Source organism: Equus asinus, chromosome 26, assembly GCF_041296235.1.
Source record: "Equus asinus isolate D_3611 breed Donkey chromosome 26, EquAss-T2T_v2, whole genome shotgun sequence".
Taxonomy (NCBI): Eukaryota; Metazoa; Chordata; class Mammalia; order Perissodactyla; family Equidae; genus Equus; species Equus asinus.
The window spans coordinates 42,495,460-42,632,385 of NC_091815.1; the positions used below are offsets into that span (position 1 = coordinate 42,495,460).

General features: G+C 51.0%; 7 protein-coding genes and 2 long non-coding RNA genes across 16 annotated transcripts; 5 read left to right on the forward strand and 4 right to left on the reverse strand.

The window, feature by feature from the left end:
- Positions 1–839: 839 nt before the first annotated feature.
- Positions 840–5,674, reverse strand: A1BG (alpha-1-B glycoprotein). The gene is made up of 9 exons (XM_044760199.2): positions 5,601–5,674; positions 4,381–4,568; positions 4,269–4,304; positions 3,905–4,183; positions 3,191–3,463; positions 2,564–2,866; positions 1,780–2,076; positions 1,219–1,509; positions 840–1,010 (listed from the first exon to the last, which is right to left on the reverse strand). Exons 1-9 carry the CDS (start codon positions 5,657–5,659, stop codon positions 1,003–1,005), a joined length of 1,734 nt encoding a protein of 577 aa, XP_044616134.2. The 5' UTR covers positions 5,660–5,674; the 3' UTR covers positions 840–1,002.
- Positions 5,675–14,307: 8,633 nt separating this feature from the next.
- On the reverse strand, positions 14,308–25,527 carry ZNF837 (zinc finger protein 837). The gene is given in 8 exon segments (XM_070498913.1): positions 14,308–14,656; positions 14,658–14,767; positions 14,770–14,922; positions 14,924–15,036; positions 15,039–15,694; positions 15,696–16,046; positions 16,522–16,621; positions 25,388–25,527. Coding segments are annotated over 8 exon segments (1,731 nt in total). The 5' UTR covers positions 25,395–25,527; the 3' UTR covers positions 14,308–14,415.
- A 9,140-nt stretch (positions 25,528–34,667) lies between these two features.
- On the forward strand, positions 34,668–40,689 carry RPS5 (ribosomal protein S5). The gene is made up of 6 exons (XM_014865632.3): positions 34,668–35,822; positions 36,563–36,671; positions 38,875–39,084; positions 39,242–39,370; positions 40,386–40,484; positions 40,571–40,689. Exons 2-6 carry the CDS (start codon positions 36,564–36,566, stop codon positions 40,637–40,639), a joined length of 615 nt encoding a protein of 204 aa, XP_014721118.1. The 5' UTR covers positions 34,668–35,822; position 36,563; the 3' UTR covers positions 40,640–40,689.
- A 211-nt stretch (positions 40,690–40,900) lies between these two features.
- Positions 40,901–43,355, forward strand: RNF225 (ring finger protein 225). Its single transcript, XM_044760198.2, has 2 exons — positions 40,901–41,589; positions 42,214–43,355. Exons 1-2 carry the CDS (start codon positions 41,040–41,042, stop codon positions 43,206–43,208), a joined length of 1,545 nt encoding a protein of 514 aa, XP_044616133.2. The 5' UTR covers positions 40,901–41,039; the 3' UTR covers positions 43,209–43,355.
- A 9,519-nt stretch (positions 43,356–52,874) lies between these two features.
- Positions 52,875–56,908, forward strand: LOC106846688 (uncharacterized). The gene is made up of 3 exons (XR_006520726.2): positions 52,875–53,287; positions 54,701–54,787; positions 55,296–56,908. It is a non-coding gene; the product is annotated as an uncharacterized lncRNA (long non-coding RNA).
- A 14,972-nt stretch (positions 56,909–71,880) lies between these two features.
- Positions 71,881–84,345, forward strand: ZNF584 (zinc finger protein 584). Of its 4 annotated transcripts, none has more exons than XR_011498540.1 (5): positions 71,881–72,082; positions 72,896–73,022; positions 76,278–76,403; positions 77,056–79,054; positions 83,780–84,345. XR_011498540.1 is itself a non-coding variant. In XM_014865622.3 (4 exons), exons 1-4 carry the CDS (start codon positions 72,065–72,067, stop codon positions 78,054–78,056), a joined length of 1,272 nt encoding a protein of 423 aa, XP_014721108.2. In that variant the 5' UTR covers positions 71,881–72,064; the 3' UTR covers positions 78,057–79,576. The 4 variants fall into 4 exon arrangements, 2 of the variants coding, with proteins under 2 accessions (XP_014721108.2, XP_044616140.1); XR_006520711.2 differs by having other exon boundaries at positions 71,933–72,082; positions 72,887–73,022; XM_014865622.3 differs by lacking the exon at positions 83,780–84,345 and having other exon boundaries at positions 77,056–79,576.
- A 2,373-nt stretch (positions 84,346–86,718) lies between these two features.
- Positions 86,719–93,339, reverse strand: ZNF132 (zinc finger protein 132). Of its 2 annotated transcripts, none has more exons than XM_014865575.3 (3): positions 92,792–93,339; positions 90,778–90,946; positions 86,719–89,199 (listed from the first exon to the last, which is right to left on the reverse strand). In XM_014865575.3, exons 1-3 carry the CDS (start codon positions 92,804–92,806, stop codon positions 87,269–87,271), a joined length of 2,115 nt encoding a protein of 704 aa, XP_014721061.1. In that variant the 5' UTR covers positions 92,807–93,339; the 3' UTR covers positions 86,719–87,268. The 2 variants fall into 2 exon arrangements, with proteins under 2 accessions (XP_014721061.1, XP_014721062.1); XM_014865576.3 differs by having other exon boundaries at positions 90,778–90,904; positions 92,792–93,178.
- Positions 93,340–93,458: 119 nt separating this feature from the next.
- Positions 93,459–99,038, forward strand: LOC123281290 (uncharacterized). Its single transcript, XR_011498541.1, has 3 exons — positions 93,459–93,587; positions 93,962–94,025; positions 95,550–99,038. It is a non-coding gene; the product is annotated as an uncharacterized lncRNA (long non-coding RNA).
- Positions 99,039–107,180: 8,142 nt separating this feature from the next.
- LOC106846656 (zinc finger protein 304-like) lies at positions 107,181–116,343 on the reverse strand. 4 transcript variants are annotated; one of them, XM_070498911.1, is made up of 5 exons: positions 116,012–116,343; positions 114,124–114,276; positions 113,608–113,734; positions 112,757–112,879; positions 107,181–112,107 (listed from the first exon to the last, which is right to left on the reverse strand). In XM_070498911.1, exons 1-5 carry the CDS (start codon positions 116,039–116,041, stop codon positions 110,495–110,497), a joined length of 2,046 nt encoding a protein of 681 aa, XP_070355012.1. In that variant the 5' UTR covers positions 116,042–116,343; the 3' UTR covers positions 107,181–110,494. The 4 variants fall into 4 exon arrangements, with proteins under 4 accessions (XP_070355012.1, XP_014721069.2, XP_044616113.2 ...); XM_014865583.3 differs by having other exon boundaries at positions 114,124–114,183; positions 116,012–116,340; XM_044760178.2 differs by lacking the exon at positions 116,012–116,343 and adding an exon at positions 115,084–115,144 and having other exon boundaries at positions 114,124–114,183.
- Between the last annotated feature and the right edge of the window lie 20,583 nt (positions 116,344–136,926).

Genomic DNA, 136,926 nt, shown 5'->3' on the forward strand with positions numbered 1-136,926 from the left:
GTCCAAGTAGAGATCCACAAAAAAGAAAGGAGAGAAAATGAGCAAAGCCAAAAGTTATTTAGTTCTTTGAAAAGATTAATAAAATTGATAAGCCCCTAGCTAGACTGACAGCAGTGGGCCTCTGGGGTCACTTCTGCCCAGCCCTCCTGCCTCGCACAGGCGCCTCACTGACTGGGTTTCCTCGCTGCAGGAGAGGGGGTGGCTGGGGTCAAAAGGTCGCACCTCCACCCTGTGAGGAAACTAGCCGGTAGGTGTTGGGCTGGCCCTACAGTAGCACAGATGTGAAAGGGCCCTCCACCCCTCAGTCACAGGCCAGAGTGGGCAGGTCACTCGCCTGAGGTTCCCAGTGAGTGTAGCCAAGCAGTCCTGGAGCTGGGACCCTGCCTCCCAATGCGAGGTCCTGCCTTGCAAGGAACATCTGTCCAGGTGGTGGAGGGGGCTGCGTTGGCTGGGCCACCAGGGCCCACTCCCGCCTCCGTGGGTCTGGACTCTGTCTCCTCCTGGTCCTCCTTTATGCTCCTTTGAGCTTGCATTTTGTGCACTAAGGCCTGGCTGTAGTTTGTATGCTCAAAAAAAAAAAAAATGTCTGGAGCCTCAAGCTACCTACCCACACCTGCTGGGGACCCTGCAGAGGTGTCTGGGGAGTGGGAGGCAGCTTGATGGAAGAAGGGGGTCTTGAAAAATGTGGGCCCAGGAGCCAATCCTCAATCCTCAGCCCCTCTTCCCTCAGGATCCAACCCAGAGCATGTCCACCTTGGGCACACAGGATCCCAGCCCATTTCCCTCAGCCTTGGGAGTCCAGCCCCCCTGCATGGGAGCCACCAAAGGCCAAGGACACGTTTTAAAGGTTCTCTTCACATTTATTAATTCCTGGGAGGAATGAGAGAGAGCCCTCCAGCCCCTGAGAGGGAATCCAGCCTCCAGCTGCAGCAAGAGGGATGTGACCCAGACTGGAGAAAGTACTTCCCAAGGACCCCATCAGCAGCCCGTGTCGCAGCTGGATCAACTTCCTAGACAAATTCGACAAAAGAGAAGGTTAAGCAGGTATCCCGTGTGCTCCTCCCTGGTGAAATCAGGGCAGACCTCGCCGAGGCCCCTCAGGGAAGTGGCTTGGTCACCTGCCAGCCAAGACCCTCGCACCACGGCAGGCGAGGCAGGTGTGCCCGGCGGAGGGGCACAAGCCGGCCAAGCGGGAGGATGAACCCAGTGGGACCTCACCGGCCACCTGGAGCTCCACAGGGTCGCTGAGCTCGGACTGGAAGGCGCTGGGCCGCCAGGCGCGGTAACGGCAGCTGTATTTGCCGGCGTGCTGCGGCCCCACGTAGCTCAGCACCAGGTCGGCCCAGTGGCGGTGCTGGGCCCAGGCCACCGCGGACGCCTCCGTGTCGCCCACGCGCAGCAGCTCGAAGGTGACGTCGGGCATCTGGCCCTCGCAGCGCAGGGTGGCGTCGCGGCCCGGGGTCACCGCCCCGCTCCACAGAGCCCGGAGCTGCGGCCTGGGCGGGGGTCCTGGCGGAGCGCCGGGCGGTCAGGGCCGCCGCCCTCCCACGCGGCCACTGCGCCCGACTCCGCGCCACCTCTCTCCCCAGGATGTTGCGGGGACCCCGGGGCCCGGCGCCTGGCACTCAGGGCCTCAGGACCCGGCGGAAGACGAGCTAGGGGACAGGCTCCCGGCCGAGGGCACCGCCCACCGCGGCCTGGGGGCGGGACTCGCCCCGCGGGGACCTAGGGGAGACACGGGGCGGGGTGCGGTGGGGGGGTGGGGGGGTTGCCGCTCACCGCGCACGCGCAGCTCCAGGGCCTTGCTGGGCGCGGAGCCCGCAAAGGGCGGCGCGCGGTCCGCGTAGACGCAGCTGTAGTTGGCCGAGTCCAGCACCGAGACGTCGTTCAGCTCGAAGGTGGCTTCGGGCCCCGCGGGGCTCAGGAGCTGCAGCGCCCGGCGCCCGCCCGCGTCCTCGCGCACCAGGGCGAAGCGCAGGCCGGCCCGCGGGGCCCGGCACCGCAGCTGCACCCGCGCGCCGGCCGCGGGGTCCGGGGTCGCAGGCTCCGCGCTCAGCTCGGGTGCCGGGAGCGTCTCTGCGGGGAGGACGCGGCTGACCCGGCGCGAGGGGGCCTGGCCCGGCGCCCGCCCTTGTCCCGCTGCCTCCTCTCCCACCCAGCCTACACTGTTCCCTATTAACTTGTTTCTCTATAAAGACAGACGGGGGAGGGGTCGTGTTTTGTCATCGATCCTGGGGCGTGCGCTCGGAGGGTCCTCGCCTGGGGTCGACGCGCCGTCCGCGTCCTCGGCGGGGCCTGCAGTCCCCGGACAGGCCGCCCTCGGCACGCACCCGGGGGCTGGAGGGGACCCCGGGCTGGAGGCGCCTGCATGGCTTGTACCAGACTTGCCTGTTGACCCAATTATTCCTCGTGGGGCCTTGAGGTTGCTGCTCATTGTCCCCTTCTCGGTTGGAGAAACTGAGGCCGGGCGGGTGAGTCGGGACTGGACTTCGACCCAGAGCCTGCACTTCTAGGCCCCCCTGCGGGCCCCCCTGGCGCCCCTCGTCCCCCGCACAGGGCTCACCATCGCTCAGCAGCAGCTCGACGGGCGCGCTGTCCCCGGACCAGGACCAGGCTCTCTGAGCGTCGCGCAGCCGGTAGCGGCAGGTGTAGAGGCCGCTGTCCCCCGGGGCGAGCGCGTCCAGGTGGAAGGACACGCGGTCGGGATAGGCGGAGCTCATGGGCACAAGCAGCTCCTGCTCGCCCCGCCGCAGCTGGAAGTCCACGCCGCCCAGGGGCGCCGCGCATTTGGGGCGGAGGCTCACGCCGGGGCGCAGGACCTGGGCCGAAGCTTCCTGGACACGCAGCACCGGCGGCGGGGGCGCGGCTGCGGGGCGGGGAGGGGCGCTGGGGCGAGTCTGGCCACCCCGCGGTGGGACCCTTCCCTGGGAAAGCTACGGTCAGCCCAGCCTCCAGACCCCTACCTCCGCGTGGCAGCCCCGGGCACACCCCTGCTTGTGGCCCATCCCCAGTCCCCCCGCTGCGCAGCAGTGCCTGTTCAGGCCTGGTGTGATCCAGGCAACTGTGTGACCAGTTTCCCAGACCCAGTCCTGGGCAGGGGTATTCAGGGCTGAGGGTCAAGGTAGACGCAGCTCTGTCCTCCAGGAGCCTGCTACCCCTGGAAGCCCTCTGGGACGGCCCACACACTCACCCAACTCCTCGATAGTCACAGGGGCGCTGGGCCCAGAGGGGTCTCCTGCTGCGTGGGTCCTGTAGCTGCAGCTGTAGTTGCCAGCCAGGTGGACCGGGAAGGTGACCACCACGTCTTCAGGGGCCTCAGCCACCTCCAGAAACTGGTCGTCGCCCTCCCGCCTCAGCAGGAAAGTAACACCCCGAAGCCCCCCTTGGCACCGCAGCGTTGTGTTCAGGCCCGGTGTGATCCAGGACACAGGCTCAGTCGAGAGCAAGGGTGGGGGCAGGGACTCTGCAGGTGGGGCAGAGTTGGTAGCTGGTTCTGCATGACTTAGGAGACATGGGTGGCCCAGCCGGACCTGGACCTCCACACTCATGAAAGTGTAAGGGAGACGGGGAGATGGAAGGCATTGTTGGGGAAAAAGGAGGCAGGGACAGGTGGGGACAGAGGTGTAAAACTAGAGGAAGATGCAGTAAGGACCCCACTGTGTGCCAGGCCTGCCATAAGCACTTTCTGGGGACTCAGTCATTTATTCCTCACAATCTGCTGGGTTCAGTACAAACATAATCCTCACTTTACAGATGGGGAAACTCAGGCTCAGAGATATCAGGTGACTTGCCCAAGGCTACCTAGCTGCTTGGGAGGGGGAGGGAAAAAGAAGACAAGGAGAGTGAGGAGTGGAGGGAGGGAGGAGCCTCTTGCAGCCACTGGCCCCACAAAGCTTCTGCTCACCTGCTCCAGTCACCTCCACCAGGTTGCTCAGCTGGGTCCAGCCGCTGTCCAAGCCAGAGCGGCAGCGGTAGAGGCCCCGGGTGTCACTGGTCACTGCTCCTAGTGGGAACTGGTGCTCAATGGTGGGTGAGCCAACCTGCACAGGTTCCTGGGCCACCCCATCCTTGAAGAGCTGGAAGTCCTTGGTCTGCAGGCGGGCCTGGCAGGTCAGCATCAAGTTGGTCCAGGGCTCCAGCTGCCAGTCGGCCTCTGCCCACAGGGCTGGCTGGGGGTCAAATACTGTGGGGCCAGATGAGAGCTGGGCATGGGCTGGGGGCTCAGCCCTGCGGGCGGCCCACCTGCCCCCCCCAGACCCCACACTCACCGACCGCCGCCTCAGTGGCTGGGCCCAGGGACAGACCTGAGGAGACACACAGGTGAGGCCAGTCCTGTGCTTCCCACCCAGCCCACCCATGGACCCCAGCCCCACACCTCACCCGCAAACAGCAGGAGGGCGGCCAGCGAGGACATGGTGCCCACTGCTCCAGACCCGGGCAGTGTCTGCAGGGACAAGGCCGGAGAGGGCAGCAGGGGTGCCGACTTATTCCCGCCTGTTGTCTTGCCCCGAATGGGGGTGGGGTGCAGCCGGTGGGGACAAAGGGCGAACCACTGTAGCCTCGGGAGGCTCAGCAATAACAGTAATCAATAATTATGAGTAACTAATAAACTAAGTTAACAGTAAAAAATAAAAATGATAATTTAAAAAATATGTGATAGGGCCTGGCCCCGTGGCCCAGTGGTTGGATTTGCGCACTCGGCTTCGCCAGCCCGGGGTTTCACCTGTTCGGATCCTGGGCGCAGACATGGCACTGCTCGTCAAGCCATGCTGAGGTGACATCCCACATGCCACAACCAGAAGGACCCACAACTGAAAATATACAACTATGTACTGGGGTGCTTTGGGGAGAAAAAGGAAAAATTTAAAAACCTTAAAAAAAATAAGTGATATAAAGCAATAGCAAACAATAACATGTAAGTAAAATGAATAATGAATAATAAAATGATTTAAATGAAAAAAGTACAATTTTAAAAATAAAATACAATAAATATTAAAACAAGTAATGTAATAAATAATAGATAAATTTAAATAAAGAAATAAAATGAAAAATAAACAATAGAATGGAATAATAATATTACTAACAAAATGATTAAAGTGAAAATACTAAATTAATAGAAATGATAAAACACTAAATATTAAAAATAATACAATAAATAAGTTAAAAAATACTATTTAAAACACAATAATGAATACATTAAAATAATAAAATGAATGTTAAAATTAATGATTTGTTTATGAATAATAATAAATAATAAAATAGTATGTAATAAATAATAGAAATTAGGAGGCAACAGCTGTGGCAGGCACAGGGGTCTGCGTGCTCGAACCTGGGCAGGAGATGGTGTTACTGTGTTGTGTTGGATGTGAAGGAGAGGAGGCCAAGTGGGGGCTTCCCCATGCCTCCCTCTCTGTGTGGTCTCTCATCTCCTCTTCCCAATGGCTGTACGCACTGGGATCCTTTTCTCCGAGGAGACACTGAGGCCCACCCACCATGGGGCAGCTGAGGTCACATGGGCAGGGCCTCAGCCCACCCCAAAGCCCAGTGGGCCCCTCCCCAACATATCCCACCCCAGGTGTGACGGCCAAGATGGGATTCACCTGCATCTGAATTTTCTATAAGCATCATGGGGGCTTTCCGGAGGGGCATCCCGGCTCATCTCGGGAGCTGTAGTTCCTCCTTCTTCAGCACCAGTTCATTCTCCACTGTGTAACCCACCACGAATTTGGAGTCTGATTTATGCCCAGGACATTCATTTCAGACCTGTGCTTAGGTTGTGGATAGTTATCTGAGCTGCCTGTGGTCATTCGTGTGGCTGTAGCCCACTGCTGAGAGGCCAGGCCTCCGCCTCCCCATGGCCTCCCCTCCTGCCGGCCTCCCCTCCTCTCTCTCTCCTCATGGCCTCCTCGTCTCCCTAAGGCACAGCCTGATGGGGTAGAATGGGATGGGTGACAACAGGGTGTTCTCACACTGGACCCCTCAGGAAGCCCTGCCATCCCACCCTGGGGTCTGGTCCCCACCCTGGGTGTCCAGGCTCCAGCTTTCCGCTGAGAACCCCGGGAAACCTCCCAGCTTCCACCTCCCGCTTGACCTGGCTTCCTCCTCGCCCATTCATTCCACAAACGTTTGTAGAGCATCTCCTGTGTACCGTGCACAGAGAAGACTGTGGGGAAATGTGGACCCGGGCCCTGCCCCCAAGGAGCCCAGGCTGGTCAGGGAGATGGAGAAGGCAGAGGGTAGGTGCTGGGAAGACCATAAGTCCTGAGGATGTGGTGGAGACTGGGGGAGGGCAGCTATGTGGTGTTGGAAGTCCGGGGAAGGCTTCTCGGGGAGCAGAGATCCGAAGAGGCCAGGAGGTTGGGCCTGCGGATAACTGGGGGAGTGGCATTCTGGGCAGAGGGAACAGCCAGTGCCAAGGCTGTGAGGCAGGATGAGCAATGAGGTGGCCAGAATGGTAGGAGTGGGCGAGGCAAGGGGCAGAAGGGCAGTGGGAGGGGTGATAGCGTCATGGAGACCAGGCACGCTGGGCCGCGGCACTGCAGGGTCTGAGCTCCTGCTGAGTGGGACAGGATGGGGAGAATCCCGAGGCCAGCTTTCCTTTCCACACTGCTGAGCACCTGCTGCAGGCTCGCTGCCCCCATTCAAAGCCAGGCCCTAGAAGGCTGCATGCTCTGGGGGTGCCAGAGGAGGAGGCATTCCTTGCAGAAGGGACCACTGAGTGACAAGGCCTTCAGGCCTTGGGGCACCAGACTAAAACTGGTGGTGGCCAGGCCAAAGGGGCAGAGCAGAGACCACGAGACACTGGCTGAACCTCAGTCCATCAGGGCACAGTCAGGTGAGAGGTCTGCAGAGATGAAGCCGGCAGCCTGTGATTGGGGAGCCTGCAAGTTTCTTCTGGCGCTCCCAATGGCAGCCTCACAGCACCGGCATGTTAGCTCCAGGATTCTGTGGTCACCAAACCTTCCCTTGGGTCCCCCGAACCCTATGAGGGGTAGTGGCTTCCAGCAAATATTAATCTCTGAGTTTCTGCAACATCTGCTTTTGCTCTCTGAGCTTTGCAAAATGTGCACAACCAAGTCCCCTGTGTGAAATATCTAGTGTGGTTTCAGTCTCCTGTCTGAACCCTGGCTGACACAGTAATTGGTATCAAGAGGGGTCCCAAGAAACAGACCCTCAAAGTTGGGATTCTGGGTTTGATTGGGTTCTGACCTCAGTGTGGAGCACAGAGCTGAGCTCCTGCCATGGGATGCTGGCAATCCACAGTAGGCAGGGGCATCGTTCACTTAAACCATCACCTGTGGTTGCTTGAAATGAGGTGTCGACTGAAGCTGGTGCCTTGGGAGGCCAAATGGCCACTGCAATGGGCAGACGATGGCAGCAATTGTGACCATACAGACTGTATGGTGGGCTGGCTGCTTATGACCACTGCAGAGGTTGTAGAAAGAAAACCACTCGCTCAGGGCTTTACATCCTTAGCTCAAGACACAGAGAATCAGAGAACTTCTAGTCTCTCGAACAGAATTTCTGATTCTTTGTAGCCAAAGGGAAGATATAGCTGAAACTTAGATACAAAATTTAATTGTGTATATTTCAGAATTACTACCTCTGTTGAATTCACAGACCCACTAAGTGTCATATCTGAGCTCAGGCATTGCCTGGGAGGGAGGCGGCTCCTGAGGCTTGGAATGGGGTTGTTTGGGTGGATTCACATGAAGTTGAAAATCTTGTTACACTTGTACCAGGAACTGAGTTGACTTGTTCCAGGTAAGAGAACACACCTGAATGAACAGCTGCAATTAGAGTCATGGCCTATGTTCAGGATAACCACTGGCACTCTCCAGCACCCATCTGTTGTCTGCACAGGCCACACAGGCGAGCTGAGCGGGGATGCACTGGGATCACCACTCCTGTGTCTTTCAAGTCCTTGATGGTGGCACTCATCTCTGCGGTTTCCCTGGGGATGTGGTGTTGCTTCCGGTTTGCTATCTTGCAGAGGCTGCTGCTTGGACCTTCCTACCTTGAGGGTCCTCACCCTAGGGGGAGGAGAGCCAATGTGGGGATTCTGCCAATTGCTGAGTATGTCCCTTCCAATCACCAGCCAGGACGGGGGAAATAACCAGAGCGGGCATGCACAGGCAGTGAGCCACCGGGAGACAAACTCGCCCAAACTCACCTTATCATCTGACCACCATAAAACCCTGCTTTGTCGCAGACCACAGAAAGTTTGGAGATTACTCTCAAGTCAGAGCCAGTCTCTCTCAACCCCTGAGAGATCTGGTATTTCCTTCCCCTGAGGAAAATGGCAGCAGACCCCTGGAGGCAGATCTATGACTATTCTTGTGGTAGAGCTGGTCCTTTAAGAGGTTAGCGATGCCTTCAATCCAGGGCATTGCATCTTGGAGCAACCTAGGTCTGGAGACTGGGTGATATGTGACTCTTTATTGTGACATCTCAACTCAGGCTTCTGAACACCAGATCTAGAGTATTTCTTGTCACATGGGTCAAATAGCTTTTGAGTAAGCTACCCATCAATTTAGTTCCTAAGGACACCTTGATCAACCAGCCATCACTTGAAGACCTGTCATAACCTCACCTGAGCTCGCTGCCTTGCAAGGAGGTCCCTTACTGCCCCCTGGACCTCTAACTCTAGGTGGACAAGTAAAATCTGACCCTGAGGGATTCTGCTTGTACCTCAAAAGAATTGGAAGGGTTTGCTTATGTAATGGGCATAAAAAACAAATATGGGATGGCATCTAAGAGAATCCGGCCAAGACGCGTGGGACACAACACTGGACTGGCTCGAATTTACCTATATGGGCCATTTAAAAGACTGGATTTAAGGTGTTAGACTGAGCAGCCTGAAGGAGGTTTTGTCTGGTGGGTTGACTGAGACCTGGACTCAACAGTGGCCTAAATTCAATGAGGTTGAATTGCTGGACCATCCCTGGTATAGTGTGGAGGAGGGAACCCAAAGGCTTAGGGTACAGGAAGGTTGAAGTGGGTTTATTGTGTGCAATATTGTGTGCACACACACACAAACTCATACTACAGAGAAGGACACTCTTGTTATGAAGGTATCAAGAAACAGATTAGTTCGGAGGGCACCTCCGCCCTGAAAATTGCAGTGGTGGCTGTCCCCTGTAGGCCAGTGTGGCCTTAGGAGACACTACTATCAGGCGTCCCTGACTTCAGTGCAGATGAAAGACCAACATAACAGAGCTCAGGGGACAAGGCCTGGCAGAAATGTGCATGTTAACCATCAGGGGCAGCAGGAATGTTTTAATCCTCGGAGGAGCTGCTTCTGCTGGGAAGAGAGGTTCAGGATGACTCCAGGGTTTAAAGAGTCTTATCTTCACAGCTACTGATCTGGTAAATGCCTTTTCTCTACCAATATGCAAAGACCACCAGAAGCACATTTCCTCTGGGGGGACAACAGCACACCTTCACTTGCCTCAGGGCTGTCAGTTCAACTTTCTTATTCTCTGTCATAGTCTGCACAGACCTTGATCACCCTGATTTCCCACAAAACATCACACCCACCCGACATCACCACTACATGGATGCCATCAGATCTAATGAGCACAAAGCAGCAGGTCCATTAGATGATAAAGTGAGTTCAATGCATGCCTGGGGCCCACCTCCTCAGTGAAGTGCCGGGGGATCTGGAGCAAGTTAGGATCGCCCCTCCTAAGAAAAAAAATCATTTGCTGCAACACGCACCATCTACCACTAAGAAAGAGGACAATGAGGGACCAGCCTCGTGGCCGAGTGGTGAAGTTTGCGTGGTCCACTTCGGCAGCCCAGGGTTTCGCCAGTTCGGATCCAGGGTGCAGACATGGCACCCCTCATCAAGCCATGCTGAGGTGGCATCCCACATGCCACAACTAGAAGGACCCACAACTAAAAATATACAACTGTGTACTGGGGGGCTTTGGGGAGAAAAAGAAAAAACAAATATCTTTTAAAAAAGTAAAAAAAAGTTCAACATCCGCAAGTGAATCAACGTGATACACTACATCAACAAAATGAAAAACAAAAACCACATGATCATCTCAATAGATGCAGAGAAAGCATTTGACAAGATCCAACACCCATTTATGATAAAAACCCTCAATAAAATGGGTATAGAAGGAAAGTACCTCAACATAATAAAGGCCATATATGACAAACCCACAACCAACATCATACTCAATGGACAAAAACTGAAAGCCATCCCTCTGAGGACAGGAACAAGACAAGGGTGCCCACTTTCACCACTCCTATTCAACGTAGTACTGGAGGTGTTGGCCAGAGCAATTTGGCAGGAAAAAGAAATAAAAGGAATCCAAATAGGTAATGAAGAAGTAAAACTCTCGCTGTTTGCAGACGACATGATCTTATATATAGAAAACCCCAAAGAATCCATAGAAAAACTATTAGAAATAATCAACAACTACAGCAAAGTAGCAGGGTATAAAATCAACATACATAAATCAGTAGCATTTCTATACACTAACAATGAACTAACAAAAAAAGAACTCAAGAACTCAATCCCATTCACAATCTCAACGAAAAGAATAAAATACCTTGGGATAAACTTAACCAAGGAAGTGAAGGATCTATACAATGAAAACTACAAGACTTTCTTGAAAGAAATTGACGACGACGTAAAGAGATGGAAAGACATTCCATGCACATGGATTGGAAGAACAAACATAGTTAAAATGTCCATACTACCTAAAGCAATCTACAGATTCAATGCTATCCCAATCAGAATCCCAAGAACATTCTTCACAGAAATTGAACAAAGAATCCTAAAATTCATATGGGGCAACAAAAGACCGCGAATTGCTAAAGCAATCCTGAGCAAGAAAAACAAAGCCGGCGGAATCACAATCCCCGATTTCAAAACATACTACAAAGCTACAGTGATCAAAACAGCATGGTACTAGTACAAAAACAGGTCCACATATCCATGGAACAGAATTGAAAGCCCAGAGATAAAACCACACATCTATGGACAGCTAATCTTTGACAAAGGAGCTGAGGGCCTACAATGGAGAAAAGAAAGTCTCTTCAACAAATGGTGCTGGGAAAACTGGTAGCTGAGCAGGTTCGAGCGCTGGCTGAAGGCCTTGCCCGACTCAGCGCACGGGCAGCCAGGCCGCCTGGCGAGAGGCGAGGGGCTCGCTGCAAGGTTCCCTCGGATGCCTGGGGCCTGGCCCCCGCCGTCCCACAGCCTGGGGGCTCCGGCTCCCCTCCGGGGGTCCCCTGGCCTGCTGTTGCCTCCAGCGTGGCATGCTGCTGCCGACCCTCCTCGGCCTCCCTCGGGGCCTCTGCCGGGTCTTGCCAGGCCCTCAGGCCTCCAGACACGGCTCCCGGGAAGGGGCCTCTGGCGTCAGTCTTTGGCACACTCCAGGCGGCGTGCTTTTCCCTGGAACCACCTGCTGGGCCCACCGTCCTGGGCACTCCACGTTGCCTCTGAGAGCTGAAGTGGGAGAGAAAGCAAATGTCTGAGAGAACCCAAAAAACACTAAAGAGTGGGGCAGAGGGGCCCGCGGGTTCCAGGAGAGACTGGATTGTGGGGGACCCGGGGCAAGGGCCGGCTGGATGGAGGGACAGCAGGCCACCACCCCCAACTTTCTCTGAGTTGGCCTTGGAGGCCGGTGTCCCCTCTTCAGCCTGGAACAGGGAAACCAGGCAGATGGGGCTGCAGATGCTCCAATTTCCCCCTAGAGGAAGCATCTGAGGCTGACTCTGAGTCAGATGCCAGCCCTGTTGGGTGTTGGTAGCCCGGCCTGGGATGGGGCACGCTGCAAGACCTCTATGCAGGCCGAGATGGTGCCACTCACACATCCCCACACCTGACCCTGCAGGAGGTGCTGTAGGTGGGAGTGTGGGTGCCAGGACTGTGCAAAGGCTCAAGCGCGGCCCTCCTCACCCGCACCAGCCCCGCTCGGGGCCTCCATCTCCCTCTCCACACAGGGCAGCTCCAGGGCCTCACCCTCACCTCCTTGCTCCACACTGGGGTCGCCAAGCACCAGGGAGGTGGGGACACCTGTTTGTGAGGATGAAGATGGCCCTGGCCACTTGTGGAAACACTGGATGTGAACTTCCTCCACCCCAGGAGGCTTGAGGTGATCATCAGACCCAAACCCTGGCTGTGTCTGTCTTCCTGGCCCACCTCACCCCTACCCTGACCCCTCGGCAGTCTCCTCCACCCAACAGGCAGCCCAGCCAGGTTAGAGCACATCAGGCTTCTGTCTGGGTCCAACCAGGCTGGGCCAGCTGCCTGAACCCACGATGTGAGAAAAAAGGTTCCATTTTTGCCTGAGGTGCTCCCACACTGGCTGCGTGAGAGGGAGAGACTTCCACTGTCTCTGGAATGACCTCCCATACTGGCCCCACAGCGCTGCTCTCTGGAATGAGCTCTCAGGTGTAAAACGTGGTGGAGGCTGTAGCCTTCCTCACATTCCTGCATTGCCCAGGGTGTCTGCCCAGCATGACTTTGCTGACGTTCACCAGTATACGAGAAAGTTAAAATGGGTCCCAAAATGCTGAGCATAGAACCGTCGGGGCCTGTGTTTTCATTTCTGCAGGACTTGCAAAGAGGCTGGTGAGCGCCAACTTTGTGACTTTAGCCCCCATCCCAGGGTGGAGGCGAAGTGGCCAGGAGAGCTGTGTCTTGGGAGATTTCTGTGGAAAGAGTACTGGGTGACTGGGTCCTACCCTGTGGGTAGGGAAGGGACCGCTCTCCCTCATCTCAAGGCTGGGGAAGGCTTCAAGGAGACCACCTGGAGGGAGGACTCTGGGCTGGGCCTGCCTCAGGGAGGATGGTTTTCCCCAGAGAAGGGGGATTTAAGCCCTGGGTGAGTGAGTCCTGGATTAACCAAGACCTGGGCCTGTGGGGGCTGTTGAAAGCAGAGGACACTATTAGGTAAGACTCTCCCAGGGTGAATTCCCACGGGGCTGCTGGGACTGGTTTTCCACGCTGACCTCTTCCCTGTGGCCTGAGCTGGGAGTTTTGAGCACCCATCTGACTCCCTCTCTGTCCTCAGGAGGGGCTTTTCATGGTGTGAACTTGGCAAGGACAGATGAAGCATGCAGTCCCCACCCCATGGAGAGCCTCCTACATCTGGGACATGGGACGGCACCCATCTGCACAGCATCATGAGGATCACCTGGGCCAGGTACACAATAAACGGCTGCAATGGTGTCCTGCAGGCCATGCCCAAGAATGGAGAGCCAACAGCTTTGTTACCCCAAGAGGCCTTTGCATCTTCCCCTTCCCAAGAGACAGGAGCTCAGGAATGGGAGACACAAAGTGAAGGGTGGCTTGCCGGGGCTTTGCTGCAGAATCCAAGGCCACGCTTGGGAACCCCATTGGAAGCATCGAGGCCCAGACTCTGAAGGACTTTGTGCTGAAGCCAGCTCTGCCCTCCCTCTAGGCGCCTCTTGCTGGGCCACGTGGCCTCCGTGATTTGGGGGGAGAGGCGTCCCTGCCCTCCCAGTTAGGGCGCAGATCAAATGGGGCGATTAAGGGCAGAGTGCCGAGCATGGTGCCTGGCCTGTAGTAAGTGCAAATATTGGCTTCTGGAGTGGAGAGCCGTGGGAATGTCACTTTGGGACATGTGGAGGATGGAATGGGGGAAATTGGAATCACATACATATAAAACCAAACATACAGGTAGGAGAGAAACATGCTGTTCCAGGTCTGCCCCGGATTCCCTCCTAGGAGTTGTGGCCGCACCTCTGGGTCTCCTTCCTTGATGCCCCCCACGCCGCAGAGTCTAACCTGGACTCCTGCCAAGAGACCAGCGCGGGCAGAACCACATGGCTTGGACATAACATGAGGACGCCCCCATCTGCCAATCACAGACCAGGCCAAGGCTGCCCTGGAATCTCACCTCCCCCACAAGGGGGGCTCCCCCGCTCTGTGACGACTACATAGCCGCCCAGGGGTCGGGCAGGCTGAGGCCCCGCCCCTCAAGCTCAGGCCGTTGGCCTCCGTGAGGGTCAGGCGGCGTGAAAAGTCCCTCTCCCAAAGCCCAGGGAGGCATCTCCAAGATCTCAGGGAGGAGGCGGGGGCCCAGCTACACTAGAGGGTGTGCAAATGCCTGAGGCCACCAAGGGCTACTGAAGCCCCCAGGAAGGGGCAGGGAGAGGTCCTGGGTTCGAACCATATCTCCTCCATGTTCTGGCTGTGCCCCTGGGGAGTCACTTTATCTCGCTTCCCCGCGTCCCAGCGGGCGCGGTAGTGCCTCCCGCGGGACGCAGAGGGACAGACTCCTGGGATAGTGACCCAGCCTCTGGGGCACGTCAGTGCTCCATCCCGCCTGAATCGGATGCTATGCGCCCGGTTGGAGAGGGTCGAGTGGCACTCCAGTGTGCGGGAACTGGTGGACGCGGTGCGTACAGAGTGAGGTTTAATAGCGCTCAACACGTCGGAGAGGTTCGCGGGAGAGGTGCCCCGCCGCCCGCGTGCCGCCTCCGGTGCTCGTTGAGGTTGGAGCCCTGGCTGAATGCACGGCCACACTCGCTGCACGGGTAGGGCCACTCGCCCGTGTGCGTGCGCCGGTGGGGGACCAGGCTGCAGTTGCACACGAAGGCTTTGCCACAGGCGGCACAAATGAAGGGCCTCTCGCCTGAGGGCAGGCGCTCGTGTTGGCGCAGCTCGGAAGTCCTTACCGCACTTGGGGCAGCCGTAGGGCCGCTGGTCCGTGTGCGCGCGCTGGTGCTGCAGCAGCCCCAAGCGGCCCTTGAAGGCCTTCTCGCACAGCGCGCACGCGCGTAGGGCTTGGCGCTGCTGTGCGTGCGCTGGTGCTGGCTCAGGTTCGAGCGCTGGTTGAAAGCCTTGCTGCACTCGGGGCACGTGTACGGCTTCTCGCCCTTGTGCACGCGTCGGTGCTCCACGAGGTGCGAGAACAGGCCGAAGGGTTTGGCCGCACTCGGCGCACTCGTACAGCTTCTCCCCGGCCACGGGCGCCCGTGGGGGCCGCGGGGCCCCCTCACCACAGTCCCCGCAGGGCGGACACCCCAGCAGGAAGGCCCTCCGCGGGCCGGGCCGCGGCGCTCGGCCGAGTGCGTCCTCCGGTGGCGGTAGAGGCCGAAGCAGCGCACAAAGGCCTGGTCGCACTCGCAGCACTCGTAGGGCCGCTCGCCCGTGTAGATGCGCTCGTGCTGCAGCAGGCTCGACGTGCGCGTGAAGGCCCTGCCACACTCATCGCACGCGTACAGCCGCTGGGCCAGGGCCCTGGGGCGAGGACTCGAGGCCTGGCCGCCCTGGGGACACATCGAGGGGCCCTCGCCCACCTGCTGCTGCTCGTTGGGGCCGAAGCGCTTTCTGCACCCGGCACACGGGCGGCACTCCTTGGCCTCCTGCATCAGCTCCTGCGGGGCCAGTGGGGCCCTCCAGGCAAAGACCTTGCCGCACCGGCACACACGCTCCACCAAGGGTCTCTGCTGGAGGGGGGTCGGCTTCGGGGTCCTAGGGAAGGTTTGGGCATCTGTGCGCTGTTCACAGGGTGGATAGTCTGTGTGGACCCCACACAGCTGAGCCTGAGGGGAGCTCCAGAGCGGCGCTTGGCCTCCACAGTGGTCACACACTGGGGGCTTCTCCCCAGGGGATGCTCTGTGATGCCACATCAGACAGGAGTTACGGTTGGAGGCCCTGGCACCCGCTGGGCACTGACAGGGGTCCTCCCCAGCCTGCAACCAGGTCAGGGTCCTGAGAGGAGGTGGAGGCACACCGCTCTTACACCAGGGGTCCAGTTCCCTCACTCTGAAGAGTCCCTGGGCTGGAGCTCACACCAAGGCCCCAGCTCGGGGAGCCCCCACCCGGGGTAGTCGTCCTGCCACCCGCTGTCCCTCCACGCACATCTCCTTCCTGAGACAGGTGTCTCTTGGCTTTGTCCTCTTCCGAGGGCCTCAACTCTGCCTTGGGCCTCTCCTCCTGGTCCCTGTTGGCTCCCTGGGGATCTGCCTTGGGGATGCCCCCCTACCCAGAGTTCTGGGCCTAAGCCTCCATCCTGGGGCCAGCCCCCAACACGGTGTCCTGGCTGTAGGATCTGGAAGAGTAGAGGAGAATTGGAGGTTGGCAGTTCCCAGGAGGGGAGAAGTGGAGAACCGTGCCAGGACTGATGCCTACTGGGTGGCCCCAGCTCTCCGCAGCCCAGGGAAAGGGGACAAGAAATGACATGGGCAATGAGAACCCTGGGGCCTCCTGCCCCTACTCTCAGCCACACCCTAGGCCACCACCAAGGCCCCAGAGAACAGCTTCCCTGACTCTCTCTGCTCCCCAGCATCATCTCTCCTCACCCGTTGTTGGAGCACCATCACCCCTGGCTTGGGACCTCAGTGGCCCCCTCCCCCAAACAACAGAGACACCCCAATTGCTCAGCTGTCCACTCCCCAGAATACTTCCTCCACTTCTGAGCACTAGCCTCCCAGCAGCATGCCCTCCTGCCTCCCTACCTTGGCCTGGCCCAGCCCCATTCACTTGCCATCAGCCAGCTCTTCTGGGAAGTGTGAGATGGGACTCACCTGGCAGCACGGCTGGACACCAGGTCTGCGTCTCCCCACTTCTCCCAGGCAAACTTAGCTCTCAGGTCTGGCAGCCTCATCCATAAAATGGGTATGATAACTGTAAAAGTAAACAGCTGAGCGTGGGCCCCGATCATTCCAGCATGAGCCAACCCCATGAAGGCCTTATCCCTGCTCCTACTATTTCCAGTTCCACCATGGCCATTATTAGTTTCCTGTTGCTGCTGTAACAAATTACTGAAAATTTAGTGGCTGAGAGCAAAGCCAATGCATCTCATAGTTCTGGAGGTCACGAGTCCTAAATCAAGGTTTCAGCCGCATGGCTTCCTCCTGGAGGCTCAAAGGCAGGATCCATTTGCTTGCCCTTTCCAGCTTCCAGATGCCAGCTACCTGTCTCACGGCCCTGTCTTCCATCTTCAAAGCCAGCAGTGAAACACCAGATGTCTCACTCTCTGCTTGAGTCATCACATCTCCTTCTTAGACTCTGAGCCTCCTGCCCTTTCTTAAATAAAGTCACTGTGATGACACTGGGCTCCCCAAAGAACCCAGGATAACCACCCATAGCAAGATCCTCAATCACACCTCATCGTCCCTTCTGCCATGTGAAGTAACATTCGCAGGATCAGGGGACCAGCATGTACACATCTTTCAAGGAAGGGGGCATGATGCTGTCTACCACAGTGGTTTCTTCCAAGCTCTTTATACAATTTACTGGGAAAACACAGTATACTCATCAAGATGCCATTCAGGTGAAACAAACTATAAATGTTTAGCCTGGAATCTTGAAGGACACACATTCAGCTCAGAATGGTCCCATTTGGGGCATGGATGCAACATGCAGAGCAGAGAGGGTGACTCTGAAGTGCGGCCAATATGCACAGAGGGGTCAGAACAAGAAGGCTCACCTGGTGCCTAGAAAATGGAAAGGAGGAGGAAGAGGACTTGCATGTCGATCAGGTTACTGATCAATGACCGTCACTGACAACTGACCTATTAAAGAGCTGACACATAAGAATGGGAATTTTCCCTAGGTTCTTGTTACTTCCAGAACTGTACAGAGTTCATTGACCTCCCCACCCTCCAGGGACACTGGGATCTTGGGCCTACATAAAAGAATGTGTCTGGGCTCGGAGCCGGAGATGGCCACTTCAACCCTGACCCCAAGGCACAAGTTAATAAGAAAATGTCCTGCGTCATGTTCCTTGTCTGGGCTGGCCACCCCCACGGGCACCTGACCAGACTATTAAAACATCCCATCCGTGAGAACAAAAAGATAAAAACATCCCATCTGTGGGAACAAGGAGAAATAACTCAAAGTATCTAAATGTCTAAAACCGTGAGTCAGAACCCAAAAAACATTAGGATAAAAGGGAGTCACAGGCATAGAACAATTAGGAGTTTCACTGTGGAGAGGATACTTTGCCTCAGACCCGGACAATTGGCACTCCCACCCGCCGTACCAACAAGTGGAACTTCCCAGGTTTATTATGGTGTGGATGTAGTAAGTACTGATTTGTTGTTTGCTTCCCCGCTCCTCGTTCTGTTCCCCTTTATCAATAAAATCTGATTGTTTAAACAACCAAGTAGCCTTGGCAGTACCTGTCATTCCTTGCCCTTTGTGGCTATGAGCAACAAGAACAAAGATCTGTGCAGCACAGCCTCAGGCAACGAATATGTGACCACAGTAAATCCTGCCTCACTGAGCACAAGGTTCAGGTTCCCCGTGAGCTCTGTGTTCCCTCTTCTGTGGAAGGCAGATTCCTTTATCAAGCATTCCAGAAGCCTGAGTTGACTCAGTGAAATTGCTTGCTCCAACTCTTCCTTGACACACTGTCACTTTTCCACCCATTTTGCAAATTTCTAACAAGCAGTTGCCCAGGGCCACCCAGCAGCCTGAAGTAACTTGATCAGGAACTAAAAGGAATCAGGAAGCATTTAACCAAGACTCTCTCCAGGTTTCCAGCCAAAGACACTTCAGAGTGAGTGGACGTAGTTCTCCTCAGGATGCTGCTGTCAACTGTCTCTGGAGGATGGTTTCGCCCTTGGACATCATAACCACAATGGCAGAAATGCATCACAGTCAGCACTCTGGCAGCAAACGTGTTTGAGTGGAAATGAGACACACCTAATTGACTAAGGGGGAAAACACAGAGTTAGACACGTCCTGCAGATAGTGAGGGGCCATAGAAGCAGCTCAGTCGTCACTGCTCTGCTCTTCAGGAGCCCACCTGCCAGAGCATGAGAAGCTGAAGGACCTGTGTTAAAGGTGGCCTGTTTGGGGGCCGGCCCCGTGGCCAAGTGGTTAAGTTCGCATGCTCAGCTTCAGTGGCCCAGGGTTTCACTGGTTCACATCCTGGGCATGGACATGGCACTGCTCATCAGGCTGTGCTGAGGCGGTGTCCCACATAGCAGAGCCAGAAGGACCTACAACTAGAATATACAACTATGCACTGGGGGGGCTTTGGGGAGAAGGGAAAAAAAGGTGGCTTGTTGGGTCATGTGTTCAGCAAGTAACTGGTCTGGGGTATGCTCTTAAAGATGCAAGTGTGACAGTAAGGGCAGGACCCCACCATGACCTGAGGTTTCTCAAACAGCCCTCACTCCCATCGCAGTGATCATTGCACAAGCCTCCTGTGCCCTCCAGGCCTGTGTGAGACTGGCCTTTGACCCAGGATAGGTGAGGCCGCCCCTCCCCATTAGCACCTCAAAGCCACACAGGGCCTGGGTTAACTAAGACTTCATGAAGCTGCGTCCAGGACCACGAGAGCACTGATCCTTGATGGTGCCACTGAGCAGGGCTACTTCCTTGGAAATCCAACATTTTTCCCCACTGTGGCAACTGCCATTTTGTGCCTTGGTTGTTCCACCTGGCAAATTAGCCAGCTGGAGCTCGAGACCAAGGGGGAGTGCTCGGAGCCCCTAGGGTGAGGGACTTCTGCAAGAAAGTGTGAGAACATCTGTGTGACACTGAACACTGGCATGTGTGTACCCTTAACAGAGTGACTCTTCACCACATGAACCAGGAGGAGAATGTGAGAGGGAAGCCTCTCTTTCCCAAACACCTGTGGCTTTGAGTCTGAGGATATTCTTTCCAGATGGGAGGCGGACTGGCTGCTAACCTACCCTGTGTTTGTGTTTCTGCCTGTCCGCTCTGAGATACTGACTGTGCAGCGCCCCAAGAACAGGAGTGGGGAATGACATGGGCATGCTGAGGACAAAGCAGCTGTGGGCCCCACCTGCCCACCAGCACTGACCATCCCAACAGCAGATGGATATGAGTCTAACCTACAACAGAGACCATGCCCAGGGCTGATGGAGCCAGGCTCAGTGACCATGACTCCTAAGGGGTCCTCAAAGGCCCTGCCTGGGGGAGGCCAAGGGCCGTGCTTTCTTTAGAATGTGGAGCTTGCTGTAAAATAAAGCAGACAAGCTAAGGGGTCCAGGTTTCAAAAAGTGTCACTTGCACACTGGGACCAGCAAGGTGTTGGAAGTAAGCCCTGTCGTGCCGCCCTTGCTGCGGGTGAAGTGGTAGCCCCATCCAGCACTCTCCACATTCAGTTTGCCTTAACCAGGACAGATGGGTACAAAGACCTGGCAGACAAAAGGCAAGTGCAGAACGCAATCCCACATGGCTGGTGGAAATGTAAAATGATGCAGCTAGCTGTGGAAAACAGCCTGGCGGTTCCACAAAAGATGAAACACGGAGTGACTGCACAATGCAGCAATTCCACTGTGAGGGATCCACCCAAAGGAATGAAAACAGGCGTTCAAGCAAAAACGTGTACACCAATGTTCATAGCAGCACTAATCACAATAAAGGAGGAAACAACCCAAACGTCCATCAGCTGATGAATGGATAACAAAATGTGGTCTAGCCATACAATGGGATATTACTCAGCAACAAAAAGGCATGAAGTACTGATACATGGTGGGACCTTGGACAACATTATGCTCAGTGAAAGAAGCCAGACACAAAGACCACATATTGTATAATTCCATTTATATGAAAAATCCAGAATAGGCAAATCCATAAAGACAAAGCAGAGATCAGCGGTTGCCAAGGGCTGAGGGGAGGAAGAATGGGGAGTAATTTTGCTTTAACGAGTACAGAGCTTCATTTTGGGGTGATGGAAATGTTCTGGAGTTAGACAGGTGATGGTTTCACAACATAGTGAACATATTAAAAACTAAAAAGTATACTAAAAACCAACACTTTAAAATGGCTCATTTATGTGAATTGTATCTCAAAAAAAGGGGACGCACCCATGACACAAAGTGTTCCTGCCTTGGGCATGCCCAGGTGTCTGCCCCAGGGTAGCCTCACAAGCCCAGCCAGGAACATCCAGGATGTCACCTGAGCCCCAGCCACAGGGACAGTACTGTGTGGGATGGAGGTATGTGTGTGTTTTTTACACAATACTTTTGTAATAAGGAAAACAAGGTCTTCAAAATTGTTAGGTAAAAATAAAACATTAACTTCTCACACATGGCCAAGCTGACTGCACACTGCACATCAAGCAGACTTTTGACATCAGAAGCTTAACCTCCGGGTTGACAGCATTCTCCCCCAGAGCACAGACTTTTCTTCAACAAGATGTCTCTTAGTCTACTCATCTCAAGAAGAAAACTCTTTGTGGGAAGCTGGACACACCAGCTGGGAATACTGGGCAGCATGCTGGGGCACAGGGTGCTGCCTTATGATGTCCCAAGACCCAGGGCACTGCCATCACGATTTACAGATGGGAATGGGCAAGGGCAAGACTCAGGGAGGACACAGCTCGGGAACTTCCACCGCTGTCTGTCTGACCACAGAGCCCTGTCCTCCTCCACACCCAGGCTGCCCACTGGCTCCCCACCACCATCCATGGAATTCAGCTCTGACTCTCAGGCATGGGCTTCACCCTCTGGTGGGTGTCTGCCAGCCACAGAGAGCAGTACAGAGCAGGCCCATCCCGCCCACCTCACCAGCCTCCCCTGCACCCCTGAGCCTCTGCCTCTGTGTACTGCAGGTTTTGCAGAATTCCTTGGTCTGCTTCTGAGAGGCCAGGGTGACCCTGTGGGGGCCAACTGCAGAGCTGCCGCAAAAGCTGCCAGGACTCCCTACTAAGGGGATCACTCCGGGCACACTACCAGGCTGGGATCTGAGGTTCCCACAGGGAAAGAAGGGGCTCTCTAGACATGAGCACTGATGTGGGGACCCTGTCACCTCCTGCTTCCTCAAGCAACCATAGCCCCAGGGTGAACTCCAGCCCCTCACACAGAGGAGGGGGCCCCACAATGGGTGCTCAGCAGCAGGAGAGCAGGTGCCCAGATTTCTGTGCAGGATGCCTGGGGAAAGACAAGGGCTTCTACAACTGTGCATCCCAGAAGCCCCATAGCCGGGATCCAGGTCCCGCTGACATGACACCAGGTGGCTGTGTTCCAGGTGGGAGAGACAGTAGGACTTGGGCACCTGCCATGCTCTTGCCCCAGCGCTTCCAGTAAATACTGCCTCCGCAGGGTCATGTCTGCTGGCCTTGTGCCTCACTTTGCACAACAGCTGGCAGCCAGAGCAACACCCCAGGCCAGCATCCAGCATGACCTCCTGGACCCCCAGGGACCCAGAGGCCAAGGACCCACCAGAGTGGGAGAAGACACCTGAGGGGGACAGCCTGGCCAACCCAGGATAGCCAGTTACCATGGAATCAGTGGACAGGCCAGAGGATGGATGGCCTAGGGCATTAAGTCACGCAGGACTGGGCAAGTTCCCCTGAAGAAAGCCGTAATGGATTGAATGATGCCCCTACCCCCCAAAAGATACGTCCATACCCTAACCCCTAGAACCTGTGAATATGACCTTATTTGGGAAGAGTATTTGCAGATGTAGTGAAGGATCTTGAGATGAGATCATCCTGGATTCCCTAGATGGGCCCTAAATCCAATGACAGGTATCCTTATAAGAGGGAGGCAGAGAGAGGAGGAAGAGGGCAAGACAGGAGTGACGCAGCCACAGGCCAAGGAATGCCTGGAACCACCAGAAGCTAGGACAGGTGCATGGGATGGCACCTGCCTCAGAGCCTTCAGAGAGTGTGGCCCTGCCGACACCTTGATTTCAGACTTCTGGCCTTCAGAACCAAAAGAGAAGAAATTTCTGTTGGCAGTAATTTGCTAAAGCAGCCACAGGAAACTGACACAGAGACTGGTCCAGCACCGCTGATAGGATGGGTGGGTTGCATGGGGGACTCTCCTGATCCCTGCTGATGCAGTCAGAGGACTGCTCAGTGCCTAGACAGAGGGTCAGGGAAGACTGGGCGGTCACAGGAAGCAGCAGTGGTCCTGACCTGGCAGGAGAGACCCTGAACTCACAGGAGTCTGGGGCTGAGGGGCACCCGTTAGCCATCTGCACAGGGCATCTCTGGGAGAAATGTCCCCAGACACCCCACTCCCACAGGTGGTTCCTCTGCCCATTTGCAGCATGAGACACAGCAGGTGGAAGCTGCAGACCATGGCTGCTTCTCTCTGCCTCTCTCGCCCTGCTCCCAGCCTGTGCTATCAAACTACCCTACCCGCACCTGGGTGACCTTCCAGTCATGGACCCGGGATCTGAGGCTGGGAGCCTGTCCCTGACCCTGCACTGCAGCTGTCCCAGGTGTTGACAGTGACTTCCCATCATCTGGGTGAGCACCCCTGCACCCTAAGTGCTCGCCCAGCCTCCTCACTGTCTGCGGAGCTGCAGGTGGATGGGACTAGGACACGGAGCAGCCATCTTCGGGCAGCTAGCGGGACTGAGCGCTGCAGAACCCCCGGCAACAGCACGTGGGAAGAGGTGACTGCGGCTGAATGTCCTCAGAGCTTGGACAGGCCCACTGAGACTGACAAGAGGGCAGCTTGGAGGTGTGGAGAGCACAGGGTGGCTCCACCTGTCTGGGTCACAGCACACACCCCCCCGCCCCCCCCACGACAGCCCCAGGGCCAGAGACCCCAGCCCGGCCGTCCTATTCTACGCCGGACATTCAGTGCGAAGGACAACAGGACAGCCAGCGCGCAGCGGCTTCGCGGGCGTCTGGAGGGGACGCGACTCTGGAACTGGGACTGAGGGAGGCGGAGGGGCCACCGTGTCCCGACGGGGAAAGGAACCGGCAACCGCAAGGACCGGGGGCGAGGCCCGAGGTAGCAGGGAGCCGAGGCGGCCGCGGGCAGACGGACTCGATCCTGGGACGCGCAACGGCGGCTCGGGGCCTCGCGCCTCCCCTCCGGCCTGAGTCTCCACACTCAGGATGGGCGACGCGGGAGCCAGAGCCAGAGCAGACAGACGCGCTCGGAACCGAAGCCCCGACGCGCCGTTGGCCAGCCCGGACCCCGAGCAACGGACGGGAAGAGCGCGGGTGAGGCCTCCGTCCCGGACCCAGCGCGCAGGGCTTAGGAGGGAACAGGGGGATGGCGGCCCCGCCTTGCAGACTGGGGTCACGGGTACGGGCAGAGCGCCACTTACTCCCTGAGGCGACCCGCACGGGTCCCCTAGTCCCTGCCCCACACGTATCGCAGAACCTTCCTCGCTCCTCTTCCGGGCCGCCGTGGCACTGAGGATTAGGTTTCCCTGCATGGGACGGCGGGAGCACTCACGGGGGCTGCTGGGAAACGTAGTCCGGCCCTGCCCGGCTCCCTGGTCAAGCCAGGACTCCCGGTTGTTATAGCAACTGGAGCAGGCTACGCTCAGTAGGCGGGACCCAGACTTGCGTCAGCGCCAGGCGCTAGTGCGGAAGAATGAGGGGTGGGAAACCCTTGGCTGGCTCTGAAATGTCCGGGCAAGCGGGCTTCGCGCCAGCCGCTGAAATCGGAATCTCTGGGAATGAGGCTCGAGCAGTGGGTGTCAGAGCCCCACAGCTGATTCTAATACGTGCATCCGGTTGGAGAACCACGGCCCCCCAGCCCCAAAGATGAGGCCAACCCTGCTTGGTCTCCTGGGCAGGCCTCCCTCCCATTTACTCCCATTTCCTCATCTTGTGCCCATCTATTCAGTGGCTCCTGCCCCACACAGACACTTCTAATTTTGCTAGCCCGTCTGGCTCATGTATTGCATTCAGCCATCCAGGGTTCCAGCCCCACCTGTCTGCTCCACTCTGCATCTCAGGGGCACTGGGGCTGTTCACTCCGTCTCCATCCCATGGATGTCTGGAGACCAAACACCCTGCCTCGGGCTCTGTCTCCCTGTCCAGGGACAAAGTCAGGACGTGGTCTGAAGGCCTGTGTGGGGCTTACCATGCTCAATGAGGTTGGAGCGGTGGTGGAAGGGCACTTGGAGGTCGCCTGCCCGTTTGCCTACCCTGATGGCCCTGCCAGGTGCCGCAGAGGGAGTGCAGCTGCTGGCTCTCTGTGCGGGTGCCCAGTGCCTGAGGAGGTTCCATCACTGGCTGAAGCCTCAGGGCACTCCCTGGGGCTTCTCACTGCTGGGTCCCTCAACGAGGCTTACCAAAATCGAGACTTCTCATGCCTGAGTACACAGCCTGCCGGAAGAGCTTCCAGCTCTTGCAAAAGGACTTTCAGCTCTGGGTGCACAGAAAGGGCCTCTCCATGGAGTGAATTATCTGGTGCAGTCACAGGCCTGCCCACGACACAAAGGCCTTGTTGCCCTGGGGGCAGGCGCGGGGTGGGGGTGGGGGGGCGGCGCGGGCTTGCACGGGAGGAGGCTGGAGCACCGACCGAAGGCTGGCCCCCCAACTGAAGGCTGGCCCCGGTGTGGGAGGCTTGTCTAGATGGGGGGTGGCTTCAGGGTCTGTGGGTCTGCCGGCCCTCCTCGCTTTTACAGAAGCCTGTTCCCTGAGTGTCCCCCTGCCCCCCCAGGGCTAATACTGGGAGGAGCGCCGGAGAAGCACCTCACTATACTCACTGGTCATACATAGGGGGCTTCAGGAGCAAGACCGTTGGTCATGCAGGGGCCCGGAGAGGAAGTGGGGCTCTCACAGAAGGAATCTAGCTCCCGTGAATTGTCAGGTCCCTGGACTGGGACTCAAGCCAAGGCTGCAGCCCTAGAAGCCTGCACCCTGGGGAAGTCGTCCTGCCATCTGTCACCCCTCCACACAGGTCTCCCTCCTGAAAGGAGAGTCTCGCAGCTCTGTCCTCTGCAAGGGGCCTCACTCCACCTCAGGCCTCTCCTGAGCGCCTGGGACAGCTCATTGGGAATCAGCCTCAGGGACTCTTCGTGCTCAGTGTCCTAGGCTGGAGCCTCCATCCTGTAGCCACCCTCCAACTCAGAGTCCTGGCTGCAGGATCTGGAAGAGTCGAGGAGAAATGGAGAGGCTGGCAGTTCCCAGGAGGAGAAATGGTGTCAGGAGCCATGAAAGCAAACCGCAGCAGCTGAGGCATCCTGGATGGCGCGGCCAAATTTCAAGAGTCTTGAAAGCTGTAAAAAGGGGAGAGACATAAAGAAAGGAATTTCAGCAGGAGCTGAAGGCAGGCAGCTTAGTGAGTGGGGTGGTCAGGGGTCACCTCTTTGCCTCTCCAGGCTTGCTTCCTCCCCTCCCCTCCACTGTCCTTTCTCGCCTGTCTGACCACTAGCCCCCTGCTGCCCTCTGCCTCCCTCTGACCCATCCTCTTCACCAGCTGCCCTGGACATACTTCTAGACTGCTCATCGGACAAGCCACATCCAATGCTAGCCCTTGGTGGCTGTGCCAGGCCTATGATGGGAACTGCTGCTGACCAGGGTTGAGTCCAGTGGATGTGTGGGGTAGACAGAATAGTGGACCCCAAAGATGTCCACACCCTAATCCCCAGAGCCTGTGAATGTTACCTCATATGGCAAAAGAGACTTTGCAAATGTGATCAAAGATTATGAGATAGGGAGATTATCCTGGATTATCCAGGTGGGCCCTAAATCTAATCACAATGGTTTTTATAAGAGGGAGGCTGAGAGCCAGAGTCAGAGAAGGAGATGTTATGACAGAAACAGAGGTCAGAGTGATGTGGCCACAAGAAATGGAATGAGAGTAGCCTCCAGAAGCTGCAAAAGGCATGGAACAGATTCTTCATTGGAGCCTTCAGAAGGAATGCAGCCCTGCATACACCTGATTTTACCCCTAAGACTCACTTTGGACTTCTGACCTCCAGAACTGTGAGATAATAAATGTGTATTGTCTTAAACCACTAAGTCTGTGGTAATTTGTTAAGCAGCAAGTAGAAAACGAACACAGTCTCCATGAGGCACTGGGAGGTCTCTCATTTTCCAGCTCTGACCTGTCTCCCTTTTGCCAGAGCGAGGGCATGCCTCAGGCCCAGAGCCTCTGCCTTCAACATTGTCAAGCACAGTTTAACCACAGTGGTCTGTCCAGGTATTTACACCTGGAGTTCTCTTCTTTTTCTGGCTAGCTTTATGTTTTGGTTGAGGCTGTCAAGTTTCCTTATTAATAAATGGATCTAAGCAAAAACAAGTGAGTAGATGTTAATCAGTGGTTCTCAACCAGGGAGAGATTCTGTGCTCTGGAGAACACTTGACAATGTTTGGCAACACTTTTGTTGTTACACATAGGGATGGGGGTTCTACTGGCATCATTAGGTGGAGGCCAGGGATGCTGCTAAACATCCTAAAATGCACAGGGCAGCCCCACCCCCACCCCATGACAAAATGTCAGCAGTGCTCAGGTGAAGAAACCCTGGTGTAAAGAAAATCAAGAGGGGCTGGCCCCGTGGCCAAATGGTTAAGTTCATGCACTCTGATTCGCCTGCCCAGGGTTTCGCTGGTTCGGATCCTGGGCGCGGACATGGCACCACTTGTCATGCCACGTTGAGGCAGTGTCCCACATGCCACAACTAGAAGGACCCACCACAACTAAAAAATATACAACTATGTACTGGGGGGATTTGGGGAGAAAAATGGAAAAAAAAAAATTGGCAACAGTTGTTAGCTCAGGTGCCAATCTTTTTTTTTTTTTTTAAAGATTTTATTTTTCCTTTTTCTCCCCAAAGCCCCCAGGTACATAGTTGCATATTTTCAGTTGTGGGTCCTTCTAGATGTGGCATGTGGGATGCTGCCTCAGCATGGCCTGATGAGCGGTACCATGCCCACGCTAGGATCAGAATCGGCAAAACCCTGGGCCACTGAAGCGGAGGGCAGGAACCTAACCACTCGGCCGCAGGGCCAGCCCTCAGGTGCCAATCTTTTTTTTTTTTTAAAAAAGAAAACTGAGAAGTACAGGTGCCACATGCAAGAGGCAAAGGTCATCATTTGGGCAAAGTGGGACTGGGCTTGGAGTTAAGTGAAAAAAGCCAGTCATAAAAGGCTACATATCCTATGATTTTCTTTCTATAAAATGTCCAGAATAGGCAGATCCATTCAGAAAGTAGAGTAGTCGTTGCCAGGGGCTGGAGGAAGGGGAAATGGGAGTGACTGCTAATGGGTATGGGGTTTCTTTTTGGGGTGATGAAAATGTTCTGGAAATAGACAGTGGTGATGGTTGAACAACTTTGTGAAAATACCAAAAACACTGAATTATATACTTTGAAACAGTTTTATGCTGGGTGACTAATATCTCAATTTAAAAATTACAATAGGGGCCGGCCCGGTGGCACAGCGGTTAAGTTCGCACATTCCACTTCTCTGCGGCCCGGGGTTTGCCGGTTCGGATCCCAGGTGCGGACATGGCACCGCTTGGCAAACGCCATGCTGTGGTAGGCATCCCAAGTATAAAGTAGAGGAAGATGGGCCTGGATGTTAGCTCAGGGCCAGTCTTCCTCAGCAAAAAGAGGAGGATTGGCAGTAGTTAGCTCAGGGCTAATCTTCCTCAAAAAAAAAAAAAAAATTACAATAAATAAATAGAGTGGTCAGTCGAGGCCTCAAGGAGAAGGCAGAATTCAAGGGAATACCTGAGGAGGGGAGGGAGTGAGCCATGGGGCTTTCTGGGGAAGAGCATGTGAGGTGAGGAACAGCAGGTGCAAAGTCCCTGAGGAGGCTTGTGTGGCTGGGGTGGAGCATAGGGGAGAGAAGGGAGAGGAGGGTAATGGGGCTATATCTTGTGGGCCTAGCAGGCCATGGTGCGGACTTCGTCTTTTCCTGTGAGTGATGCAGGGAGCCACAGAGGGTTTTGAGCAGGGGAGGGATGAAATCTGACTTGGGTTTTTACAGGCTCCCCCTGGTTGCCATGTAAGGACAAACATTTTCCTCTTTGGGGCCCAGCTTGAATCTCTAAATTTCTGCAGGGTTAAGGAGTGTCTGAAGCCCCATGGCTGTGCCCGACTCCCAGACACAAGGAGCCTCACACATCCCCACCTAAGGTAGAGCCCCATATTCATACTTCCCTGGAAACCCAGGAGATAGCCTTGCCCCTTGTGACAGCCAGCCAGGGTCAGGGGGCTAGTCACTTAGCAAGGTCGCTGTCTGCCCCTCCTCCTCATCCTAATGACCCTGGCCCAGAGGCCTCTTGCCTATCCCTCCCCATTCAGCCTCTATGCAGACCCCTGGGGGAACTGAAGTTGCCAGGCGGTTAAAGGATGCAAAAGAGAGCCCACAGGAGAAATATTTCTGGTATACAGCTCAAGGTGGCTGCCTCTGGGTGCTTCTGGGGATATAGGCCATCTCTCTCTACATCTCTGTGATCATACCTTTCCTGTATTTTCTCCAATAAGTAGGTATTACATTTGGGAAAAGACATAAAATCGGAAGGCATCACGTTTTTGCTGTTACAACATTTGAACGACCTCCTTGTCCTAACACCTGGGCTGCGTTATCTATTGCTGAGTAACAAACTACCCCATACCATTTCATCAGGCCGTGTGTGCAGAACGGGATGTGGGCAAAGCTCTATACTAACCGGAGCTTCAGCTGGGGAGCTACAAAAGCTAGGGATGTCTGGGCAGCATCTGCAGCCTGGCACACAGTAGAGCTCCGGAAAAGTCTGCAGAACGGACAGCCCATTTTACAAATCAGAAAGCAGCCACAACACTAAGAGAACAGTTTAGTGGATACCAGGGGAAAGGTGGGGTGGGGGGTGGGGACAAAGGGTGAAGTGGTGCACCTACAACACGAATGACAAACATTAATGTACAACTGAAATTTCACAAGATTGTAACCTATCATTAACTCAATTTAAAAAAAAAAGAAAGCAGCCACAACTTCTGAGCGCTCGCTGGGCACCGCCCGGCCCTGAGCTAAGACCCAGACACGGACTGAGTCAGTCCTCGGCCAAGTCTGCAAGGCGGCGGCACCCCGCCCATTTGACAGGCGGGGAAGCGGGGACTCAGAGAGAGGAAGCCAGGCGTGGGCCCAATGCTCAGCCCTCGGGTGTCCAGGAATCTGCAACTTTTAGCACCCAGAGTCACCGCAAGGCTTCAGAGGCAGATCCGGGGCCACCCGGAGAGAGACGAGAGCCACAACCCCCCAGGAGGCGCTTGCAGATGGGGAAACTGAGGCCAGGCAGGAAAGCCTCGCCTCCTGGCTCAGCCCGTGCGGCCGGCCTCTGGGCGGCCGTCCGCGAAGCGGCCAAGGGCTCGGCTTCGTCCCGACGCCTCTCCCGCCCCGCGAGCCCCGCGAGCCCCGCGCCTACCACAGACCGGAGGATGGGAGGCCTCCTCCGGGGCTCTCGCCGGCCCTCTCAACGGCCTCGGACAGAGGCTCCGACGCGGCGCTGGCCCGGCAGACTGCCCTGCTAGGCCGCAGTCCACTCCAGGGCCGGCCAGAGCACCACCCCGCGCCCCTCCGCTCCGGAACCGACTAACCGATCCCTTCGCGGCTCCGCCCGGACCTGAGCTGCGGGGAGTCCAGCCGCTCGTCCCTCAGCGGAGCCCTGAGTGGGCTGCTCTGGGCGCCCGGAGGACTGCCGTCTCGATGGTTCTCCAGGCCGGCGCGGCGTCCAGAGACCCTTTCCCCCGTCAGTGACCGCCGGAGGAGGGCGGGACGCAGCGCCTTCCTTCCGCCTCCTTTCGGGTCTGAAGGAACCGGTAGGAAAGGCCAGCGCGGGGGCTGCAGGGAAATGGAGTTCCGCCGGCTCCGATCCGGACTCTAAGCCGGGAGGTTCTGCCGCGGAGAACCGAGCCAGGAGAGGAACAGGCGATCTCGTCTGGGCCTGAGTGAGCGTCCTGGTTACCATGACGACCGCCAAACCTGCCCCCTTTCCGGGTTTCACCGGGGGCGTGGGGCGGAGACTTCGGCTTCCGGGTAAAGCGGAGCCTTCATGCGATTCGCCATTGCCTTGGAGACGCCTCGCACCGTCCCGCCTTCCCATCACTTGGACGCTGGTGATTGGTCTTCCCAGGGGAGGGCGGGGCTTCCGGTCCGGGTCCACGCTGTCCCTCTGGACAACGTGCCGGACGGGGTTCAGCCTGAGAGCCCCGCAAAAGTTTGCGCTTTGACCTTAGACCCCTCCAAAGTCCCAATGGTCGGGTCCTCCCGGTTCCGTCACCTGTAACTTCCTAAATTCCCGTCTCTAGTTCTGCGAAATCCGATGCCTGCTTCTCCCCCAGTTCATGTCTCCGAGTTTCCCCAATATTGGTTTCCAGTCTCCAATTCCTGCTTCCGGGTGCCCCCAAATCCAGGTCCCTCTTTTCCCTGCAGTTAAGGCCTTGGAGTCCCCCACCCAAGACCAGGTCCCCGTTTCTCCCCCAATTTGTGCCTGACACCGCCAAACTGCAGCCACCGGGAATCCGTGTCTGAGACTGTTCTGAATTCATATATCTGGTCTCCAAAATCTGAGATTCTACACCGACTAATTCTGGATATGTGGATTTCCAAAATATGTTTCTGGGTTTATCCTTAATCCAAGCCCCTGAGACCCCCTATTAAGACCATGTTCCAAGGTTCCCAAACTCAACCCAGTTCCTCAGCTCTATTCTTTCCCCAAGTGCTGCAAGTGAGGGGACAGGTCTGGATCTGATCCAGCATTGCCACCCCAGCCCTACACATTCTGCCCTGTTGCCCCCACCCCAATTCTGCAGAGCCACCCTGTACATGTGGTCCCAACTGACAGCTGAGCAAATTGAGTTTGGGGAAGGGGCTTAGGCTAGGTCACCCAGCAGGTTCTGCCTTGAGGTCCAGAATTCCCACTGCTGTAACAAGCACCCTGGCCAATCCACTCACCTCTGTGAGCCCATCTTGAGACATGCTGGTCAGCGGCCAGGGCAGTGGGAGGCCCAGGGCAGGGGGAAAGATGAACTTGTCATCTGCCAAGGAGCCGTGGGAGTAGGAAACAGTCTGACAGGAGAGACAGTCCTGCGGGAGTTGGAGGAGCAATGAATATGTTTGTTGTGTGTTCATTTACTTGTTCCTTTACTCAAGCAGGCTTGGAATCAAGACTAGCCCCTCCTGGGTAATTACATGGTCCCTCCTGAGCAGACTTTTCTCTGAAGAGGGAGGCGCCTAAGGGGCAGGGAGAGTCCCTCTCTGGGTCATGCCAGATCCAGTGGGAAAGCCTAGAGTTGACTGAACTCATTGGTTCATTGAGCAAATATTTCTTGGGCACTTTGTACGTGCAAGGATCCCTGAAACTGATGGAGACACGATGCAGAGAGGGAGGAGAGGCCAGCCAGGACAGGTGAGGCCAGGCTCTGGGGCCAACTGCCTTAGAAACCCAACTCTGCCCCCTTTTGCTGTGTGACACTGGGCAAGTTACTTCACCTCTCCGGGCCTCTGTGACTATCTGTAAAATGGAGTGCCCATCTTATAAAGTTCTGAAGACTAAGTGATCTGATTCCTAGACTCCTAGTGCCTGCCTGGGGTCAGGGAGGGGCTTCCCAGGGCTGACCTTAGTTAGCAGGTGGCCAGGAAGAGGGGCAGACTGTGGTAAGGAGGTCTTCTGAACAGAAGACAGCATGACTAAATGTTCTGAGTCTGGAATTGGTGTGTGGTGGAGGAGGGAGGCCCTGCCACTTGTGTCTGCCTAAAGTGCAGAGTGGGAGCAGCAAGTCCTATGAGGGACTAGGGAGGTCTGGCCCACACACCCACCCATTGTTTATTCAAGTTACTTGTGAGCAGACACTGTGAGCAGGTTCAGCACTTGCAGCTGAGGACACAGCAAGGAACAAGCCAGACAGACTCCACCCTCATAGAGCAGCCAGACCGACAGGGCAGAGGAGACGGCCAGGGAACAAGGCAGAGAGTGCAGGGGTGGCATCATAGACCGTCACCATGGATGGTCAGGAAGAGCCTCACCAAAAAAGTGACATGAAAGCAAAGATCAAGATGAGGGAGAGAGTCTTGAGGGTATCTGGGATCTATTATTTCCTGAGGCTACTGTAGCAAATCACCACAAACTTGGTGTCTGAAAACAACAGTAACTTATTTTCTCACGGATCTGGAGACCAGAAGTCTGAAATCAAGGTGTCTGCAGGTCCATGCTACCTCTGGAAGGCTCTAGGGGAGAAGGCTTCCCTGCCTCTTCCAGCTTCTGATGGCTCCAGGTATTCCTTGCCTTGTGGCCGCATCACTCCAATCTCTACCTGTCTTCACGTGGCTTCTCTGTGTTGTGTCTTCTTTTTCTTTTTTGAGGAAGATTAGCTCTGAGCTAACTGCTACCAACCCTCCTCTTTTTGCTGAGGAAGACTGGCCCTGAGCTAACATCCATGCCCATCTTTCTCTACTTTATATGTGGGACGCCTACCACAGCATGGCCTGTCAAGTGGTGCCATGTCTGCACCCGGGATCTGAACTGGCGAACCCCGGGCTGCCCAAGTGGAATGTGCACACTTAACCGCTGCGCCACTGGGCCGGCCCCAAGTGTCTTCTTCTTCCTATAAAGATACTGCTATTAGATTTAGGGCCCACCCAGGTACTCCAGGATGATCTCATTTTCAGATCCTTAATTACAGCTGCAAAGACTCTTTTCAAATAAAGTCACTTTCACAGGGCCCAAGGATTGGGATGTGGACATATCATTTCAGGGGCCACCATTCAACCTACCACAGGCCAGCATCCCATGGGAGCAGATGGTGGCTGGGTCAGGGTGGACCATGATGGACCTGCCATGGGCACAAGACCAGACTTGGGACTTGGGCAGAAGCAGGCCTGGCCTGGCTCTGGAAGGCAATTGGGTAGATCCAAACCTAGCACATTTCAAACTGGATGAGATCCAGGTTGGCATTTTCAATGGACATCCCAGATGCTACTAAGAGCAGTGAGGAACAAGTGTGAGGAGGACAGGAGGCCAGCTGATAGCAAGACCAGCTAACAGACGGGCAGACAGGAGAGGCATCTGCCTGGACAGTGGAGATGTAGTCTGGTGGGGCCCATGGGGTGCCTTCTGGGAGGTGGGGAGCCTGGGCCAGGGCTGGTCAGCTCAGGGTAGACGTGATGCACCAGAAAGTGAGGGGGCGGGGCGCCCTGCAGAAACTTTCCACCCTTCACCCTGAAAAACACAGTGCCAACAGCCCTAGACGTACAGGGTCAGACAGATCTCATCCCTGTGTCCTGGGGACCTGGAGAGGCTGGGCTACCCCAGGATTGGCAGATGCTGTGTGAATCTTAGCTATGCAAAGTAGCCCCCCATCCTCCACCCCATGAGGCTTTACTGGTGGACCTCCATCCTGCCCTCCAGGGCATGGGGGGAGGTCACACTTGTGAGGTCTATAAAGATGTCCACTATCAAGCCACCACAAGTGGCCAGGCCACAGGCTCCAAACTGGCCTTGTCTGATTCTGTTCTCATGTCCACACTGAAGGGAGAAACTGAGGTTCAGAGGGGTGGGCCCCTGTCAGTTCCTGAGGAGAAAGAAGCTGGGTTGGGGGGCCCCCCTCGGGATCCTGCTGAATGTGGGGGCGACAGATGCCTCTGCCTATTCCCTGCTTCCTCCCAGTCAGCGTCTCCCTAGGGCCTCCCCAGGACCAAGGAGGAGCCCAGTTAGTCCCTTCCCAAGCCCTCAGACCCCAGTGGGAAGCCCGAGGATGCTACCCTGCACTTATCAGGGTGGAGGGCAGGGGTAAGGGCCATGGGCTGCGGGGGCCAGGGGCCTTGGCCTCAAGGTACAGCTTCTGTGCCCCCACTGGAGACTGAGCCCGTCTAACCTCGTGCCCAGGTCAGCTTCAGGGTCTGTGTCCTGAGCATGAGCTGTGACTGACGACAGTCCAAGGGGACCCAGAGTCTCTGGTCTGAACTGCTCCTGGAATTGGGGTCAGGGCATGGGTGAGCCTTTACTGTCAGTCAGCAACAAACAACGCGGCCGCTCAGCACCTGCTTTTTGCACGCCCAGATGGTGGGCAAGTGGAGCTGCTGGGGACCATGGAGGACCACCTGGGTCAACTGGCTGGGCCCCTTGGGGTCTGTGTAGGAGAAACACGCCCCTGGAGGGTGAAGTGGGCACCAGGACATGGGGAGCCCCAAGGGGCCCTGGAGACCAGCTCCGCCAGATGCCCCCTCATGCCATCCTGCTGGCCAGCATCGGTGTGTGGCCACAGAGATTGTGGCCTCTGGGAAACCCATGGGTGGAGTGCACGTCCCAGCTCAGCTCCAGGGTCTAGGATTATTAAGCACCAGACACGCGAGGTATGCGAAGGGCTGGCACATGCTCTCCAGGCTGGCCGCCGGGGTCACTGGGTAGGGCTGCAGAGTGGGCAGGGCACCCACCATCGTGCTGACCCCCTGCACCCCGACCCCCACACCTCCCCGCCTGCGATGACGGTACAGGAGATGCGGGGGTCGTAGAGAGACAATGGGAGGGACTCCGGCATGGGCTGAATGGAGGGGTCAAGCGGGAAAGGGTCCCGCTTGGAAGCTCAGGCCTGCAGCCACCGCGGGCGTGCGAGTGTGGGGGAAAGGGACCCACGATTAACGCCCGCGCATGCGCGCGGGACCCGGGACTAGCGGAGGGCCGCCGTGACCACCCGACCCCACTCCGCCGCCCACGGCTGCAGCGCGCGCGTGCCTGTGAGGCGGCCGAGACCCGGGAGAGGAATGAGACGGTGCCGAACCGGCTCCCCCTTCTCGAAGCCCGCGGCAGGTGGGGCGTGAAGTCAGCAGCTGAACAAAGCAGCGAGCCGAGGTTCTAGCCTCACTAGACATGGCGGCGTTGGCCGCACGGAGTTCTCTACGCTTGTGCCGGGGCACCCCCAAGAAGGGCAAGTACGGGACGTCGGACATCCGCCAGGCGTGCTTGTGGGGCCGCTTCTGCAAGTGCGCATGCGTCGGGGTGTACGCGGTCCGTTTCGTCCTGAGGGCAACTTTACATCCTCGCTGCGGATTGGTCCGTGAACATCCTGTGTCCTTTTTGCGCATACGTCACCGCCGTTGACCCGGAAATGTTCGCTCCCGTTAAAAGCGCCGGTCCGCTGCTTGCGGCCTCTTCCTGTCTGTGCCAGGGCGGCGCGTGGTCTACGCTGTGCGGCAGAGTCGTCCGGACTGCGCCGTCAGGTGAGGCCACCGTGGGGTCGGGGGTCGAAGGGCCCCCCCAGGATCTTCTGGGGAGCCCTGGGCGGGCCCCGAGACCTGGGGCTTCCGTCTTGGGGCCTCAGCTGTCTCCGGAAAACGTGCTGAGGAAACGGGTGGGGGCGCGGAGGCAGCTGCTCCCGCCTCGTTGCTGGGCCCCGCCGCCTCCGCAGCCGTTCCTCGCGGCGGGCCGGGCACGTTGGTCAGGCCTCAGCAGTTGTACGTTGAGATGGCAGGTCGCCGTTATTCTCAGATGCGTGGTGCTCTCTCTGGTCCAGGCACGGCTTTCCCCTTACTAGCAGCCTCCTTGGTGTTCGACATGAACCGCAATCTGCGTCGACGGTGCGCAGAATTTGTGCGGTGATCCTTGACGCGTTTCCATTTGACCGATGAGGAGGCTGAGTCCAAGGCAGTTGCTTGACTCGGGGTCGCAGAGGTCGTTAATGACATTTCTGGGATTCGAACTGAGGGGATGTGATGTCAGGGCGTGTGGCATCATCCCCTGCCCTCCTGTGGTGCGTGCAGCAGCTGTGGAGGCTTGGCCCCAGGGATTCTGCGTGACAGACGGATGCTGTTTGTTGGCAGCTGCGTGGTTTTTCTAGTATTCAAAAAGGTGGACCCAGATGTTCACGGCCGTTCTTGGTTCCTCGTAACTTCCCAGTTCACGGAACGTGCGCCGGCCTGAGTCGGGTGGCTGTGCCTGGGCTGACGATTTCTGTCCCTAGGATGACCGAGTGGGAGACAGCTGCGCCTGCGGTCGCAGAGACCCCCGACATCAAGCTCTTCGGGAAGTGGAGCACTGATGATGTGCAGATCAATGACATTTCCCTGCAGGTGAGCGGGGCCTGGTGGTTGTGCTCCCCAGGTGGGGGTGGGGGCCCGCGTGGATTCTTTCAGGAGGGGTCATTTGAAACTGGTAGCTGCCCCACTAATTCAAGAGTTGAAGACGTCACAGGTGAAAGAGGAATCCCTGGACTGCCACACCCACTACGTCCATTTTTCCTCATTTCCTGTTGAGAGGTTGCTACAGTCTTTGTCACAAGATAGTCCTTTCCTCAGCGAGCATTACATCCTGCAGAGGTGATGGTGGTTTTTCCTTTGGTACTAAAATACACGTAATGTAAAATTCACTACTGTAATTATTTTAAAGTGTAAGAGTCCATCGTTCTTTTGCATCCAGTTGTTCCAGCACCACTTGTTTTTTGTTGTTTTGTATATTTTTTCTTTTTCTTCTTTTTTTTTTTTTGAGGAAGATTAGCCCTGAGCTAACATCTGCCAATCCTCCTCTTTTTGCTGAGGAAGGCTGGCCCTGAGGTAACATCCATGCCCATCGTCTTCTGCTTTATATGTGTGATGGCTGCCACAGCATGGCGTGCCAAGTGGTGCATATAGGTCTGCGCCCGGGATCTGAACTGGCGAACCCCGGGCCACCGAAGCAGAATGTGTGAACTTAACCGCTTTGCCACTGAGCCAGCCCCAGTACCCATATTGTTTTACACTTGGCCTCATTAGGACTTTTGTGGGCCCTTCATTTTAAAAATAAAAATTGTATTTTGTGACTGCATTGGTATAAAGACAAGTAAAATTCAGGTTGGATTATGTGCATTTTTTCCCTTTTACATTTTAAAAGGAATCAGAACATTTTTGTTGCCTCTAAATAAATCCTGAGATCAAGACACTATATCTGCTGGAGAATTCAGCCCTGTCTTTCACCCTGAATGCCTTGTAGATCTGTTTTCCTTCCTGGGTTCGTTGGGAGGGGCCACAAACTTAAAGGGTCAGAAGGTAAACGTTTCAGTCTTTGCGGGCCACGTGTGTCTTTGTCACAGATGTGTTTGCTTCCTTGTTTTTCTTTATTTGTAGAACCTTTCAGAAATGTAAAAGCTATTTTTCACTTTTCCCTGGTGCTCTTTTAGGGGCTGAAGTCAGCATGCTACCAGAGTCCTCACTTGGTACTAAAAGCTGTGCAGGGCTCCACTGTGGGGCCAGGCAGTTTGACCAAACCCTCGCAAGACATTTGGTGTTTGCATTTTTTTCCTGCACAGTGAAGCACTGCGTGAACAACCATCTGCTTGCTGTTTGTGCAGATAGTTCTCTACAGGGCAGACATCAGACTGTCATGCCCACATCAGAATCCCCTGTGTTCTTTTACTCCTTACATTCGAACATGTTGTTTGTGTGTGTTCTCATACGTAAGTGATGGGGGTACGTTTCACTGTGGAACTGTCGATAGCAATCCTCTTCATACACACATAGTTCCTCCGATTCTAACCCCACTAACATTTTTGGTGTTTTCTAGGCATTTTCTTGGGAAATGTATGTATAGGAAGGATTGTTGAATGATTCTTTTAAAGATTTTATTTTTTTTTCCTTTTTCTCTCCAAAGCCCCCCAGTACGTAGTTGCGTGTTTTTAGTTGTGGGTCCTTCTAGATGTGGCGTGTAGGATGTCACCTTAGCGTGGCTTGATGAGCAATGCCATGTCCGCGCCCAGGATTCGAACGAGTGAAACCCTGGGCTGCCAAAGTGGAGCGTGCAAACTTAACCACTTGGCCATGGGGCCGGCCCCCTGAGTGATTCTTTTAAAAGGGTGATTCTCTGGGGTGACTTTTTTCCTTTCTTTAGGGGACACTTGACAATGTTTGGATACATTTTTGGGTGTCAAATACTGAGAGTGTGCTACTGGCATACTGGATGCTGCTAAACATTGCACGGTGCACAGGACAGCCCCCTACAACAAAGAATTATCTGATCTGAAGTATCCGTAGTATAGTTGAGGAACTTTCTTAGAACTGGGATCATGGCTGTAATCTTCTTACTTCACCCTCCTCCCTCCCATTATAAAGTAAGTGCTTTTCTTAGTGACTTGGTAAAGTCACTTGTTTAGGTTTTATTTTTTCCTGGCAGGCAGGAGCTCACAACCAAGCCCGTGAAGGTGGGTAGAGGCTACCCTGACTGGGTGCTCAGTCCCTCTGGTCCCTGGCCAAGGCCCCTCCTGCTCCTGACCATGGTATCTCAGTCCCCTCTCCCTTTTCTCAGGATTACATCGCAGTGAAGGAGAAGTATGCTAAGTACCTGCCCCACAGCGCAGGGCGCTATGCTGCCAAGCGCTTCCGCAAGGCGCAGTGCCCCATTGTGGAGCGCCTCACCAACTCCATGATGATGCACGGCCGTAACAATGGCAAGAAGCTCATGACCGTGCGCATCGTCAAGCATGCCTTTGAGATCATTCACCTGCTCACCGGCGAGGTAGGGTCCTGGAACCAGGCGGGGCAGGGTGTCTTTAGTACCCCCTAGAACCCAGAGGCTGCCTCATGGTGTGCCTGCAGGGTCCTCCCAGGTTTAGGGGTGAGGAGAAGGAGGGATGTGGGCCGGATGTCAAGCTCATGGCCGCCCTCTCTTGTAGAACCCCCTGCAGGTCCTGGTGAATGCCATCATCAACAGTGGTCCCCGGGAGGACTCGACCCGCATTGGGCGAGCCGGAACAGTGAGGCGGCAGGCTGTGGATGTGTCCCCGCTGCGCCGTGTGAATCAGGTGGGCCTGGGGCTTTGGGCGTATGTGGCTGGGCAGGAACAGCTACTAGGCCCTGCTGGAGTCCTGTCTGGGGCAGAGGCTGACAAGTGGGAAGGTTTGTCCCTGTCTGCATGTTTTACCTGGAGTGTCATTTCCTCCAGGAAGCATTCCTGGATTCCCGCCCTGTGCAGGGCAGATTCTAGCTCTGCTCTCCTGGGCTGCATTTGTGCAGTTTCATTTAGGTATGTTTTTACACGCTGTTTTGTGTTTTTTGTTTTCTTGGATCATTTGAGAATCAATTGCAAACATTCTAACCATTTCCCTCTTAATGCTTTCAATGAGTATCTTTTTTTTTTTTTGAGGAAGATTAGCCTTGGGCTAACTACTGCCAATCCTCTTTTTTGTTGTTGTTGTTGAGGAAGATTCTCCCTGAGCATCCATGCCTATCTTCCTCTACTTTATACGTGGGATGCCTACCACAGCATGGCTTTTTGCCAAGCAGTGCCATGTCCGCACCCAGGATCCGAACTGGCAAACCCTGGGCCACCAAGAAGCGGAACGTGCGAACTTAACCACTGTGCCAGCCCCATCAATGAGCATCTTGGCAAGGATGTTCTATCCCCGCCATCACCCCCAAGGAATTCAACAGCACTTGAATATCCACTTTCCTTCACTGTTCCAATTTATGCAGCTGTCCATAGCATACCCTTCATATTCAATTCAAGGTCCAGACCAACAGCACACATTGCGTTGTATTTCCTTGTCATGGCAGGTCTCAAGTCTCCTGTCATCAGGGACCCAACTTCAGCCTTTGTGTGTGTCTACACTTGTTTTTGTGGTCATCAGTCTGATCCAAGATCTGGTGGCATGCCACCTGGGCAGTGCTGTGTGTTCCCACAGTGACTTGTCTCGGTGGGCCAGTGGATGGCAGCACGGTAGCCAGCATTTGTTGGGGTCAGGGTACTAGAGGACCATGCCCCAGCCTGGTTTGGGGACATTCTCCACCCCCAGGCTTAGCTGAGTCCTTGCTCCCTAGGCTATCTGGCTGCTGTGCACAGGTGCCCGTGAGGCTGCCTTCAGGAACATCAAGACCATCGCCGAGTGCTTGGCAGATGAGCTCATCAATGCGGCCAAGGTGGGTGAGGACACTGGCTGGGGTGGGGGGCGGTGTCTAGGAGGTGGTCCTCCAACATTCAGAACTAACCATCTGCCTCTTTGCAGGGCTCCTCCAACTCCTATGCTATCAAGAAGAAGGACGAACTGGAACGTGTGGCCAAGTCGAACCGTTGATTGCCCGACCACAGCCCCAATAAACCTGTTTGCCTTTTGGGGCAGCCCCACCCGCCTGTACCACTGTCTGTCCTTGGGGGTTGGGGGTGGGCAGGATGGCCCCTGTGTCCTGCACAGCTGCTCGAATTCCTGGCCCGTCTTTTGGCCTGTGGGCACCTGGATTCACCAGGGAAATACTCGGCTGGGGAAGCACTGCCGACTCAGAACCATGGCACCTGGGTTCAGACCTGACCACTTGGAGTGTCCAGCAGGTGTTGCAAATGAGAGGGGTGGGGTGGTCTTGGCAGAGATGCCACTCTGGCCTGGGGTGGGGCTTGGCAGGTATCTGCCATCCTGAGAGGCATGCTACCTGGAAGCAGCCCCAGGGAGAGGAAGCCAAGGAAGGCATGGGGTCTGGGCCATGACTGTTCCCAACCCCTTGCTGCCTAACTGGCACGGGCCATCCCTGTGCAGTCTGCTCTGGGGTCAGCCCACCTTCCACCCCCAGGATGCCACAAGTCCCATCCTCTTTGCTCTGGCCAGGGCTCCAGGCTGCCTCCCCAGCTGCTTAGGTTGTGGCTGCAGCTCAGCCCCATGCACCCTGCAGGGCCACTACCACTCCAGGTTCCTCTCACCCCACCAATGGCTCAGATGTGGAGGATTCCTGGAGGTGTCCAAGGCGGGTGGGGGTTGTGATCACCTACCCGAGGTGCCTGGACTGCCACTGCTCTGTCACCCTGTGCCACCACCTACCCACCACCCCCGACATCCGGCTCTGGTCAGCCTTGGTGTTCAGCCTGGGAGGCGGGGTGGGCAGTCAGACGGGTCTGGCGGGAACCTGGGATCTGGAGGGAGTGGCCCTGTTGTAGGCACCCTCCCTCGGGGAGGGGCCCTTAGTATCCAGCTGCTGAAAGGTGGACTGGGGTCAGAACGGGCACGGACGTGCCGGCCAGAGGGAGGAGGTGCAACAGGTAAGAAGAACCCAATGGCTAGCTTGTGTCCGTCGTTTTATGGTGGGGAGCCCCAGACCCCTGTTCTGGGCCTCCATCCTTGCTCTATCCATCTTGCTGGGCCCCTATCCCCAGGGGCTAGGGTGTCCTGCCTCCCTCATCTGCCCTTTAGATTCTGGTCGCCCCGGGGTCCCTCTGCCCAGCTCTCCCAGGAGTCCCTTTGCTCCTTTCCACATTAGATCCTTCCTATGCCTAGAGTCCCTCCGTGGTCCTGGGGTCACTCAGGTCTGGGGCCTCCCCCAAGTCTAGCTCAGGATGTGCGGTGCCCCTAGGTTAAACTCTGGTCCATCCTGGGGTGCGTCTTTGTCTCCAATCCTTTTCAGATCCCCTCTCTGCCCATCTCTCCACCCCCCCACCCCACTCCTGATCTACTTCCAGCCTGGACACCCCCCCTTCTCAGCTCCTACTCCAAGGCTTCTGTCCTCCCCATCTCATCTCAGCTCCTCCTTGGCTCTAGCCACCTCCTTCTCCCGACACTCCTGCTCTGTGCTGGGTGATTCCCTCCAGAGTCCGCTCCTGACCCTACCCAGACCCTTGTCCGTTCTTCTGCTGCCACCTTCTCTGCCTGACCGCCTTTCCCCGCAGGTCTGGTCCCGATGCCCTGCCCTCGGCCGCCCTGGCTCCGCCGCCCCCGGGCCCCTCAGGGCTCGGGCCCTAGCTCCCCGGGCTCACCCTCTGCGCCCGGTTCCCCAGGCAGCGGGGAGGACGAGGAGGAGGAAGAGCGGGACAGCAGCCCGGGCTCTGGCCCCATCCTGCCCCCCGCTACCCCCGTGGAGTGCCTCATCTGCGTGTCGCCCTTCGACGGCGTGTTCAAGCTGCCCAAGCGCCTGGACTGCGGCCACGTCTTCTGCCTCGAGTGCCTGGCTCGCCTGTCTCTGGCCACGGCCGGCGGCGGCGACCCGGTGGCCTGCCCAGTGTGCCGCGCGCCCACGCGCCTGGCCCCGCGCGGCGGGCTGCCCGCGCTGCCCACTCAGGCCGGCCTGCTGCCCCGCGCCGCGCGCGCGCCCCTGCCGCGCCCGGGCTCCGTGCGCTTCGACCGCCGCCGCGGGCTGCTCTACGTGCGCGCGCCGCCCGTGCCCGGGCCACGCAAGGCCCGCGCCGCGCTCCCGCCGCCGCCGCCGCCGCTGCGCCTCGGCCGCCCGCTGTCGCGCCGCCGGACGCTGGCCAGCACCACCTGGCTCTTCAACGCGGCCGTGGCGCTGGCCGTGCTGGTGGCCGCGGGCCTCGTGGTCTCCGGCGTCTACATCTTCTTTCTCATCCCGCACGCCGCCGCCTCCGGCCCCGCGCGGCCCCAGCTCGTAGCGCTCGCCCCGGCGCCCGGCCTTCCCTGGTTCGCGCCGCGGCCCACGCCCGGGGCGCCCTGGACCCCCGCCTGGACGCCGCGCCCCGCGGGCCCTGTCCTGGACGCCGCCCGGCCAGGGGCTGAGGAGGACGCGCCGGAGGCCGAGGGGGTCCCCGAAGACCTGGCGGAGGCCGAGGAGCGAGAGGACAGGCCCTCGGACCGCATGTGGGGGGTGGAGGCTGGACCCAGCTGGGCCCCGCAAGCACGGGGCAGGAGGAGAGTGTGGGCGCCTCAGTAAACGCGAATGTGCTGCAGGCCCTGTCCCAAGGCTTGGAGACCTTAGTGTCATATGGCCGGGACCACTCGCCATGATCCCCGTAGAGGCCTCAGCAGGGTGCATGGCAAGCACCCATTTTTCCACAGAGAGGCCTGGCGGGATCATTCCCGGCACCATCACCACAGGGCAGGGACCCTCTCAAGGAGCAACCCTACCGTTGTTCCCACAGGGAGCCTCTGGGGGCACCCCGACCCCAATCCCATGGGCATCAGGCTGAGGGTGCACTGACCTCCATCTTTGTAAAGGTCCTGCTGAAAAGTGCTCCTAAACCTGGTCTCCGTGAGAATCCAATTGGGAGTACTCTTGATCCTCATCACTCGTGGGAACCCAGCTGGTGAGCTCCCTGACCGACATCTGCAGGGGCCCTCCTGAGGCACCCCCCAGCCCTGATCCTCACAGAGTCCTCCTGAGTGCCCCCCTAGTCATCGTCAGAGCCCTGGGGGAGCATCCTCGGCCAGTACCAGGGACTGAAGGCTCTGATCTGCTCATCCTTTGTGCTCACCGCAGGTGGCTGGGGGGCCCCATCTTTGGAGGGCAAAGCTGCTGCTCTTATTCCTGACCACACCCCCTGACTGGCCCATTGCAAGGCTGGCTCCCCCAGGCTGTGGAGTTTGTTTCCCACTCTGCTGCCTGCAGGCTGGGCCTGAGTGGGATCCAGCTGTCTCCATGCTGGTCCTGGGTTGCTGCCCTGCACCTGGCTGGGACTTGGGCCTGGAGGGGCAGGGGTGACCAGGCCTGACCAGGGCTCAGGAGGGACAGATAGGGCCTGAGCCTCAAAGACTGGCTCCCACCAGGGTGCTGAATACCAACTTGCAATGGGAGCCTTGACTTCCCCTATGGGTTGTGGCTTATGGGACCCTAATATGCTGTGGGCAGCTATGGTCACCAAGGTTCAAAGAGGCCAAGGCTGCCCTCTGGGTCAGATAATGTCCCATAATTTGGTGGGGTTGCTCCTGGACCTCCCTGGCCTACCCAAGGGATCCTGGCTCCTCTCCCTAGCCGCTAGAGCCCTCATCACCTTCATCTCCACTCGTTAATTTCTCATTATTGCACCTCCTCCCCCAGGGCTCCACCAGCCTTTCATGGCATCCCTGCTGTTCCCCCAGGTGAAGCCTCAGCCCTCCCAGTAGACAGCAGCCTCCAGGGAGGGCAGCTCTTGGATGCCTGTCCTCCTCTCAGAAGCCTTCCTGGATTAGTCACTGAGGAGTAGTTAGCAGCCACTCTCTGCAGAAACTGAACATGAGCCTCTGTCTCCCCTCAGGCCCTAGAGCCCCCTTCCTGCCTCACTTTGCTCAGGGTTGGGGTGCTGTGTGCTGTGGTTGGGCATCCAGCATTTTCCAGAGAGAAATATGACTTCTATGGGGCTGAAGGCTCCTGTTTGATTTGTTTACATGTGTGTCCTCAGCGCCTGGCACACAGTGGGTGCTTTCTGGGGAGTGATGGCATTGCAGGTGACTACAAGGTAGCTGGGGAATGCCTGTGGGCACCCTCGGCCCACCCAGCTCACAGCGACCCTGACCTAGGCATGCCAGTGGAACTCCTGATGTGAGCTGCTGCTTCCAGGTGGGAAGCTGGAGGAGGAACATCAGGGTGTCTGAGGGAGTGTCTTCCCTGACCAGTTCTTGTTCCACATCCAGGTGCCGATGTCACCCACAGGGGCAGGGACCAGTGTGCTGGGTCACTGGGCAGCCATAGCCTAGCCCCACAGGGAGGGGACCTGGTTGGGCAGGAGCAGGGTTAGCAGTCTATATTAATTTTCTCTGGTTGCTGCAACAAATTACCACCAACTCAGTTCCTTAGAACAACACATGTTAATTATCTTACCGTTCTGCAGGGCAGAAGTCTTGAAATGAGTTTCAACAGGCTAAAGTCGAGGTGTCTGCTGGGCTAGTTCCTCCTGGAGGCTGTAAGAGAGAATTCATTTCCTTAGCTTTTCCAGCCTTTAGAGCTGCATTCCGTGGCTCCTTCCTTATCTTCAAAGGCAGCAGGTATCTTCAAATCTCTGACTCTCCTGCTTCCCTCTTTCACTTATGAGGACACTGTGATTACATTGAGCCCATTTGGATAATCCAGGATAATCCCCCAGCTCAACATCCTTAATTTAATCACATCTGCAAAATCCATTTTACCATGTAAGGTAACAGATTCACAGATTCCAGGGATTAGGATCTGGATATCTTTGGGGCCATTATTCAGTTTACCGTAGCGTTTCAGACATCCCCCTCCTCATCCTTTCCCTCCTCTACTCCAGGCCGGAGGTGGGGGGAGCAGGAGTAGACCTGGCAGGGATGAGTCCAGCCAGGGGGGTCAGAAAGGGGCCCTTAGCTGACGAGGAAGAGGAAGACAACGCTCTCTGCCTGAGGGTGTTCAAGAAAGGCTGCCTGGAGGAAAAGACCTCAGAGCTGTATCTTTAAGGAGGCTCAGGGGGAATGACAACTGGCATCAAGGTGGTGGTTGAGGGCAGTGGGCAGGTCTGGCTCCTCCCTGTGAGTCCTCATCACTTCCTCCTAGGGGCTACAGAGTAGTGTGGCTTCTCCACCCTCCCAGCTGGGAGCTGGAGGCCTCAGTCTCTCCTCCAGTAAAGCGAGGCTGATGACAGAGCCCAGGGGTCGCTGAGCGTCCCTGTCTGCTGATTACTACCTCGATGCCTGCCCGCCTAGTGCCCTGGAACAAAGGGGCTGCCGGAAACCACCCCGGGCCAGGATTCCTCCCCACCCTTGCCTACCAGGCTGTGGCCACCGGGAGCTGCACCTGCCCAGCCCGCCCTCTGGCCACTCCATCCCTGCTGGACTTTGCCCCTCATCTACGCTAGGCTTGCTCTTCCTCCCAGGCCCTGGTGGCTAGGAATATAGGAGGGGGTGGGCGGGTGGATGTTTGTTTTAGTACCTGTACGGGCCAGACTTTGGTTCTGTTTTCTGTAAAATGGGCAACAATAAACACTCTACTTGCAGGGAGAATTCATTAATCCACAAGTATTTATTGAGCACCCGCCGTGTACCAAGAGCGCACTGGGGGCTTCTCGGGAACAAGGAGGACAGATGATGTCCAGGGGGCTGAGCAGAGGAGACACTATACTGGCCACACTGCCTCCCCCGCCACGCTCGTGGAGTTCCCGACTCCCCCAAACCCTTCTCGGACCTCCCCTAGCTCTCTTCCCCTCGCCCCCGGGGAGAGCCAGTGCTCCGTTCTAGGGCATCCGGCCAGCCTCTCTCACGAGGGTCAGGGAGGTCCCTGCCCACACCACACCCGTCCCGGGCCATCAGGCATCCTCTTGTGTTCAGGGCGAGGGAACAAGGGCCCGCGGGGCTTCGCTGGACCCTGGGAGCGGCAGTACCCAGATTGCCAGACGGGAAAACCGAGGCTGGCGGGCTGGGCCGGGGGTGGATTCGAACCCGGACCGCAGAGCTTTCTGCAAAACCCCTTCTCCCCTCAACTCCAAGCCCTGGCCGGGCAGCCTCGGTTTTCCCTGCTCCCTGTCCCTGCAGCCGCAGTTCTCCCCTCCGCCTTGGTTCTTGGCTCCATCCTCTGCACCGTCCCTCCTCGCTGACGCCCGCGGCGGACCAGGCGGGTAACCCGAGGAGGAAGCGTGGACCAGTCGGAGACCGCATTCCAGGCTTGGGGGCAGGACTGTCATTGCCACAGCAACTTGGCCGGCCTGCGCCTCGCAGCCCGGTGGGTGGCGCGCGCACCGTATCCCTCGGTCGAACCTGGTGGGAGGAGCAGGGAAGGCGCACCAGAACTGACTGCCAATCGGAAGCCTGCGGCTGGCGTTGCTATGGCAACTTTGCCCGCCTTCAGCACGCCGTGACGTAGAGCCGCGCGCGCAGCGTACTCAGGCCGCAGTCTAGTGGAAGGAACTGGGAGGCGTGCTAGAGCTGGTGGCCAATCAGGGGCGTGAGGCTGGCGTTGCTATGGCGACCACGGGATTGGGAGCGTTTGCGGCAATCCCGGCTGCCGGGCGGTGGCTGGAAGGAGGAGGGAACAGCAAGTCGAAGATCCAGACGCCTCACATGCCTTTGCGGGGAAAGGGGCACGTGGTGTCCTGACGTTTGCGGCGCTTCTCCGGTGCCTCGTCCCTGCGCCGCGGGGCTTGCGTCGTCGGGAGCGCTGGACGAGGCATAAATCGTATCGCTAAGCCCGAGGGTAGAGTCTCTGGCAAGCTCTCCCTCACCCTAACCCCACCTGCCTCCCCCTCCCTGGGCATGGATGCCTCCACTTTAGTGGCGTGGAAAACTCCACATTGGGTATGGAATTTTCCACTGAATCTTCCAGAAATACACTCGTTTTTATTTTTAATAACAGCTTTATGCAAATATAATTCAAAGGCCATACAATTTGCCCCTTTAGTATACAATTCATTGAGTTGTTAGTATATTCACACAGTTGTGCAAGCGTCACCACTGTCTAATGCTAGAACACTGCAGACCCATGAGCAGTCATGTCTCATTCCCCCTGCCCCTCAGCCCCTGGCAACCATTAGTCCACTTTAGCCTCTATGGATTTGCCTATTCTGGACATTTCATATCAATAGAATCATACAGTAGCAGAAATCCATTCTTAAAAGCAAAGCAGTGTGTGGATTGTTCTTCCTAGCTGGTGGGGCCAATTCAGCCATGATGTGGACTCTGGAGCCAGAGATGTGGGTGTGAATCCTAGTTCTGTTGTGGCCTTGTCCTTAGCCCCTCTGAAGCTCAGTGTCCGCTTAGGGACTGCGTGGGAGGGCACAATCTGCCTTGGGCTTGCCAGGCTATGCTCCCTGCTGTCAGGTACAGGTGGGCTATGGTAGGGATGCCAGTCTCTGCTGGATTTTGAGGAGTCACTGGGAGACCAGACACAGGAGGAGCAGATGAACCTTGGGGGTTTGTCCTTTGGCCAGCCTCCTTACAGACCCAGCATCTGTTCAGGTGTCCCACTGAGCTTCTCAGTCTCTGTTGCATGCTGAAATTTCTTTACATAGTTCATTCTTTATCTCAAGGTGCACCTGTGATATATGGGCTCTGGGCTGGGTGCTGAGGTTGCAACAGTGAACAAAAACGTCGCAGATATTCCTATGCCTCTTTCTTCCTTAGAACTCACATTCTAGGGCAGAGCTGGACAGTAAACAGCCAAACAAAGCATTAATAGGATTCTTCAGGTCAGGGCTAAGTCCTCTGTGGAAGACAAAACAAGATGATGTGATAGAGACTGTTGGAGGTCCAACTTAGATGGTGGGGTCAGGGAGTAGGAACATAGATGCCCAAATGACAGGAAGAATGAGGCAGGCATAGGCCAGGGAAGAGTCTGCAAGGCTGTGGAAATGGCAGGTGCAAAGATTCCCTGAGGTGGGGGCTGGCTTGTTGTATTAGAGCCACAGTGAGGAGCAGAGAGCGGTTGAAGGAGGGGTGGCCAAGATGGAAAGGTGTGTGGGAGGGTTGCTGCTGGTGAAGAGCAGATGTCCTAGCCCTTTCCACTCGGTGATATGTAGGTCTTTTGTTTCTCTTTATTTTTTTATGTTGTTAATTAGGAAGCCAGTCTAGGCACTTTCTGAACTTCATGCTCTGATACCTGAGGTATCCCCAGGATAAGGAGGCAGCTTATTCCTAAGACATGCTGCTTGTCTTCCAGGGGCTTATGGCCTCATCATGTTTTCTGTTAATAAGTAGGACACAGTCTTGGGGAAGATACTGCTCTTTCTACCCGTATTAGTTATCTAGTTCTGCCTAATAAATTAGGCGGTGGCCCCATGCCTAGTGGCCTAATACAATAAACATTTATCAGCTCACAGTTTATGTGGGTCAGGAACTCAGGATTGGCCTAGCTGGGTGGTTCTGCTCAGGGTCTCCCATGAGGTTGAGGTCAAGCTGGGACAGCAGTCATCTCAAGCCTTGCCTTGAGCTGGACGATCCACTTCCAAGCTGGGTTACTCACATGGCTTTTCGCAGGTGGCCTCAGTTCCTCGCCACATGGACCTCTCCACAGGGCTACTTGAGTGTCCTCATAACACAGCCACTGGCTTCCCTCAGAGTTGGTGAACCAAGAGATAAGAAAGCAGAAGAAACCACAGTGCCTTTTATGACTTAGTCCCTGAAGTCACATTCTGTTGTCTCCCCAGTTTGCTTCTGCTGACCCTATTCACTGTGGGAGGGGACCAAGTGAGAGTGTGAATACCATGTGGTGAGACTCATGGGGGCCATCTTGGAGGCCAGCCCTCACACTGTCTAAATTGTAGACACCAGCATGGTCCTCTGTCTTCTTTAGCCAAGCAGGCCTGTGCTGCTCCCTTGGGCCTGCTCTCCCATGAGAGGGTCCCAGGCCCCTGGTTTAGGCTGAATCCCCAGGGGGATGACTCAGTCACCCTTTCTGTGTTGGAGAGGCAAGGGAAAAGCCAATACCAGCCACAGTGGTGGCAAGTGGAGAGCAGGTCAGAACCAAAGACAGAAGGGAGAAGAGTGACTGTGGCTTCATTCTTACCCATCTCTAGGCCCCCAAATCTCGAGGGAGGGAGGAAACATGGAGCCATGGTTTTGGGGGGTGTAGAGGGTGGTAGCATTAGAATAACTGACTCTTTCCCAGGCCCCTAACCCCCTGATGTTGGAGGATTGAGACTGAAGCATTGTGGTGGTTCAGACCTGGACTGAGAACCTTCTTGCAGCCATCTGTGGTGTCTCCAGGTTACCACAGGGAGAGTGCAGACAGGGTGGCAGCAGCTGGCACAGCTGCCAGGATTAGCGGGCCTGCTGCTGAATGTGTCAGAGATCAGGGATGTGTGCAGGCAGCTGGCTCTGGAGCCCTTAGTGCTGTCTGGTGTCAGCTGGCACTGACTCGGGGGCCTAGTGAGGTGCCAAGGCAGCTTGTTTCTGTAGCAGAAGTATGACTCATGCCAGGATCTGTCCTATCTTATAGCCTAGTGAGCCTGCAGTTGCCATCTACACAGCTGGGCCAGCCAGCCACTGTAGTCTGCCATGTCCAGTGTGCCACTGGGCAGTAAAGCGTTGACTCAGCAGCCCTGGGTTGTCCAAACCCTCACATTCCAAAGAAAAGTCTGGCCTGTGAGCTGCTCCTGGGAGATAATGTCTAAGCCTTTGGAATATCCTACCTAACAAGAGTATCTTTCTGTACCTGGAGCCTCAGTCCACATCAGGTCATCTACGCCAACACTGTGACTTACAGTGGGGGTTTTAGGCCAGCCTGCATCAGTTTGATCTCTGGGGAGCTAGAGACTGAGCAACTGAGGTCAGTTATGTGGGTGCTGCATGCTTTCATTATCATCTCCCAATAAAATCCCTGGACATCGAGGCTTGGGTGAGCATCCCTGGGTGGCAATGCTCCATGTGTCATCATATACTGTTGCTGGGAGAATTAAGCGCTGTCCATGTGACTCCACTGAGAGAGGACACCTGGAAGCTCATGCCTGGTCTCTCCTCGGTCCTGCCCTATAGTCCTCTTTCCTTGGCTGATTTTCATTTGTATCTTTCCACTGTAACAAACTGTAACTAAGACTATAACAGATAGAGTTCCATGAGTCCTTTTAGTCAATCTTTGAAACTGAGGGCTCTGAGGCAGCCTTGACTGTCCTGCAAGGCTCAGCATGACCGCCTCCCACCAGCTGCCAACCTGTGACTGGGAGGTGCCCTGGCAATCTTCACTTGCAGGCAGTGCTGGGCTCCATCACACTGCAACTGCTATGTATGGGCACCCCCACCCTCTCCTTCTCAGCAAACTCCTTCCATCCACTTTGTTTTAAATGTGGCTTTTGCTCAGTTCTGGTTAAGTTCTTCAGCTCTATAACTTTTAATCAGGGGCCAGATATTTTCACCTTTGCAGGCTGTGCAGTTTTTAGTTACTACTCAACTCTGCCATTAGAGTGTGAAAGGAGTCATAGACAATATGTAAATGCATGGCTGTGGGTGTGTTCCAATACAACTATTTATGGATGCTGAAGTCTGAATTTCAAATAATCTTCGTATGTTACCAAAGTGTTCTTTTGATTTTTTTCAACCACTAAAAAACGTATTCCAGTGGTTAAGATTTGACTCTCTCACCACCATGGTTTGAGTTTGTTTCCCGGCCAGGGAATCACACTACCCATCTGGTCTGTTGGTTGTCACACTGTGGTGGCTGCCTGTTGTTGTGATGCTGAAAACTATGCCACCGCTATTTTAAGTACCAGCAGGGTCACCCACGGTGGACAGGTTTCAGTGGGGCTTCCAGACTAAGAATAGGAAGAAAGGACCTGGACTCCCCAAAATTGGCCATGAAAATCCCCTAAAGTAGCAGAGGAGCATTGTCTGATACAGTGCCGGAAGAGGAGAGGATGGTGCAAACAAAAAGATTGGGCAGGATTCTGCTCTGCTGTACACAGGGTCGCCAGGAGTCAGAACCAACTCGACTGGCACCAACAGCAACTACAAAAAGGTAAAAACCATTCTCATCTCAGGGGCTATACAAACATGCAAGGGGCTGCACTTGGCCCACAGGCTGCAGTATGCTGACCCGTGTCTTGAATTACTCATGACTCTTGACTTTGATTTCCAGCGAGCCCCAGAAGCCAGTGCCCTTCCCCGAGTGGCTGTGTGCACATGGTCTGCCGGACATTCTTCATCTCTGCAGCAGGCTGGAGTAGGCTCTTCTGACCCAGTTGGCTCTGGGTGGTTCCTCCCCTATGGGATGCTGACTTGGCTCAACATCGCAGGTGGCCTTTCCCCTGCCAAGAGGTCAGCCCAGAGCTTGATGCTCCCACCAGTTCTCTCCACCCCAAGCAAAGTGAAGGGCTCTGTGGTACCCAAAGATATCCATGTCCTCATCCCTAGAACCTGTGAATGTTATCTTACACGACGGAAGGAACTTTGCAGATGTGATTAAGGATCTTAAAATGGGGAGGAGATTATCTTATCCTGGATTATTTCGGTGAGCCCTCAATGTAACCACAAGTACCCTTCAAGAAGGAGACAGGGGAGTCAGAAAAAGAAATGTGGCAACGGAAGCCGAGACTGGAGTAAAGCGGCCCCAGCCGAGGAGCGCTGGCACCACCATAAGGCGGAAGAGGCAAGGAAGGTTCTGCCCTAGAGCCTGGAGGGCATACGGCCGGCTGACATCTTGACTTTGGACTTCCAGCCTCCAGAACTGTCGGGTGATAAACTTCTGCAGTTCTAAGGCCCCCTTTCGAGGGCCCCCGTTACAGCTGTCCTAGAAAGAGAACATCCGTCTTTCCTTCCACTTTCTGGGCATTCCAGCCTCTCGCCCTGCTACTCTGACTTCTGCTCTTGCCTGTGGCCCACCTCTCTGTCCTCCACCTCCTCCTCCTGCCGAGGTCCCAGGGCCACCGGTCCCCAGCTGCTCGACGCCAAGGCGACGAATCTGGGGCGGCTGCGGGCACTGGACCTCGAAGACACCCCGCGCGGTCCCACCACGGCTGGGGACGCCGGGGCTCTGGCGAGGCGCTCGCCGCGGTCAAGGCGCACACGCCGGTCCCGCTCCGTCTCCCGGGGATCGGGGAGCCTTCCCACGCCATCCCCGCCCTCCTCCCTCCCGGCGCGCGGGTACCCCCGCCCTGCTCGGCGAGAACTTTGGCGGAGGAAGTCCCGCCCCCACAGACCCCGGAAGCGCCCTCTCCTGGGCTCTCATTGGCCTGCGCCGGGTGGGCGTAGTGCCTTTCGGGTAATGTAGTTCCCGCCGCGCGCTGGGTGAGCCTGCCTGGCCAGGGGAGAGGGCGCGGGGCGGGCGAGCTCTGAGTCCCCAGGGCCAGCTCTGCCCCACGAGACTCCTTGTTCTGACGATGGGACGGGCTGTGGAGGGGAGAACAGACTGTACCTGAAGGCCAGTGAGGAGCCCCTGATGATGAGCGACTGCACCAGGTAGTGGCAATAGAGACAGCAGAGGTGCCTGGACTCTGGATGTGTTGCTTCAGTAGGACCAGCCCGGTTTCCTGATGTGAGGCAGTGAGAGACAGCTATCAAGGTGAACCTGGGTGTTTGAACTCAGCGGCTTGATGGATGGAAGTTCCATCAACTGAGATGTGGAAGTTGGTGGCTGGAGCAGGTTCCTGGGAGAAGATCTGGAGTGTGAGTTTGGAGATTTGAAGTGTGATATATCCTGGTACTCCTGAATGGAGGCACTGTGTAGGCACTTGGACCTGCAGCTCTGGAATTCTGCAGGATTAGGGCTGGAAATATCTAAAGGGTGAGCTCGAGAGGGGACTAGGATCAATGTGGAATGGATAAAGGATGGCGATGAATGCCCTGACAGGCTGGAGGAGGGGAGGCTGGAGGGGGAGTAGGACCAGATGTCCTGACTAGGCAGTTAGATGGTGCTGGTGGGTGTCACTAGGCTGTCCTGAAGGCCGGGCCTATGTCAGGAGGCAATATAGAGGAGGAGTGGCAGGGAGTCAAGGCTCCTGAGGGGCAGGTGGACCTGGGCACAGCTGTGGTGTGGTGGTGGTGGACGTAGGGGGTCACTGGGGCTGATTCGCCTGTCTGTGGGCTTGCCAGGCTTTTATATCTTCCCTCCTTGGGGGCTGTGGCTTTTCGTTCAGGGTTGCAGAGTTGTTCAGCAGCAGATGGGATCACCTGGGAGACAGGCAGGGACTCAGCCCAGTGTGCTGGGCTCTGAATGTGCCTCAGGAGGAGAGAGGAAGGTCATGCCAGGTGAGAGGACAGCCTGTGCAAAGGCAGAGACAAAGGAAGGTGGGGTCTCAGAGGTCAGGGTGTGGTTCTGGGCGGCTAAATGTTGAAGCTAGGAACAGGGCCTGGTGGGGAGGTCTTCACTGCAGGGCTTTGGGATGCCTGTGGCAATGGGCCATTGAGGTGAGGGCAGGACTAGGGTGGAATAGGGTCGTGGCTGCTATGCCAGGCACTCTCAGGACACCACACGCAGAGTGGCATGGGGGAGGCCAGGGAATTGCCAAGGGGGTTGTGCTGGGGATGTGGAATTACAAGCATGCTGAGCACCAAGAGTTACATGCCTGCTAGGTGGGAGGGCAAACCAAAGGGCCCTGGCAGCAGGTACTTGGCCCTCAGGGAGAATGGTTGGCGTAGGTTTAGTTGTATTTGAGAAGTATGATCTGGGGGACACAGAGCGAATTGGCTGGCAGGAGGCCTGTGTGCCTGGATCAGAACATAAACGTAGTTGGCAGCCATCTGGTCACCTGCTTGTGGTTGCAGTGGGCCGGATGCAGAGTCCCGTAGTAACATGAGGAGAGAGGGACCAATGGCCTTGGGACCTGGGTATCCCCTCTAAGGTAGAGTTCTGGGGAAGAAGGTAGTATCACGATGTGTGTGTAGGGTGGTTTCTGCCTCTGGGGAAATAGGATGTCGGTGGGAGATATGATAGGACCTTTCCAGGTCAAGGGCCTGAATGTGTCCATCTGTCCATATTTTGGTTGATTTTTCTGCCCACTCATCGACCCCAAAGATCAGCTGAACCCATCATTACAGGGTCTGGTGACATTTGAGAATGTGGCTGTGTATTTCTCCCAGGGGGAGTGTGGAGGCTCCTTAGTGTAACCCAGAGGCACCAGTACTGTGATGTTGTGTCGGAGAACTTTCAGCTCATTGGCTCGCTGGGTAAGTCCCTTACGCCCTCCCCCAGCATACTGACCACCTGCTGCCTTTTCCCCTGAGAAGTTCTGTCCATCCCAAAGCTGGACCACAGGAGCTGCCTTCTTCTCAGGTTAGCTGTGGTTGGAGCTATGGGTGCTGAGACTGGGCTGGTGCACGTCCTGTCTCTCTCTGAGCCGCCCTGTGAGTAGCCCTCATACCTGTTGCCTCAAGACTTCATAGGGTAGAGTTTGGGGGCCATGTCCTTCACAGGTGCTCACCTGATCCCCCCAATCTCAGCCTGTGCCCAGCTTGGCAACCCTGCTAGAGTGATGGCTCCTTTGTGCTACAGACTTGCCCCATCTTCTCTAAATGTTTGTGCAGGGCCTGCCATGTCCTGGCCAAACTTGATGTCTTACATACCATTTCCATTTAATGTTAGGTTGCTGGCTCTGTGGTCACACAACACCAGGTCATGATGGGAAGCTTAGGCCACATGGTCAGCTGGTATCCCATGCTTTATTCTTTCCCAAAGGCTCAGCATGCTGGAAGCTGTTTCTCTAAAGTAGAATAGTTATCTGCAGAAGAAGATGGAGACTTGCTTCCAAATCTGAGAGATCTGTGCTGCAATTCTCCTGTTGCTGCTTCCTGGAGGCTCCATGTGGTGTCCTGATTTGCCACAGACACTTCAAGTATCATCGAGTCTGCTGGATCGTGAGGCCCAGGTGGTGAAGCAGACTGTACTGCAGGTGGAACCTGCTTCAGAGCCTTCTCTCCTTCTGGTTCCCACTTAAAACCAGAAGGATGGTTCAAAGCAGTAGATTCAGATGTGGTGTACGTTGCCTCCAAAATCCAAAAAGGCCTACCAAGCGTTGTGCCTCTTTTTTGGTGGTCAGTGGTGTGAGGGGAGATTAGATGGGACATCTCAACCTACTCAGGCTGTTGAACCCCCAAGAGTGTCACTGAGGCGGCAGGCCCCTGAATTTTTGTAGGTTTTGTTTCCCACCCTCTCATTTACATGTCTTACTAAAGTATCTAAAATACTTGCTACTTCTTGCTCACCAGATCCACTCAGCGTAATTTATCAATGAAGTGGACCAATGTGATGTTTACGCAGTGTCAAGATGGTCAAGATCTCTGTGGGCTATCTTAGGCAGAGAGCAGCAGCATGTAGTCCTGAGGCAACAGTCTGGAGGTATACTGTTGGTTCGGTCCAAGCAGGTAAAAGCAAATGGTTTCTGGTGTTCCTTGTAATTTGTGTGGAAGAAAAGGCACCAGCCAACTTCAGTAGCTGCATGCCGAGTGCCAGGGGTTCTGTGAATTTCTTGTAATAAAGATACTAATTCTGGAACAGCAGGTACAATTGGAGTCACCACCAGATTAAATTTACGATCATTCACAGTCATTGTCCAGGATGTATCTGACTTCTGCACAGGCCCAACTAGTGGGTTCAATGGGAATGTGGTGGGTCCCGCCACCCTTGCTTCTTTCAAGTCTTTGATAGTGGCATTAATCTCTGCAGTTCCTCCAGGGATGCAATCTTGCTTCCGGTTTACTGTTTTGGCAGGGAGTGGAAGCTTCAGGGGCTTCTATTTAGCCCTCCTTAGCATAATGGCTCTTACCCCATGGCTCAGCAACGTGATATAGGGATTCTGCCAGTGACTAAGTGTGCCTGTTCCAATTATATACTCAGCAACTGGGGAAGTGACCAGAGAGTGGGCCTGTCGACCAACTGGGCTCACTGGGAGTTGGACCTGAGCTAATACTCATTTATCACCTGACCACCATAGGCCTCCACTTTAACTCCTGGGCCACTGTGTTTTTGAGTTTCAGGAGTTAGTGTCAGTTCAGAGCTTGTGTCTAGTAATCCTGAAGGGTCTGAGCACAACCTTTTCCCCAATTCACAGTCACTCTAATAAATGGTTGCAGTTCCCTTTGGGGAGGGCTTGGAGGAAGATTGATGGTATATACTTTTGACAATAGGGCAGGGTCCTTTCTCAAGGGGACCTGGCCTCCTCTCCAGGGTTCTGGGCTGTGAATTGACTCAGGTCTGGAAACTGAGGCTGTGACTCTCCACCGTGGCAAACTAAGTCAGGCTTTTGGCACCAGATGTGGAGCCTTTATTAATACATAGATCATGCACTGCTCAGTTAGGCTGACCATGTCTTTTTTCCCAAGGAACACTGTAATCAACTGACCTGCCAAAGACCTCCACGGGCCAAGGCACTCTGATTGCCTGTACATCCTGCTGCCTGTTAAGGCGATGTGCCACCTTGTAATTGGTAGTTAAGTGCTGCCACTTGGCCTCTGCTACTCATGGGCCCATCCCATGGAAATCAGAGAGCCCATCTCAATGGCAGCATCTCCTGCAGTCATAGCTGCTCACGAAAGAGCAACCACAGGGATTTTCCAGGCTGCAGGTCCCCCTTGCACTAATGTATTTTTCAGTTACTTTGGTGAAGGGAATATCTTCTTCTTTTTTTTTTTTTTTGTGGAAGATTAGCCCTGAGCTAACATCTGCTGCCAATCCTCCTCTTTTTGCTGAGGAAGACTGGCCCTGAGCTCACATCCATGCTCATCTTCCTCCACTTTATATGTGGGATGCCTACCACAGAATGGCTTGCCAGGTGGTACCATGTCTGCACCTGGGATCCGAACCGGTGAACCCCAGGTCTCCGAAGCGGAATGTGCGCACTTAACTGCTGTGCCACCGGGCCGGCCCTGGGAATGTCTTCTGATCTTGTGGAACGTAGTTGGGGGATGGTGGTGTCACTTTTCTGGCTGCCGTGACAAATTACCACAAATCTAGCACTCTATACAACACAAATATAGTATCTTACAGTTCTGTGGGCAGAAGGCCCACATGGGTCTCCCTAGGCTAAAATCAAGGTGTTGGCGGGGCTGTTTCTTTCTGGAGGCTCTTGGGGAGAATCCATTTCCTTGCTCACTTAGGTTTAGAATTCAGTTCCCTGTGGTTGCAGGACCGAGGTCTCCATTTTCTTGCTGGCTGTCCACTGAGGGCCATTCCCAGCTTCTGCAGGCCACTTGCATTCCTTGGCTCTTGGTTTCCTTCCTCCATCTTCAGAGCTAGTAATGGCAGGTTGGGTCCCTTTCATGCTTTGAGTCTCTCCTACCTCTTCTTTCATTGTTTCATCTCTCTCACTCTTCTGCCTTTGAGGGCCCATGTGATTATGGGCCCACCTGGAAAACCCAGGATAATCTTCCTATTTTGAGGTCAGCTGGTTAAAAACCTTGATTGCATCTTCAAAATCATTTTTCCCCATAAGGTACCATGTCCACAGGTTCCGGGGACTAGGGCACAGACATCAGTATTCAGCCTCCCATAGGAGTGCGGGTCCCATGTGATAAACCCAGTGCAACATGCCTGTCTCCCTAAGCCTTTGATTCAGTCCTCCACGTCATGCCAGGGCAGCTCAGGCATCTCAATCTCATTAACTTCAGGCCACAATTGAATCTAAGTTGTTAAAGTTGTTAAACCACCTCCAGCTGCTCAAGCTAAAATAGCGAATCTGGAAATTGTGGTAAGTGCGCCAATACCAGTGAATTCAGCCCAATTCGTTGAATTTGCTCTCCTTGACCTTCGAATCTACTCCCACCCATTTTCCCCAGATTTCTGCTGATATATGCACATATTAGGAAAGTCCTGAAGTTGATTGGTGGGTGAGCCATTTCCTCCTGAGTCATAGTATGTGACTCTCCCCACGGAGTGTGCTGAGATTTGATCTGGCTACGGGTTGGCAGCAGTGGGAGGGGATTGTGCTGGGTCTTGAAGAGAACAGGCATCTACTTCAGTGAGGTCGTCAGGGGCCTTCAAGCAGAGGAAGGGTGGTCTCCGCAGGCACTGGAGAGCAAGCTCCTCCTGGTGGGGGAGGCTCAGAGTGACTTGGGAACTCAAGGTTGTCATATTTGTCTGGATCCAATCAGATGCTCCCTCTGTGAGTGTCGCTGTCCCATTCTTTATCAATCAATGCCCTAAGTTTCACATGACAAACTTGGCAAGACCTATTTAAACTGCACAACTGAATTTTCTGTTTGATTTTCAGTGATGTCAGCCCTGTAGCTACAAGAAGTCCGCCTCCTTTAGGGTGTCACAGAGGCTCTCTGTTTCTCAGACTGTGGCTTGAACTGAGAGCTTCAGAACTCGCATGTACTTCCTTCTGTATGTGCTCCTGTGGACTTAGGACACTGTTCACACCACAGTCCCTGCAGTTGTCATTACTGCCAGAAAAGTCAAGGGTAGGAGCCACTTGGGCTCCCAAGGCACGTGCATCAGTTGGCACTTGATCACAATCAACCAGGGGTGATAGTTTGCTTAATTGATACCACTGTGTGCCCTGGCTCACTATCTTCCTATTTCCTTCTGGCAAGGAGCTCTCCATTGTGCTCAGGCCCAAAGACACAGCAAAACCAATCTCCAGATTCCATCTTTGCAGGCCATATCCTGGGACCATTCCCAGTACCAATTCTGTATCAATTTCAGACCAGTCAGCAGAGAGGAACCACCCAGTGCTTTGAACAGAACAAGTTTAATGTGAAGAATTCTTAAGTACACCGGGGGTAGGAGTGGTGAGTAGAGGGGCTGGGCGCTGGAGAAGCTGTGAGTGCTGTGGGAGAAGTTGCACGGACTGCACCGGGCCCCAACGGGAGCCCAGCAAGTGGGAGCAAAACCTGTTCATCCTGCAGTTTCTTTCCAGTGCCCTCTACTGACAAAGCTTAACATCATGCAAGCTGGCGAAGGGAAATGAGTTAAAGAATCCAGGTCCATTTTCACAAAGCAGGCAAATGGGTGAATCTGGGGCTGAGAGACAGTGAAGTGAAGACCAGAACGGTGCCTCTGCAGAGCTGTCCAACACTGACCTACTCTGCCCGTGACACAGTCACACACACCTCTGCTGTGTCACACTTGAATACCAGCTCCTCCGTGGCAACTGCTTTTTCCTGGGACCAGATACTTCTTCACAGTGCTTGCTGTCACCAGCAGCCACTGCCCTGCTGAAATCCTTTGCAGAGGAGGGACTTGGAGATCCTGACTCTGCTCCCTCTTCTGCCCCCATATTTGTGTCCTCATCTCTGTTAAGGTCTCTCACTTTCTATCGTCTGGCTGGACCCTGGCCTGCAGGGTCAGCCCTTCTATCCAGACCCTTCCCCCTGGAACCTTCCATATTCCCATGGACTCCTTCCTAAGTGTGTTGACATGCACTGGTGGTAACCTCCAATCCAGCACTCAGTTAGCTGGCATTTCTCTGCTTTCAGGTTGTTAGTGTAGAGTGGAGGTTGAGGAAGAGCCTCCTGAGCAGGCGAAGAGCCACAGGGGCCCCCATCACAACAGGCCCTTGTGTGGGGGGAGTGTGGCATGGACTTCCAGGCCAGCTTGGGCCTCATCCAGCAACAGCCACTCCCCATATGGGGAGGCTATGGAGGAGTGCCTGGGAGACCCTCCCCACAGCTCCAGTCTCAGGCAGCACCCAGGGCTCCACACTGGACAGAAGGCCTTCAGATGCAGCATCTGTGGGAAATCTTTGCTCAAGGGCTAGCTCTCCCCTCCTCAGCCACCTAAGGTTCCCACTGAACTGAGATCCTGGAGATGCCCAACAGGCAGAAATGCCTTCAAGGAGAAATTGACTCTTATTACTCAGAGAAAAAGTCACACTAGAGAAACGTCCCATATGTGTAAGAAGTGTGGGAATGCCTTCAGCCACCCATCTAAACCAAACACACACCAGAAAGGTCACACTGCAACAGAACGTGAGAAGCGCAGTGAATGTGGGAAAATATTCAGCCACAAATCCATGCTTGTTCAGCACCAGAGAGCTCACACAGGGGAAAGGCCTTCTGAGTGCAGCAAATGTGGGAAAGCCTTCAGCCCTGCATCTACCCTTATTCAGCACCAGAAAGTTCACACTGGGGAAAGGCCATGTAAGTGCACTGAATGTGGGGAATTCTTTAGCCAAAACTCCAGCCTCATTCGGCACCAGAGAGCTCACAGTGGAGCAAGGCCTATGAGTGCATCGAATTTGGGACAGCCTATGGCAGACACTCTTGTCTCAGTTGGCACCAGAAGGTTCACATGAAAGAAGGGCCATAAGAGTGCTGCCAGTGACACTTCATTGAAATGTCCACACTTGTTTGGTACCAGAAAGTTCTCAACACAGAAAGGCCTCACATGTGCAGCACATCTGAGAGCTTTTAGCTGTATCTCTAAACTTGTTTAACAACAGAAATTGTAGGATAGCCTTCAGATATCGCTCCAACCTCGTTCAGCACAAGAAAGTTCACAGCCCAAGAAAGCACTTGTGAGTGCAGTGAATGTGGAAAACCTTCCCACCAAAGCACCAAACTTGTTCTACATTCAAGGTTTTGTGCTGTAGAAAATCCTCTTTAGTGGACCCAAAATACCTCGTTCCCAAAGTGGTAGTAATAGCAAATGATCCTGATTACTTGCATAGAATGACCACTTTATTCTGCATTAATGTGCTGTCCAAATCCTGTGGTCAAGAAATAACCACTAAGCAGATGGTGCCCATCATACTGAAAATGGCAGGAGATCACGTAGGGAATGTCCATTTCGTCGTGGCTAAATATCTACAGAAAATTGGACCAATTCTAGATACTGAGTCTTTGCAGGAGACAGTTAAGCTGGAACTACAGAAGTTAGGCCAAGATGAAGACATGGAGGTCAAATACTTTGCACAGTATTGGTAAGTGTGCTTGCGTTGACGTGATGAGGAATAGGAGGGAAAAGACTTTATTAAATTCTTATCACAGATTTCTAGTCAATGTGTTCTTAGACTGGTGGAGAAAAAATGGAGAACCTTCACAACTTCATCCAAACAAATGGCAACAACTCATAAGAAATCAAATTTCAGTGATTCAATTCTTTCTGAAGATGAAATGATATTGTTTTTTACTCATCTTCCTTGTTGGGATAATATTTAGAACCATCCTTGTTGTTTGTGACCAATTCCTGACACTCGATATAGTCATTTCTTGATTGTCTCCTAATCATTTATCTGGCACCATCTGGGCTCCTCCTGCATCTTTTCTTTTCTTTCTTTCTTTCTTTTTTTTTTTTTTTTGAGAAAGATTGGCCCTGAGCTAACATCTGTGCCCATCTTCCTCTATTTTATATGTGGGAAGCCTGCCACAGCATGGCTTGATAAGCAGTGCATAGGTCTGTGTCTGGGATCCAAACCAGCAAACCCCAGGCTGCTGAAGCAGAGCATGCAAACTTAACTGCTGTGCCACAGGGCCGGCCCATCCTCACTCTTTAATCAGGCCCCATCCAGTTAATTTTCGACCAAGTGTGGATGGGTTTGGACCCAGACAGGGAGCGGAGTGATTCTCTTGATGTTTACATATATCTGTGTGTCTCTCCATCATTTCAAAGTTAAATGTACATGATTTAGAATAACTTATTTTATAAACACTCTATTTGGGAGACACACTGAGATTTAATTAGTGAAAACCACATTTTTCCTGGATAGTGATGGTCTGTGTCAGTGTCTCACATGAAAGGGAATGTGAAAGCTCAGGGTTTATGTATTGGTTGTTTTGCTTTTTATTTACTTGATTTTGACTGTAATCACATCATTCAGAAACCTGAAGTGCAGACGCATCTTTCTGCTAACATGTGATGTTGAAAGCTAACTGAATTTCAACGTCTCTCCACTGTGACTGCATTCAAAAATACTTCTCTCCATCCCCTGAGAAAATTAAAATTTAGTGCCTCCCCAAACTGCTTAATTCTAAGATTGCAGTTTTGTATTTCTAATGAGTAAAGGAACCACTGGTATAATCCTGGGAGCATTTCCCGCTCTTGACCTGGCTCTGCTTCCAGCTGTGTGAACATATGGTCCTTGCTACATTGTACAGTAGAAGCTTTCCAAATTGAAGTTCATTACTAATTTTTTGTATGAGTGATGCTGGAATCGAATCATTTGAAATATTTTTCTACTTTTATAGTAAAACCTCATTAATTCTTCCTGGAATTTGATAATGAGTTAAGCTGAAGGGTTTGCTGAAATAAATTAATAGTATGTAAGGAAGCCTGTTGTGTCTGAACTACTTATTTTTTTTCTTAAAGATTGGCACCTGAGGTAACATCTGCTGCCAATCTTTTTTTTTTCCCCCTCCCCAAAGCCTCCCAGTACATAGTTGTATATTCCAGCTGTAGGTCCTTCTGGCTGTGCTATGAGGGACGCCGCCTCAGCATGGCCTGATGAGTCATGCTAGGTCTGCACCCAGGACCCAAACTGGTAAAACCCTGGGCCGCCTAAGTGGAGCATGAGAAGTTAAGCACTCGGCCTGGGGGCTGGCCCCCAACTTAAACAATTTTAAAGCTCTCTTTAAAAAGCACCGTTTTACCAACTGATATACCAATTACTAATCATTCTTTTCAATTATATTAAAATGCCTTCCATGAGGATCTTTATGAGGCCACATCTTTTTTGAGATGTGTTCAATTTACTCTCTATCCCTGAAATATATACATACGTATTTCATGGGGAATTTGTTTTTTTAAAATTTATTTACATTTTTCACCTAATCAAACTTGCTTTGTCCCTAATGAATGTTAATTAGTGAGGTTTTATTATACCTTATTTTTCTCTCAGTGCATTTTGCTATGTAGTTGGCTTGTTTCCATTTTGGTTTTCCAATTGTTTCTTTCATTCACAACCTTTTCTAAACCCAGTGAGCCCTGTTCTGTTTTGTGAAGGCCCAAAGACTCCTAAAAACCTGTACATTAAACCATTATGTAAAACCAAGTTTTATCAAATACTTTCACGTTTGTTTTTCCTTAGGAAAACAGAACATTTTAAATCAGAAATTATCTGCCTTCATTTAAAACTGCCAAATTATTTTATATTAAGTTTCTATTTTATTACTTTTTAGGCTAAGGATTAAATATTTTCCTAAGCAAAAATCTTTTCTACGTTCTGACTTTAATATCTTAAACTATTATGATGTAAATATTTCAATTTTAGTTTCATGGTTCTTTTTTTTTTAAAGATTGGCACCTGGGCTAACAACTGTTGCCAATTTTTTTTTTCTGCTTTATCTCCCCAAACCACACCCCCCCCACCACAGTTGTATATCCTACTTGCATGTCCTTCTAGTTGTGGGATGTGGGACATCGCCTCAACGTGGCCTGACGAGCGGTGCCATGTCCGTGCCCAGGATCCGAACCCTGGGCTGCCGCAGCAGAGCGTGCGAACTTAACCACTTGGCCACGGAGCCGGCCCCGATTTCATGGTTCTTTTTATTTTTTATTACCTCAGGTGATATTCCTCTTTATTGCACAAATATGCACAACCATTGCTTTACTCGTGGGCTGGAAATGCCATTGGTTTTGTGTACCCACGGGGGAGCTCTATGCATGGACCTCTGTCCGAAGACTGTGGTAACAGGGAGACGGCAAGCCCCAGCTTTTTCAGGTCCGGGTCATGGAGCTCAGCAGCGCCCTATTCTTTGGGTGACCCCTTAGGGACTTCATTGTTTCTTCCTGACTTAAACAACAGGGAATCCTTTTGTTCCTCCTCCTCAGAAGTGTTCTTTGGCTCATCATTTGGTCATTTTCTCCCTGGATTAGTTTTTCTATCTTGATTTCACCAGAATGTGAGCTCCGGGAGCTCTATGAGGGCAGGGATTTGTGTCTGTTTTGTCTTCTGCTGTATCACCAGCGCTGAGGTCAGTGTCTGGTGTACTCAGTAGGTGCTCAATAAAAGTGTGTTCAATGAATTTCTAAAAAGAAAATCCTCTTTAGTGCAACCAATGTGGGAAAGCCTTCAGTTGCAGCTCCAACCTTATTCCACACCAGAAAGTTCACACTTGAGAAAGCCTTTAGGGATACGATGAAAGTGGGAAGGTCTTTAGCCATGGCTGTCACCTCGTTCAACCTCACACCAAAGAGAAGGTTGAGGACCTGGACTTTGTGAGGGAGCCATCTGCCAGAAGTTCAACCTTGTGTATTAGTTTTCTATTGCTGTGTAACAAATTACCACAATTTCCAAAACACCCAATTAGCTGGCAGTTATGAGATCAGAATTCTGGTGCAACATAGCTAAGTTCTCAGCTCCTCCTAAGATGAAGGTGCCGGCTAGAATGAGCTCTCATCTGGAGGTTCTGGGGGAAAAACCCACCTTCAAGCTCATTCTTTTTGGCAGAATTCACTTCCTTGCTGTGGTAGGACTGAGGTCTCTTTTCTTGCTGGTTGTCAGATGAGGAACACTGTCAGCTCCTACGTGCCACCTACTTTCCTTGACATGTGGGCCCTTCCATCTGCAAGCCAGCAAGAGTGCATCACATCCCTTCCATGCGTTGATTCTCTGACTTCCTCTCCTGCTGACAACCGGAGAAGATTCCCTGCTTTTGAAGGGCCATGTGATCACATTACACTCACCTGGATGACCTCCCCTTAAAATCAACTGTGCCATGTCACATAACCTAATCATGGGGGTAAAATCCATCATGTTCAGTCTCATGGATTAGGATGGGAAATCTTGGGGGCCATCTTAGAATTCTGCCCACATGCTTTTAGGCCCCAGCAGTCCTAGTGGGGAGATTCCTGAGTGCTGGGTCTGTGGAAACTCTTTAAAGAGCTATGTTGTACTTTCCAACTGGCCTTGGGCCAGAGCCTGTGGTAGAAGCCATATAATCTCTACCAGCCGCCACAGTGAGCAGTCACCTAACATGCTCAGGGAAGGAGGACCTCAATGCTCTCTCTCATTTCCTAGAGGGAATCAGGAGTGGTCCAAGCCTGTTAGGGGGCCACATTGCCTCCTCACTGATGGGTTTAGCCCTGGATGTGATCCACCCTTGGCCAAGAGGACCTGAGCTGGGCTCTGCTCAGGGCTTTCATAGAAGGTCTCCTTTCTTTATAGATGTGTTGACCCCACACAAGATGCCCATGAGATTCATCCACTGCCTAATTCTCCCAACCCAGGAACTGCCTGCCTCATACTGCCCTGGATTGCATGATGACAAATGGTTTAAGTCGCCTTTAACTCTGTGCGGGATGGACTGGCAACAGAGTTGGGCACTGCTGCCCTGAAGGGACGCAAAGCCCTTTTATGGGTTGGGTTGTCTCCTTGTCCAATGGCTACCAACCTGAGAAGTACCAAAGGAGGTTCTTCATGCTGCAAGTGTGACCCCAGACAACGATTTGAATCCACATGAAAAAACAGCACTGGTGAGTATGTAAGTATAAAAGGAAGTATAAATGCATATTTCTTTTCTTATTTTAAAAGCAATGGTATAAAACCATATAGTCATCTGTCAATGATGGGGATACGTTCTGAGAAATATGTCTTTAGACGATTTCATCGTTGTGCAAACATCATAGAGTGCACTTACACAAACCAAATGGTACAGCCTCCTACACTCCTAAGCTCTATGGTACTAATCTTATGGGACCACCATTGTATATGCGGCCCATTCTTGACCAAAACATCATTATGGAGCACATGACTCTATAAAACTGTTCTGTTTGGCCTATAACAAATAGAAATATTTCTGCCAATAACAGCACAATGGAGGTGGGTGTGACAAAGCTGTATTAGGCTAAGGAAATGACTCCAGAGAGTAACTTGAATCCAATACATGGTGTATTTATTTGTCCAACCTCATCAAATTTTGCACTTGAAATAAGTGCATTTTGTTGCATGTAAGTTATACATTAGTAAAGTTGACTAAAAAAATTCAGTTAGAAAATGGGGAAAACTTCAGCAGACATTTCACTAAAGAGGATATATGGATAGCAAATATTTACATGAAAAGATGTTCAACAGCTGTTGCTGGTGGGAATGTAAAATGGTACAGCTACTCTGGAAAACAGTTGGCAGTTTTAACACATTAAACATGCACTGACTGTACAACTGTGCAATTGCACTCCTGGGCATTTACCTCCCTACCCCAAAATGAAAGCTTATCTTCACAGAAAACTCTGAATACAAATGCTCATAGGTTTTATTTGTAACAGCAAGAGGAAAAAAAAACGAGTAAACAACCCAAAAGTCCTTCAGTAGGTGAGTGGATAAACAGACTGTGGTACATCCCTATAATAGAATGCTACTCAGCAATAAAAAGGAATAAGCTATTGATACACACAGCAACTTGGACAGATCTCAGCCTCATTAAGCTGAGTGAAAAAAGCCCAAAGTAGAGCCCGCCCTTACTATATGATTCCATTTATGTGACATTCTTGGAGTGACACAATCAGAATGATGGAGGGCAAATCAATGATCAGAGTTGGGAGAGGGTGTGACTATTAAGGGGCAGCAGGAAGAGTTCCTTTGTGGAGACAGAGCAGCTCTGATTGCGGTGGTGGTAACGTGAACCTACACATGGGATAAAATTTCACAGAACTACATAAAGAGTGCATGTGAAACTGGCATAATCTGAATAAGGTCTATAGAGTTGAGGTCAAAGTATTGTACTAACACTATTTTCCTGTTTTTGACAATGTACTACAGTTATATACAACGTTACCATTGAGGAAAGGTGGATGAAGGGCACATGGGAAACTGTAGTATTTTGCGACTTCTTTCAAACTATAAAATATATCCTGGGGCCAGCCCTGTGGCACAGCAGTTAAGTTCGCACTTTCTGCTTCTTAGCAGCCCGGGGTTCCCCAGTTTGGATCCCGGGTGTGGACATGGTACTGCCTGGCAAGCCATGCTGTGGTAGGCGTCCTACACATAAAGCAGAGGAAGATGGGCACAGATGTTAGTTCAGGGCCAGGCTTCCTCAGCAAAAAAGAGGACGACTGGCAGTAGTTAGCTCAGGGCTAATCTTCCTCCAAAAAAAAGAAAAAAAAATCTTAAGGGGCCAGTCCGGTGGTGTAGTGCCTAAGTGGCTAAGTAAGACGCTCTGCTTCTGCGGCCTGTGGTTCACAGGTTTGGATCCCGGGCACGCAACTACGCATTGCTCATCAAGCCATGCTGAGGTGGGATCCCATAAAGAAAACAGAGGGGGGCCAGCCAGGTGGTGCAGTGGTTAAGTTCGCCCATTCTGCTCCGGCAGCCCAGGGTTCACCGGTTTGGATCCCGGGGACAGACATGGCACTCCTTGGCAAGTCATGCTGTGGTAGGCATCCCACATACAAAGGAGAGAAAGATGGGCACGGATGTTAGCTCAGGGCCAGTCTTCCTCAGCAAAAAGAGGAAGAGTGGCAGCAGATGTTAGCTCAGGGGTAACCTTCCTCAAAAAAAAGAAAATAGAGGAAGATTGGCATAGATGTTAGCTCAGCAACAGTCTTCCTCAAGCAAAGAGGAAGACAGGCAACAGATGTTTGCTCGGGCAATCTTCCTCACCAAAAAAAAAAAAAGAAAAAGAAAAAGAAAATTTAAATTCCTTGATCATAAATGTTCCATTGAATGGGGAAATGCAAATAAAGGTACAAGGAAATAAAGAGTCCACATCTATTAGGACAGCTAGTGTAAGGTAAGCTTAGACTTACATACTCCCCTGCCTACAACAGGCCAGCCACATAGTTCCTGAGGGGACACAAGGGCCCTGACTGGGATTATTGTTGCCAAAAGACCCTCACAGACACTGATGGTATTGTGGTGGGGGAATAGTAGGTCACGGCCACCGCTCTGCAGGGTCATTGGCTTCATCTGTCACCTGTAAAGTGCACTGACCCCTCGACCGAGCAGGTAGACTTACGTGGAATGTTTGTACTTCGACAAGGGAGCACACCGTACACTACAGGCAAATCTCTTGCCCAGGGAGGCATTCTTACATGCGACCCATTCACAATGGGAGGGGTGCAAGAATAACTCCTTCTGGACTATGTGGAGAGAGGGGTCTACACTGTTCCAAATTAATGCATAAAATGTGAAGTTAGCAATTCTTCTGCATCTCATACTTTCAAATCCATACACTTCAGACTTGCTTCGAGTATAATCACCATGTCCTGCTAGATGCAAATATGACACAGAGGCAGAGGGGTCAGGCTGACCTGCGTTTACCTGGGTTCCCATGTGACTCTGGGTACAGTGCCTCACCTCTGTGTCCACTTTCTTATCTGTAAAATGGAGAAATTACAATCTCAGCCCCTGGTAGGTGGGACTATCACCATCTGACTGCTGGCACTGGACGCTCAGCAGCACTGCTCAGGCCTTCTCTGGCCGTGGGGACTCCTGCTCTGGTCACTGCATAGCCCTTCACAGCTGGTGGGCGGGAAGTGTGTCCCAAGCACCCAGAGCCTCCCGTGCTGCCCTGTGACTTGCGGTTTCAGGCATCACCTGCTACAGCAACCCAAACTTCACCCATCTCTTGCCATCCTTCAGGCAGTCAGCCCCAGGGAGATGTCCTGCAGTTTAGGGTCACCCTGTCCCCTCCCCAGTAAGACTCCATTATCTCATTACGTGACCTTGAAGTCCCTAAAGAGGCACTAAACCTAAAAGCTGAAAAGTGAAGCTACCAAGGTCCACAAAGGAAGTAGCACAAAGGAAGTAGCACAAACGAAAACATCACGAGCTGTGAGAGCCAGCCCAGGAAAGACGAGTGGTAGAGAGGGGCAATTTCAGTCCGAGACCACCTGGCATCCAATTGTAGCTTTGACTCCTACCAGCTGTGACCCAGAGTAAGTACTGGGCCTTGTGGACCTCAGGCCTGGAGCATCCATGCCTGCCCACACCCATGGGAGGGAATGAGCCTCTCACAGAGGAATGGACTTTCCAGAACTATTTAAGGATGTGTCAGCCGAGGACATGGTAAGGGGTGGCCAACGTCTCAGAACCAGGAAAAAAGAGGGGAGATGGGGAAGTGAGATTTGGAGGACAGATAGGTGCAGGACAGGCAGGTTAAGGAGGCATGGGAAGTAGGCGAGAGGGTGGACTGTCCAGCAGGGAGGTGAGGAAGATAGAAAAGTCACAAGGGTAGTGGCCATGGCACTTGGACACCAGAGGTACAGCTCAGGCACCAGACACAAGAACAGCCTAGCCCCACGGACAGTCCCACCACCAGCCTGCAATCTCCATGGCTGAGCCTCTTCAGGACCTCTCATGTCATCCCTGGTTTCAGGTCTACCCAATCCATCAATCAGTGCTCTAGACTGCCCTCCAATCTAGTGACCTCATGGGTTGTAAAGGTGACAATCATGTGGGGAATACAGTCACGTGCCATATGATGATGTTCTGGTCAACAACAGATCAGATATATGACAGTGGTCTCCTAAGACTGGTACCATATAGCCTAGGTGGGTAGCAGACTATACCACCTGGGTTTGTGTAAGTACACTCCGTGATGTTCACATACAATGAAATCACCTAACAACAAATTTCTCAGAATGTGTCTCCATCATTAATCGAGGCATGACTGTAAATAGCACGGTAAGAGTCCAGCCTAAGGCAGGACAATCCACCTGACACTTCATAGCTACCGACAATAGGCACGTACCATGCGCTGGAGGAGTCTCACTTGTGCCTGCCTTGTTGGAGAGAACATGCAGGTGTCACTAAGGAACAGGGTTACAAAGACTATCTGAGGATATCTATCAACTCAGGACATGTCAAGGGGAGGTGAACACTGATTGCATAGCTGGAGACAGAATAGTGGGACAGAGAGTGGGGGCATAGCCAGGGGACCAGAGTCAGGTTGCTGTCAAGAGGATGAAAAACCAGTTGGCGGTCAGGGAGGCACCAAGACCTGAGAGGCTAGGGGCCAGGCACCAGGTATGAGAATAGCCTACCTCTAGGCAGTCACTAGGGCCAGTCTCTTCACCAATTCCAGCTGGGTAACCACAGGGAATGTGGAAGCCACCAGAGCTAAGGGGGCTGATGAGGTTTGTGAGAATCCAGCCTAGGAGAGGCCAACCCACCCCATAACAGACCCCAGCGGGTGAGGATCATCCACTTATCTTCACAAACCGAAGGTCCAGGGAAGGTCTCCAAGGCACAGCCCAGTGGCCCCACAACAACGACCATGTCAGTGCACGAAGCAAGTGCTTGGCTTCTTACAGGAACTGACTGAACTGAGCATGACCTGCTGCGAAGATTGAGAGACGACTGACCGCACATCTCGGCCACTCACGGCGCCTGGGTAGAGTGTGTGGGAGTCGCTCACGAAGTGGCCTGCGCCCCAGCGCCAAGACCAAGAGCAGCTTCCAAGGGGAACATGCAAAGACCAGAGAAACCACCTCCGGCCGGGAGTGAGGAAGCTTGTGCCTGATCCAGCGAAGCCGCAAGGGCAAGCTTCCCCCGCACCACCCTGGGGCGCACGCTCCTCCGGGATTCGTCTGAGCGCTCCGCCCTCCCGAGGAGACACAGGGCCGAGGCATCGAGGACGCATCCGAACAGAAGACAGGGCGCCCAGGCCCCAGGTCCTCCGCCAGCTGGCGACCCGGACGCGCCCAAGACCCCGCCCGACGCCATCACCCACGCGCTCGCCCTCCTCCCCTGACCCGCGTCCGCGCGGAAACTACGGCCCGCCCCGGCGCAGGCTACGCGCCTGCCCTCACCGCGGGGTCGAAGACTCCGCACGTCTAGAGCTAGGAGCTCCTCGTCCCCGGCGCCTTCCCCTCCTCCTGAGAGGCCCCCAGGCCGCTCCCTGACGTCGGGCGCTTTCCTGCGCCTTCGTCTCCCGCCCCGTGAGGCAGACACACGCCACGGGCGCTGACTCCCGGGTGGCCGCGCAGGCCCCGGCAGACACCCCGCGCCGTGAGCCCGAGCGGGCCGCCTCCCTGCTCCCGGAAAGACCGGGCTCGAGGAGGGGGCACCCGTGCCGCGGACAGGGTCTGGTGGGACGTCCCCGCACTCCCGCCGTCCTTGCTCGCGTTCCGGCGGGCCAGGAGAGCCTCCCGTACGCCTCGCCCGCCACGGTTCCAAAGAAACCGTCGGATCCGACCCGGAAGTTCCTCCCCCGCTGGAGCGGCTCGCCGGGAACCGCCCCCTCCTGGGCCGTCATTGGCTCCGTCTGTACGGACGCACTGCGAGATCACTTATGGGAGATGTAGTTCGCGCGCGTCCAGCCGAAGCTAGCCGTGCGCTCCCCTGTCGCCTGGGCAACAAGCAAGCGCCACCGCGAGGGGAGCTGGGAAATGAGGTCCCCTCGGCGGCGCCGAGTCAGCAAAAGTGCAGCCCTGTGCTCCCGCCGCCGCCCCGGAGGGCGGGACTTCCGGTGTAGCCTTCGGCGCGCGCGCACGGTCGGCCGCCGGCCGTGGGCGCGCGCCCCTCGAGCAGCGCAGCGGCCACCTTCCCTGGAGCGCCAAGGCCGAGTTCGCGGAAGCTCGGCCCCCGTCGCGGTCAGCGCTGGCCGCTGCCCCGTCGTCCGCGGGTTCCGATGGCCGCGGAGGGGCAGGTGAGCGGAGGGAGCCCGGGCGGGGTGAGGCAGGCGGTGGCCGGCGAGGGACGGCTGGTGCCGAGGCAGCGGTCGAGGCGCCCGGTGCGTTGCGCCGGGCGGCCGAGAGCTGCAGCTGGGCGCAGGTCCGGTGGGGGGGTCCTCAGGGCAGGGCGAGGGTGCCCGCGGCCGTGGGCCCTGGGCAGTGTGGCAGTCCTGGGGCGGATGGGGTTGTGGTTGCCCTCTGTGGGGCACTCTGGAAACGCCACGTGCAGAAGTGGCGTTGGGGCGTCCAGGGAGCTGCCAGTGGGTGAGCTGGCCAGGTCGTGCTGGGGTGTGGAGTTATCAGGTGCTGCGGAACCTAGTTATGTCCCTGATTGGCACGAGGGCAGGTGGAGGGCCCTGGGACCAGGTTCTTGGGCCTAAGAGAGACGGGTGAGCATGGGTTTGGTTGTCTCTGAGAGATGATCTGTTGGACACAGAGGAGATAAGGTGGGGCCCTGTGCCTGGCCAGGTACATAGATGGTGTCTGTCTGGTTTCCCAACTGTTGTTGCCGTGGGCTGGATAGAGAGTCCAGTAGTACACGAGGGGAGAAGCACCAGTGGTACTGGGGGCCCTGGTAGTCCTCGGAGGTAGAGGTCTTAGAAGGAGGCAGGTATGAGGGTATGTGTCAGGTAGGGGTGGGAATGGGGCTCAAAGGGAAAGATGATGTCAGAGAGAGATTCGGCAGGACTCTGAAACACAGGTCATAGGTCCTGGATGTGTTCCTATGTCCGTACTTTGGTTGGCTGTTCTGACCACTATTGACCCTAAGACTGAATCAATCATTACAGGGCCCAGTGACCTTCGAGGATGTGGCTGTGTATTTCTCCCTGGAGGAGTGGAGCCTCCTTAATTTGACCCAGAGGAGCCTGTACCATGATGTGATGCTGGAGAATTTTGCGCTCATTGGCTCGCTGGGTAAGTCTCTCACACTCTTCCCCAGCGAACTGACCACCTCTGCCTTTCCCCATGGGAAGTTCTACCCATCCTAAAGCTACACCACAGAGGCTGCTTCTTTCCCAGGTTCCCTGTGGTTAGTGCTGTGAGTACTGGGACTCGGCTGTCTGCTCTTCCTCTGCCTCTCTCTGAGCAGGCCGATAGCAGCCTCAACACCTGTTGTCCCATGGCCTCCTGAAGTAGGGCTTGGGGTTCAGATGTTTACAGTTTGCCCTCAAAATCCCATCCAGCTGTGCGTCTCGTTGGCCCTGTGACTCTGCTGAAGCCATGGCCTCTCTGTGCTCTGGGTTTTGCCTTCTTCCTCCAAAAGAAATTTTAGAGGGCCCTCCCTGGGCCAGGCTTGAGCCATGAATTCAAATCAGTAGTTCAATTTGGTGAGTATTGCCATATTAATATCTTTTAATCCATGAACATGGCATGTTTTTCCCTTTATTTAGCTATTGTTTAATTTTTTCAAGGGTGTTTTATAGTTTTCAGTGTACAAGGCTTTATTCCTGAGTATTGTATTCTTTTTGATGTTATTTTAAGTTGAATTGTTTATTTAATTTCATTTTGGATTGTTCATTGCAAGTGTATAGAAATATAAGTGATTTTTATGTACAGATCTTGTATCTTGCAGTCTTGCTAAACTAATTTATTAGTTCTAATAGTTTCAGTGGATTCCTTGGTATTTCCCATGTATATAATGTCATGTCATTGTGAATGGAGATATTTTTACTTCTTTCTTTGCCAACTGACCTGGCTAGAATCTCCAGTACTTTATTGCATAGAAGTGGCACGAGTAGACATCTTTGTTTTGTTTACAATCTTATGGGAAAAGCGTTCAGTCTTTCACTAGTAAGATGCTAGCTGTAGGTTTTCTGCAGATGTCCTTTTCAGGTGAAGAATTGCCCTTCTCTTCCCAGTTTGTTGAGTGCATTTATCATGAAAGGTAGTTATATTTTGTCTCATACTTTTCTATGTCTTTTGAAATCATCATGTGATTTTTGTCCCCTCTTCTATTAACATGGTGTATTACAGTGATTGATTTTCATCTGTGTGACTATTATTAGCATAAATTACAGTCTGTCATGATTTGTAATCCTTTTTATGTATTTCTGGATTTGGTTTGCTAGTATTTTGTTGAGGAGTTTTGCATCTGTATTCATAAGACTTATCAATGGTGTAGTTTTCTTTTTCTCCTAATGTCTCTGTTTGGATTGAGTATGAGGGTAATTTTGGCTTCAATGTTTGACTTGGGAAGTGTTCCCTTCTCTTCTTTTTCCTGAAAGAGTTTGTGAAGTACTAGTGTTAATTTTTCTTTTTTTTTTTTTGAGGAAGATTAGCCCTGAGCTAACATCTGCTGCCAGTCCTCCTCTTTTTGCTGAGGAAGCCTAGCCCTGAGCTAACCTCCATGCCCATCTTCCTCTACTTTATATGTGGGACACCTACCACAGCGTGGCTTTTGCCAAGTGGTGCCATGTCCACACCTGGGATCCGAACCGGCGAATCCCAGGCCACCGAGAAGCAGAATGTGCCAACTAAACTGCTGTGCCACCAGGCTGGCCCCGACTAGTGTTAATTTTTATTTCAACATTAATATTCACCAGTGAAACCATCTGGTCCTAGGCCTTTGTTTTCCTCCTGTAGGGAAAGTTTATTTTTTAAATCTATTCAGATTTTTTCTTTCTTCTTGAGTCAGTTTTGGTAGGTTTTTTCTTTTTTAGGAATTTGCCCATTTTATCTAAATTATCTAATTTGTGGGCATACAGTTGTTCATAGTGTTTCCTTACAATCCTTTCTATTTTTGTAAGGTTGTTAGTAATGTTCCTTTTTTCTTTCCTGTTTGTAATAAATTGAGTCTTCTCTCTATTTTTTCTTGTCAGTCTAGGTAATGGCTTGTTAATTTTGTTGATGTTTTCAAAGAACCACATTTTGGTTTCATTGATTCTGTTTTTCTAATCTCTATTTCATTTGCCTCTGCTCTTTATTATTTTCTTTCTTCTGCTAGCTTTGGATTTAGTTGCTTTCCTTTTTCTTGTTTCTTGAGGTTAAAATTAGGTTATTGGTTTGAGATCTTTTTTAATATGGGTGTTGTGATTGTCAACTAAAAATGTAAATTGGCCAGTTGTTTTACCCACAGAGCAAGTTTATTTGGGAACAACCAAAAGAACTGCAATTCAAGACATACAAGCTATGGCAGACCATGGGCAAATCCAAGAAAAAAGGAGGGGAGCTTGCTTTTTGTTTTGCCTTTTTTCCCCCAGTAATTTTATTGAGATCATAATGGTTTATAACATTGTATAGTTTTGGGTGTACATTATTATTTATAAATTTCTGAATAGACTTCATTGTGCTCACCACCAGTAGTCTCATTTTTGTCCGTCACCATACATATGTGCCCCTTTCCCCCTTTCGCCCACCCCCAGCCCCCTTCCCCTCTGTTAACCATTAATCTGTTCTCTTTATCTATATATTTGTTTATCTTTGACATACAAGTGAAATCATGTAGTATTTGTCTTTCTCTGTCTGGCTTATTTCACTTAACATCATACCCTCAAGGACCATCCATATTGTTGTGAATGGGACAATTTTGTCCCTTTTTTATGGCTGAGTAGTATTCCTTGTGTGTGTGTGTGCACGTGTGCGTGTGTGTGTATATATATATATGACATCTTCTTTATCTGATCATCTGTAGAAGGGCACTTGGGTTGCTTCCACGTCTTGGCTATTGTGAATAATGCTGCAGTGAACATAGGGGTGCTTAAATCTCTTTAGATCATTGATATCAAGTTCTTTGGATAAATATCCAGAAGTGGAAAAGCTGAATCCTATGGTATTTCTATTTTTGTTTGTTTGTTTTTTTTTTTTTGAGGAAGATTAGCCCTGAGCTAACATCTGCTGCCAATCCTCTTTTTGCTGAGGAAGACTGGCCCTGAGCTAACATCCGTGCCCATCTTCCTCTGCTTTATATGTGGGATGCCTACCACAGCATGGCTTGCTAAGCCGTGCATGTCCACACCTGGAATCCAAACCAGGGAACCCTAGGCCACTGAAGTGGAACGGCTGCACTTAACCACTGTGCCACTGGGCCGGTCCCTTAACTGATTTTTAAGTGTACAGAGGAGGTTCCTTTTCTAGTGCACCTGGTTGCCATGATGACGTGAGCCCCTGTGGTGTGTGGCAGGGTGGGTCAGCCTTGGCTTGGGCTGGCCTCTTACTCCTTTCTCCTCCTAGGATTTGCACCTTTGAGGTCCCATGCGGTTACCCAACTGGAGGATGATGAAGAACAGCTCTGGGTACCCAACATGGTGGACATGATCCTGGTCAGCAGAACAGAGGCCGAGAGGGGCCCTGGTCTTGGTGAGTGGGTCTGGGGGCCTGGTTGCAGTGCCGGGCTCGCGGCATGCTGGGTGTCTGTGTGCACTGGCATCTTGGTGCTGAGGCCAGTGACTGCATTTTGTCCCACCTTTCCTCTCCCTTTTGGACACACCTTGTGGTCTTGCCATGTCTACCATGACTCTCAGACCCTGGATGACCCACCTTTTTGGCCTCTGTATCTTGTCATTTTCCTGTCTCTGTGCCAGCACAGAGCTGTCCACTACTGACCTGCTCTGCCTGTGATTTGTGATGTGCATGTGTCCTTAAATAATATTTGACCACTGGCTACTCTGTTACAATTGTCTTTTCATCGGAGTAGACACATCCTCTTCACAATACTTGCTGTCATCATCTAAGGCCCTCCTTTAAACCCAGTGCAGAGGAGTGGCTCAGAGACCCCAGCTCTCCTCCCTGCATTGCTGCCATCTTTGTGTCTTTGTCCCTGTTGAGGTCTTCCCTGTTCCATGGTCTGCCAGAGCCCTGTTCTGCTGGGCCAGCCCTTCCTCACCCAGACCTTTCCCAGCACCCTCCTGGCAGTTCTGTGGACTTCTTTCTAGGTGTGTGCAGTGTGCATTGGTGAGAAGGTGCCTCCTCCCTCTAATCCAGCTCTTGGCACCTCACTTCTCTGTCTCAGGTTGTCTGTGCAGACTGGAGGATGAGGAAGCTCCTCCCAAGCAGGTGAAGAGCTGCAGAGTTCACCTGTCAGAGAAGCCCTTTCTGTGTGGGGCGTCTGGGAAGGATGTCCCAGCCACCTTAGACCTCCTCCTGCACGAGGGCGCCCACAGCAGGGGGAAGCCATGCAGGAGCACTGAGCGCAAGGCCTTCCCACCCAGCTCCCGTTGCCAGCAGCAGCAGGGAGTCCAAGCTGCACAGAAGCCCTTCAAGTGCAGTGACTGTGGGCAGGCCTTCCTGAAGGCCTTTGCGCTCCTCGACCACTTAACTCTCTCTGAAGAGAGACCCTTTAGATGCCCAAAAGGTGGAAATGCCCCCAAAGAGACATCAACCCTTGCTAGTCACCGAAAAATTCACACTGGAGAGTCATCCCATGTGTGTAACGAGTGTGGAAAGGCCTTCAGTTACCCATCTAAGCTGAGGAAGCACCAGAAGGTTCACACGGGCATAAAACCTTTCAAGTGTGGTGAGTGTGGTAAAACCTTCAACCGCAAAGATGCGCTTGTCCTGCACCAGAGAATCCACACTGGAGAAAGGCCGTATGAGTGCAGCGAATGTGGGAAAGCCTTCAGCGTGTTGTCCACCCTCATCCGGCACCGGAAAGTTCACATTGGAGAAAGGCCCTATGAGTGCGGGGAATGTGGGAAGTTCTTTAAATACAACCACAGCTTCATTCTTCACCAGAGAGTGCACACTGGAGAAAGGCCCTACGAGTGCAAGCAGTGCGGGAAAGCGTACGTGACCCGCTCCGGCCTCTACCAGCACTGGAAGGTCCACACTGGGGAGCGGCCCTACAAGTGCAGCCTGTGTGGAAAAGCCTTCACGACCAGGTCCTACTGCAATCGGCACCAGCAGTTCCACACTGAAGAGAGGTCCCATGAATGTGCAGAATGTGGGAAAGCCTTCAAACATAGTTCCACCCTCCTTCAGCACAAGAAAGTCCACACTGGAGAAAGGCAGTAGGAGGACAGGGATGTGGGAAAGCTTGTAGCCATGGCTGACACCTTGTTCATCATGAAAGGTCTCACTCAAGAGAGATTAGGAGAGTAGCCATTTGAAAGCTAAACCTGGCAGACCCCACCACCACCCTGGGGTGGTGCCAGGAGTGTTGGGAAGCTTTTGGGAGCTACATTGCACTCTGACCTGCCCAGGCTGTTGGCAGTGTTAAGTCACTGCCAGTTTCTGTGACAGAAGCCACCCCACCTCTACCACCTGGTCTGTCCCCATGGGGTCTATCAGTCACCCCAGTGTACTCTGGGACAGCAGACCTCTGTGCTCCCCACTCTATATAGGAGAGAATCATGAGTGGTGGAACCCATAATGGGCCTATTCCCTCCCTTGACTGGTTTAGGTGTGGACGTGACCTAGTTCTGGCCAAGAGTAGCTGAGAAGTTTCTACTGGGATCTTCCAGGGAAGATTAACCACTTTCATGGATGCTATGAGACTACACATGGTACCTGTCATGGATTTATCCAACTCTGGAACTGACTGACTCACTGCTCTGGAATGTATGGTAACAAAGGCCGTATTGTTTAAGCCACTTTTATTTTTGGGGGTTCTGATCCCTGTGTGTGGAGGGACTGAGAACAGAATTGGGCTCATAAATAGAGGGAATGGCTTCTTTGGGGGTCCCTGACTTTTATCTACCTCAGTGGGGAGAGCAGGATGGCAGACAACAGCTCCAGTCAAGATTGGCCTAATTTTCATTGGTGTCTGAGACCTCCAGAGAAAGACTGAAGAGCTTTGTGGATGAATCTGGTAGCTTGGATGTCAGGTTTCTTTGTGGGTCCAGAGCTTGTGAAGAATGGGGTCATTGCTTTAAGATCCCCCATGTGTGTAAGGACAAGAGAGCTGGGTCCCTTGTTCCCAGAGAATGTTGTACAACATCTGGCATTGGTCAGAAGAAGCTGTTTCCAGAATCAGCTCAGAAGCCATGTTCTCTGAAAACTAGAGTGTGGAAGTAAGTTCTAGACTGACCATAGGACCTACAGGGGCCTGTTTAAAAGAGTAAGTGGGCACAGAAATACTGAGTGGAGTAACATGGGGGCGGGGGGGTGTCTGGTAAACTAGAGTTTGAGTTGGATCTAAAGAGGCACCCACAAATGTTCCAGCAACTGTCGTTCCACGGTGTGAGGAGTGCAGAGTTATCTGTGGCTGAGGTCACTGTTAGCAAGTAAGCTACAGGTTTTCTGGATTCTCATCAGCTTCCTGAGCATGTCCACCTCATGGCCGTCACCCTGGGCTGAGAGAAGGGAGATCCCATAGTCCTGGGATGTGGTTTGTGTGACCCAGTTGGGTTCCCAGTGTGTCTGCACACGATAGCCTTCGTTGTTTTTGCTGCCACTGTCCCGGGGCTCAAAGGAGAGAAGTGGTTGAATCAACATATGGATCCAGATCTTCTGGTTTGTGGGGCCTTTTGATTTAAAAAATTTGGAAAGTATTTTCCCAAAAGGTAAATAAAATGTCAGTTCATCAAAACTTGTATGTTGGTTGTAGCTGTGTCCCTAGTCCAGAAATTGTGCTTCCTGTCAAGAAGAGACCGTTAGTTGGGAGACATGTTGGGGAGAGCACCAGTGCCCCCAGGCTTGAGGCGCTTCAGGCCACTGCTGCCTCCTAACTGGGGTGATTCTTCTCGCCACCCCTGGAGGGGTGATGACCACACAGGCGGAACCCGAGGCAGGCCTGCAGTCAGGGCAGTTTCAGCCAGGCTGCTCAATTTCTCCCCAGCACCGTAAGGTACATGGCCACCCCCAGCCTGCTCAGGCCCTCCCCGCCGTGTAATAATTATCTATCTCCAACATGGGGGTGCATGTCCAACTGAGCCAGGCAGGGCTCAGATCTCCAAGCAAATGGGGATAGGGAAGACCTCAGTAATTAGAGCTCAATTCTTTGTACCCTGTGTGGGTGGCCTTGGTTAGATCTCATAAGATGGCCCCCAGCGCATGGTGAAGGATCCTCTGCACTTGCCCTGAATCTGCCTGCTGGTCTCCCACTGGGGCTCTGCACACAGCAGCCAACCTGTTGGGGAGGGTTTGGAGGGTGCCGTTTCCCTGGTGATGCTGGAACATCAGGAACAAAGCCTGGTGGCTCTGACTCTTGGACCTGCCCAGGGTACCATTTTGGGTGGGACTCACTCGTGCCCTCGCTTCAGCCCAAACTTCATCTGGGAGCCAACGCCAACAGCCCATTGTTAAACAGCCTCTGCCTGGCAGTGGAGCTCTCCTCTGGAATATACCCTGCAGTCCCTGGCCCCTGGGAATTTTCTCGTGCCCTCAGCCTATCAGGACTGCCTCCTCATCCTTGCTCCCTCTCCCAGTAACACCCCTTCAATAGTGAAGCCAAGACGTCCCCTCTTCATGAGTCCTATGACTCATTCTCTTTTTGTCCTCCATGCCTTGATGTCAGGCCGGACACCAACCCTCTGCCACCTCTAAGTTTGTCCTCGTGACTAGTCTGCACTGTTGTAGCAGTGTACAGCAGTGTAGCAGTCCCTCTGTTAGCAACCGAGGGATACTTTTGTGTTCCTTAAAGACTTAGCAACATGCAAGCAACGGCTCAAGGGCTCAAGGCTTCACTGATCTTGGGGATTCGTGCCAGACAGCTTGCTTCCAGCTTTTTAAAGTTCATCTACAGAGGCAGCGTGCTTATTTTTTCACTGCTTACCTGTTTATCCCATGCCTGGTGAATTGCTGCTGTGTGCTGGGGACTGAACTCGCCCACCAGGGACGAAAAACACAGGGGCCTCCTGCATGGAACTTACTTTCTAGTAGGGCGATAGAGACTGTGTCCCCCCAAAATACAGTGGGTAAAACTTATCTCCATTGTGATAGTGTTCAGTGTGTAACGCACTTAGTCCCCGTGTCAACAGGGCAGGTGTCAATTTGTTGGTAACAGTAATGATAAACATGCACGTCTCCCTACTAATTAAGCAGGAGAGCAGGATTGAAATTCTGAATATTCAGTTTGATACCTCGTCTTATAAAATTCCATGAACTGATTCATGGGGCCAGATTCCATCTTGTTCTGCAGATACCCTGAGGGCAACTCTTCTCATCTCCTGGTAAGTGTCTCAGTCCATTTGGCCTGCTATAACAAAATACCATAGACTGGGTAGCTTAAACTGCAGAACTGTATTTCTCACAGTTCCAGAGGCTGGAAGTCCAAGATCCTAGCATGGGCCGATTTATTCCTGGATGAGAGCTCTCTTCCTGGCTCTTAGACAGCCATCTTTTGCTATGTCTTCACACGGCTGAGAGAGATGAAGCTCTGCTATCTCTTTGCCACATGGAGGCCTCACTGTCATCTAAACCCATTACCTCCCAGAGGCCCCACATCCTCACAGCATCACGTAGGGGGCTAGGGCTTCAATGCATGAATTTGAGGAAGACACAAACATTCAGTCCATAACAATATCTTTTTAATATTGGTTATTTTCATTTTAAAGCTATGCTCTGGAATTTAATCATTTAGCACCCTAAGCAGACCAGTACAGCTCACTTTTACAGTATAGCTCCCCTGCAGTGATCCCCACATATTGACATCCCCGTCTCCTGCCGAGGATGGCCCAGGCCAGGCCTCCTAAAGTCCAGCACAGACTTTTCCACCACACCCATGGACGGGTGAAAGCTGCGTCAGGCTCCGGAGGCCCAGATTCCACCAATGCAAAGGTTCATCATGAGTCCGCTCTGTCTCTTACTCTGAGTTGCCCTTCCTGCCCTGGGAAGCTCCCGGCAGCATGCACCTGCATGTGAAAGTCAGCCTCCGCCCAGCCTCACCACAAGCAGCCACATCCATCTTGTGGTTCCTAATGGGCTTAGAATAAACCAAACTCCACCCCAGCTTACAGTGCCGGCATGACTTGGTTCCCAACCCCATGCCCTGCTCCTCCCCAACACAGGCCACAGGTCTCCTCATTCTTAAACTCTTCAGCTCACTCCTGCCTGGGGCCTCTGCACTCAGTTCCTTGTGGCCAGAATACTCTTCTTCTGGAGTGACCTCCTCAGAGAGGTGTTCCGGACCGTCACTCTGAAGAGGCAGTCATCACTTCCTGTCACCTGCATCATTTCCTGCAGAGCTCCAACCACTCTCTGCAGTGGCCCTGTTGTTTAGTCTTTGCATGTTAAATCTGCATCGCGCGTTGACTCGAGATGAAATGTGTCTATCCCAGAGCTCAGGCAAGGGCCTGGCACACAGTAGACCCTGGAGAATGTTTGTTGAGTGAGTATTTGGCTGCTCTGCAGGACTGTGCTGGGCCCAGACCACAGCCCTGTCACCACAGCTGACTCTGGGGAGGGAGAGAAGGAAGGACATCAAAGTGAAAGAGTAGAAAATCCCTCTTCCTGCATTCAGCAAATTGCCTGAGTCTGCTTACCTGTTTATCCCATGCCTGGTGAATTGCTGCTGTGTGCTGGGGACTGAACTCGCCCACCAGGGACGAAAAACACAGGGGCCTGCTGCATGGAACTTACTTTCTAGTAGGGCGATAGAGACTGTGTCCCCCCAAAATACAGTGGGTAAAACTTATCTCCATTGTGATAGTGTTTAGAGGTGATTAGGTTCTGAGAGTGGAGCCCTCGGGAATGAGATTAATGCCTTTATAAGAGACCCCCGAGAACTCCCTCCCTCCTTGTGCTGTGTGAGGACACAGTGAGAAGACGGCTGTTTACCAGGAAGCAGATCCTCACCAGACACCAAATCTGCCTGCACCTTTATCTTGGACTTGCCAGCCTCTCTACCTGAGAAATAAATTTCTGTTGTCTGTAAGCCCTCAGGCTATGGTGTGTTATAGCAGCTGGAGTGGACTAAGACGTGAGGAGACAGACATCCCTCAAGAAACCACACAACTGGCGACAGTGACAAGGGCTAAGAAAGGGCACTCTTGGTGTGTCGATTGAGGGCCTTCTTGATTGTCTGCATTTCGGGACCTCTGGTCTCTCCTCATGTCCATCTCCGGGGGGGCTCAGGTGATGCTGCACTTGGCGTTTACCTTTTAGTGAAGGGAAGTCATCATGGCTGCTGCTTTCATGTAGTGCTTTTTTTTTAATCTAACATTTAATGATTCTACTTTTTTACAGTCTACAGAGCTTATTCAGATTTCATGTTATACATGCACACACGTGTGTAGTTCTATGCAATTTTATCACATGTGTAGCTTCATGTAACTTATCCCCTCAATCAAGATACAGAACAGGTCAAACACCACAAAGATTGCCCTCCTGCTGCCCCTTCATGGCCAATCCCCAACCTTAACCCCTGGCAGCCACTAATCCACTTACTTCTATAATTTTCTAACTTTAAAGTGATTTTGATGAGGGTCCACTTTTTCTTTTTATCAATTGTGCTTTTCTAATCAAGTCTAAGAAATCTTCACTTGGCCCTAAGTCTCAAAAATTTTCTCCTAAAAATTTTAGTTTTCTGTTTTATATTTAAATGTGATCCTTTTTGAGTTAATTTTTGTGTAAGGTGTGAGATTTGTTATTTTTTGCCTGTGGCTGTCCATTTGTTCCAGCACCATTTGTTTAAAAAACTCTTCTTCCTCCATTTAGTTGCTTTTGCACCTTCGTCAGAAATCCTTTGGGCCTGTATGTATGGGTCCATTTCTAGGTTCTGTGTTTTGTTCCATTGATCTATATCTATTCTTCCGCCAGCATTAATGATTAATTTTCATGTCTCTATTTCCCCACAGTGAGCTGGGTGGACCTGGAGTGTGAGACCTAGAAGAGTAACTGGATTTGCTGTAGAGTAACCTCTCCCTTCACCTGGATGCCAACATGTTCAGGGAATCTTCCCCCTCTCCTCTCCATGCAGCAAAGGATCCTTCCCAAAGGAGACTGGAGATCCAGCCCCATGGTTGCCCATTTCCCTCAGGACCTGACCCTTCCCACCCTGGGGCCCATCTCCAACCAGTGATGGTCCGGGGGCTTGCATCAAAGATTTTTTTTTATGGACACTGTTGACTGTACATATACCTGTCATGGATTTGTCCAGCTTTCAAATCACTCATCCCTGGAATGTAGTACCTTACACTGGTCTAAATTATATAACACAGGTCTTTTTTTTTTTTAAAGCCACCTGTAATCTTGGGGGTTGTGTTCGTTTTGTGGGGTATTTTGAGAACAGAATTGTGCTCTATGTACAGAAAGGGGACAGTGGGGCCCCAGTTTGCTTATTAGCTTTTGTTATATTTCATAGAGTTTTTGTACATGGACAACTGTATTACCTGTGAATAAAGTAAGTTTTACTTCTTTTTAATCCAGATGCCTTTTCTTTTTCTTTCCTTACTGCACTGACTAGAACCTCCAATGGAATGTTGAAAGGAAGTGGTGATTACTGACATTCTAGTGCTGTTAAGCCACCCAGTCCACGGTATTTTGTTATAGCAGCCAGAGCTAAGTCATATGACCTTTAAAATTCTAAGAACACCTTGTTTAGCACTAGTCTCCAGGATCAGTGACACCTTGAGCCATTTCTGTTGCTTTCAGAAAAGCAAACATACCCTTGAGATTTGAAACATTTGCATCTGTGGGTGCAGTTGTGGGAAGACATGGTAGCAGAGGACTGGTGTCAGACCAAAGGTTCAGACATCAGAGAGAGGCTGACACCAACACGGAGGAGCGATAATGCAGCTGAGAGGGAGAGGCAAGGTTGGGAGAGGTTGAGAAGACGGTGGAGGGTATCCCTTGTTGGGGAGGGCACAGGCAAAGGTCCAAGGGCAGGGAACTGCTGGACAGAGCCCAGAGAAGAGTTATGACTGGCTAGGGCTGAGTGCACAGGATCAGTCTTAGACTGCATCAAAGGCCTGAAGGCACTTGCCTGTTGGATTGAGGGTGGGCTGAAAGCAATGCAACTACAGAGCCCCACACAGACTGGTATCCTGGGCAGCCAGTGGTCACAGCCATCAGGCCTTTGCCTGAAGTATTCTGGCATCACTGGCAAACATCTCCCTTCCCCAACAGATTGGCTGCTGTGTACTGAGCCCCACTGGGAGACTGGAAGGCCAGTTCAGGGCAAGCACAGAAGACTCTTTAGTCGTGAACTGAGGGCCATTTTATGAGATCTAACCATGGCCCTCCACACAGGGCACAAAGGACTGAGCTCTGATGACCAGTATCTATCCTACCCCAATCTGCTTGGAGGCCTGAATCCCATGTAGCTCAGCAGGCCTATAACTGATCCAACATGAGCCTCCGTGTTGGTGGAAGACAATTATTACACCCAGGAAGGCCTGTGCAGGGTGGGGGATCCCCCAAACACCTCATGGTGCTGGGGAGTACTTGAGCAGCCCTGCTGTAAACTGTGCTGACTGCAAGCCTGCCTTTGCTTCTGCCCCTGATGTTATCATTCCTTGTCCCTTTGGGGGCTTTGGGGAGAATCACCCTGGGAAGAGGTGGCAGCAGCAGTGGCTTCTGACCCACCACACAGTATGGATGGACACTGCAGGCCAAAGCCTCTCACATCAGAGGACTCCTGGTCCTTCTCCCCCAGGACTCTTGGAAGGGCCCAGGAGAATATACATAACCCACCTAGAGGTTTCAGTAAACTGCTTTTGTATTGGAATGTTTTTGGAAATGGCTCCAACATTTATAAAATCAAAAGTCACATAAAAATCCAAATATCTGGATCTTTTTTGAAAACCAGGAGGTTTGGGAAACCCATATTAACTCCACCATGTTGTCTCCCCACCCCTGAGGGACAGACCTGCTTGGAGGCACAGAGGTAGAGTAATGAAGGCCAATGGCTGTGCGATTCTCTAGAAACCCTGGCTACTCACATAAACCACTCCCCATACCATGAGCTCTGTTTTCCCTCAGGGTTGGGGGAAGTGAGAGTGACACCTGAGCAGTGACAGCCATGAGATGAACAGCTCAGGGAGGTTAAAACACTTGTATTTCAGCTGTGGGCAATACACAGGTCTGCAGGTCCTGAGTTCTGCACACTCTTATCCACTTGGTCAGTCACCCGGAGGAGTTTTGATGCACCTGTGGAACAACTAAGTCATCTCTAGTTTAGCAGTCTTCTCGACACTGCCCAGTGTTTCTGTACTCATGGTGGCTCCCACATGCCCCTGCAGGTCTCAGATTGGTCTAACTGCCTCATCCTGCATAACCACAGCTGATGGAGAACTGTGGCTGCTCCTGACTGGGAGAGCATGGGCCTATAGTTTACCAGTCTCCCCAACTCCGTTACCTCACACCCAGTGTTTCTCTATCCACACAGAGTACCCACTGGGCATCTACTGGTCTCCCAGGGTCATATATCCTCATCAGGAACCAGAACACAGCTTCTCCTCAGACAGATGGAGAAACCCAGACTTCCCACTGGGAACTAGGGACCTACCCCTGACCCAACATTCTAGTGTTGAAGCCTAACATACTCCTTCCTCAGGGTGGGCTGTGGCCACAGTTAACTCTGAAACAGGCCACTGTGTCCACTCCACGAGCCCTTCAGTTTTTCCCAGTCCTTCAGGCAGCAATGCAAAGTAGGCCACAACAGGACAGAGTGAGTTCCCATATTCCTACCATACCCTGAGGCAGATGCTGTTGGGTGCCCCCTACTGGCCATCCCCTACTCTACCCATTTCTTTTCTCAGCCTACCCCAACACAACCCCCAAGATTAAAGGTGACTTGACCAATAAAGTCTTTATTATCACACAGGATAGAGCAGACGAAGGTAGATGGTGCCAGGGGAGGGTGATTTGTGAGCTTACTGGACACGTCACTGGGATTACATGCAGACTTGACCACATCCATGAAGAACATGCATCTTCTTAAGAAGCCCAAACTTGACATTCTTCAAGGCTTCTTCACTAGTGTGGGGTCAGTTCATTCCCTAACTCTCTCAGAGGCAATGGGAATGAAGCCATTCCAAAGGGCCCAGGACAATCCAGATTCCCTCCAGGAAAGAGGAAGGGAGGCACAGGGAGCTGTTTTCTCCAAGCATTGGTGGTTGACTGCTGCAAATATTTGGATCCAGGCAGCCTGGAAAGAGGTTCATGCTCCACGGGGAAGACAGCTCTGCCCAGGTTCCTGGGCTGCTCAGAAAGGGCAGAGTAGCTTCCAAAGGCTTTTCTATATTAGTGGTACATGTAGGTAATTCCTCTGTGGGTATTCTACTGCATGAAATTTGACTTGGCTTAAGATTTTTCTTACAAAGGCCATTTCCATCAGGCTCGGTTCAGGTATGAATTTTTTTATGCTGAGCAAGGTTGCATAGGCGGCTGAAGATTTTCCCACAGTGGCCACACTCATAAGTCCTTTCTTTGGTGTGAACTATCTGGTGTCGAACGAGTGTGGATCTTTCACTAAAGGCTTTTCCACACTGACTGCACTCATAGGGCCTTTCTTGTGTATGAACTCTCTGGTGACGAACCAAGTGAGAGTTATTGCTGAAGGCTCTCCCGCATTCACTGCATTCATAAGGCCTTTCTCCAGTGTGAACCCTCCAGTGATAAATGAGGCTAGACTTCCGGCTAAAGAACTTTCCACATTCACTGCACTCATAAGGCCTTTCTCCGGTGTGAACTTTCTGATGTTTAATGAGAATGGAGTTTTGGCTAAAGAATTTCCCACATTCACTGCACTCATAAGGCCTTTCTCTTGTGTGAATTCTCCAGTGCTCAATGAGACTGGAACTGTGAGCAAAAGCTTTCCCACATTCGCTGCACTCATAAGGCCTTTCGCCAGTGTGAACTCTCCAGTGCTGAATCAGGCTGGAGCTGCGGCTGAAGGCTTTTCTACATTCACTGCACTCATAAGGCCTTTGCCCAGTATGTACTTTCTGGTGCTGAATGAGTGTAGAGCTGTTGCTGAAGGCCTTCCCACATTCACTGCATTCAAAAGGCCGTTCTCCAGTGTGAACTTTCTGATGTCGAAGGAGATGGGAGCTTTGGCTAAAGTCTCTTCCACATTCACTACACTCAAAAGGCCGTTCTCCGGTGTGAACTTTCTGGTGCTGAGCAAGGTTAGAGTTATTGTTAAAAGCTCTTCCACACTCACTGCACTCATAAGGTCTTTCTCCAGTGTGAACTCTCCAGTGCTGAATGAGAGCAGAACTGCGGCTGAAGGCTTTACCACATTCATTGCACTCATAAGGTCTTACTTGGGTGTGAACTTTCTGGTGCCGAAGGAAATTGGAGCTTTGGCTAAAGGCTCTTCCACATTTGCTGCACTCAAAAGGCCTTTCTCCAGTGTGAACTTTCTCATGCCGAGTGAGGTGTGACCTGTTATTGAAGGCTTTCCCACATTCGCTGCACTCATATGGCCTTTCTCCTGTGTGAACTCTCTGGTGATGAACAAGTGTGAGTTTGTGCCTGAAGGTTTTCCCACAGTCACTGCACTTATAATATTTCACTCCAGTGTGAAATTTCTGGTGCTTCCTCAGTTTAGATGGGTGACTAAAGGCCTTCCCACACTCCTCACACACATAAGATATTTCTCCAGTGTGAAATTTTTGGTGGTTAACAAGAGTTGATTTCTTCTCTAAGGAGTTTCCAACTGTCGAACATCTAAATGGTATCCCCTCAGAGTGAGTTCTCAAGTGGTTGAGGAGAGTGGAGCTCTTCCCAAAGTCTTTTCTACAGGCACTGCACTTGAAGAGTTTCTGTGTGGTATGCACTTCTGGGAGCTGTCCAAGACCGGAACTGTGGGGGAAGGCCTCCCGGCACTCTGTGCTCCTACATGGGTGCCCGCTGCTGTCAGTGGCTGGGTGCTGGAGGAGGTCATGGTTGTCCGAGACATCCTTACCATCTTCCCCACAAGTGAAGAGCTTCTCTGACAGGTAGACTATGGAGCTCTTCACAAACAAGTTCCTGCCCTTGTCCCATATGAAGGGCTTCTCCCCACTGTGCTCCTTCTGGTGCTGGTGAAGCTTTGCACTGATCCAAAACTCTCTTCCACATACTCCACATGTGTAGGGGGTCTCCTCAGGATGTGTTCCCTGATGTTCGTCCAGGTGCAAAATGTCTTTCAAGAATGGGCCACACATGTCACAGGTGTCAGCCTTCTGGGTGGAAGCATGTGCACTGGGAATCCTGACCTGTGACACCCCTTCTACAGAAGCAGTCTGCTTGGAATGTGCTTCCTCATCTTCCACTCCATGCCAACAACCTGAAAGCAGAGAAATTCCCAGTTAACTGAGTGTTCCACTTGGTGGAAAGGATGACTCATTAGAAATGTGTGACTGGCACATCAATGGGTCCAAGGGATTGCTGACACGTCAAGGGGGCCAGAATGAGAATGAAGGGCCCACTGTGCAGGACAAGGCCTGCCAAGCCACAGAATAAAGAGGCCTCATCAGAGGCAAGAACACAGAGATGCGGCAAAGGACTTGAACAGACATTTCTCAAAAAAAGATATAATCATGCATCATATAATGATGTTTTGGCCAACAATGGGCTGCATATATGACAGTAGTCCCATAAGATTAGTACCATACAGCCTAGATGTGTAGTAGACTATACCATCTAGGTTTGTGTAAGTATACTCTGTGATGTTTGCAAAATCACGAAATTACCCATCAATCATTTCTCAGAACACTGCCTTGTTGTTAAGCAATGTATGACTATGTGTGTATATGTACATATATATACAAATGGCTGATAAGCACATGAAAAGATGCTCAACATCATTAGTCATTAGAGAAATGCAAATCCAAGCCACAACGAGATACAACTTCACACCCACTAGGATAGCTATAAGAGAAAAGACAGTAACAAGTGTTGATGAGGCAGTAGAGAAACTGGAAACACTGGTACTGCAGTGGGAATGTAAAATGGTGTTGCCAATTTGGAAAACAGTTTGGAAACCCCTATGTATCTACCCAAGAGAAATGAAAACATGTCTATACAAAAACTTGTACATGAATATTCATAGCAACGTTTTTCATAACAGCTAAAAAGTAGAAACAAGCCAAATGCCCACCAACTGATGAATGGATAAACAAACTGTGGTATATCTATAAAGTGGAATATTATTTGGCCATAAAAAGGAATGAAGTACTGATATGTGCTATAACATGGATGAACCTCAAAAACATTATGCTAAGTGAAAGCCAGTCATGGAAAAAGATATATTGTGTGATTCCATTTACATGAAATGTCTAGGATAAGTAAATCTATATAGTCATAAAGTACATTAGCAGTTGCCTAGGACTCAGGGGCGAAGGGGTGAGGGAGGATAGGTAGCAACTGCTAATGGGTACAAAGTTTCTCTTTAGGTGATGAAAATGTTCTAAAATTAGATTATAGTGATATTTATACAACTGTATAAACATACTAAAAACCTCTGGATTGTATACATTAAAGGGGTGAACTTTATGGTATATCTCAAGAAACCTGCTTTTAAAAAATGTCTCATGGGGGAAGGGGCAGAACCTAGGCATGGCCCCACACTGGGTCACCCAGCCAGGAATTGGTTAAGCTCAGTGGGATCCATTAGGCAGACCAAAGATGCCTGATCCCCAACCTCTGCTCCCAGAAGGCCCCTGGGCAACAGCTATTAGGATTGCTTATAAGGCTGCCCAGGGAGAGACAGTGGTAGTACACAAAGCCCAGTCCCAGCATCCACAGGTACCTGGGAAGCAAGAAGTATCCATGGTCTGGTTTTAGGATTAACAGAACTTTCTATGGGGAGAAGACATAAGGCAGAAGCTGGTCACCATGCCAGGGCAGGGCATAAGGGCCTTACCAAGTGAAGTCATGAGCTCAAAGTTCTCCAGCATCACATTGTGGTATAGGTGCCTCTGGGCTGCATCAAGGAGCCCCCACTCTTCCTTAGAGAAGTACACGGCCACATCCTCGAAGGTCACGGGGCTCTGAAATGATGGGACAGGTGAGCCAGGGGGCCAATAGGAGAACTGAAAAACAAACAAAATAGTCAAATGGACACCCCAGGCCCTTGGGCTATAACTCAGAGTTCTGCCACATCTACCACTGGCATCTCCTCTACTCATGACCCCCTCTGTTCCTACTCCTCCTCAGGCCCCCACCTCAGAGGCAATAACAGGCCCTCGCACCACTGGTGTCCCTCTCCACATGTAGTTCTACTGGTCACTGTATCGAGGCCAATCCAACCCAGAGAAACAAAGGGCAGGTGGGCAGAGGACAATATCTGAGCTCTGGGCTGGCATGCAGCCCCTCCTTCCCCCACTGGCCAATTTTCCTTGTGTCCCTCAGATCACCTCCCAAGTATAAGAAAATTTGGGCTCTCCTTTCTTCCTTGAGCCTCTAGTACCAGAGCCTTGGGCCCATTGGTTTATATACCCTTACCTTGTACACATCACTCTTTGGACCATACCATCCTCATTTCTCCACCCTCCTCTCCATTATCACCTGTCCATACCACAGGCATCTCCCTAGTGTCCCCACATCCCATTATGCACGTGGCATACTTGACAAAGGCAATCAGGACTCAATACTGACCCTAGCCTGCCCAAGATCTCCAAAACCCCCACTGCCAGGGACAGCCATCACCCCTCCAGTTAATGCCTCCCCTCCTCACCCTGTTGCTTCAATCGTCACCTCCCAAGAACCACGAGTAGATTTCAAACACCCTTGCTCTCTTCTACCTCTGTTCTTTCACATGCTGTCCCCTCACCAGTCATAGCAGTCCTTGCTCTTCCTAATACATAAATCCTAGACCTGCTGGCCCCTGCCAGTGGCTTGGGGACTTGTAGCTTGGGCTGACCCTTTTCCGTCTCTGCTACTCCTGACAGCTGGACAAAACCCACAGGCCCCCAAACCTGCTGAGCTGTAGAGAAACCATTCTAATCCCAGGACCCACTGCCATCTTACTTCCGTTACTTGTAGGCTTCACTTTTTGGTCCCACGTCTACTCTCTGCAAAGAGGCTTCGTCACCATCCTGAAGCCAATCTACAGCTGCACAGCGTCCACACACAAGCCTTGACCCTTTGGATGTCTCCAGCCTGGACCTGGCATAAATCCATACTTGCATATTCAGAGGCACAGTTGGCCCCTCAATTTGGCAGTCCTTGGGACATCTCAAATACAGTATGGCCAAAACTCAACTTTTTATTTTCCCTCTATAAACTACTCACACCAATTTCACATCTGCAAAACCTTCCGGGTCAACCCTGCTATCTCACTGCCCCACATCAGGAAATCCAGTCCACCCTACTTAAAAAGTAGATCCAGGAGTCAACCACTTCTCCTGCCTTCACAGCCTCCTCTCTGGTCCAGCCGCCAACAGCACACACCTGGACTACTGCACTCACCTCCATGATGTTTCTGCCTCTAACCCCACCCAGTCTGTTCTCCACTCAAATCCACAAGGAGCCCGTAAAGACCGGAGCCAGATCACCTCCCTCCTCTGCTCTAAACTTTCCGTGACCCCCACCACACTCAGGAGAGAGGCCTAGCTCCTCAGCCTGCCACTCCAGGCCTAACTTCAGTCTCCCTGCTACCTATTTCTACCCGACGAAAGAGACATGAGGCTCCCTGAACACTTCCAAGCAATGTGCACATGGGGGTCCCTGTAGTCGGGACACCCTTCCAGACCTTATCCCACAGGATTCCAGAAACGTGAACTCCTCCATATAACCTCTGGCTGGATTCAAGATGCGAGGGAAGTGACTCTCAGGGCCCTAGACTCACGTGGCGACATCACTATTCCCTACGCCGCGGCTCCAGGATCACGAGGGCGGGGACCCCGGCGGGTGAGGGCCTGGGGCACCCGGCTCACCTGCGCCACGTCCATCAGCGACGCCGCGGCCCCGTCGGAGCCTGTGGGCTCATCCGAACCCCACGCCCCAGTGGGCGGGCGACCGGGGCCGATGGCCGCACTCGGCCTTGTCTTCCCCGGTCTCAAATGCGCCTGGGGACCGGGACGCCTCCTTCCGGGACCGTGGGACGAAGGCGGGGTGCAGAGACGCGCCGCGTCCACTCCACACCCGGGAACACTGAGGCTCGGGAAGGAGGAGTCACTGGCCGGGAACAAAAACGCGTTCAGCAGCGCGGCGAGGATCCGGGCACCGCCCGGTCCCTCTCCTGCGGTCCCGGAGGCCGCCTGCGGACGGCCCCTCGGCCACGAAACGAAGCCTGCAATGGCGACGACGGAAGTCCCGCCCCATCCTCCGCTGCCCGCGCGGAGCTAGCTTTCATTGGCTCAGGGCCGTCGCCAACTATGACGCTATCTCCCGAGAGGTCGCGAGTAGCTTGGTCGTCGCCTAGGTGATCACATAAGGGCGCGCCTCGCGTCTCTGCTCACGCGACGCGAACTACACTACCCAGAAAGCCCCTGGCCGTGCGTCCTGCCCTGGCCAATAAGGACCCAGGAGAGGGGCGTCATCGGGCGTGCCGTACAGACTTTGGTCAGTGATAGCCTAGGAGGAGGGGAGTTTCCGGAAGGGCCGCGCTGCGGGGGTGGAACTTCCGGTGTCGGGCTGTCGCTGTGGCCTCTGGCCTTTGAGGGACCGGGTCGGCGGCTGTGGACGGCGTCCGGGGGGCTACCCGCGCCCGCGGAAACGGGAGTGGGCAGGGTACGAGCGTCGAGGAGGGTCCGCCCCTGCGCTCTGCATGCCCCGTGGCCGCAGCGAATGTCCCGCCTCCCGGAGCCCTTACGGCGCGGGGCTGTCCGCCGGGGCCTTCGCCAAAGCCCGGCAGTGCCCATGGCCGCCCGGATTCGTCTTCCTTGGCGTTGCGACCTCTTCACGGAGTGGGACGGAGGCTCACAGCCCGCGCGTCCAGAGGGCGTGGCCCAGCGCTAATAAGCGAGCCGAGGGGCCAGGCACGGATGGGGACTCTTCTGGCCCCCACCCGCTGGACTCCAGCCCCAGTGTCCCAAGTCCCCGACTGAGCCCCGGGCCTGGGCGCTCAGGACAGCGGGGCGTTCACGGGGGCGTTTCCGTTTCAGAATCCGGTTTGATGAGAGGCGGAGGGCACAGGCAAGAGGGATCTGCGTGTGCGAAGACTCGGAGGTGAGACCGACCTGAGGGCACCCAGGAAAGTTCTCGCATCTGGCCTGCGGGGCACCGAGAGCACGGGGAGAGGAGTCCTGCCTCTGGACAGGCTAAGTGTGCTGGGGGACAGGGAAGATTCTGAACAGAAGAGAGATGGCCGTGAAATGAGAGAGGATTTTGAGAGCACCCCAGTGGATACTGTGGGAACACACTGTTGGGAGGGGGGTCGTGGTGGGGCTGTAAACGGGGCGATGCGTGAGCCTGCTGCTTCATTCTTCATTCATTCTTCTGGCAGTTATGATGTGGCTTGTCCAGAGTAGAAGCAGGAGAGGTAGGAGTAGTGATCAGATTCTGGATAGATTTTCAAGATGGAGTTGATGGGATTTCCTGCCACATATGGGGAGTGAATGTAAGTAGGGGATGAAGGACCGTCCCAAGTGTTTAGGAAGAATGAGGTGCTACCCATGGAGATCAGAGGTTCTCAGAAGGAGGATGTTTGGGGAAGATTAGCAGTTGGGTTTTGTGGGTGTAGAATCTGAGTTGTCTGGGACCTCTGAGTGGAGGTGACACATCCACCCATGAACACAGAGGGAGTTCCCGTTTGGCCTCCAGATGTCCAGGCTGCAGTGCACTGGTGGCCTGGATCAGGGAAGGGCCTGAGAATGGGATTTTGGAAGGAGAGTTTTAGGTTGTGGTTAAGACAGATCCTGAGGTGAGTGTGGGGTGTCCAGACTAAGAACCAGTGGCTGGGTGGAGGAGGTGGGTGCAGAAACAGAAAAGCACTGTCCAAAGACCACTGGATCTGGGGAAAGCGCACATCCAGGAGGAGGGCCTATGCTGTTAAATATGAGGTGGGGAGCAGGCGTGTCAGGGGACAGGGTTAGGGAGACATAAGGGGAGGTGGCTAGCATGACAGAGACTGGGATCCCAGGTCCCTTGCCCAGTGCTTAGGTCACATCCATCTGCCTCCTGGCTTGGTGTTGCAGGGCCCAGTGACTTTGAGGACAAGGTCACATGCCTCTTTCAGAAAAATAGTGGGGGTCCTTAGTGAAGCTTGCATCAGTCCATAACCAGAGAGGCCCATGGAAGACCAGTCCTGGTGAGTGGGAGACAGATATGGGAGTGCCTGTGGCAGTGGGCTAGTCTCTCACCTGGTACCTGACCTGTGCCCTGTTTCCCTGGTGCCAAAGTGGGTAACCATGCCTTTATTCTATCTTTCTGACCCCCATCTGACTCCATCCCACTTTCCCCTGACTCCTGTCCCCTGGCTGACCACTCTCTGTTCTCTGCCTCTCACGCTTTCTCTGTCTCCCCTCTTCTGGCCAGATCCTCCACCATTGGCATTCCCTTAACATGTCCTAAGCCAATACACATCCTTAAATGGTTCTTGAGAACCTTTTCCTCCATGAGACTGGCTTGTTCCCTCTGAGGAAGGTGGGCACAGTATTGACAGTCTGAGGCCTAGTCTCCCCTCACTGCACAGCACCTGACTGTCACCAGACACTGAGACCCTGCCAACTCCATGTTTTTCATAACCCACAGAGAACTGACACTGAAGAGACACCTGACCAATGCGTAGCATGTGGAGAGATGTTCAAGGAGAGGCAACCCTTTGCTGCCACCAAAAAACTTCAAAATGGGAAAAAAATCTCAAGCACATTGGGAATGTGGAAAGATCTTCAACTTTGTCTCCGTCCTCAGAAAGCAGGAGTATGTTCACATCTTAGAATGTTCCTAGTATGGTAACATGGGAAAGCCACCAGCCAAAGCTTCGGTCCCTTTGAGCACCAGAACGTTTGCCACAGAGAAAGCCATTATAAAGGCAGGGACTGTGGCCCAGCCTTGAGCAAAATTTTGCAATTTCCCCTTCACCAAAACGTTCACACTGATCAAGGACTGTGAAGTGTGGAGAATGTGGGCACCTCTGTTCAGAGCTGCGCTCTCGTTAGCACCCAGAAATTCACACCGGAGAGCAGTTGTACAAATGCAGTAACTATGTGGAACCTTTCAGGAATTTTTTTTTTTAAAGACTGGCACCTGAGCTACCATCTGTTGCCAATCTTTTTTTTCCCCTTCTCTTCTCCCCAAAGCCCCCAAGTAGATAGTTGTATGTTCAAGATGTAGGTCCCTCTGGTGGTGCTATTTGGGACACCGCCTCAGCATGGCCTGATGAGTGGTGCCAGGTCCACGCCCAGGATCCTAACCTGGGCCACGAAAGCGGAGCACACGAACTTAACCACTCGGCCTTGGGACCGGCCCCATTTCAGGAAAATATTAAACTTGTTTCACACAATCCCCATTGGAGAAAGGCATAATGAGTACAGCTAATGTTGAACAGCCTCTTCTCACAGATTTACTCCTGTTTTGCAGCAGCAAGTTACTACATTGTGAGTGTAGTAAGTAGGAGAGCAAAAATCTGCAGTTCCCGCCTTGTTTTGCATAGAATGATTCACACTGGAGAAAGCCCCAGGAGTACAGCCAGCATGGGAGAGCTGTCACCCACAGCTCCCACCTTGCCCAGCACCAGAAACTTCACTCTGGAAAAAAGCTTTTTGAGAGCAGTGAATGTAGTCAAGTTTTCAGCTGCCTTTTTTTTTTGGTGAGGAAGATTGGCCCTGAGCCAACATCTGTTGGCAATCTTCCTCTTTTTTTTTTTTCTCTTCAAAGCTCCAGTACATAGTTGTATATCCTAGTTGTAGGTCATTCCAATTCTTCTATGTGGGATGCTGCCACAGCATGGCTTGATGTGTGGTGCTAGGTCTGTGCCCAGGCTCCAAACTGGTGAACCCTGGACCACTGAAGCAGAGCATGCAAAGTTAACCACTTGGCCATGGGCCAGCCCCTGCCTTTTTAAAAAATTTTTTATTTTAAATAATCAGTCTCTTTTTTAAACCTCATTCAGTATAAAAGAATTAACACCCAAGAAAGACCATATATGAATAGCCTTCTCCACAAGGTGACCTCATGTAGAAGGACCTCCACCTGGGGAGCCACTTCCTGACTGCCTTGAGCACGAGGAAGCCTGTAGGGGCCACGTTGTACTCTGTGACCTGCTGAGGGACCTCGGGAGAGCTGTTGCACTGCTGGTCCTGTGGAAGAAGCCCTTCTGTGTTTGAATTGCTCAGTGTAAGCAGCCCCCTCTTCCCAGCTGGCACTCCCCCGGAGGGATGGTGAGTGGCCCTGTACTCACTAGATGGCATCATGCTGCTCACCCATGACTGAGTTTGGCATGGACCTGACTCCCGCTCTGAGCAAGGGGCCTGATGGGGTGGTTTCCGGGGAAATTTCCCATTGTTCATGGACATTGTGAAGTCTGCATTTGACATCCATCATGCTTTTGTTGAGCTGCTTCAAGTACTCATGACGTAAAGGTTTTGTAAGCATTCCTGTCTTCACCCAGCCCTGGTACTATGACCTCAGACTGCTCTAGACTGGGTCTTGTTTTGTTTTTGCTGAGGAAGATTTGCCCTGAGCTAACATCTGTTGCCAATCTGCTCTTTTTGTGTGTGAGCCACCACCACAGCATGACCACTGACAGACAAGTGGTGTAGATCTGTGCCCAAGAACCAAACCCTGGCCACCAAAGTGGAGTGCACTGAACTTAACCACTAGGCCACCAGAGCTGGCCTGGGACTGTTTGATAATGGATATGTCACCAATTAATTCTCCTTTGCTATGGGAGCCCTGTTGAGCAGATGGAGTAAATTGAGAACAGAACAGAGGTTCGCCCAGACTGGCCATTGGGAAGCCTTGTAGCACCTGACAGAGGGTAGAGCAGCAAGGTGTGGAGCATTTCTAGCCAGTCGTGACCTGGTTTGCATTTCCACCCCATGTCCCCTGGGAAGGAATGAAGCCTCTGTTCTGAAGTTTCTGACCTGCAGTTCGCCTGGGGAAGGCAGTGGTTGGCCTGGAAGAAGCAAGGTGATGGTCTCTGTTCCAGGAAACGTCTCCTCCCAGCAGTGCTGAGAGGAAGCCCTCTGATAGCCAGACCCTAGTGGTCTATCACCCACTTGTACTTATACCAGGACCAGGTGAGTATAGTAAGTAGGTGCAGAGACACTGGGTGTGAGGAAGTAGGGCATGGGGGAGCTGGCAGACTGTTAGATGGCTGGCGCTTGCAGGATGAGGGTGTAGAGAGAATCTTAAGGCCTGTGGATCTGTACATCTGCCACAGCCGTACTCATGATGTAAAGGTTTTATGCATTCTGGTCATCTCCCAGGGAGCTGGATACTTTTGGTCATCATCACCTGGTCAGGAACACCTGGATTATGAGAAAGAACAGCCCCTAGTCCTGTTTGTTAAATAGCTTTATTAAAGTATAATTTATGTGTTATAAAATACACCCGTTATAAGTGTACAGTTTAATGATTTTTAGTAAATTTATAGAGTTGTGCCACCATTATCATCTCACCTCACTCCCATTGCCCCAAAAAGTTCCTTTGGACATTTGGAACCAAGGCCCACTCTCATGGCCAGCCCCTGGCAACCACTAACTGTTCTCTACATATTGTGTTTTCTGGATATTTCATCTCAATGAATTCATACAAAATGTAGCTTTTTGTGTGTAGTTTCTATCACTTAGCATAATGTTTTTGATGTTCATTCATGTTACATCAGTATTCCATTTTATTACTGAATAATATTCCCTTGTAAGGATATACCACATTTTCTTTATCCACCACCAGGTGATGGACTTTTGAATTGTTTCCAGTTCATGGCTATTTATGAATAATGCTGCCAGGAACATTTGCTTGCAAATCTCTGTGTAGACATGTTTTCATTTCTCTTGGGTAGATTCCTAAGAGTAGAATTGCTGAGTCCTATGGTAGGTTTATGTTTAACTCTTTAAAAACTGCCCGACTGTTTTCCGATGTGGCTGTACCATTTCATGTTCCCATCAGCACTGTAGGACTGTTCCACTTTCTCCACCTTCTTGCCAACACTTGATTTTGTCATCTTAGTGGGTGTGAAATGGTATCTCAATGGATTTTTTTAAATTGTGGTAAAATATACATAAAGTTGATCATTTTAACTATTTTTAAGTGTACAGCTCAGTGGCATTAAGTAAATTCATGTAGTTGTGCAGCTATGACCCCTATACATCTCCAAAACTTTTTAATTTTCCTAAACCAAAACTCTGTACTCATTAAACAATAATCTCAATTTTTTTTTTATTGAAGTGATAATAGTTTATAACATTGTAAAATTTCAGTTCTACATTATTTGTCAGTCACCACATAAATGTTACCCTTTACCCCTTATGCCCAGCCCCCAACCCCCTTTCCCTCTGGTAACCACTCATCTGTCCTCTTTGTCTGTGTGTTTGTTTATCTTGCACATGTGAGTGAAATCAAACGGTGTTTGTCTTTCTCTGGCTTGTTTCGCTTAACATAAGACTCTCAAGTTCCATCCATGTTGTTGCACATGGGATGGTTTTGTCTTTTTTGTGGCTGAGGAGTATTCCATTTTATGTAATACCACATCTTCTTTATCCTTTCACCAGTTGATGGGCACTTGGGTTGCTTCCACGTCTTGGCTATTGTGAATAATGCTGCAATGAACATAGGGGTGCATAAGTCTCTGTGAATTGTTGATTTCAAGTTCTTTGGATAAATACCCAGTAATAGGATAGCTGGATTGTATGGTATTTCTGTTTTTAATTTTTTGAGAAATCTCCATACCGTTTTCCATAGTGGCTGCACCAGTTTGCATTCCCTCTAGCAGTGTATAAAGATTCCCTTTTCTCCACATCCTCTCCAAAATTCATTTTTTGTCTTGGTAATTATAGCTATTCTAACAGGTGTAAGGTGATATCTCAGTGTAGTTTTGATTTGCATCTCTCTGATATTTAGTGATGTTGAACATCTTTTCATGTACCTGTTGGCCATCTGTATATCTTCTTTGGAAAAGTGTCTGTTTATATCCTCTGGCCATTTTCTGATCGGGTTTTTTGTTGTTATTGAGTTGCGTGAATTGTTTATATATTTTGGAGATTAACCCCTTGTCAGATACACAATTTGCAAATACTTTCTCCCAGTTGATGGATTGTTTGTTTGTTTTGTTCCTGGTTTCCTTTGCCTTGCAGAAACTCTTTAGTCTGATGAAGTCCCATTTTTTAACTTTTTCGTTTGTTTCCCTTGCCTGAGTAAACATGGTTTTCGGAAAGATCCCTCTAAGACCAATGTCAAAGAGTATCCTGCCTATATTTTCTTCTAGGGGTTTTATGGTTTCACATCTTACTTTCAACTCTTTGATCCATTTTGAGTTAATTTTTGTGTATGGTGCAAGATAATGGTCTACTTTCATTCTTTTGCATGTGGCTGTCCAGTTTTCCCAACACCATTTATTGAAGAGACTTTCCTTTCTCCTTTGTATGGTCTTAGCTCCTATGTCAAAGATTAGCTGTCTGTAGATGTGTGGTTTTATTTCTGGGCTTTCAATTCTGTTCCATTGCTCTGTGTGCCTGTTTTTGTACCAGTACCATGCCGTTTTTATTACTATGGCTTTGTAGTATATTTTGCAGTCAGGGATTGTAATGTCTCCAGCTTTGTTCTTTTTTCTTAGGATTGCTTTAGCTATTTGGGATCTTTTGTTGTTCTGTATAAATTTCAGGATTCTTTGTTCTATTTCCATGAAGAATGTCATTGGGATTGCATTGAATCTGTAGATTGCTTTACGTAGTATGGACATTTTAACTATGTTTATTCTTCTGATCCATGTGCATGGAATATCTTTCCATTTCTTTATGTCATCTTCAGTTTCTTTCAATAATGCCTTATAGTTGTTATCATATAGGTCTTTCACCTCCTTGGTTAAATTTATTCCCAGATATTTTATTCTTTTTGTTGCGATGGTAAATGGGATTGTATTCCCATTGAGTTCTCTTTCTGCTAGTTCATTATTAGAGTATAGAAATGTAACTGATTTTTGTAAGTTGATTTTGTACCCTGCAACTTTGCTGTAGTTGTTGATTATTTCTAATAATTTTCCAATGGATTCTTTAGGATTTTCTCTCTATGTAAAATCATGTCATCTGCAAACAACAAGAGTTTCACTTCTTTATTGCCAGTTTGGCTACTCTTTATTTCTTTTTCTTGCCTAATTGCTCTGGCCAAAACTTCAAGTACTATGTTGAATAACAGTGGTGAGAGTAGTGAGAGTAGGCATCCTTGTCTTGTTCCTGTTCTCAGAGGGATGGCTTTCAGTTTTTTTGCTGTTGATTGTGATGTTGGCTGTGGGTTTGCTGTCTATGTCCTTTATTATGTTGAGGTACTTTCCTTCTATACCCATTTTATTGAGAGTTTTTATCATAAATGGATGCTGGACCTTGTCAAATGCTTTCTCTGCATCTATTGAGATGATCATGTGGTTTTTATTCCTCATTTTGTTAATCTGTATCACATTGATTGATTTGTGGATGTTGAACCATCCCTGAGTCCCTGGTATAAATCCCACTTGGTCATGGTGTATGATCCTTTTAATGTATTGCTGTATTTGGTTTCCCAATATTTTGTTGAGAATTTTTGTGTCTATGTTCATCAGCAATATTTGCCTGTAACTTTCCTTCTTTGTGTTGTCCTTGTCTGGCTTTGGGATCAGGGTGATGTTGGCCTCATAAAATGTGTTAGGAAGTGTTCCATCTTCTTCAATTTTTGGGAATAGTTTGAGAAGGATAGGTATTAAATCTTATTTGAATGTTTGGTAGAATTCTCCAGAGGAGCCATCTGGTCCTGGACTTTTTTGGGGGGAGGTTTTTGATTACTGTTTCAATATCTTTACTTGTGATTGGGGTATTCAATTTCTCTATTCTTGATTCAGTTTTGGGAGGTTGTATGAGTCTAAGAATTTATCCATTTCTTCTAGGTTGTCCAATTTGTGGGCATATAGTTTTTCATAGTTCCTTTGTATTTCTGTGATCCATTGTAACTTCTCCTCTTTCATTTCTAATTTTATTTATTTGAGCTGTCTCTCTTTTTTTCTAAGTCAGTCTGGCTAAGTGTTTGTCAATTTTCTTTATCTTCTCAAAGAACCAGCTCTTAGTTTCATTGATCTTTTCTACTGTTATTTCTTTGTCTCTATTTCATTTATTTCTGCTCTAATTTTTATTATTTCCCTCTTTTGCTGACTTTGGGCTTTGTTCTTCTTTTTCTAAGTTCTGTTTGGTGTAGTTTAAGATTCCTTATTTGAGATTGATCTTGTTTATTAAGGTGGGCCTGTATTGCTATAAATTTCCCTCTTAGGACCACTTTTGTTGCATCCCATATGAGTTGCTGTGGTGTATTTTCATTTTCATTTGTCTCCAGATGTTTTTTGATTCTCCTTTAGTTTCTTCAGTGATCTACTGGTTGTTCAGTAGCATGTTCTTTAGTCTCCACATATTTGTGACTTTCCCAGCTTTTTTCTTGTAGTTGATTTCTAGTTTCCTAGCTTTATGGTCGGAAAGTATGCTTGATAGGATTTCAGTCTTCTTAAATATATTGAGGCTTGCCTTGTTTCCGAACATATGGTCTATCTTTGAGAATGTTCCGTGTGCACTTGAGAAGAATGTGTATTCTGCCGTTTTGGGTGGAGTGTTCTATATATAACTATTAAGTTCATCTGGTCTAGTGTTTCGTTTAATTCCACTATTTCCTTGTTGTCTTTCTGTCTTGATGATCTATCCATTGATGTAAGTGGGGTGTTAAGGTCCCCTGCTATTATTGTGTTGCTGTTAATATCGTCTTTTAGATTTGTTAATAGTTGCTTTATGTATTTTGGGGTTCCTGTGTTGAATGTATACATATGTATAAGTCATATGTCCTCTTGATGGAATGTCCCTTTTATCATTATATACCACCACTCTTTGTGTCTCATTGCCTTCTTTATCTTGAAATCTACTTTGTCTAATATAAGTATGGCAATGCCTGCTTTATTTTGTTTGGCATTTGCTTGGAGTATCATCTTCCATCCTTTCACTCTGAGCCTGTGTTTGTCTTTAGAGCTGAGATGTGTTCCCTGGAGGCAGCATATTGTTGGGTCTTGTTTTTCAATCCATCCAGCCACTCTGTGTCTTTTGATTGGAAAACTCAATCCATTTACATCTAGAGTTATTATTGATATATGCAGGCTTAATGCTGCCATTTTTTTCACTTGTTTTCCAGTTGTTCTGTATTTTCCTTGTTTCTTATCCCGTGTGTTTTGAACTGCCAGTTCAGTTTGGTAGCTGTGGATGGTGGTTTTCTCATTATTAATCACTTGTGTCTCTTCTGATTGTTTAATGGTTACCGTGAGGTTTGTATAAAAACTCTTGTAGATGAGATAGTCCATTTTCTGATAGCCTCTTACTTGCTTAGTCTAAGCAGGTTCCATCCCTTTTCTCTTCCCCTTGTAAGTTGTTGTTGTCACAACTTACCCAGTTTTGTATTGTGAATTTGTGGTTAAAATGATGAGATTATAGTTATTTTTGATGTTTTCCTTCCCTTTATCTTTAATGTTATAATTGTTTGCTAACCTGTTTTGACAGTGAGCTGTAATTTTCTGATTTTATATGCCTGTTTATCTCCTTGCTCAAGGCTTGTAAACCCTTTTTTTTTTTTTTCAGGTATGAGGGTCTTCTTGATCATTTCTTCGGGGTGGGGGTGGTCTTGTGGCGATGAAGTCCCTCAGCTTTTGTTTACCTGGGAAAGTTTTTATTTCTCCATCGTATCTGAAGGATATTTTTGCTGGATAGAACATTCTTGGCTAAAAGTTTTCTCTTTCAGAATTTTGAATATATCATTCCACTCTCTCTTAGCCTGTAAGGTTTCTGCTGAGAAATCCACTGAAAGCCAGATAGGGGTTCCTTTGTAAGTTTTCTTTGCCTTGCTGCCCTTAATACTTTTTCTTTGTCATTGACTTTTGCCAGTTTTACTACTATATGCCTTGGAGAAGGTCTTTTTTGCATTGAGGTAATTAGGAGATCTGTTGACTTCTTTCATTTGTAATTTTAGCTCCTTCCCCAGGTTTAGGAAGTTCTCAGTTATTATTTCTTTGAACAAGCTTTCTGTTCCTTTCTCCATCTCTTCTCCCTCTGGAATAGCTAGAATCCTTATGTTGCATTTCCTAATTGAGTCGGATATTTCTTGGAGAATTTCTTTGTTTCTTTTTAGTCTTAGTTCTCTCTCCTCCTCCATCAGAAATGGTTCTATATTTCTGTCCTCCAAACTGCTAATTCTGTCCTCCCTAATATCAGCTCTTTTATTCAAGGACTCCACATTTTTCTATATTTTATTCATTGTGTTTTTCATTTCTAACATTTCTGATTGGTTTTCCTTTATAGTGTCAGTCTCTTTTGCGATGAATTCCCTCTGTTCTTTAATTTTGCTCTGGATTTCTTTGAACTGTCTTTGTGAATTTTCTTGTAACTCATTGAGTTTTTTTATGATAGCTATTTTGAGTTCTCTGTCATTTAGATTGTAAATTTCTGTGCCTTCAGGATTGACTTCTGGGTGCTTTTCATTTTCCATTTCATCTGGAGCGTTAATGTATTTCTTCATACTGTTTGATGGGGTACATTTGTGCCTTCACATAGTGATAGTATCTGGTCACAGATTCCACCTGCTGCTGGTGTGGGTGGCATCAGGAGTTGTGTATTCTGAGCCTGCCACAATCCCTGGCGTCTGTGTCTGTCCTTTGGTATCTATGCTGACAGGACCCATCTGCGATTGCCTGCTCGCAGCTGCTGCTTTACAAATGCATGCACATGTGCTCTGGTGGGGGTCCCTTGCTCTGGCCAACCAGGTGAGCTGGTGTGCCAGGAACAGGGAGGGGTGCTTTCTTTCACATGTGCAATCCCAGCATTCTCGCTATTTGCCCTCCTGGGGTGCTCGCTTGATTTAGACACCCTGTGAAATCGCTTAGCCTCCTCTGTGTGGGGCTTTCCCATGGAGGCAATTTGGAGAGCAAAAGTGTTCCTATGGAGAGCTGCCCCTCCCCCTTCTCCTTTCAGAGCTGCACACAGTCCCCTCCTAGGTCACCTCTCGGGAGGGAGAGGAGATCCCTTTACCTCCTTCTACTTCCTCCTGGTGGGGGTCCAGCTCCTCCACCTTCAGATGTATGGGTGCATGGGTCTCTCAGACGTCTGTTCTGTTTGTGAATGTCCTCTGTTGCTTTGTATCTTAGCTGGGAGAATCTAAGGGAAGAGCTCACTATGCCATGATGCTGATGTCACTTATGACAATGGGATTTTAATTTACATTTTCCTAATGAATAATGATGTTGGATTTTTTTTTCCTTATTAACCATCTGTTTATCTTCTTTGATAAAATATCTATTAACATCTTTTGCTCATTTTTAAATGTATGTGGTGTGTGATGTAAGGGTCTAAATTCACTTTTTCACATGTGGATATCTAATTTTCCTAGAACTATTTGTTGAAAAGGCTATCTTTCCACATTGTACCTTTGTTGAAAATCAGTTGAGTGAGGGAATTTTGGTTCCCTCTCAAGTCGGTTCTGTTGATCTGTATGTCTCTCTTTATACCAGTACCGCACTGTCTTGATTACTACAGCCTCATAGAAACCTTTGAAACTAGGTAAGGTAAATACAACTTGCTTCCTTGTCAACATTTTTTTGGCTACTCTAAGTCTTTTGCATAATCTATATAAATTTAGGACCAGCCTGTCAGTTTCTACCCCAAATATCAGCTCAGGTTTTGATAGAGATTGCGTGGAATCTGTACATCCTTTGAGGGAGCATTGGCATCTTAAAACATTGAGTCTTGTAATCCATGCACATGGAATGTCTCTCAGTAGTTTCTCCTCACACTGTCTCGTAGTTTTCAGGGTACAGATTTTGCACATCTTTTGTTAGATTTATCCCCATCTTACCCTTATTTAGGCCACTGTGAATGGAATCATTTCATTAATTTCATTTTCGTATTCTTTGTTGCTAGTGTATTTTGGTTTTTACCCTGCCATCTTGCTGAACTTGTTTATTGTAGTTTAGGTTTTCTTTGTAAAATGGATTCTATGGTATTTCCTATATACAGGATCACATTATCTGTAAATAAAGACACTTTGGGTTCTTCCTTTCCAATGTGTACCCTAATTTGCATTTCTTCCCCATGCCCTTCTGGGAAAGGCTAAAAGATTCCATGTTCTAAATCTTTTGACTTGGGTGTAAGATCTCATCTGTGGAAGGGAGAGGTGGGTCCAGAAGAAGAGGCTGCTGCTCTCCTGTTCTAGAGGATGTTTCCCATCACATCCTCAGCAAAAATGACAGCAAGCTCTTTCCCCAGGCTAGAAGACATGCCCTCTGGACAGCAGACCCTGTTAGGCAGGGTCAGGTCCTTCTATTCATATTAGAGCCAGGTGGGTACACTGAGTGGAAAGAAACTCTGGGTGTGAGGAAATAGGAAGTGGGAGAGACTGGCAACCTGGAGTGACTGCTCCCTGTCTACAAGGCAGCCGTGACTCTGCTTTGATGGCTGAGTACCCTCAGGTGAGGGTGAGCAGTTTCTCAGGACCTGCAGACCTGCCACAGCCATACCAATCACCAATTAAATATAGAAGAAACTGAGTCACAGAGTCTTTGTAACTTGTCCAAGAGCACACAGCTAATTATCAGCTGTTGCAGGACAGGAATGTACAGCCTGTAGTCCCTGAGATTGTGCTCTTAACCACCTCACTATCTCTAGAATACTGATGGGGTGTTGTGAGCTCTAAATGAAACCACATTCTACGTAGAAGCTGTGTGCTTATTTGCCATCTATGTATCTTTTTTGGGGGTGGGGGTAAAGAAGATTGATCCTGAGCTAACATGTTACCAATCTTCCTGTTTTCGCTTGAGGAAGATTGACCCCAAGCTAAAATCTGTGCCAGTCTTCCTCTATTTTGTATGTGGGATGCTGCCACAGCATGGCTCAATGAGCAGTGTGTAGGTTTGCACCCAGGATCCGAACCTGTGAACCCTGGGCCACAGAAGCAGAGTTTGCAATCTTAACTATTATGCCACCAGGCCAGCCCCCATCCATGTATCTTCTTTAGTGAAGTGAATATTCGGGTCACCTTTGTTTTATTAAGTTGTAAGCATTACTTTATATACTCCAGATCCAAGTCCTTTGTCATAATTTGTTTTGCAAGTAGTTTTCTCAGTCTGGGGCTTGCATTTTCATTTTCCTGAGAGTAACGTTGAAAAGTGAAAGTTTAAAATTTTGATGAAGTCCAATTGACTTATCTTTTTATTGTCATGTTTTTTATGTTATGTTTAAGAAATCCACCAAATCCAAGGCCACTGGGCTTTCTTCTAGAAGTTTTATGGTTATAAGTTTTACACTTATGTCTATGATCAATTTTGAGTTAACTTTGCATATGACTTGAGTTTAGGGTAGAGGTTTGTTGTTGTTGTTATTGCATATGGCTAATTGTTCCAGCACTATTTCCTGAAGAGTTTATCTTGTCCCCATTGAATTGCCTTGGCCAGTTTTGCCATGTGGAACCTAAAAGTCCACTTGGCATCTGGCTTCAGGCAGTTAAGTGGATCTAGGGCTCAAATGATGTCAAAAGTGCTGCCTCTGGCTATCACTCAATGCTGCCTTCTGTGGCTGGTTCACAGGCCAACCTTCCTGTAGAGTCAAGATGGATGTCAGTAGCCCCCATTCATAGATACTCAGAGCCACTAGGGTTTTCTTTTGGATATTCTGGATATTTGGATATTCTGGCACATGCACATGCACACAGTACACAGACACACCTGTGCGCCACACACACATAGGAGCAGCAGGCTGCCTTGAACAGAGCCCAGTTGGAGAGACTGGAAGGCAGGCTGAAGTAAAGGACACTTCACCAAATCAAGGACTCTTCACCAAAAGACTTAATTTTACAAGGTCTACACATAACTGACCATTCCGGATACAAGGGATTGAGTTCTGATGATGGATGTCTGCCCTACCTTGCTTGGGGGTCTGAGTCCGAATGGCCCAAGCAGCCCTTCCACTTTGATGGAAAGCAACTGTCACACCCAGGAGAGGGCTTGAGCAGTCTGGGGATCCCTGGATACTTCCTCATGCTGGGGAGAACCTGAGCTCCACATAAATTGGTACTCTGGGGAGATCACACATTCAGAACCAAGAGGCCTTTGGTTGGCATGTTGTGGCATCACCAGGGAAATGTTAAGATTCCATTAAGTTGGGTAGTGTGCACAGAGCCCTGGTGGGGAGAGCAGATGCAGGTAAAGCCTTTGTGAATGCATGGGGGCAGCATTATGAGATCTGTCCAACCTAACCACACAGGTACAAGGAGTTGAGCTCTGGATGATCCATGTCTGTCCTTGTGTGGAGGTCTGAGGCTCCAAGGTTCACCTGGACTTTAACTGTGATCCCAAGTCCTCCATGTTAGTGGAAGACAATTATTACACCCAGAAGGGATGGCTTGAGTTTAAGCGTTGCCCTGATACCTCAGGATGCTGGGGAGAGCTGAGGCAGACTTGCTGCATGCTTGGCTGATCACAAGCCTGCTGGGATGCCACCCTCATGGGTCAGCTTCAGAGAACTGGAGGGAAGAGTCGTCCTGAGTGGAGTGGCAGCCGTAGTGCCACTGCCCCTGCTACATGCTATGGAGTAAATACTGTGGGCCAGAAGCCTTCACGTCTGGAGACCCTACATGTCTGGGCTCCTGGCAGCCTGGTTTACTTATTTTCTGACATTCACAAGTGTTGGCCCAGGAACATGTGTAGCCCATATGTACAGGTTGCATATATACACACACACACAATAGCATGTGTGTGTATATATATATGTGCACACCTTTGTATAGAAGTTTTTGAGAAAAAGTTTTTTCAACATTTATAAAATCAAGACTCCACATAAAAATGTGGATCTCTCACTCCTCTTGGGAAACCAGAAAATGGAGCAACCATATGTTGATTCCACCATCTCTGACCCCTGTACCTGGGGACAGCCCTGCATCAGTGGCAGCAAAACCCAGCAGATTATGAACATCATGGCCACCATGCTTACCTGGAATATTGGCTGGGCCACAAAAATCCAGGACTACAGAATCTCCCTTCTCTCATTCCCAGGGTTCCTACTTATGCAGTGATGGCCCTGAAGTGAACAGCTCAGGAAGACTACAGGAATCCACGCCACCTTTAGATTATTTGCTCTGGCAGTGAGCAGCACACCACTGGTTGTGCCCATTCTAAAGGGACATCACACTTTTCTAGAGGACAAGACGAGAGTGCAGGACTTTCCAAGACCTGCAGAGCTGAATCTCCTGTAGCCAAGATCACTGTCAGCAAATTTTGCAAACACTGCAAATGAGGTTGGTTTGTTTTTTTGCAGAGCTGTTGTTTTTTTTCAGGCTAACCCATATGATGTCACTGAATGTGGAGTTGAGCACAGCCAGCTCTTGTGAGTAGATATGATGGGGCCCACATACAGTACTGGCCGTATCATGTCCATTTGCCACAGTCTCCCCAAATCTCTGACCTCAAGCCCAGTGTTTCTGTGTCCACTTGTGGTTCCACATGGCCCCTGCAGATCTTACATCCAGTGACACCTACCCACATATTCTGGACTTCAGGCACCTTACTCATGAGCAAGTCCCAGGAGACAGTGGCCCCACAACATCACTGGGGAATGTGGGAGATTCCCAGGAACAAGGGACCAGGAAGAACTGGAGATTGCCACACCAAATACCCAGTTCTCAAAGCTCTGCACCCAACAGGTAGTTCTGGCATCCAGCACACAAGATTTGGCCCAGGAGGCCTTGGACTACAAGACTGCAAACTATTCCTTACCACCCTACTGTCTATGTTGGGGCCCCCCACAAAAGCCCTTCCCCTTCTTTGCACTGTTAGAGCCCAGTTCTGTTCTCAGTCTCTCCTCACACACAAGATGGAGTTCCAGGGTTAAAGATGGTTTTAACAATAAGGCCTTTATCTCTCTATAGAGGCAGGTGGTTCCAGGTTTGGGTGATTTGGAGGCTGAACACATCCAATGCAGGCATCATCTGTAGACTCAACAATGCCCACCAAGAAGGGAAGCCTCCTCTGGAAGTCCTCAGACCCCAGAACCTCCTGCAGAGAAGTAGGTCAGGGTAGTGCCTGAACCACTGAGGACAGGGAAGAAGTAGAAAATGAGGCCACCCCAAAGGGCTCCCATCACTCACGGCTCCCTTCAGGGAGTGAGCAAGCATAGGGTCTTGCCTTCCCTGAGTGTGTTGAGATGACAGGCACATGCATGCCCCTGCCAGCTGGTGGAGGTGAGATGGTGTCTGGCAGTGACATAATCTGGCAAAGCACCTGGACAGGTTAGAAAATGCAGTGCAGCCCCTGAAAGTGTTTCCCATCTCTGGTGCTTGCAGGTCGCTCCCCAGGAGGGGCACTGGCTGTGCAGGTTTCAGTTTCTTGCTGATGGCTTCCTCATAAAAGTTCCCGTCACAGAAGTTTCTCTCGTAAAAGGAGCGAGTCCCTTTATGATGAACAAGGAGAAAGCCCCTGTCAGTGCTTTATCCCCTTTGTCACACTCCTAAGGCCTTTCTCTGGTATGACCTTTCTGGTGCTGAGGGAGGCTGGAGCTCCAGCTGAAGGCATTTCTATGTCCACTGCACTGAGAAGGCTCCCTTCCAGTGTGACCTTTCTGGTGCTTAGAGAGGTTTGAGCTGTAGCGGAAAGCTTTTCCGCATTTATTACACTCATAGGGCTTTTCTCCAGTGTGAACTCTCTGGTGCTGACTGAGGATGGAGCTTTCGCTGAAGGCTTTCCCACACTGGCTGCACTCATAAGGCCTTTTTCCAGTGTGAACTTTCCAGTGCTTAACGAGATTAGAGCTGTAGCTGAAGGCTTTCCCGCATTCACTGCACTCATAAGGCCTTTCTCTGGTGTGAACCTTCTGGTGCTGAATGAGGGCAGAGCTTTGACTGAAGGCTTTCCCACACTCAGAGCACTCATAAGGCTTTTCTCCAGTATGAATCCGCTGGTGTGGGACAAGGTTGGAGGGGCAGCTAAAGGCTTTCCCACATTGGTTGCACTTATAAGGTCTTTCTCCAGTGTGACTCCTTTGATGCAGAATGAGCTTGGAGGTTTGCCGGAAGGCTTTCCCACACTTGTTGCACTCAAAAGGCCTTTCTGTGTTGTGAACTTTTTGGTGCCGAACAAGATGAGAGCTGTTAATGAAGGCCTTCCCACATTCATTGCACTCATAGGGTCTTTCTCCAGTGTGTATTTTCTGGTGCTCAACAAAGTTGGAGATACAGCTAAAGACTCGCCGGCACCGTCTGCACTCATAGGGCCTTTCTGTGTTGTGAACTTTCTGGTGCCGAGCAACATGGAAGCTGCGAGTGAAGGCCTTCCCGCACTGGCCACACTCATAAGGCCTTTCTCCAGTGTGAACTCTCTGGTGCTGAACAAGTGAGTGTTTGCGGGTGAACGCTTTCCCACATTCACTGCAACTGTGATGTGTTTTTCCAGTGTGAACTTTCTGATGGGTCCTCAGTTTAAACAGGTCACTGAAGGCCTTCCCACATTCCTTACACACATGGGATGATTCTCCAGTTTGAATTTTTGGGCAATGAATAAGGCTTGATGTCTCTTTGGGGGCATTTCCACCTTTTGGGCATCTAAAGGGTCTCTCTTCAGAGAGAGTTAAGTGGTCAAGGAGCGCAAAGGCCTTCAGGAAGGCCTGCCCGCAGTCGCTGCACTTGAAGGGCTTCTGTGCAGCTTGGACTCCCTGCTGTTGCTGGTGACTGGAGCTGGGTGGGAAGGCCTTGCGCTCGGTGCTCCTGCATGGCTTCCCCCTGCTGTGGGTGGCCTGGTGCTGGAGGAGGTTGTGGCTATCCAGGACAGCCTTACCACACTCCCTGCATGTGAAGGGTTTCTCTCTACTGTGCTCCTTCTGTTGCTGGTGAGAGTTTGCACTGAGCCAGAAACCTATCCCACATGCCTCACACTTGTACAGTTTCTGCCTGGGGTGTACTCCCTGGTGCTCAGCCAGGTGCAATACATCTTTCAAGACTGGACCACACATGTCACAGGTGTTGGCCTTCTGGGTGGAAGGACCTGCCTTAGGGGTCCTGAACTGGAGCACTCCTTCTATAGAAACACCCCACTCAGGAGCGGCATCCTCCACTACACACCAACAACCTGGAAGCAGAGAAATGCTAGTGAGGTGTATGTAGGCTTTGTTGGGAGGGAGCAGCCCTGTCACAGATTGTGATTGTGTCTCACAGATTGAGGAATGAGTCTGTAGGATCAACTCGGTGGGAAAGAGCTAACAGTGCAGGAGTGGGCCCAGGAAGGCCATGGAAGGCAAGGCCTCAGCACGTGTGAGAACAGGGGTGGGATTCAGGCTGGTAGAGGCAGGGACTCCAACTCACTCCTCAGCTTTCAGCAGGACCCAATATAGGCAGGCCCAAGGAGATCTCTGAGAGGAGAAGGAGACACAGTGGTGTGCACAAGCCCAGGAAAATCCAGTTGCAACTGAGCATCTGGTGCTCAGAGTCTATATGAAGATGTGTGCCCATCTCATGATGCATTCACTGTAGGCTAATGCAGGACGGCCCTGCAAAGGGAGGAGAGGAGGAGAATGGGGGAGACACGGACATCAGAGTGGTGAGATAGTCTGTCATCCAGGGCCCAGGGACAAAGCAGAAATGGCAAGAAGGTGGAGTGTCCAGAATGAAGAAGGAAGGTGCTACTGGCCCCAGCAATAAACACTAGTGGACACAGGGCAGGTGCCCAGTACAGTGTGAGCCCAGCCCCACTGTCACCTCTGCCCCCAGATCCCACTCACCAGAGCCAGGCTCCCTCCCGGCCTCTCTTGCAATGGCTGGAGACACATCCACCCTGTCAAGCACCCAGGGCTCTTTGCCCTCTTCCAGCTGGGCAGCCACACGGGACTTGGAAGATGTACATCCTGGAGGAAGAAGAGTAGGTCAGTGGCTGGCCCAGCTCAGAGCAACCCGCCATATGACAGACCAAGGGGAGCTTGTGTCATCTTTGCAACTGGGAAGAAAACTCAGTGTTAAAAAAGTCTCTGAGCTGGGCCATGTGGTTAAGTTCGTGCGCTCTGCTGCAGGCGGCCCAGTGTTTCGTTGGTTTGGATCCTGGGCGCGGACATGGCACTGCTCATCAAACCGCACTGAGGCAGCATCCCACATGCCACAACTAGAAGGATCCACAATGAAGAATATACAACTATGTACCGGGGGCTTTGGGGAGAAAAAGGAAAAAATAAAATATTAAAAAAAAAAAAAGTCTCTGAGGAGCATCTCACAGGAACAGTCCAGTAGTCCCCACAAGCAGCGATGATGTCACTGTTTGCAGTCTGTGGTACAGCCAGGCTCCTGGAAGTGTCTGATAGAAAAAGGGGGCAGAACCTGGGCACTGAGGTGCCACCAATGTGGACAGACTCAGGCAGCCAGACTGAGACTCCTGGCCCTGAGCCCTCCCCAAGAAGGCTTCAGAAGCAGGTACTGGAGCTCCTTAGGGAGAGCAGCAGGCTGTGCCTGCAGCCCAGTCCTGCACACACAGCACGTAGTCCAGGGGAGGAGGCTGCACCAATGCTCAGCTGTGGGAAGACACGCTGCTCCTGGGAGAAGAATAAAGGCAGAACAAGAGGCTGGAAGGGTGGAAGGGCCTTACCCAGCGAGGCCACAAGGGCCAAGTTCTCCAGCATCACATCGCGGTACAGGTGCCTCTGAGCCTCATCAAGGAGCTCCCATTCCTCCTGGGCGAAGTACACAGCCACATCCTCAAAGGTCCCCCAGCCCTGCCAATACGAGGACAGCTAAGTTCACCAGACCAAAGGCGGCAGAAAAACAACAACAAAACGCACAGATGAATCCATCCAGGCCTAGGCCCACGACCCCGCATCCTGCCACCTCTCTATGAGCAGTCTCTGCCCCCTAAACCACCCCCCGACACACTCCCAGGTCACCCTCCTCCTCAGGCTCCAATGCCATGGGTGCCACTATCTCCTCATGTCTTATTGACCCGTGTCCTCCTTCAAACAGCAGGCAGGTGGGCAGATAGACGCCATCTAAGCTCTAGACCTAGTATGTAGGGCCCCACTCCCTCCTGCCAGGCAACTCCCCCCTGTCAGGCAACTCCCCTGGGTCCCCAGATCCTGCCTCCCAGAAACACCAAATGGAGGCTCACCGTTCTCCCATAGGCTCCAGTACCAGGACCCCAGTCCATTGATTCACACTGCCTCTGCACCTGCACATCAGTCTTTGTATGGCACATCTCCAGACCCCACCACCATCTTCTGGCCCACACAATGGGTATCTCCCGGCTGCCCCACATGCCACTCTGCAAATGGTGGCCAGAGCCTGGCTACCTCGTGAGGTCAACCAGGAGCCCGTCCTGACCCAGACTTCCAAAAGTCCCAACTGCCAAGGGTGGCACCCAGCCCTTCCTTCGTAGTTTCTCCAACTGGTCCTATTCCTACCTTCAACCCTCAGCCACCCAGACCACACAAGGATCTCACAGACTTTCAGGCCTCTCTGCCTTTCCCCTTGCTGTCCCCTCACCAGCCACAGCATTCCTTTCTCCTCCTAATGCACATTCAAAGCCCAGTCCCACCACCTCCCACCCTGGGCCTGGGACATTCCCAGCTGACTGTCTGCCATTGAGCTAATCCTCCATCCTCACTGAAACCACCAGGCCCCATGGAGTGGCCAAGGCCAGTAAGTCCATAGAGGGCTGAGCACCAGCCCCTCTAAGGGCTGTCATCTCCCTCTCCAACATGCCTCAGCTTCCGCCCCTGGGACCTTCTGGATCCACCTCTCCCACACACACCTTCCCTCATGGCTGCTCCTCCCTTCATCCAACTTTATCATGCCCACCACTCCTGCCCAGGTACCCAGGCCAGCCACCCAGTGCTCAGCTGCCCCAGTAAGGCACCCATCACCAGGACCTAAAGATGCCCCCTCCTAAACCTGAACCAGGGTTCCATCTCTGTTCACAGGCTGGTACTGCCGAATGGATGTCTCCAAGCCAAATCCCTGAACATAACTTAGACCTGCGTGTCCAGCTGCCCGTTCGAGACGTCCACTCGGGAGTCTCAGGATGGTCAAAATCCACCTCCTGATATTCCCTGAAACCTGTTCAACTCACCAACTTCCCCGTCTCTGTGGATGCACTTCCGCCTTCTAGTTGCTGAAGCTAGACTCCCTGGGGACCTCCCTGCCTCCTCCACTTCTCTCTCACCCTCCACATCATAAAAACCTAGTTGGCTTACGGGACAGCCCTGGTGGCCTAAGGGTTAAGTTCGGCACGCTCTGCTTTGGTGGCCCAGGTTCGGTTCCTGGGCTGGACCTACACCACTCGTCTGTCAGTGGCCACGCTGTGGTGGCTCACGTACAAAACAGAGGAAGCTTGACAAGGGATGTTAACTCAGGGTAAATGTTGCCCAGCAGACCAAAAGAAAAAAAAAAAAAAATCTGGCTGGCTTAACTTAAAAGGCGGACCCAAAATCTAACCACTTCTCCCAACTCCAGTCACCACTCTGACCAAGCCACCATCACTCGCCTGATCTATTACAGTAGCAGCCTTATGGGCCTCCCTTTCTCTTCCCTCGCCCTCACCGCCCCACCCCCCTGTCTGTTTTCCACTCGGCAGCCAGAAGGAGCGTGAACGTGAGTCGGATCCCCTCCCTCCTCTACTCCTAACCTTCCGTGGCTCCCACCACCCTCACATTACAGGCCAACCTCCTCGGGCTGCCATGCCAGGCCTGACTCCTGTCCACCAGACAGAAGGGAGACCTGCGGCTCCCTGAACACTGCTAGCGTTTGCACGCCCTGGTCCCTGTGCCTGAAACAGCTTCCCACACCTCGTCCCACTGGACTCTAGAAATGAGGACCTTTCCACATGGCCCCTGGCTAGGACTCAGGACTTCGGGCTTGGAGTGACCCTAGAGCCTCCGGCAGCCAAGAAAGAGAGGCGAAGGAGGCGGGGGGTCCAGGGACGCCCCCGCCCCCTTCGTGGAGTCTCGCACCGTGTGTGGGGGTCCGAATGAATGAGGCCGCGGGCACCCCCCACTCACCCGCTCCGGGTCCATCAGCGCCGCCGCCATAGGACCCGGGCAAGCCCGCGGCCTCAGCGGGCCCCACACTCCACGGGGCCGGAGCCTGCCCGCCGCCCGAAGCCCGCGGCACTCAGAGCCTCAGCCTCCCCCGTGTAAACGCGCACGGGGGCCAGGCGGGGACGGAGGCGGGGGTCACGGCTCGCGCGAAGGCGCGGACGTCGGCCCCATCCTCCTCACTGTCCTCCCCGGTGGGTCCCGAAGAGGCGCCTGGGAAGCGGCCCTGGCCCAGCGCTCGGGTCCCCAAGGGCGGTAAGGAACGTCCTGTCAAGAGCAAAACGAGCGTCCACAATGGCGACCCCAGAAGTCCCGCCCCTGCCGGCGCGAGCCGCAGGAAATAGCTCTTCTTCTGGGCTGTGATTGGTTTAGAGCCCGCCGCCGTCCCCTGGAGCCTTCTGGCCAATGTAGTTTTTGCCCTGCATCAGGCCCGGCGCTTGGCGCCCTCACGTTCTCCATGGCAACGACCAAGCGGTACCGCGAGGGGCGCTGGGAAATGGAGACCCGAGAGAAAGAGTAGCAGGGGCGTGTCTTAGCTCCCTCTTAAAGGGGCCGCTCCCAGATTTCCTCCCTCAGAGACGTGCTGCAAGTGTTCTGGGCGTCAGCCTACCAGTGGTAAGGTGGCCCCCTGGGGAACCGCTTCTCTTCTCTGAGGATGTAGAATAACAATAATATCTCCCTCACGGAGACTTTGTTTAGGAACATTAAATGTCTCTCTAATTCAGTGGTCCCCAAACTGTGGTCTCTCAATCAGCATCAGCATCACTGGGGAACTTGCTAGAAATACAAGTTCTCGCAGCCCCCTACACACACACACACACACACACACACACAGAATCAGAAGCTATGGGGTGAGCCTGAGCACTCTGTGCTTTGACAGGTCTCCTGGGGATTCTGATGGTCACTCAGAATCAACTCTAATTCAAAGTTCAGTGACAAAATTTGGAAAATACTACAATTTTCCTCGTAAGAGGTGACATGAAAAGTGCTTAGTATAGGGCCAGGCACATAGTGCTAAATACATGAGAGAGAGATTATTGTTGTTGTTCTTATCCTCCTCCTTATCATCCCAAGGCTCTCACATACACTGCTAGGGGAGGACAAATAGGAGACGCCTCGCTACAGAGTAATTGCTGACATCGATCAAAATATAAAATGCACTCATCTTTGACTTAGCAAGTAGCCACATAGGCAGCGTTTAATTTTTTGAAGTGTATTCGCATACTGTTGTAGGCGGAATAATGCTGCTCCCCAAGATGCCCAGGTCCTAATCTCCAGAACTTGTAAATATGTTGCATGGCAAGGGGGAACTATCATGTTAGATGGAATTAAGGTTGATAACCAGCTGACCTTGAGATGGAGAGATTATTCTGGGTTATCCAAAGCAGAGGAAACTGTAATAACAGGGGTCCTTAAAAGTGGAAGAGGGATGGGAGCTGGTGCAGTGGTGTAGTGGTTAAGCTCACGCTCTCTGCTTCGGCGGCCTGGGGTTCACAGGTTCAGATCCCAGGCATGGACCTACCTACTGTTTGTCAGACCATGCTGTGGCAGCATCCCACATGCAAAACAGAGGAAGGTGGGCACAGATGATAGCTCAGGGCCAATCTTCCTCACCAAAAACAAACAAAAAAAAAACCAAACAAAGTGGGAGAGGAAAGCAGTAGAGACTGAGAGAGGGTCAGAGTGATGCAATGTGAGAAAGACTCAAATTGCCGTTGCTGCCTTTGGAGTTGGAAAGAGCCATGAACCAAGGAATGCTGGAAGCCTCCAGAATCTGGAAAAGGCAAGGGAACAGATTCTCCCCCAGAGTCTCCAGAAGGAATGCAGCACTGCCTACATCTTGATTTTAGAGCGGTTGACACAGCGTCAGACTTCTGACAGTCAAAACTGTGAAATTTTTAATAATTTGTGTTGCGTTTCTCTGCTCTCAAGGGCTCATGTGATGATATTGGACTCATGCAGATAATGCTGGATAACCTTCCCATCTCATGATCCTTAACTTAATCACTTCTGTAAAATCTTCTGTGGAATGTAACGTATGAGCAGGATCTGTGGATTAGGATGTGGATATCTTTGAGGGACCGTGATTCTGCCTATCACACTGAACTCATATGGCTATTAGATATTTTTAAGTAGCTTCTGAAATTATAAAATCAGAAGTTTCCACAGAGAAATCTGAAGCTCCAGTTCCTCCCGAAAACACATGCACACACAGAAGATCCAGCAACCCTGTGTTAAATTTCCTGCCTCCCTTCTCCACCCCTGGGTTGGGCCAGTTGTGCCTCAGTGACCTGAGACTGGATAGCCTTGAAGGCCACATCTGCTAAAGTCACCAGGAACCCAGTCTGGGCAACAGAAGCCTCCTTGGTTTTCTGCTGGAGGGTGACGGCTATCAGGAGACGACTCGGAAGAGCTCAGGATGCAGGACAACTTTATTTGTTCAGAGAGTGATCTTGGCCGTGGTAGATACGAGCTTGGCCCCTGTAGGTGTCACAGGCAGTGATCTTGCCTACTTGTCTGTGGTCTCCCCATTCCCTTTGACCTCTACCCCATTGTTCTCCATCCACACACTGTTCTGACCTGGAGGCTTGCCTACACGGACCTGGCTTTCCTGGCCAGGCACAGAAAGACGGCTTCAGCTCAAGCTGGTGGCCACTCTGAGACTCACTTGGGATGAGGGACCTGCTTCCTCATTCTCTCAGTCCACTGTACCCCATCAGATCATCTTCCTCTTAAGGTGAGCTCTGGGCACACAGGTAACTCTGAAATCCAGTCCACAAGTTCTTTCTGTGGAGCCCTCAGTCTGTCCCTGGGCGTCTTGAGGCAGCAATGCCTATTGGACCACAACATGATGGAGGGCCACCATCTGCCCTCCTGCTGCATCTGCAGAGGCAGATGTTACTGTCACCGCTAGAACCCTACCCCTCTGCACTCTGGCAATGGCTCATTTCCATTCCCTGCCTCCCCAGTCACACCTCTAGCTCAAAGGTGAGGTAGTCAACCTGGCCTTTGTTGTCACACAATCTGGAACTGTGGACAGATTTTGGGACCCCTCTCCCTGATCTAAAAGGCAGATCTAGCAAGCAAACTGCACAGGCATCAAGTCAGTACAATAAAATCCATGCCGTTCCACGAAGCAGCTGTGCAGGCCATCGTCAGCCTATGTCAAATGACCTTGCAACCCTACACCTCATGACTGAAGGCGCCAGCCGGACAGATCCACAACAGGAAGAGACAGAGGATACCTCACTCTCACACTTCTCAGCTAAATTTCTCAGAGATTGGGGCACTAATTAATGATCCTGGTCCTTGCCTCCCTCCTCACATAGATAATGTCAGCATCTCTGAACTTGTCCGATGTATAACCAAGAAATTCTTGTTTATGTTACCTTCAATGTATCATCTAGAGAAAAACCCAGAGGTAGTCTCTTTCTTTTTTTTAATCTAGTTGTAAGGTTTTTTTTCTCTTCCTCTTCCCTGCACGTACACTGTTTTGTGAAAGATATATAAGCAGCACAACGCACACACCTCAGAGCAGTTCCATCAGAGCCCTCTGTTGAACTGTTTTGCTGGGGTTCCAATTCCTTGTGCTGATTACTGAATAAATTTTACCAACATCACTAGGCGCTATTTCGGTAGACAGAACTGTCCAAGGTAAAGAAGGGAGTCGTCCCAAGGACATTACGGGTGCCCCATGGAGACCTAACCATGCCCATGAAGCAGGCAGTGTCCACTGAGCTGCCAGAAGACACTCTGCGGGTCCCCTTGGCCAGAGTGGGTCAGTTCCCAGCCACCGCACACTTAGGACCCCTATGGCTTCTCCCCGCTGGGGGAGTCAGACCTGTCTGCAGGACTTTCCTTCCCACATGCCCTGTACAGAAAGGGCATCTCCACGAGTGAGAGCTGCAGCCAGGGCTCAGAAGAGGCCCACCCAGCTCCTTCTGCAGCCTGTCTCCACCCAGCTACTGCCGGTGCTGGTGGAGGCTCTGCCTGAACCGGGAGCTGCTTCCGCCTGAGGTGCATCCCTGGTGCTCCGCCAGGTGTCTTTGAAGACGTGTGCACATGTGTCACTGAGGTGGGCTTTCTGGTTTTCAGAGGCTGCCTGGTGGTCCTGGGCTGTTTCCCTTACCCACTGGTACAGACACACTCTGCTCAGATGGTACCCCCTCCTCCACTCGTGCCTCATGGTGATGCTGGGGCAGGTTGGGGACTTCTTTACAAGTGTGCGTCTGGCACACCCAGGAGTGATTCCATGGGCTCTGGGGTAGGGCACAGAAACTGAAATTCTCGTGGGGAGAGAGCCCAGCCAGGCCACAGCACAGGCGTGTCCGACCAGGGACTAACCCACAGGATCGGTGTATGTGAGGAGGGCCAGCTTCTCCCATGAGCTTCTCTGCAAATGGGATTCTTCTGGGCTCAGTGCTGCTGACAGGAGTGCCAATCTATGTTGAAAGCCAGTGACACCAGGACCCCAAATCTCAAGAGGGAAGAAGTGCCCATCCACCTCTAAAAAAATGACTTTCTGCATTTCAGGATGTGTGAGCCGCGCAGGGAATGTACTGATTTCCTATGGCTGCTGTAACAGATTACCACAAAGTTGTGGCTTAAACAACACAAATTTACTCTCACAGTTCTAGAGGCCAGAATGTGAAATAAACCTCACGGGCTGAAAATCAAGGTGTTGCCACATCGGTTCCTTCTGAGGGTCCATGGAGAATCTGCTTCCTTGCCTTTTCCAGCCTGAGAGGCTGTCCTCCAATCGCTCCAACCTCTCACTTCTGCTGTTGCGTTTCCTACTTCCTTCTTCCTCTCCTGACCCTTTTTTTCCCCACAGAGATTTGTTTTTTCATTGACATTTAATTTTCAGAAAGCAAAGGAACCTAAAACAATTTTTAGGGGAATTTTAGATTATAATACTAGTATTCTTTCTTTTATTGAGGTAAAATATGCATAACATAAAGTTTGCCATTTTAACCATTTTTTAAAATTTTTTTAAAGATTGGCACCTGAGCTAACAACTATTACCAATCTTTTTTTTCCTGCTTTTTCTCCCCAAATCCCCCCAGTACATAGTTGTATATTTTAGTCATGGGTCCTTCTAGTTGTGGCATGTGGGATGCCACATCAGCGTGGCCTGATGAGTGGTGCCATGTCCTCGCCCAGGATCCGAACCAGTGAAACCCCAGGCCGCTGAAGCAGAACGCATGAACTTAACCACTCGGTTACCTGGCCAGCCCCTAAACCTTTTTTTTTTTGAGGAAGATTATCCCTGAGCTAACATCTGCCGCCAGTTCTCCTCTTTTTGCTGAGGAAGACTGGCCCTCAGCTAACATCTCTGCCCATCTTCCTCTGCTTTATATGTGGGATGCCTACCACAGCATGGTCTGACAAGCGGTGCCATGTCTGCACAGGATCTGAAGTGGAATATGCAAACTTAACCATTGCGCCACCGGGCCTGCCCCCCCTTAACCATTTTTAAGTGAACAACTCAGTGGCATTAATTACATTCACAATGTTGTACAACCATCACCACTATCTATTTCCAAAACTTTTCCATCACCCCACGGTCCTGGAGCTCCGACGTTAGCAGATGAGTGTGTCTCGGGGCTCCGGCCGTCTCCATTTCCTGTCTGAGATGACGGGGGTCACTTTCATTGTGTGCCTAGTGTCCCAGAGCAATGGCTGGTATGCTGGCAAAGGGGGTTGGACGAGGTGTGAAAAGGTTTTCACACTTGGAAAGGAGACTTGGTGTTTGTGAGAGTAAGCTGGGCACCATCAGGGAGCTCGATCCTTCCTAAATCTAGTGAAGAGAGAGGCTGAGAGGAGGATTTAGGTTGCAGACTGCAGAGACTAAGGAGCTGCCCCTTTGTTCTGACTCTGCTTTTTGCTGGTTTCTCTGGCTGGTGGGTGAGCAGAGGGAGGGGTGAGGGCAAAAGCAGTGACAAATAGAAATGGCAAGCAATAGGATATATTGGAGGATTTGAGGAAGCCATTTGGTGTAAACCTAATTTGGCCTGACTTTGTTTTTTCCAAAAGGGCCTGACGGTGGCCATTGAGCATGCATTGTATATCTGCTTTAAACATTTACTATGGCAGGAACAAAGGCCCTTAAGATAAAGGTGCAACTTCCCTCCTACATTGGCATTTCCTTAAGGATAAGCATCTTTCCTTAGGCTAAGAACTGATTGCTGTGCTCACCTCTGATCACCCAGCTCTAGACAACAGACCTGCTACCCTGCTGTGTCCACTGAGACAGCAGACCTACCTGCTATGTCCATCAATTGCTGTGCTGACAGAGCAGTCTTGCGACTATTGTAAAAGGGACATTTCAATCATATGTGAAACATCCTCTTTGGGGATATATAACCACTCTCTACACCCCACTTCTTTGGTGCCCTTTCTTCCTTTGGGGAGAAAGGTCCCGGGTCATGGTTCTCACATTTTAGCTCAGAATAAACTCACTCAAATTTTCATTTATAGATTGGTTATGGATTATTTTCATCAACAGCAGGGAGGAGGCTGCAGCATCAGTCCAGGTCCATACTGATGTCCTCGACCAGAGAAGGGGCTGAGATCATACTTGGGAGGTGGGGGCCCTACACTGGACATACAGTGGGAGTGCATGATAGTGTAGGGGAGGAAGACAATTCCTTTACCCGCTCGGGGTTCTTTTGGCTGGAGAACGAATTAAATTCACATGAGACAGAATAACAGGAGAAAATTAAACAAAGATTTATAACATGTATACATGGGAGAGGCTCAGGCAACCTGAGCAACTCACCAAAATGACTAAAGCCACCACCTTAAATATTATCTTCAGCTAAAGACAAAGGAGGATGTTGTGGGTGGGGGGAGTCAGTTATGGGAGATTATCAGACAAGTACAGTAAACAAGGGTCAGGGTATTATGCAGACTTGAGTCCTTGCCTTCTGCATTGCTAAGAGTTTCTAGAGATAAGTTCATTCCTCCTTCCTGGTACAGAGAGGGAGACACCTTTACAGATGGAGATTTCCTTTACAATGTAAATGTTTCTTAAAAAAAGGTAAGTAAATTCTACCTTTCAGAGTTGCTTTTCTGTCTGCAGTTTTTAAAAGTAACCAGCCCAAAATAATCCTCATGCAAAGAGACATATCTTGGGGTGGCCAATTCCAGTCCCCCACAATGGGGAAGAGCCTGGGGGTCTCCACACTGCTGAGGCTCCAGATGGGACTGTGGGCCTTGCAGCATGCCCATGTAGAATGATGGTTCCAGCTTCAGTAAGTGAAGGGGCCATGGTGTGTCACCCACAGTGACCATGGGGCCAGTGGGTCCTGAAGGACTGTCCTGGGGTGGAGCCGGAAGGGCACACCTAGAGAGGGGAGGAGGTGTGAGTGGGCCAGGAGGTTTGTAGCTGAGAGACCGTGAGGATGCCTTCAGTGAAGGGCCAGAGGCAGCCCCTGGCCTGGGGACATTAGAGGCTTTGTTGCAAGACTGGGTGGCAACTGAGTCCTGGCTGTTATTTCCAGGATTGCTCTTGACTGTGTGCAGAGCAGCCTGGGCAGAGCTGAGAGGGACAGCTGATCCACGAGTAGCAGGAAGGGGGGAGCTGGAGGTTTGGGAAAGGAGCTGCTATGACTCCTTGGTGAGTTGGGTGCAACGGCAGCCCAGGGCTTGGTGCTGGGCTCTTGGGGGAAGGTTGAGCCTGGAGCTTATTGTGGTCATAGGTCACACTGCAGGTAATGTTCTGGGAGCCGCTGGAAGTAGAGGAGAGGACACGTAGATGGGAGGATGTCCATCTGCCCACCTGCTCTTGGACTCATTGCCTTGGATGAGGAGGCCAGTGGGTCTCAGGAGAAGAAGAAAGTCCCAATGTTGGCAGACTAGTGTCCCTTTGAAATGGGGGCATTGGGCAGAGGGTGAGCTGAGGTGGCTAGTGTGTCTGGGAGGTGTTGTAGGGGAGAAGGTCCCAGGGCTTGGGCTTGAAGATGTCCACTCACATGCCCTGAAGGATAGCTGTCTTCCCCAGTGCAAGGCTGTGGCCTCCAAGGATGTGGCTGTGCACCTGTCTTGGGAGGAGTGGGGCTCTTCACTGCAGCCAGAGGAGCCTGTAGGGGGACGTGACACTGCACAGCTTCACGCTCGTGGCCTCTCTCTACGTATTCCTTCTCAGAGTTGTGGGCATCCAGGTTGGGCTGTGGTCACTTAGCCCTGCTCTCCCTGAGCCACGCCACGTCAGCTGCCCCAGGTTTGTGGCAGCCGGGGGAGGAGAGCAGGGTTCTCTACATCTGTCCAACAAGCCCTTTGAGTTGGGCTCCACAGCAAGGTCTCTCTGAGCCACGGAAGCTGCCCTCTTCCTCCAGCAGCCGTCTCCTTAAAGCTGCCAGTGCTGGGCCATCAGGGTCCCGAATGGTTACTGCTTGCAAGGGCTACCGAGCTGTTCCTGAAAACCATCCTCAAAGGTTCATTTTGTGATGTCCTTCTTCCTCACTGGTGATAAAGATGAAGCGAGCTCCTTGTTCTCTGCAGGAGGGTCAGGACAGGCCCCTCACCTGCCCTGTCCTCCTCTGCAGGACTAGTGGCCACTCCATCCCACAAGGTCGTTTTGCCAGAGCAGGGCAAGGAGCCCTGGCTGTCAGACTGGAAGGATGCAATTCCAGCCCCAAGAGAGGCCTGGAAGTGGCTGGGCCTTGGTGAGTGGAATCGGGATACCAGCTAAGATCTGATCTAGATTGGATTGTGCCTGGCCATGACCCCATGCACATCACTGTCCCATTGCCAAAGTCACCGTCCCACCCTCAGTTCAACTCTCTTTACACCTTCCTGGACATTCCATCTGCTTGCCTCCTCTCCCCTGATGTGTGGTCCCTGCCTCTCTGACCTCAAGTCTCATCCTCTCCTAACTCCTCTCCCTGTGCTGGGTCTTCCTTGTCAAATTCCATTTATCTGTTAGGAGATGTTCGTGTTTCTGTAGATAGTCCTTGGAAGCCTAGTCCTAAGAGGCGGCTGCATGTTACATCCATGTCTGGGCTCTTTCTGCACAGCATTTGCCTGTCTGGACAGCATTGTGTTTACGAGGGTGGGCAGCACATCCCACGAGCCACATTGAGTCTTTGCCCCTGAGGAAGATTTCTTGCACTTTAGTCTGTCTAACAGGAGTGGCCCTTCCTCACCCTGATCTTGCCCCATTAGTTTCCCAAGAACACAGGGAATCAATTCTGAGCATATCAGACACGAGTTATTGATGGATCATCCCCTCCCACCTACCATGACATGTAGAGAGGGCATTTCCCTGTTTTCAGTGGTCCATGTGGAAGGGAAGATGAGGAGGCACCACTGGAACAGGATGTTTCTAGAAAAGTGACATCATGGGCTGGGCCCCCAATGCCAGTTCTGGCCAGAAGGTCCACCCCTGTAACATGAGTGGTCAAGTCTTCAGAGAAACCTTGTCTCTGGACAAGCATCAGGGAACAGACCCTGGGCAGAAAGAGCACACATGTGGGGCATGCAGGAGAGAATTCTGGTTCCACTTAAACCTTCAACTTAAACGGGGGCTTCAGTGCAGAGAGAAACCTCTCACCTGTGGTGAGTGTGAGGCCTGAATCCTGATTTGCATCAGAGCAGGCACACGGCAGAGAAGCCCTCCACAAGCAAGGAGGGTGGTAAATGGTGAAGACTCCCCAGGCAGCCACGACCTCTAACACCAGGCCACCCACAGTGAATGGAAGCCACCCAGGAGCACCGAGCTCGGGGAGGCCTTCCCACTTAGCTCCAATACTGGGCAGTTCCCAGGAGTCCAGGCTGGACAGAAGCTCTTCAAGGGTAGCGACTGCGGGACAGCCTCCCTGAAGAGCTCCACCCTCCTCAGCCACCGGACTCACCCTGAAGAGACCTTATAGATGCCTACCAGGCGGAAATGCCTGCAAGGAGAGCTCCACCAACAAAAAATCCACACTAGAGAAACACCACATGTGTGTGAGGAGATGTTCAGTTACATGCCCAAACTGAAAAAGCATCAGAAAATTCACTCTGGAGAAATGCCTTGCAAGTGCATGGGGTACAGAAAAACTTCTGGCTAAAGTTACAACAGAAGGTTCACCCTGGTGGAGGCCCTGTGAGTGCAGCAATGTAGGAGAGCCTTTAGGGAACCTCAGCCCTTGTTTGGCACCATACGGTTCACATTGGAGAAAGGTCATACGGATGTGGAGAATGTAGGAAAGCCTTCAGCCCCCAATTCCACATAGTGTGATACCAAAAAGTGTACACGAGAGAAAGGCCTTATGAGTGCAGCAAATGTGGAAAAACTTAGCCAACACTCTACCCTGTTTGTCATGAGAAAGCTCACACTAGAGAAAGTGAGTGTGGGAAAGCCTTTAGCTATAGATCTAACCTCGTGAAACACCAAAGTTCACACCAGATAAAGCCCTTAGGAGTACAGTCGGTGTCAGAAAGCTTTCAGCCCAAACTGCACACTGGTTCAGCTCCAACACCCATGTGAGAGGAAGACACAAGTGCAGTGAATCTAGAAGACACCACCCCAAAGGGATCATGCCCAGGATGAGCCTACATGAGTAGCCTTCTTGTGGGAGCTTCAGGCAGAAGTTAAATCTTATGCACCAGAACACCAATCCCCCGAGGAAAGGATCTACTTGTCACATATATGGGTGTTTTTTGGTCATCTCACAGAAGCGAGATGAACCCCCACCAAAATTTGTTTCAGAAGCTGATGACACTCTTTACACTAAGAGACTTTGAGAGAAAGTTTATTACTTACACAAAGGCCTCCTGTGGAGATCTGGACAGTCACAAGCAGGTCTAGGCTGACTGGGCAAAGCAGGGGAGGGTGGGTTGGGCCTTGGCGGCTGAGGGAAGGACCTGGGGGAATCATTATTGCATGGAAGCTGGATATCTGTGAGGTTTAAATTTCTTACTGGTGCCAAAAGAGAAGGAACATGCACGAGCTTGCCTGTCAACCTGTCCACATGCAGGAAATAACAACCCAGTCCTACCAGAGACTCTAAAATTCCGACTCTTAACCACTGTACATGTATTAAACCATTGGTCTACCAACAAAATGATAGCATTTGTGAGTCAATATTGTTGGAGAAATATTAACAGGGCCGCAAAGAGTGCCTACCTCACTTGCCCAAAATACAACTCAGGGAAGCCTGTTCATACTGCTCCCAGACATTTTAAGCTGCCTAATGGACCATTCAAGCGTTGGCAAATGAATTTCATACAGCTTCCCCCATCTTATGAACATAAATATGTGTTAGTCATGATTCGTATGTTTTCTCACTGGAGTTCTAAGCCTTCCCTTGCAGATAGGCTGCTGTCTCTTCTGTGGCTAAAGTCCTTTCAGAAAAGATTATCCCCACCGGGGAACTACTCTAAAACTTCATAGTGATTGAGGAAACTATTTTAATGGTCAGGTGCTTCAACAAGTCTGTGCTGTTTGGCTGTTTTTACACTTTCACTGCACCTGCTACACTCAATCCTCTGGTTTAGTCAAGTGCACTAATGGCATTATTATGATTAAACTGGGAAAATTTGTAGAGACCTTCTAAATACCTTTGCCAAAAGCACTGCTGTTGGTCCTTCTAAATCTCAGATTTACCCACTTTGGAACTCATAAATTCTCACCCTGTGGGACAGTCACAGGGTGTCCTATGCTTGGCTCCTCCCTCTTTCTTTTTGCTGAGGAAGATTCACCCTGAGCTAACATCTGTTGCCAATCTTCCTCTATTTTGTATGGGGGTTGCTGCCACAGCATGGCAACTGACAGATGAATGGTGTAGGTCCATGCCTGGGAACCAAGCCTGGGCCTCCGAAGCAGAGCATGCTGAACTTAACCACTAGGCCACCAGGCTGGCCCAGCTACTGCCTCTTTTGATCCACAGCTGATAAACAGAGATATACTCCAATATGACAAAAGCCCAATTGTTTCTATTAAAAATAACCATGTTTGGTTAAAGCAATTTTTTTCACAGTGTGCTTGTGGGAGACAGAGACCTTAAGCACCACACTTTGCAACCTAAAGATTCTGTCTATTGGAAAAGACCTCCAGAAGGCATCTCTTCAACCTCTCTGGAAAGGCCCTATGAGGGGTGGCTAGCTAACTCTTGTGCTGCCAAACTCCAGGGCCTAGACTCCTGGATTCATGTGACACAGCTAAAGAAAGCGCCAAACCTGACTGGACCTGCACATCATCTGGTGACTTAAAAGTAAAGATTTCCCAGAATTGAAGCAGACAGCATGTGACGAGACAGCTTTCCCAAGATGTCTGCACCGGGCCTGTTGGAATTTTGTCTGCAAACTATTGATGGTGGCATAACACTTCAGGTGATCTCTAATGCCTATGAGCTTGATAGAATATGTACTGTAGATAAAAAGTTCTTGAGAGTTCTCCCTTCTACCTATCCTTGTTACTCAAATGTGGCCACAATAGGTTTCCAGTCTGTGCACATTCCCTCCGATGTGGGACACAACACCCAGGAAAGGCCCTTCCTGGCATTGAAGGACAAAAGGCTGCTGAAACTGGAAAGATCTCTCTCTTGATCAGTGATGCTTTCAGAGAAAGATCTCAATCAAAAAGGTAAAATGTGAAAATTAATAAACAGAAACCTCACTTACAATGGAGTCAGGAGACCCGCAGGGGGAGCTCTCATACACTATGTCCATAAGCTGAGCCCAACAGGAAGAAAGACTTCCTCTTCTTGCCCCCCAATAGCTCAGCCAATGAGAGACTCACAACTCAGCCAATGAAAAGCCACTACACGTAGAACTCAATTCCTCCAGAACTCTTTGTTTACAAAGCCCTCCCAACTTCCTCTTCCTCTGTATAAAAGAGTTTCTCCTCCCTTTATTGCTGAAAACTTGCACATAGCTTGCCATGGTTGAAGACCCTGAGTTGAAATTTTTGGCTGATACTGAATAAACCCATTTTTGCTGGAGAAATAACTGGCTGTTTATTTGTTTCAGGTCAACACTGTGGATCTGGTCTGGGTGCTTGGGCTGAGCCCCCTCCCTGTCACATACACAGCCAGGGCCCTCTTCTACCTGGTCATTATGTAATCGTGGCCCCTCCAGGACCAGTTTAACTGACCCCTCTCTTATCAACAGAGAGATTAAGAATTGCTCTTTAGTACATATGGGACATTCTCAAAGATACACCATATGTTGGGAAACAAGAAAAGCCTCAATAAATTTAAGAAGATTGAAATCATATCAAGCATCTTTTCTGACCATAGTGCTATGAAACTATAAGTCAATTACAAAAAAAAAAAAGCTGGGAAAGTCACAAATATGTGGAGATTATCAACATGCTACTGAACAACCAATGGATCAATGAAGCAAGCAAAAAATATCTGCAGACAAATGAAAATGAAAATATATCATACCAACTCTTATGGGATGCAGAAAAAGTGGTCCTAAGAGGAAAATTCATAGCAAAACAGGCCCACTACAACGAACAAGAAAAATATCAAATAAACAATTGGAAACGACATCTAACAGAACTAGAAAAAGAAGAACAAACAAAGCTCAAAGTCAGCAGAAGGAGGGAAATAAAAATTAGAGCAGAGGAGACGTCAGAACATGGTGGCGTGAGCTCACCCAGGACTCTCTCCCCTTCAAAGTACAACCAAAAAGAGCAACTGCTTTCCAACCGAAAAGACAATCCTAATAACAGAAATTGTCAGAGACCCACAGCAGCCAAATGACGGAGGGTGGAGAGGCTGCAGCCGCCTCACAGCAGCTGGAACAGGGTAGGAGAGAACTTCAGTCATGCTCCTAGAGACTGGGATCGCTGCAGCGGGTGCGGGAAGGAGCGGGGGAGGGGCCGCGTGTGGGGGGATCGTTCAGGACTCCCACCACCCGAGCAGCGGAAACCCTCTAACAGGGGAAAGCTTTCGCGTGGGGGAACCGCAGCAAGCCAGGGCCCCGGGAGACCAGAAAGTGAGAGCTGATCCAATACCGGTTGGTGTGAGTGAAAGTGTCCCTCCTCCCCCAACCCACGCTGGGCGTCGCCATCTTGGCTGAAGGCGCAGGGCTCAGAAAACAAGCCTCTCGAACCCCATCTAGTGGCAACAGGCTGTAATTGCAGCCGAATAATAGCCTCATGCGCAAAAACCGCTCCTCTACCATCCAGCAATTTATAAAAGCTCCAGTCCGAAAGGAAAACAATAAAAATACAGAAGTAGCTCCTGAGGGCTTGGAAATGGGTAAACTAAGTGAAGAGGAGTTCAAAATAGCTATCCTCAAAATATTCAATGAGGTAAAGGGAAATAGAGAGAAACAAGTCAAGTTCTGGAGTTACTTCACAAAAGAGATTGAAATTATAAAAGAGAATCAATTAGAAATACTAGAGATGAAAAATACAATGGATCAGATAAAACAGAATATGGATTCCCTGAATGCCCGTGTAGACACCATAGAGGAGTAAATTAGCATAATCGAAGATAGACAGGCTGAATGGCTCCAGACAGAGGAAGAAAGAGAACTAAGAATTTAAAAAACTGAAGAAAATCTCAGAGAAATAGCTGACTCAATGAGAAAATGCAACTTAAGAATCATCGAAATTCCTGAGGGCGTGGAAAAGGAAAATGGAGCAGAAAGTGTGCTCAATGAAATAATAGAAGAGAACTTCCCAAATCTAGGGATTGAGAGAGAATTGTGTGTGGCGGAAGCTTTCAGATCTCCTAGATTTGTCAATGTAAAAAGACCTACTGCGAGGCACATGGTAGTAAAAATGGCAAAAATGAAGGACAAAGAAAGAATACTCAGGGCAGCAAGGCAGAAGAAAATAACCTACAAAGGAACCCCCATCAGACTTTCAGTGGATTTCTCTACAGAAACCTTACAAGCTAGGAGAGATTGGAGTGACGTATTCAAAACTTTAAAGGATAAAAATCTTCAGCCAAGAATCCTCTATCGAGCAAAAATATCTTTCAGATATGAGGGAGAAATTAAATCTTTTCCAGGCAAACAAAAGCTGAGGGACTTCATAGTCACACGACCTCCACTACAAGAAATCCTCAAGAAGGCTCTCATGCCTGAAAAAAGAAAAAAAGGGAGTAAGTGGTCACAAAAGACAGAGTAGGGAGACAAATAGATAGAATCTGAATAGGATAGAAAATATTCAACTATAGTATTAGGATAAAGGGAAGGAAATCACAAAAGCAGAGGCAATCTTATCACTCTAACCACAAACTCACAACACAAGTTGGAATAAGAGATGAAAATATTAATTTAGGAGGGGAGGAGGAAAGGGACTGAAACAGTCTAGGCTAAGGAAGTAAGAGACCACCAGAAAATGGGCTATGTTATACACGAGATTCTGAATGCAAACTTCAGGGTAGCCACTAAACTAAAAAATAGAACAGAGACACAAAACATAAATAAGGAAAAATTTAAGAAACCCAGCATAAGAAAATGCAGAAGTCAATGGATAGGCTAAAACACACAGGACGAGAAACAAAGGAAACACAGGAAAACTGGAAAACGAGCAACAGAATGACAGCATTAAGTCCACATGCATCAATAATCACCCTCAATGTAAACAAACTGAACTCTCCAATAAAAAGACACAGAGTGGCAAAACGGATTAAAGAACAAGATCCAACAATTTGTTGCCTCCAGGAAACACACCCCAGGCTCAGAGTGAAGGGGTGGAAGACAATACTCCAAGCTAATAGCAAACAAAAGAAAGCAGGTGTCACAATACTTATATCAGACAAAGCAGACTTCAAGATAAGGCAGGTAAAGAGAGACACAGAGGGCCAATATATAATGATCAAAGGGACACTTCATCAAGAAGAAATAACGCTTATAAACATCTATGCACCCAACACAGGAGCACCCAAGTTCATAAAGCAACAATTAACAAACCTAAAATAAGATATAAAAAATAACACAATAATGGTAGGGGACCTCAACACCCCACTCACATCAATGGACAGATCATCCAGACAGAAAATCAACAAAGAAACAGTGGAGCTAAACGAAAAGCTAAAACAGTTGAACTTAATAGACATATATAGAACACTTCATCCAGAAACAGCAGAATACACATTCTTCTCAAGCACACATGGGACATTCTCAAGGATAGAAATAATAACATGCATCTTCTCCAATCATAATGCTGTAAAGCTAGAAATTAATTACAAGAAAAAAGCTGAGAAAGGCACAAGGATGTGGAGACTAAACAATACACTATTGAACAAGCAATAGATCATTGAAGAAATTAAGGAAGAAATAAAAAAATACCTGGAGGCAAATGAAAATGATAACATGCCATACCAACTCATATGGGATGCAGCAAAAGCTGTATTAAGAGGAAAACTCATCACAATTCAGGCACACCTTAACAAACAAGAAAAATCCCAAATCATCAATCTTAAAGTACACCTAACTGAATTAGAGAAAGAAGAACAAACAAAGCCCAAAGTCAGCAGAAGGAGAGAAATAATAAAAATCAGAGCAGAAATAAATGCTATTGAGACAAAAAAGACAGTAGAAAGGATAAATGAAACAAAGAGCTGGTTTTTTGAGAAGATAAATAAAATTGACAACCCCCTAGCCAGACTTACAAAGAAAAAAAGAGAGAAAGCTCAAATAAACAAAATCAGAAATGAAAGAGGAGAAATAACAACAGACTCTGCAGAAATACAACAGATTATAAGAGAATACTACGAAAAACTATATGCCAGCAAAATGGATAACCTAGAGGAAATGGATAAATTCTTGGACTCCTACAATCTCCCAAAGCTCACTCAAGAAGAAGCAGACAATTTGAACAGACCAATCACAAGGAAAGAGATTGAAACAGCCATCAAAAGCATCCCACAGAATAAAACCCCAGGACCAGATGGCTTTCCTGGGGAGTTCTACCAAATTTTCAGAGAGGATTTAATGCCTATCCTTTTCAAGCTATTCCGAAAAAACTAGGGAGGATGGAACACTTCCTAACACATTCTATGAGGCCGACATCACGCTGATACCAAAACCTGACAAGGACAGCACGAAAAAGGAGAACTACAGGCCAATATCGCTGATGAACATAGACGCAAAAATTCTCAACAAAATTTTGGCAACCTGAATACAGCAATTCATCAAAAGGATCATACATCATGATCAAGTTGGATTCATACCAGGGACACAGGGATGGTTCAACATCCTCAAATCAATCAACATGATACACCACATCAACAAACTGAGGAATAAAAACCACATGATCATCTCAATAGATGCAGAGAAAGCATTTGACAAGATCCAACAGCCATTTATGATAAAAAAAAAACTCTGAACAAAATGGGGATAGAAGGGAACTACCTCAACAAAACAAAGGCCATATATGACAAACCCATAGCCAACATCATTCTCAATGGGCAAAAACTGAGCGCCATCCCCCTGAGAACAGGAACGAGACAAAGATGCCCTCTATCACCACTCTTATTTAACATAGTTCTGGAGGTCCTGGCCAGAGCAGTCAGGCAAGAAAAAGGAATAAAAGGAATCCAAATAGGCGGGGAAGAAGTGACACTCTTGGTGTTTGCAGATGACATGCTCTTATATATAGAAAACCCCCAAAGAATCCATTGGAAAACTTTTAGAAGTAATCAACAACTACAGCAAAGATGCAGGGTATAAAATCAATTTACATAAATCAGTAGCATTTCTATATTCTAATAACGAACTAACAGAAAAAGAACTCAAGAACACAATACCATTTACAATCGCAACAAAAGGAATAAAATACCTCGGGGTGAATTTAACTAAGGAAGCGAAAGACCTATACAATGAAAATTACAAGGCTTTTCTGAAATAACTGGATGATGACATAAAGAGATGGAAAGACATTCCATGCACATGGATTGAAAGAATAAACATAGTTAAAATGTCCATTCTACCTAAAGCAATCTACAGATTCAATGCCATCCCAATCAGAATCCCAATGACATTCTTTACAGAAATAGAACAAAGAATCCTAAAATTCATATGGGGCAACAAAAGACCCTGAATTGCTAAAGCAATCCTGAGAAAAAAGAACACAGCTGGAGGCATCACAATCCCTGACTTCAAAACATACTACAAAGTGACAGTAATCAAAACAGCATGGTACTGGTACAAAAACAGATCAATGGAACAGAATTGAAAGCCCAGAAATAAAACCACACATCTGTGGACAGCTAATCTTCGACAAAGGAGCTGAGGGCCTACAATGGAGAAAAGAAAGTCTTTTCAACAAATGCTGCTGGGAAAACTGGACAGCCACACGTAAAAAAATGAAAATTGACCATTCTTTCTCACCATCCACCAAAATAAACTCAAAATGGATCAAAGACCTAAAGGTGAGACCTGAAACCATACGGCTTCTAGAAGAAAATGTAGGCAGTACACTCTTTGACATCAGTATTAAAAGGATCTTTTCAGCCTCCATGTCTTCCCAGAGATAGGAAACAATAGAAAGAATAAGCAAATGGGACTTCATCAGACTAAAGAGCTTCTTCAAGGCAAACGAAAACAGGATGGAAACAAAAAAACAACCCACTAACTGGGAAAAAATATTTGCAAGTCATACATCCAACAAAGGTGTAATATCCATAATATATAAAGAACTCACACAACTCAACAACAAAAAATCAAACAACCCGATCAAAAAATGGGCAGGAGACATGAACAGACATTTCTTCAAAGAAGATATACGGATGGCCAATAGGCACATGAAAAGATGTTCATCATCGCTGATCATCAGGGAAATGCAAATCAAAACTACACTAAGATATCACCTTACACCCATTAGAATGACAAAAATATCTAAAACTAATAGCAACAAATGTTGGAGAGGTTGTGGAGAAAAAGGAACCCTCATACACTGCTGGTGGGAATGCAAACTGGTGAAGCCACTATGGAAAACAGTATGGAGATTCCTCAAAAAATTAAAAATAAAACTACCATATGACCCAGCTATCCCACTACTGGGTATCTATCCAAAGAACTTGAAGTCAGCAATTCCAAAAGTCCCATGCACCCCAATGTTCATTGCAGCATTATTTACAATAGCCAAGACGTGGAAGCAACCAAAACACCCATCAACAGATGATTGGATAAAGAAGATGTGGTATATACATATGACGGAATACTACTCAGCCATAAAAAAGAACAAAATCGTCCCATTTGTAACAACATGGACAGACCTTGAGGGAATTATGTTAAGTGAAATAAGCCAGAGAGAGGACAATCTCTGTATGACTCCACTCATATGAGGAATTTAAAAATGTAGACAAAGAGAACAGATTAGTGGCTACCAGGGGAAAGGTGGGGTGGGGGCTGGGCACAAAGGGTGAAGGAGTGCACTTACAACACGCCTGACAAACAATAATTTACAACTCAAATTTCACAAGATTGTAACCTATCAACTCAATAAAAATTAAAAAAAAGAAAGAACTCACATATCTATGCATTATAAATTTAGCTCTAACCCTCAACACATTGCAACTTTTCACTGCCCATTGGTCCTGTCCCCATGCTACTCCATGCTATTCTCTGAATAAAAGGGTACTACTGCCAGACCTTGAGAGTCCAAGAAATCTTTCTCTCAACTCTCAACTCACCGACCCTGCATCATTTCTGGTGGCCCATACGGGGATGGTCTTGCTTCATCAGCTTATGAGCTTAAGTTCTGGTATGTGCCCTTTTCTTCCTTGTGTCTTTCTCTTTTTCAAGGATGGATCTAAATTCGCTTCTCCATTGGGAACTTTCTTGGACAGCTGTGTGAATCCACGTTTGCTGCCCATGGCTACTCTATGGGGCAAATCATGGCATTCAGCTTGAAGAGAATCAGTACCTTAAGCCTCAGGGTGAGGAAGAATGAATTAATCCATTCCTTCCTAATTCTATCTCTAATATATAAATTTTACATGGGCACGGGTCGACCACTTTAAGTCATGAGGGTGGTCGCCAATCTCCAAGACACCTGTGGAAGGTTTCTTTTCCTAAAGCTGGATTGGTATCCCTCCCTATGGCTCCTGACTACACTCCAAACCTCGGGAAAGTCTCAATCAGGACTCCAGTTCAAGGAAAGTACCAAACTCTGAACTTTGGTCAAGTATGGGAACCCCTTCTTGGGAGAACGGTTCCAGGATGCAACTGGGTAGAATGTCCCCCAGATCAGCAGAAAATTCCTCACTGTTTTTCTCTATTCTTTTACCTCTGGGACCATTCACCTGACACCTATTACTGCCAGGCATAATAGGGAAGATATACAAGGGATGCAATGCAGGAGGATGCCTCCATCATTCCTTGCTATAGAAACCCCATCGGGGGGATTTCAAGGTAATGGATCCTTTTATTTCATCTCTCTTAAAGTTCTTCTTTTACCTCGGGGACCGTTCACCAGGTACCTATTACTGCCAGGCATAATACGGAAGGTACACAAGGGATGCAAGGCCGGGGGATGCCCCCATCACCCCTTGCTATAGGAACCCCACAGGAGGAACAATGGGTAGGATGCTGCCCTAGGTTCAGGGGGGATTTTCAAGGTAATGGACCCTTTTCTTTCGTCTCTCTTAGAGTTACAGTGACCATTTTGGTCTCCTTTTGAGCTTTGCAACCGGGAAACAAAGAAACCTTTAAAGACTAAAAGGTTCCACCCCTGGGAGCCCTAACTTTGGGTTTCCAGGTCTGATCACCCTGGTGACCCCAAGTGGGGTGCCCTCTCTTGGCGGTTGACTCATTGAGTATTTTAGTCACCTACTGAGTCGATTATGAGGATAGGAGACCTGTGATTCATTCTGTGAACTGTCCTGCTGGGGTTGTGTGCCCCGGCACCAGAACTGTTGTGTGACTTTTATATTGATAACCCTCTGGAAGAGGCCATGAGGGTGACACCTGATCTCTTCTTT

Coding starts and splice junctions, on each gene's coding strand:
- A1BG (XM_044760199.2), bottom strand. CDS start 5,659: ATGAGCCGGGATGCCCCTCCGGAAAGCCCCCATGATGCTTATAGAAAA. Junction 4,305..4,380: donor CGCCCTCCTGCTGTTTGCGG/GTGAGGTGTGGG, acceptor GTGTCTCCTCAG/GTCTGTCCCTGGGCCCAGCC. Junction 2,077..2,563: donor CGAGCTGCTGCTGAGCGATG/GTGAGCCCTGTG, acceptor TCCTCCCCGCAG/AGACGCTCCCGGCACCCGAG.
- RPS5 (XM_014865632.3), top strand. CDS start 36,564: ATGACCGAGTGGGAGACAGCTGCGCCTGCGGTCGCAGAGACCCCCGAC. Junction 36,672..38,874: donor TCAATGACATTTCCCTGCAG/GTGAGCGGGGCC, acceptor CCCTTTTCTCAG/GATTACATCGCAGTGAAGGA. Junction 40,485..40,570: donor AGCTCATCAATGCGGCCAAG/GTGGGTGAGGAC, acceptor GCCTCTTTGCAG/GGCTCCTCCAACTCCTATGC.
- RNF225 (XM_044760198.2), top strand. CDS start 41,040: ATGACTGTTCCCAACCCCTTGCTGCCTAACTGGCACGGGCCATCCCTG. Junction 41,590..42,213: donor AGAGGGAGGAGGTGCAACAG/GTAAGAAGAACC, acceptor CTTTCCCCGCAG/GTCTGGTCCCGATGCCCTGC.
- ZNF584 (XM_044760205.2), top strand. Junction 73,023..76,277: donor TGCGCTCATTGGCTCGCTGG/GTAAGTCTCTCA, acceptor TTCTCCTCCTAG/GATTTGCACCTTTGAGGTCC. Junction 76,404..77,055: donor CGAGAGGGGCCCTGGTCTTG/GTGAGTGGGTCT, acceptor TCTCTGTCTCAG/GTTGTCTGTGCAGACTGGAG.
- ZNF132 (XM_014865575.3), bottom strand. Junction 89,200..90,777: donor TGAGCTCATGACTTCACTTG/GTAAGGCCCTTA, acceptor CTCTGCTTTCAG/GTTGTTGGCATGGAGTGGAA.
- LOC106846656 (XM_070498911.1), bottom strand. CDS start 116,041: ATGGCGGCGGCGCTGATGGACCCGGAGCGG. Junction 114,277..116,011: donor CGCTGATGGACCCGGAGCGG/GTGAGTGGGGGG, acceptor CACCATTTGCAG/AGTGGCATGTGGGGCAGCCG. Junction 112,108..112,756: donor CGGGAGGGAGCCTGGCTCTG/GTGAGTGGGATC, acceptor CTCTGCTTCCAG/GTTGTTGGTGTGTAGTGGAG.